Source organism: Lycium barbarum, chromosome 3 (genome assembly GCF_019175385.1).
Source record: "Lycium barbarum isolate Lr01 chromosome 3, ASM1917538v2, whole genome shotgun sequence".
NCBI classification, from domain to species: domain Eukaryota; kingdom Viridiplantae; phylum Streptophyta; class Magnoliopsida; order Solanales; family Solanaceae; genus Lycium; species Lycium barbarum.
The window spans coordinates 149,024,187-149,168,365 of NC_083339.1; the positions used below are offsets into that span (position 1 = coordinate 149,024,187).

Below are 144,179 nucleotides of genomic sequence, written 5' to 3' on the forward strand. Positions count from 1 at the left end.
CGATACTCATTGCTTTGTTGTGACTAATGCCCTTTTTTTTGACGTTTCGGAGTCCTAAAACACGAATTTAGCATATGGATTTTTTGAAATTCAGTCGACGAGCTCCGATTGGGCCAAAACTTTTTGGGTCCTTCACAAGCGGCCTAGTGATCGATACTATTAGCTTTCCTATGACAAACGTCACTTTTTGGCATTTTGGGATCTGAAATGCGAATGCATTTGGATTTTTTGAAATTCGATTGATGGGCTTCGATTGGCCCGAAACTTGGCGTGTCCATCACACTCGGTCACACCCTAACCTTTGGAGAGTGTGGCCGGCACCCGACATCCGAAGGCCCGAGCGAACCAATCGTGATATCTAAACTCTGTAATATTAATCATAAGCTAACAAGGCCCAATAACATATATATGCATAATTGAGGTCGACAAGGCCAACAAAACACATCAACATTAACTAAGAGTCTGTAAACCTCTAAGAATACTAAAATGCAACAACTGGTCTGTCACATCCCAACCTTGGGGGGGTGTGGCCGACACCCGGCACCCGAAGGGCCGAGCGAACCAACTGTGATATCTGAACTCTGTAACGTGAATCATAGACCGACAAGGCCGCTGAATAACAATTGTAAGAAGTATATCATGACAACCTGCAAGCAGAAAAAGCCCAACAACACATATATGCATAACTAGGGCCGACAAGGCCACAACCAAAAAAGACAACTAGTCAGAAGGCCGACAAGGCCAAACACAATACCTGTACACTGACTGATAGTCTGTAAGCCTCTAAGAGCACTAATATGCATCAACTAGTTGGGACAGTGGCCCCGACGTAGCCATAGCCATACTCGTACACACATGCATGAATCCTATTTGATGACTCTGACCAGCAATTCCGGAGAATGGAGTGCGAACATCCCTGCTGAACTCTGGTATCCTACTGAGAAAGGTACACCAATCCGTCTACCGTATCTGTGGGCATGATCACAGCGCACCAAATATGTCAGTACGAAATATGTACCAAGTATGTAAGGCGGTAAGTGTAAACATAACATAAGCATAAGAGATATAGATAACATAGGAAGAGATGTAGAGACAACTTGAAATTCTGAACGAGGCCACTGAGGGCGACCATAACCATGACAGGAATATAACTGTATGCTTAAAAAAATCATTCCTCACGGTGGAGGCTTATAACATATCATATCATATAATATATATATATATATATATATATCCCTCTGTGGGGTGAGCTCATCATCATATCATCATCTCTGCCCAACTGATCAGTGGCAACGCACAGCTATGTGCCTACCCGGCCGCCTACAACACGGCTCAGTAAAGAAAGAATTACATCTAGGTGCACAGCTACGTGCTTACCCGGTCGCCTATAACACGGCTCGGTAAAGAAAGAAACATGTCTAGGTGCATAAATAAGTGCCTACCCGGCCGATTATAGCGCGACTTAGTAATGAAAATAAGTACATATATATAAGTGCAATGCAAGACTGACCTCAGAAGAGATATCATAAAAAGAGTCGGAGTGACCTATCGTCGTTACCTTTCGACTATCGTTATTGTTGCTACGTTCTTTACCTTTCAATTTAAGAGACAACAACACGGAGAACATGTAAGATACTTGGTATGAGTTATACATGAAATAGAGTTCAACTCGTTCGGATGGTATATGATCAATCCAAGTTTAGCAGAAGCATTCCAATTCGGTGGCCAAAAGAGATATGGAAGCATGAAAGGCGTTTGACGCAATCATATATGAAATAAATTAGTCCATCACAAGGAAGCGTATCCATCTCATGTTTAGTGGAAATTTATACCTATGGAAGGTCCTTCATCTTTAAGTGATGGACAAGAAAGATAAGGATGCGGGATTACACTTTAATACAAGCTATTTCAGAGAAGAGGTAAGCTTAACCATTTCGGGATACGACCGACTCAAGTTTTACAGTAACGTTGTTATGTCCCGTATTTTTATACATTGGGACAACTCGGATTAACTATAATAATTTAAGGCCAAGACCATTCCGGGAATTGAAGTCGGGACTTTTGACCATTTGATTTTATCTTGAGCTATAAGTTATATATGAAATTGTTGGTATTGAACACTTAGGAAAAATTGGGACCATAATTCATAAATTTGGAATTTAAAAATTTAGCCAAAAAAGGCCTTGTGGCCATGTAAGTGGGGAGTTGGTCCCACACATTGTGTGGCCAATTTTAATTGGTCCAACACATTGTGTGGGCCAAAGACAATAGAGAGATATTAAGTGGGACTTAAAAGATGACTTCAAGTCATCTTTCTTTCATTATTCACATAGCAAAATAAAGCCCCAAATTGAAGAGCTTCACCAAGGAGCTCACGACCAAGAGGGAAGAAAAGCCAAGATCATTTCAAGCCTTCCAAAAATTATTTCTTTGGTGTAAACCCACTATATTGAAGCCCCTAAGTAGCGTGGAAGTATTGTTTGGGTCATCCAACCATCCGTTGTGTCAATTAGCAAACCCTAACTATTTGGTGGATTGAAGAAGAAAGGTATGTTTTGCTCTTGTTTTTGTGTTGTGAACGTTTATTTCATGTTGTAGTATGTTAATATGGATGAAATTGGTGGAATATAGTATGTTGGAAGTGGAGTGTGTGCATTGTGTTTGGGCCTTGTAAATGGGTGTTGGAATTGAGTGTATGAATTGATTTTCAAGTAGCATGTTTAATTGTGGTAGTGTGTAGGATGGCTAAGAATCATATAAATATGTGGGTAGTGATAAATGAACATGAGTCACGCTATATGCCAAAGGGCACCCTAATGTCGTTTAGCGTCGTAATGGTTATTGGGGTGACTTTTATGTTGGAAATGAGAATTTAATGTCCCAAATTGACATAGTAAGCGTTGCGGACTGATTTGGAGAACTTTGTGCATTTAATGCAATCCTTATATATGAGAACCATTAACACACACACACACACACACACACACATATATATATATATATATATATATATATATATATATATATATAGTGTGGAAGAATGTGAGTCCTATAATATGTCGAAGATCACATTACCATCGCTTAGTATTTTAGTTATCGTCGATATGAATTCTAGTTGGAAATAAGTGTTTAATGACTCAAGAATGATGTTGAAATGGTAGGGGCTGATCTAAGGCTTATTGTACGTTCGATGTAATTCGTATATTTTATGAGAATGATATCGTTATATTGTGGATTGTGATACAAAACATGACTTGAAAATGAGGAAAGTGGAAAAAGAGGGCTGCTCGGCTAGGGGACTGTTTTCGGCCAACATAGAAAGAAAATTATTGGCTTGTGGAAATATTATGTGAATTGTTTAGAATGTTCTTGAATGTTGTTAGTATGGGTTTGGGTTAATAATCGAATGTACGAACGATATTGTGGCTTGAAAGTAAGCCATTGAATTGAATGATTGGAAAGTTGTCGAATGGTGTAAAAGAGAGCTACTATTATTATTTTGCCTTTCGAATTGATTATCGATGTTGCTAGTTTGGTTATTGTGGTTGTTGTGTTGATTTTGAGCGAGTTAAATTCTCGGGATGGCCTATTTACAGGGGAAATGCTGCCGAATTTTCTGTAGAATTTAATGAATAATTGGGATGAATGGCTTAAGTGCCCTTAGCTAATGTTTGGTATTCGTTGGCGTATTTGTAGACCTTGGGGTGCCCGAGGCGTAGATTGGGATTTACTTTAGATTGGCTATCTCGGAGTGCGTACGAGGTATGTAAAGCAACCTCCTTTCTTTTTGGCATGTCTTAGTTTTACATAGGCTAGATTAGAGCCTTAAGGGAATTCTAAATCCGAAATCCGAGCATATTATGATCCGTATATGTTCCTTGGCACTCTTCTGTATAAGTTGATGAAATATGAACCTCTATGTATTTTAAATAATCGCTTTCCGAACTGTGCGCAAAAAGGTTTCACTTTAAAGAACTTCGAAATTTCTGAATGCCATACCTTTCACCTGAATGCTCGGATTGCTCCAATATTTTTATAAACGTTTGCATTATGTATAATGAGTATGTTTTCCATAAGCGGGCCCGACTTGGGAAAATTCCCGTCCGTGGGTCCCGCGACCTTCCTTTATGAAATTCGAAGAATCTTTGAAAGAGTTTGGTATGACCATTATTCCGATTTCAAATATGATCATTTTACTTATGTTTGAAGTTATGATAATGATTTTATGCATATGACTACTCACGACTCTATTCGTGCATTCTGTTATCCCTTTCGCCGGGTCCCGGGTCGGTTCTGTTATCGTGCGCATTTTGATATACTCCGGAGTTATGCTGTGTTTATGGTTTACCGAGCTACTCGCAAAAGAGGGTCGGGTTCCACCTATATTTGGTGTTATGCTGTGTATGGCGTTATGTTGTGATGTGATACGTGACGGGGATACGGAGATTTGAGACTTTCTGGTGTTATGCTGTGTTATGGCGCCATCGACGGGTGGGCGACCATATTCTTCTGTACCCGATGCATGACTTACATATTTTTGAAAGTAAACAAATTTTGATATGTTGGAATTTCACTTATGTTTGATACTTCCATTTCGTTTATATCTCAGATTTGCTTTCTGTACATTCTGCTTTGCATACTCAGTACATATTTCGTACTGACCCCCTTTCTTCGGGGGCTGCGTTTCATGCCCGCAGGTACAGACGCACAGTTTGGTGATCCACCGGTTTAGGACACCCCTTTTTGCTGTTGGAGTGCTCTTCTCCTTTCAGAGCATATCTTTTGGTATATATTTTTGTTCGCTATGTATGTATATATTCGTTCAGGGGTACGACGGGGCCCTGTCCCGCCATATGATTCGTTTGGTCTGTTTAGAGGTCTGTAGACGTATTTGTGGGTGTGTGTGCCTACTTCTGTACAAATGCGTTTGTATGATTCCATTCGTTATGGCAGCCTTGTCGGCGTGCAATTGTATATGTTTTGGGCCGTTGTGCCATTTGACAGCCTTGTCGACTTTTGACATATTTGACAGCCTTGTCGGCTTTTGACATATTTGATAGCCTTGTCGGCTTTTGACACATTTGATAGCCTTGCCGGCTTTTCGATATATGTATATGTATATGTTTGCGCTGTAGTGTGTCTGATACAGTTTGATCTAGTTTGAGACGGCATATAGTAGTTATGGCCATATATGCTATTTGTATGTGATTCGATATGGATGGGTATGTCAGGGTGCCCAAGTAGGGCACTAGTCACGGCCTACGGGGTTGGGTCGTGACAAACGTTTCAATCAATGACCAAAGAAACATGGAAATATGGATAGTACTTTAATATAAGTCATGTATGAAGTATAGGGCTGCTCAAGTATAAGAACATGATCGACTTATGTTTTCACGGAATGAATGTATCAATGAAACATTCGTCGAGTTCTAGTCATGCCACAAAAGAGAAGAGAAAGCCGTACATACCTCAGTATTTGAGTTATATGGGTTTACCAAGTCCTGAATACCTTACGAATGATCACCTACATCATACGAACAATTTGGGATTAATTCCAAGTTTATAGCTTATGGAAATACTCATTGAGGTAATTTGTCGAACAACTTGCAGGTGCAAGTTCATAGGGTCATTTGTAGCTTAATTCTCCCATAAGACGCTACCATATCCCACTTTTCTACTCCTCCTAATCATTACAATACCATCCATATCACCATAGCTCCAAACAACCCACCATAACCATACAAAACAACCCAACAACTAAACTATATTCATGAGAGTTAACAAGGACTTATTCTTATGGGATTTTCTCCAATTTTCTAGGTCTAAACGTTTGTAAAGTTCAAGGAGATGCAAAGAAGGTTAAAACATACCTCAAGTGATGTATAACACTTCAAACTATAAATTACTTCAAGGCGAAGTTTTCATCCGAGAAGCAAAATATTGAAGAAATCACGATTTCGTAATCGCCATGTTGTTCTTCATGTTAAAGTTGATTGATTTTCTCTTGGTTTGAATTGATATTGATGGAGGATTCATTGGAGAGATTTTGAGGGTTTTCCAGGTCGTGGATTGAGAAAATGAAGAAAAAATTCGTGCAAGGGGTCTTTTATATGACCTAAAGTGAGCAACCACCGACCTTGCTCACTGTTCCCGCGGCAGTTTATGTCCGTGGACAAAAATACGAATATATCTCTACTATGACGTCGTATCGATGAACGGTTATATGAGCTAGAAACTAGACTCATAGACCTTCAATTTGGTGGGTGGATCACCCCGTAACTCCAAGTATATTGAGATAAAAGCTCCACGACATATGACCTAAATTTAAGTGAAATTTACAAACTTAACTTGCGATGCCCTTTGTCGACTTTTGTATTACAACTCGTTTGACTTCCAAACTTAACAAGAAACCATTATATGATTCAAATACTTCATATCATTTCTTGCTTAGTATGTGAAGCACTCCTAATCTCACCTAAAAATACAAGTTATCGTATTTCCAACTTGCCGACTTTTGACGAAACTCATGCTTCTTTGACTCCTTCACCCTCCAAACCTTCCGACACTTAGTAATCTTATTTATAGACTATTATAACCATTTATATTAATAAGCTCAATCCCTTTTAACCTCAAGATAATTTCTTTTAAACTTGCGTTGACTAACTCATGATGCGACTTTAACGTGCGAAAATTCAGGGTGTAACATGGTCGGGACAGGGCTCTGCCGTACCCAACACCATCTAAATATATGTTTATACATGCATGCATCCTATTTGATGACTCTGACCAGCAACTCTGGAGAATGGAGTTCGAACATCCCTGCTGAACTCTGGTACCCTACTGAGAAAGGTATACCAATCCGTCTACCTGTACCTGTGGGCATGATCACAGTGCACAAAAGGTGTTAGTACGAAATACGTACTGAATATGTAGGGTGGCAAGTGTAAGCATAAGAAATATAAATAACAAGAGGGGAGATGTAGAGGCAACCTGAACTCTGAAACAAGCCGCTGAGGGCTATCAGAACCACAACGTGAATATAAATGTATGCTCGTAAAAATCATTCCTCACGGTGGAGGCTTATAATATATCATATCGTATAATAATATATATCCCTCTGTGGGGTGATCTCATCATCATATCATCATCTTTGCCCAACTGATCAGTGGTATGCACAGCTGCGTGCCTGCCCGGTCGTCTATAGCGCGGCGCGGTAATGAAAATAAATACATATATATATATATATATATATATATATATATATATATATATATATATATATATATATATATATATATATATATAAGTGCAATGCAAGACCGACGTCAGAAGGGATATCATAGAAAGAGTCAGAGTGACCTATCATCATTATCCTCTGCCTATCGTTATTGTCGCTACGTTCTTTATCTTTCAATTCAAGAAACAAGAAATGTAGAAAACATGAGGGATATACTTTGATACGGAGAAAATATGAGGTAAAGATCAATTCCAAATGAAGGAAGTACAACCAACTCGACTTCCATATAAGGAGTACCATAGTGAACATTCTTTCTCAATCAATAAACAAATGATAAAAGATGCGAGAAGATACGAAGTGCAGGAAGATACTACAACACAAGCTAAGTATGAATAAGGAACTACCTTTATCATTATGAAGTGAAATCGACTCAACTTTGACGGAAAAGTACCACGATGAACAATATACTTCTCTCGGTAAACAAAAAGGATACGAAATGTGAGAAAGTATTTCAATGTGAACTATTCATGAGAAGAAGTAAGATTAATCATTTTGGAACAACCTCGACACATGTTTGATTGAAGACCTTTCAAATGATAACCAAACGGAATATGGAAGCATAGAGAGTTCTTTTATGCAAGTCATATAGGAAGTAGAAATTAGCTCGTTCATTAGTGAACATGGTCGTCACAAGTTAACGAGAATAACGTTTGAATGAAAGCTCATTGAATTCTAGTCATTCCAAGAAGAGAAGAGAAAGCCCTACATACCTCGTCGATGGAGTTATATATGTTTCCCGAGTCCTCGAACGCCTTACGAACGATTTCCTACATAATACAGACTATTTAAGATCAAAACCAAGGTCATAGCTTATAGAAATCTTCATTTAGATATTTAATCGAGCAACTCATGGGCGTGAATTTATAGGCCCTTTTGTAGCATAATTTCCTCGTAAAACACTGCCAAATTCTACTTTTCTACTTCTCCTCTTCAATATGATCCTATCCATATCACCACAGCTCCGAACAACACAACAAAGCCATACAGAACAGTCTAACAAATAAGCTAAGTTCATGAAAGTTTCATAAGAATATAGAAGAGCTTGTTCTATGAGGTTTTGCACCAATTTCTATGATTAATTACTTGTATAAGCTCAAAGAGATTAAAAAGAAGTTAAAATATACCTTAAATGATGACAAACACTCCAAACTACAAGTTAGTTCAAGGTGGGTTTCCTTCCGAGAAGTGAAATAGCGAGAAAATCACAATTCTATGATTGCCACGTTGTTCCTTGCGTTAGAGTTGCGTCGTTGGGCGAAAATGCGAATATCTATCTACTCCGATGTCGTATCTCTGAACGGTAAAATGCGCTAGAAACTAGACTCGTAGACCTTCGATTTTATAAGTGGATCAGACTCTAAATCCAAGTAGATTGAGAGAAAAGCTTCGAGACATCTGACCCAAATTTCATTGAAATTTACAAACTTAACTTGCGACGCCCTTTGTCGACTTTCGTATTACAACTCGTTTGACTTCCAAACTAAACAAGAGGCCATTATACGATTCAAATACTTCATATCATTACTTGCTTAGCATGTGAAACACTCCTAATATCACCCAAAAGTACAACTTATCGTATTCCCAACTTGCCGACTTTTGACGAAACTCATGCTTCTTTGATTCATTCACCCTCTAAACCTTCCGCAACTTACTAATATTATTTATAGACTCTTATAGCCATTTATATTAATAAGCTCAATCGCTTTTAACCTCAAGATAATTTCTTTTGAACTTGCGTCGACTAACTCATGATGCGACTTTAACGTACGAAAATCCGGGGTGTAACACACCCGGCCCGGTGATCTATAATCATTGCTTTGCCACGACTAACATCACTCTTTTTGGCGTTTCAGGGTTCTCAAATGTGCTCTTGATGGCCCTCTAGGAAACGAAAGAAGAAAAGGTGCTTATATACCATGGGATAAAGCCTAATGGGTAATTTATCGGAAGAAATAGTTGTGGTTCTGGTAAAACAGGAAACGTTTGAGGAAAAAATGGTGCCTTCAAGTTGAGTTGCGATAAGACGATATTGTAGAAGAATGGAGGAACTTGGTTGTATTATCCGTGGCATGATACTAAAACATGTCATATCCATCTCAGAACTAAAAGGATTAATAAATAGAAAAATCACTGGAACACTGTTGGACAAATGTGTGATAGGTCAACTAGATTGATGTAATGAAGCTTAAAAATGCGACTGCTTTATGGACAGAGTAATTAGATTTTTAACGTTTTAGGACTCCTGACACGCGAATTCATGATTATTGGAGTCTTCAGTGTGTATTAGCGCATGGATTTTCCGAAATTCAATCGACGGATTTCGATTGGCAGAAACTTTTCAGGTCCATCACGAATAGCTTGGTGACTAATACTCATCGCTTCGCTATTACTAACGTCGTTTTTTACGTTTTGGGCTCTAAAATGCGAATTCATGATTATCGAATCTTTTGGTATGTATTAGCACTTGAGTTTTCGGCATTCCGTCGACAACCTCCGATTGACCCGAAACTTGGCCGGTCCATCACAAAAACCTGGCGATCGATATTCATTGCTTTGTTGTGACTAACGCCACTTTTTTTGATGTTTCGGAGTCTTGAAACACGAATTTATGATTATTGGAGTCTTCCGTGTGTATTTAGCACATGGATTTTCTGAAATTCAGTCGAGGGGCTCCGACTGGGCCGCAACTTTTTGGGTCTATCATAAACGGCTTGGTGATCGATACTCATTGCTTGCCTATGACAAACGTCGCTTTTTCGGTGTTTTGGGTTCTGAAATGCGAATTCATGATTATCAAAGCTTTTAGTGTGATGCACATGGATTTTCCGGAATTCGCTCGACGGGTTCCGATTAGCCCGAAACTTAGCCGGTCCATCCCAAACGACGCGATGATCGATACTCATTGCTTCGTTGTGGTTAACACCCTTTTTTATATTTCCTGAAAAGATTATTGGAGTCTTCAGTGTGTCTTAGCACATGGATTTTCCAATTCAGTCGACGGGCTCCGATTAGGCCGAAACTATTCGGGTCCAGCACGGATGACTTGGTGACCAATACTCATTGTTTCCCTATGAAAAAGTCATTTTTTTGTCGTTTTCGGTAAAAGATTGGGCCGAGTTTAATTGCAATTCAATTAAGAGAACGAAGGATAATTACTTGAGTTCTTTCTCCTTATCCTTCTTTATTTGCTGCTAATTTATCTGCTAATGTCTACTTTTCTACCGGGAATTCAAAAAGTTTTTTTTGTATGCCAAACAAAAATAAATAAGTAATAAAACGTTAGAATAATTTGAATCAACTTGAAAAAAGAATTCAATTATTCTAAAATTATTATCTAATTGAATAATTTAACGATTTCCCTTTCATATTTGATATTGATAGTCATGATTCAACAGGTCAGGTCCACTTACTTTTTCTTTTGTTGATTTCTAACCTTTCGAATGGATTTGGTTGGTATAATGGAAAATAGGAATATTCGGTGATTCAAGAAGTGACTTTTTATGAAATGCAAATTCATGATTATCAAATTTTTTGTTGTGTATTAGCACATGGATTTTTCCGAAATTCAGTCGACGGGCTCCGATTGGTACAACACTTTTTGGGTCCACAACGAACGACTTGGTGATCGATACTCATTGCTTCGCTATGACAAACACCGTTTTGCTTTTCGGGGTCTAAAATGTGAATTCATGATTATCGATGTTTTTGGTATGTATTAGTACATTTGAATTTTCCGGAATTCGGCCGACACGCTCCAATTGACCCGAAACTTGGCGGGTCCATCACAAACGGCTTGGTGACCAATATTCATCGCTTCGCCATGACTAACGTCGCTCTTCTTGGCGTGCTGGGGTCCTAAAATGTGCTCTTAATTAAGAATATCATTTTGTAATCTCAAGTCTATTTTTGATGGCCCTCGATATCATTTGGGTAATCTCAAGTCTATTTTTGATGGCCCTCCGTCGGTCTATCTTATTAACAGGAAACGAAAGAAGAAAAAGGTGCTTATATGCCATGGGATAAAGCTTAAAGGGTAATTTATCGGAATAAATAGTTGTGATATACTGGTACAACAGCGAACCGTTTAAGGAAAAAAAATGGTGCCTTCAAGTTGAGTTGCAAAAAGATGTAGAAAAAGGAAATAAAGGAGGAACAGCTTGGTTTTATTTACCCGTGGCATGATACTAAAACATGTCATATCCATCTCATTACTAAAAGGATTAACAAATAGCAAATCATCGGAACACTGTTGGACAAATGTGTGATAGGTCAACTAGATTGATGTAACGAAGTTTAAAAATGCGACTGCGTTATGGACAGTGTGAAATAGATTCTCGAGTATCATTCACAAAGAAAATAAAGCATATATCTCTAACCAATGAAGAAAATGTTATTGAATTTCTTTTGATAGGTGATCAATTATCTGAGAATGGTATAGGGAATTATCGCGGTACGTAGCTAAATGGCATGTATAAGTAGAATTTCAGTTGAAATCTCATTCATTCTCTTGTTGCATCCATTGTTCTCATCTCTTCTATTCAAAATAGTGGCGACCATTTGCTCAAGTAAATACAGCGCTGATATTTTTTTTTTAATAAAATAAACTAGAGGGTTTATATATATATATATATATATATATATATATATATATATATATATATATATATATATATATATATATATACACAGTTATTAGAGAGATGTGCATGCATGTGTAACATGGCATGCAGTACAATTGAAATGTACGTAGTAACAAAGTAGAAGCTGGCCACTTATCACATGGCAGTTGGAGTCATGGAGAAGAAGAGGAATACTAATACTAATAGGGTATAAGTAGTTCCCCAAGAATGAATCACGTCATTTCCGTCAACTTGGAAGCGCTTTGATGTTAGTGCAGCATAATATAATATGCTCCCACGTCTTACGCTGCTGCCCATATTAATCTCCACGTTCATCTCCATTAATTAGCTATGTACACATATAATCATTATTGCTATCATTGTACCTTTTGACTTTTCTCAAGGATTATCATGTGCCTAAGCCTAACCAATCATTTAATTTAATGATCGAGGCGGTGGTTTCCTTATCCCGATGCCCTTAATTTTCTCCAAATTCTTCATAATTTTCTCAAGATCGAACAATATATTTATGTAAAGATTAGATGAGTGGGTACACAAATCCATGATATCAACAGACAAGCAGAATAAGTCGGTCGACTTAATAGTTAAAAGCAATTTAGAAGAATATGGGGAATCAAGTAAAAGGTAACTCACTAAAATTGATGAATTAGAAAAGAAAGAGTCAGGTAATTCAATATAATTAATAAACTAAGAGGATGCATGGGATTGGGAGCGAAGAAATAGGGACTAACCGCATGCCACAAGAAATAAAGAGGCCACAGAGATCGTCAGGTCCTTTTTATTTCCATTAAGAGTGGCCAGTTCCAAACAATTTGTGTCTGCTCTTTTAATTTTCATAAAGAGAAGCCAGTTACTTAATTAGCAGCAAGCGGACGTGGTATTTTACTTGCATTATTAATATTTAATTAGAATACAGCAGTATTTCTTTCGTACAGTTGAAAAAATTAGAATGTGGAAAGCCAGCGCAAGAGACGCATTGGAGCTGTGATGAATTGAAGGATGTGACAGACTGACAGTTAGGATGCAACTGTTGTAGAATTTACGCTATTTATTAATATATCCTTCATTCTCTGTTTATAATATTTCATTGGGGGATATATAGGACAAAGGGGAAAAGGAGAAGAGCTGTAACTTGTACGGACGAGAGAGGGTATCCTATCCTAGCAATTAAGGGGAGATGGGTTCAGTACGTAAGCTAACCACCACATCCTATACTGCATTTGATACTGACGGTGGTTAGGCACCAAAGACCGAGAGACTACTCTTTTTCTTTTATATAGAGATTAATTTATTGATTCAAGAAAAGGAAGTTAATTAATGGAGATTGCTTGAGTGCTAATAATAAGGAAGTAGTAATAATGATGAATACTGATGAAGGTACCGTACCTATAGGCAACAGGTCATCCGCATAATGGGGGCAATAGAATAATTCATAATCATTAATTAATAAATCGTACGTATTAGGGTTGCTAGTTCCGTCCTATATATGCATGTAGATCATCAAGCTGCTAGCTACCCTACTTGGCCTACTCAACTAGATATATTCATGGATCCATCAAAGAAGCTTCTTAGGTCTGGAAGCTCTTCTAATAAGATCAGACAAATAGTTAGGCTTCAGCAGCTCCTCAAGAAATGGAAGAAGATAGCAGCTGCATCCCCCTCCTCTACCCACCTTCAACTCAATAGCAGTACTCATGTTCCTTTGGTTGCAAATAACACGATGAGTACTAGTACCAACAGTAGCACCAAAAGCATCAATAAGTTCCTCAAGAAAACCCTTTCATTTTCGGAGAAGGACAAAGATAGATCGGATGATGCAGTCCCCAAAGGGTGCCTTGCTGTGTGCGTTGGCAAGGAGGACAAAGAAGAGCTGATGAAGAGATTCGTGATCCCAATGGACTACTTAACCCACCAATCATTCCAAGTCCTCTTGAGAGAAGCCGAAGAAGAGTTTGGTTTCCAACAACAGGGAGTCCTCAAGATTCCTTGTGAAGTCTCTCTCTTTGAGGACATTCTGAAAATCATACACCCGCCTTCTTCTAACAAGAGACAACAACAACAACCAGCAGTTCCTCATCATGATGATGCCTTTATCCGTTCTGATCTATCCACCAGTACTATTAATGATGATAATAATATCATTCACAATGTCGGCTGCTGCTCTCCAGAAAATCACCAACACATCATGTCTCCTCAATTGTGCAGTTGACCACCTAGCAGTTAATTAACCATACATCTGTAGTTACGTTAATGATCATCAATATTGTACTGCTTTTTCTTAATCATTTTTCCCTTAAATTTGCCGGCCTATACACGGCAATTCATCTATTTTTCTACAAAAGAGAAAGCGAAAGAGTGTTTACTTCTCATGCGGGCATGTTGTACATTTCTTGCCAATCAGATATGTTTTCGTTTGCTTAATAATGCATATGTGCAAGCTTTGTATTTCTTTTCCTCTTAGTCAATATTCTCTCTTTAAGTTATTCATAATGGAATATTTCATTTCATCCATATCTTAAATTAACAGGCCACGCCCATTCAGTTCATTTCATTTATTCATAGGGATACAAAGCAGGCAAATGGCATACAGAGATTCATCTTAATTAAGAGGGAAAGAGATTGACATCCGAATCTAGTTTTGGGGCATAATAGAGAACTTCCAAATTAAAAATTTGATGTTCCTCTAATAAAACAAGCCAGATTAACCCGTTCACTTTCCCGGCATTCAGGCTCCACTTTTGCCCATCACAATAATGCCTTTTGGTTCGTCTGATACTCCACATTAGCAAAATCATTCCATCACAATTTCACTTATAAAGTACAATGTTTAACTAGCTACATAAGGAATAAAAAGTCCCCCCAACTCGTGCAATGTTTGGATCGGCAATACCAACATAATTTATGAGAAAATCTATGTATACTTTATGCGTGATAAGAGTGCGAAATACAATTAAATGTGTCAAACCATACTTGAATAGAAGTAGTTTAAAACAAAAATATGCTTAAATAGGTAGACTCTACATAATGTTCACTGTATTAATATTCACCACTTGACCATCTCTACATTATGTTCAACTGCGTAACAAATCTTGCATTATTAGTTATTGCACAAACAATCCTTACATAATAATCTGAGTCATGCCGCATAACTAGTAAACGAACCAAACAACCACAGTTATTTGGGGTACCCAATACTTCGTTGACACCACCTTTGGGGGTCAGTAAAGCAATTTCTAACGAGACAAAATCTCTAACCAAGAACGAGTTTACGACCGTTGCGGATACGATTACAGCGGGCCACAATTAGGCTATAGGGCAAGGTAATTAGGGCATTGGAGGAGGGCAAGATGAGTTGGTTAGAAAGCACTAACTCAGTTTTTTTTGGGTCCAACTCCACGTTGGTTGATTTATTAAATGAATACCAGTACTAGAGGATCACATGGCTTACCCATCCGCAAGACCATTAACCTTCGATTACGCAGACAGCAATCACGTATTTTTAACCTGCATAAATGCGTGCTAAGAGAGTACATAATTCGTCAGATTATGGATACAATCTGATCACATCAACTATCCATTCTCAAAATCATCAGATGGCTCTCTTTTGGACGATAAAAAAAATTAAATCTCATTATTGTGGCCTCAAGCAATTCCCAATTGGCTGACATTGAAACAGAATAGTAGAATAGAGGATTTTGGCTGGTTGCCACCAAATTAGCCCAGTTAGTACTGCGTTAATAACATTAACTTCATGTATCATCTAAGGCGTCTGCTGAGTGCTGACCTCGCGTATATCATAAAAAAGCAACTGAGTAATAAGAAAAAAAGTGGGAAAAAGGTAGTCCCAGCCTCAGTGAAATGGAATGTCAAAACAGAGAGCTTTTCAACTGACGTGCCACATTATCCTATGTGCACACAAGTAGTATATCTTGAATATGCAAATCCAGTAGCACCCAGCAATTATTACTGAAGCAGATGTTGAAAAATGCCCATCCATTGACTGCTTCTCAGTTGCCAACGAATCTCACAATTCACAAATTCTTGGCCTACTTAACCTTTCTCTGATGTTGGACAATTCAAGCTACTGTTTAAGCCATCTCAATAGTCTACCAGCCAAGATATCAAAGGACTATTCAAGAGTAATTATTTTGAATACTTATCAACAAGCACCTTAGCGTTCTCTGGTGCAAAGAATCTTGCCTGTGACAACAACCGCAATGTTAGAAGATAAATGATATAAACTAAGTTTTTATAGGAAATTCTTAAGAAAATTCAAAAGCAAATTGCAGCTGCATATATTATAGATTAAGAGATAAAATTTTGACAAGTTTGAATACTGTCACCAATTAGGCAAGCATATCGATATCACAGAAAGATCAAATAAACTTGTAGCATAACTTGGACGTTGGATATCTAGTTATCAAACACGCTGAACTCGTGTCGGATCCTAAAAATGCATTTTTGTTTGACATAGGTGCAGCAGCAACTTTGGAGAACTCGAGCAACATAGGTAGAAACATAGAGGACCTATCATGACACTGACATTCAGGAACCTAGAAATGCCATTTCAATAACTAAATTGCATATGGGAAAAAGAGCATAGCTAAACTAAAATGAAGCAAAGGGCGGTCATAGAAAAAACAAAATACGAAGCGTGTGATTTTCGGAGATGGCAACAAGATCCCAGAGACAAGTTTTTTGCTTGATAACGTGGTTAGTCCCTTTGCTAGTTTATCCTTGCCAGATTTCATAATTCATCCTTCCAAGATATAAGCCAGACATTCTGCACAAATATAAGATTGTTTATCCAGCATAACATCCATCCAGCATAACATCCAGTCTGACCTACAGTGACTACGCCTAGCACAAAGCTATGGATTTATTCTACTGGAAGTTAAACTCGATGCTAAGTAGGTGATCACCTTATTAATGATTGCAGGTTCTTGATGAGGCATCTGGATAATCCATTCATCACTCATACATACATACAGGGAGCAGAATAGGGGTGGCAGACCAACTTGGTAAACATGAAAGTAGCGTGGAGTACTCAGACGCAATCCCTTTTTTTTTATTGTCCGACAGCATATTTACACTCCTTTTGTCCCAAGTTATGTGTCGTACTTTTCTTATTAGTTTGTCCCCAAAAAGAATGTCATACTTTCGTCCCAATTTATGTGTCATACTTTTCTTATTAGTTTGCCCCCAAAAATAATATACTTCCTAATTTAGAAAAAATTTAACTTTAAACTTCTCATGTTACCCTTAATGAGATGATTTATAGCAACACAAATGACTATGACTTGTTTCAGACCACAAGTTTCAAAAGTCTTTCTTTCTTTCTTAAACTCCGTGCCCAGTCAACACACCACCACAAAAATTAGGATGGAGGGAGTAACTAATAGTAGTTGTAACTTGTAATAGTAGTAGTATCTCTTTAAACTCCCCCTTTTGTAACGTCCACTTTCTCATAGTTTTGCAGGTTTTGACAATCAGTTGTATGCTGTACAACCTCCTTGTATGTATGCTGTACAACCTCCTTGTATGACTACTTCCTAGTAATATAAAGTTTTTCTTGTGGACTGTTCAAAAATCTATTCATATACTCACTTGTATAAACATTCTTTCAGCATCACCAACATTTCCGTTCTCTTTCAAAATAATACCCTGCACAAATCGAGATAAAGAATATCTTAAACCTACAAATAAGAACACTAAAATTCAGATATTATGCTATTTATTGATTATTATTCGTTTAGACTACTTTGATATTTGCTGAGAAATAGCGATTTATTCCTTAAATGCAATAATTCACACTATTCTTTGAATCTTATCTCTACTATCTCCACATTAAAACTAAGCTTTACAAGATTTGGAACTCTAATATTCATTCGCAATTAAACTTACCGTCAATTACACAATATTACCGAAGTGTGTCAAGACTAATAATTACACAAAACACAATTTTGGATCCCCCACAATGATTTCCAAAATATTGTAATCCACTTAACGCGCAAACCTTAAGTGAAAAAAAGGCAAATAACCATCGCGGTAAAATATGTAAGGACCAGATGGAAAGAACCTTCGCTAAGTAACCCCTAAAGTCGTCAGGATAGGTAGAAATGAGTTGATTATACACAGACACAGCATCGCTGACACGACCCCATTCTGAGTATGCTTTTCCAAGAAGCAGGTCAACCTGAAAAAGGAGGAGAAAAAGAATAAAAGGTAACAGCGGAATGAGTGCATTCATTCAAGCAAGAGAGTGCAACAATCCTTGCCTTTGACACTGGTCCCTTAAATGAGTGAAGGATACCTTGAACAATTTCCCTTGTAAACGGGTAACCATTAAATAAAGTGGTTTTTTATTTCTTTTTCTTAACCAAATTAAATATAAAGACTAGTTTTGTCAAAACAAAAAACAATTTTGCATTAGGAGACTAGCTCAGAATGCTTTGGAGGAAAAAGTGTTGTATAGAAGTTAACAATAAGAGAAAAGTTCCAAACTGTCAATGACTTAAATTACCTCATTCTCTTGAGTAGGATTTTCAAAATTACATCTAACATTTACAGAACGAAACGACATAACAGAGCGTGATTGGTAACTTATTTCATACTTCTATAAGGAGATAAAGTTCCCATCTACATCTGCTTGTGCTATGCACAGAGGGGAAAAAGAGACAACTTGGTATATCTTGTGACAAGGAATTAATTCTAATTTATGCATACTGCAGTATTCGCTCATATTAACCAACAGTACCTGACACATTCGAACAGCTTTACGGTTGAACAAAGTGAAAGAACTGCAGAAATTGTTTATGCAGAAATTGTTAACAGCTTTGCACATGATATTCCGGTAGGGCTAGTCGTATAAAGCTGGGAACTTCTTCTTCATTGTCATATTCCTCAAATTATTAACTAGAATTTTACTCTTCTTTTTAATCTTTGCTGTTCCTTTCATTCTCTAACATCTGCTCAAATGCATCGGGCAGCCGTGATATTGGTGCAAAAATGTGCATTGTTCGGATCCAGGTGGTAATCCTTTTATAAATGAAGAAAGTTTTACAGGCTACCAGAAGGGGACTACCTGTAGTCTCTAGATGCTGCCTGTGCAGTGAAATAGGGGAACCAAACAGTCATCTGTTTCTCCATTGTAGATTCACAGCTCAGATTTGGCAAATCCATGCCAGAACATACCTCAGATTTACTGAGTTGTTGGGTGTGAACGAGGGGGGTTTGGGATGGGGCGGGTAGGGGGTGTGGGGTGGAGACGTAAGAGCCAGAAGAAGTGGTGGAGGATTATCCCTTCCTGTATTTGATGGTCGTTATGGAAGGAAAGGACTGATAGATGTTTTGAAGATAGGTCCAATTCTGTTTAGAAAGTGAAACGGAATTGTATTGTATCTTTTTATTTTTGGGGTAAAGAACAATGTAGAGAATAAGTAGATCAACTTGTAGAATTTCTAGGAGCTCTGTAACTAGCTTTCTTTTACCTTTCTCTCTTTCTTTTTGGAGGTCTCCAGTATATCCTAAATGCTGTACCAGTTTCTCTTAAAAAAAAAAAAAAAAAACGATACAACCTAACAGCTATTTCCTCCAAGGTTCAGTGTAAAAGGGTCTACTCATCTAAGTTTCAAAGAAAATCTATATTTTGAGATAAAATTTACATGTTTACACCAAATAAAAATTACTACTAATTACAACTATTTAAAGTTACGAATATTTAATAAATGTTTGAAAAAATTGTTTACTCTCCAAATAATAATTGTGCCAAACAAATCAGGACTGAGGGAGTATCAGAACTGACATGCTATGAAATAGGAACTTACTTGAATTGGGTCTACCTCTGACTTTGATTTCACTGCACTGTTCAAGGTTCCATCATTGCTACCAATAGTTTTCTCTTCTTTCAGACTTTTGCGTGATGCCAAAAGCATTTGAACAGCCTAAAAAGGTAAGATACCAAGTCCATATCAAGTCCACATACTAAAAATGAACATTAAAGGAATTCAGATTAATTATGTCATTATAGCAACGAACAAGATAAATTGCCGTTTTCTTATCATGCCTGCAGAAGGTGCTTTGCAATCTGCGACATGATTGAATGATAGAGTGACTCGATACAAGAAGATCATCTGGCACAATGGTGTTATCACCTTTTATGTCATAAAGCTGTCCAACTATGAACCAATTCAAGGGATACCGACATTACAGATATATCAATCCTGTTTGGACTTTGCTGGCATGGACGAATGCTATCAAGGCTCTTAACATTATATTCAGGGTGGGTGATGGCGGTAAGGGTGAGTTTCTGGGGACATAGGTGGTGTGGAAGAAGACTTTGAGATCACATTTCCGCATCTCTACAAAATTTCATGCCAAAAGGAGATGCCAATCCAGTGTATAGCGGGGTTTGAGATTTAGGAGGAACTTGCAAGATGGGAGGTGGAAGATTTCAGCTTTTGCTTGATTTTATTCGCAATCAAAAAATTTCACAGGACAGTCATGATGTATGGAGATGAGGGACGAAGGAAGACGTTCTGTTTTCTGTTAAGTCCTATATGAGAAGCTTCTGGTTAGGGAGGAGCCAGTCTTTCCACATATTTCAGTATGGATCCCTAGGGTACCGAGAAAAACTCATTTTTTCACTTGGGTAGCTGTGAGGGGTGATTTTGACGGCGGAGAATTTAAAGAGGAAGATTACTTATGTTCATTGGTGCTTCATGTGTAAACACTCAGGGGAAGAAGTGAATTGTTACACCCCGTATTTTCGGAGCACGATCATGACATGTACATCACCATAGTGATGGAGTGTCGAAGACGTCGCCTGACGTTTGGGGAGGTACAAGCCATGGGAAATATGTAACAACAAAGAAAAACGGACGAATTACGATCTCGTAAGTCATAATCGGGAAAGACTATTTTGAAACACGAGAACATAGCCATTAATAGTATAATGAATGATAAATATCATATATGGAGAGTTTTGGAGTATTTCGAGATCAAAAAAATAAAATAATAATAATAATAAGTTCGACGAAAATTTGAGAAATGCTGGGCGAATTTTTTTATCAACTTTGGAGGTGCATATCTCATAGTATATATGGGGTTTTAAGGTGAAACAAAAGCCTAAAATGTAGTTCGTCGAGTCTAGTTTTTAATGAAATAACCCGTTCGTCGATAGGATATCGGAGTAGAGAATTATGGACGTTACAAACTGAACTGTCGACGCAGAAACAGGACGCTACAGTACTGCTACAGTACTGTAGCTACGGTACTGTAGCTACAGTGACGCCGCCCCAACTGAATATAAAAGGGGCTCAAAACCTCATTTTTCAGCACAAAAAAAAGTCCCAAACATTCCAGAAAAATCAGCAACCAAAAAGAAAGCATATCTACCTCAAGATTGAGGATTTTGAGCAAATATTCAAACTACGAAATACTAATCGGAGTCAGGACAACGCGTAGACGCGATGATGATTAAATTTGTGTGTCGGAGTAGTTTGGGAATAAGCAAAGGATGAAGATTTTGCTACTTTCATAAAAAAATAAGGTATGAATCATTAAATTTCTCTCTTTATCAACTTTAATTAAGGAATATTTGCAAGAATAGAATTTTAGTTGTTGTGTTGATGTTGTTGAATTATGGATTGAGGATTGAAGAGAATTTTGGGTAAAGATACATATATTTATGTTATATGATGTGGAGGGTGTTGTTATTGATACTATTGGTATTAATTTCAGCTTCTTTACGGAAATAAAATTATTAAAACGTCGTATTACAAGTTGGTTGGTTGAGTAATTTGGACAGTGTGTGGATTGTTGTTGTTGATTATGAATTTGTAAGAAGAAAATATGTTGTGATGGTTTTGTTGCATATGTGGGAATTTTGGGTGGAATATGGAATTAATGGATTGTTGAAGTGTTCTTGACTATTGTTGAATGGTTTTGGATTAGTATTTGAATATGTGAACAAATATGAATTGAATATAAAGGAAATGTTATTGAATTATGTAAAGGAGCTACTAATGTTGGAATGTATTTTGAATTAATTGTTGAAGTTGGAAGGCATGATTATTAGTATTATTGTTGATAATATGGCCGAGTTCCATTCTCGGATTTGTTGTTGGGGAATTGGCCGAGTTAAAATCTCGGGGATGTTGTATGTATAGGGGAGATGCTGCCCAAATTTTCGTAGAAAAGTATTACTTAAGATTGAATTCCTAAAGCTTTATAATTAATATTTGGTAAATGTGACCAAATGTAGATTTTGAAGGAAACGGGATTTGAGTTTGGACGAGCGTAAAAGGCACATACGGTATGTAAGGCCCTACCTTTCCTTTCTTTGGCATGTCCTAGTTATGATAGGTTATGATACAAGCCTCGGGGGTATCTCTATTCCTTAAAATCCGAGCCTAGTTTTGCCCCTTTTTCATTCAATGTAATTGAATTATGTTTTGTTGGAAAAATGTTTGAACATCTTTTACTCCTAAAAGAATCTTACATGATTAAACTTTCATAACTTTCACAAGAAAAATCGGAATGCCCCGAAACTTTTTTGCAAACGACTCCATAGAGCCTAAGGTTCGTAATTTATGTACTCCACCTTGGTTTGACCCGAGGTGGGCCCACTGTTCCCGAACTCTGTCCATATTGTTCTATGAAACCTATTTTCGAGTGACATTTTTAAGAAAAATTTTGACTATTGTTTCGACTACTAAACGATGGTTATTTAACTATTCCATTGAGCCTATAATACATTTTGACACGTACAAAGGATTCCAGAAGTTCTGTTTTGATAAAATCCTCCGTGACCTTTAAAAGGTATGTGCTATGTCTATCGTCCGGACCCTTTTTCATGATTTGTCGTTTGATTGTTCTATCGGGTCTCTGTAAATGTTTTACATTTTATATTGCATTTAGTTTCTCACTACTCCGTTCGTGGATGCCTCAATGTTTCCCACACTGAGCCCGGGCCAGGATATGTTATCACGCGTATTCCACTGCATTGTTCGCCGTGCCTCGATATGAGGGGGAAGGTATATATGTACATGGGTTGTGGAGTATGTTGTGCCATGTACACACTCTGATATGATATGATATGATATGGCCATCTGATATGTTATGATGTGTGCACATTCTGATATGATATGATATGTTACAGAGCTATTCCCTACTCTGGAGTATGATGTGTTGTGGCGCCAGTGTCGGGGGCGACCACGTTCTATTCACCGAGTCCCATAATGGGGCCGGATATGGCATATTTTCTGTTATGCATCGCCCATGTTTATGAGTAAGCATTTTGATACTCCGGTTGTTGCATTTATATTCTGTATCCTTTGTTCAGACTACGTTTCTGTTTATTGTACCTTATGCCTTACATACTCAGTACATATTTCGTACTGACCCCCCTGTTCTTCGGGGGCTGCGTTTCATGCCGCGCAGGTACACCCAGAGGAGTACAGGCTATTATAGAAGATATTCCAGCGGCGTTGGCAAGCTCCATTTGCTCCTGGAGTGCTGCCGAGTCAAAGTGTGTATGCTATGTGTTCTGGTTAGCTGTTAGAGACTTTGCAGACAGAGTCGTGGGTTCTGACTGTCAGTTTTGTGAGCGGCTCCATCAGCCGATATGTCATTCTGTATTTTGAAGTAAATTCCATGTGATTACAGATTCTGTCAATTGTAAACTACAAAAGAGTATTTCCAAAAACATTTGCTGTATGTGTCAATTTTTGTCTGATTAAGAGTCTGAGAGATTATGTTTGTAATAAGAGTCAGTGGGTTCGCTCGGCTCCGAATGTGGGGTCGGGTGCCCATCACACCCTAGTAAGATTAGGGTGTGACATGAATAACCTCTTATTACATTGTCGGACAACATCTTATCTGTGGTTGGAATCATTGAGGTCGTTTGGTCTTGAGTGGGTGATGCCGGGCACCGTGAAAGAAACTATGTTTAGTTGGGCTTTCAGAAGACAGAAACGAAGATGAAGGGCATGGTATGTTGCCACTCTAGCACTCATGTGAATTGTTTGGAAGAGGAACAGGAGAGCTTTTGATGGTGTAGATAAAGATCTTGTTCACTTGAGGAGTAGCCTCTTTTCCCTTATTGATTTCTGGTGCACTCATGTGGTTCCTCTTGTATACGGGCGTGTTTTGCCCTCTTTTAATGGAATTTATTAACTTATTAAAGAAAAGGTTCTTAGTGATTGCAAAATAAGTCATTGTACCAATATGGTATATTTGACAGGATATGGCATCTACTAAATAGGATTGCTTATTTAACCAGACATAATCCCCATGGCCCTCAATGGTTATCAAAACTATTCCATTCCATTACTTCAAGTTTGTTAAAGCATCTCTTGAGAAAGCAGACATATTGTTGAAGATATAATTAAATAAAAATATGTTCTCTGATGACTTAAGCTTTTAAATGAGATGGTCACACAATTCAATATGGTACTAGAGCAGACAAAGATCCTCGGTTTAAGTCTCACCGACACCCATTATCAAAAATAATTTTCACGTACTTGGCTAATGAAAAACAAAACAAGCCCACAAGTGCGGGGGTTTCTTGAAGATAGTAAGTTAATAGAAATGTGCTCTCCCAGACAACTTAAACTTTTAGATGAGATGGTCACACAATTCAATACGTATAACTAAACACTCGGAGCGGAGTTGCCGCGGAACCGTCGACATGTGTTGTGAAAATAGAAAGCATCTAATTGAATTGATGAACAACAGGTGCTTGTTATATTGGAGTCTTAACTATGTATAAAAGCGTGACTGGAATTGGTAGAACACTTACAAGAAATTCAAGGTTTAGTATATAAAATGTAGGTTGGGCTTGAATGGTTGACCGAAGAGACGGGGCACCAATTCATGGAGAGAGGAGCTTTGGGTCCAAAAAAGGAAGCAAAAAGAAGAAAACTTTGGCCCTGTGAGCAGCATATATTGGCTGATACTATCTGCTAGTAGCGTAAGCTATTTGGACCTCTACTAGGATCGTAGAGGCGGGCCTCTACTAAGATCGTAGAGGTTCGGATACCACGTGAATGTTGAATTATATGACCATCTTATCTAAAGACTTAAATTATAAAAGAGAACACACCTTTATTTATTTGATTATATCTTATCTTCAACACATCTTTACATGCAGGCCTGTTTCTTTTTAATCAGCGAAACACGTGGAATGTTTTTGATAATGGATGACAGTGAGACTCGAATCTAGAGTCTCTGCCTACTCGGATCTCATTGACTTGAGTAGCACTATACAAGAGGTGCTCCTTATATAGTCCTAGACTATGTATAATGTGCTAGATAGTGCTAATAAGGTAATCACATACTCTATAATTCAAGAATTACCTACAACATTCTACAGAATATTTTATAAGATTTTCATTATTCAAGTATAATAAATTTAGGCACATATTCACATAGTATCTTGAATACAAATGAGGTTAACACATTTTGACAGTGTTTACTCAACCTCAGTGCATAATATTCACTTGTCCATACTCCTAGGACTCAACTTTTCTACTTTTGAACTGTGGTCACAATGGTAAATATGGATACCCTTTTCTGCTTCAGTTCCAACAAATACAACATTTTCATATTTTCATACTCCCTTCATTTCAATTTATGTGAACCTATTTCCTTATTAGTCTGTGTCAAAAAGAATGACCTCTTACCATATTTGGAAACAGTTTACCTTTATTCAATGATTTATAGCCACACAAAATATATGTGACTCATTTAACACCACAAGTTTTAAAAGTCTTCTCTACTTTCTTAAACTCTGTGCCAGTCAAATAGGTTCACATAAATTGAAACGGAGGGAGTATTTCGTATTGGAGGGGGATGGATGAAATGGAGGCTCGCTTCCGGCGTTTTGTATGATAAGAAAGTGTCATTAAGACTTAAAGGCAAGTTCTACAGAGTGGTGAAGATGAAGGTAGCAGAAAAGAGGATGCTGAGATGGATGTGTGGACATACCATAAGAGATAAGATTAGGAATGAATTGATTCCGGACAAGGAGTGGCTCCCATGGTGGACAAGATGCGAGAAGGGAGGTTGAGATGGTTCGGACACGTGCAAAGGAGATGCGCAGATGCTCCAATGAGGAGGTATGAGAGGTTGGCAGTGGTGGGTCTGAGGAGAGGGAGAGGTAGGCCTAAGAAGTCTTGGGGAGAGGTGATTAGGCAGGATATGCCGCAGCTTCACCTTACTAAGGACATAACCCTTGATAGAAGGGTGTGGAGATCAAGTATCAGGGTAGAGGGTTAGTAGGTTGCCGCACGGATTTCTTTTCCATACTGGAGTATTAGTGTTATATCCCGCATTTTCACATGTTCGGAAAATTCGAAATAATTTTTGACTTGTAAGAAATAAGGCCATAATTTGATCCTTATTTAAAATATGTGTGTTGTCCATGAAATGTTGATGTGGAAATATCGAGGAAGGCTAAGGGCAAAAATTAGAATTTCGGAAAATAGTTTCGGGAATTACAAAATAAGCCCCTAAATGAATTGGGCTAGAAAAAAAAATGAAAGAAATTGAGGCCCAAAATTGGTGTTGGCCGGTTATGGAGGAGAAAAATGGGCCAAGCCCAAGTGCCATAAAAATCCAAGCCTAATAAGTAGCAACAAAAGGCCACAATTCTTCATTCATCATTAGAAGTTTCAAGAACAAAACAAAGGAGAGAGAGAGACCAACAAAGGCCATTCGGCCAACTCAAAAAAAAAAGGAGAAGAAGAAATCTTTTTGCCTTCTAGAATTCCTATTAAGTTTGAAACCCTCTTCAATGTGATACAAATTTGGAGGCAAGAAAGTACTTTTTTTATCAAGTGGAAATTCTTGAAAAAGGTAAGAATTCTACTCTTTTTATCTTGGAAGAATTTTATATATATGTTGTAGTATATGGAAGTGAATGTAAAGTATGAGAATTTTGTGTTATGGGTATGTGGGTGTGTGGCCGAAAATGGGTAAATGGAGAGGGATGATCAAAAAATTTATTTACTATGTTAATTGTGTTGTAATGGCCTTTTAATGCAAATGGAAGAATTCTAGTTCTAGTTGGCATGAAAAATTTGTTGTTAAGTTGTTGTCGGAAAGTATGTGATGTTATTATAGATTATGTAATTATGAGAATGGAATTGTTAAAGTGCAAATTTCGGTTGTTGTTGATGAAATTGGAAGATGAAAAATGTGTTGTGAATGTTGTGTCGAAAGTTGGAGATTTCGGATGAATTCTAGTCTTGGTGGGATTTTTGTATATTTTATAGAATGGTATGAAATGCCTTGAAATGCTTTTGAATGATCTTGAATTGGTAATGAATGTGTAAGTGTCGATATTGGCTTGAAAAATTCGTAGTTGAATTGAATGTCGATGAATCATGTTGAAAGGAAGGTTACTAGTGTTGGAATGCATTTTAAATTGGTTTTTGATGTTATTGGTTTGGTTGTTGATGAATTTGGCCGAGTTTAATTCTCGGGGATGTTCTGCCAAAATTTCGGTAGACAAATACTAATTAGAATTAAACTCCTAAGTACTTGTAGCTAATTTTTGGGTAATTGATAATATAATTGTAGATATTGGAGAGCCCGAGACTTGAGTTGGGATTTGTTTGGCGAGTGATCGAGATTTAGTAGTGAGCGATCGAGGTATGTAAAGCTTATCGTTCTTTCTTTTTTGGCATGGCCTTTATGAAATAAATAAATGACATATATGTATGCTCCAAAGAAAAATTCTACTCCTAGAGCCACTAGGATGGCCTATGTCTTTGATTTCCACAAACTATTCCATATGACTTGTCACATACCTATGATGTTTGAAGTATTAGTTAATACGTTTTCGGATATGATTTGAAAAATATTTGATGTGGCCTAAGTTTGGATATGTATATTCTAGAGATGTGCATATGATTTTAAGGCTCCGTTTGAAGTACTCTATAAGGTTGTTTGAAAGCTTCTTAAAAATAAATGATACTTAATTTTCAAGAAAATGACCTATGAAGTGTTTTCGAAAGTTTTGTAATTTAAAAGCTCGCAACTTTTGTATAATGATTCCGATGGACTCTATACTTACTTTGAGCCTTCTGCTATCAATATATATATTTATTCGTCGAGTCTTGGAATTTATTTATGTGTATGCATATGGTTTCCGCACTACTCCGCTCGTGCCTATAACTATGATGTCGTTCGCCGGATTCCGGGCCGGTTTTGTGATCGTGCGCACTATGTAATATTCGGCAGTATGATGTGTTACGGTTCCCGAGACCTCGCTATAGGGCCGGGTACCGCTTATATACGGCGTTATGATGTGATATGACATATGATATGTTCTGGCGTTGTGATACGTTACGACGATACGATATGTTCGGGGATTGTACGGAGATATGAAACCTTCTGGAGTATGATGTGTTGTGGCGCCAGCGTCGGAGTGGCGGCCAAGTTCCTGAGCCTTATGCATGATTTTTATTTGCATGATATATATGTATGTCTTCTGCACAGATTTTGATATACTCATTCTGTATCCATATTCTGTACTCCCCACTTCGGTTATGACTCGGATTTCTGTATTTCATGCTTTGCATACTCAGTACATATTTCGTACTGACCCCCTTTCCTCGGGGGCTGCGTTTCATGCCCGCAGGTACGGACGTTCGTTTTGGCGATCCTCCAGTATAGGATATATATTCTGCCACTTGGATTACTCCTTTTGATCCGGAGCTCATACTTTTGGTACATATCCTCTGTTATACATATTCTGTATATATGACTATTTGGGTACGGCGGGGCCCTGTCCCGTCATATGTTTCTGTCATGGTTTGTAGAGGCCTGTAGTCATATATGTGGGTCATGGGTCATGTTTGTTCGTTTGTGATTATGATCGGCGTCTTAATGCGGCCCCGTTTACTATTATGGCCAAAACGGCCCATTTGTCTGTATATGTGTATATATCTAGCGATGTGTATTCCGCCAATCTATTGGATTTGGATATGATGTTTCTGTACGGGCGACCGCTTAAGATGATATTTGTTTTCAGCATTTGCTTAAAATGACGTATGTTAAGTTTGAATGAATTTTGATATGTAGATCTGGTACGTAAGTCCGTTTTGGGTGTCCAAATAGGGCACTAGTCGCGGCCCACGGGGTTGGGTCGTGACAATTAGTATCTTTGTTATGTTTGCTTATGCGTAGATTCATTTTTTTTTTAATAATTTTCATATAAATAGGGCAGAAAAAGAGCTCGTCTACAAGAAGTATACCAAAAGGTAGAGAACCTCACAGCCACCCAACCTCTAAACCTATGGGAACCTCATGGCTGCACCAAAAAGAAATAAGAGCAAAAAGACTATTTCTCAAAAAAACAAAATCTTTCTCTTTGCCCTCAAAAGCTCTCCTATTTCTCTCTCTCCATATGGTCCACATGAGTGCCAAGGGAGCAACATCCCATTCTCTGCTTCTTCTTTTCCGTCTTCTAAGGGCCCAGCAGACCATTGAGTCTTTCACAGTGCCCGGCGGCTGGCATCACCCACTCAACTCCAAACCATCTCAGAATTTCCCCCCACAAAGAAGATGCTAACCGACAATGTAGTAGAAGGTGATTAACGTTTTCTCCAGTCTCTTTACACATGAAACACCAACTGACACAAGTGGTCTTTCTCTTCCTCAAATTCTCTGCCGTCAATATTACCTCTCTCACAGCTAACCGAGTGAAGAATCAAACTTTTCGAGATACCCTGGGGATCCATATCGAATCATGTGGAAAAGTCTATTCCTCCCTAGATAGGAGCTTCTCATAAAAGGATTTCACTGAAAAAACACCATTATCTCCTGTCCCCCATCTCCATACATCAACAGTATCCATATCAACTTTTTGTTGGTGAAGCAATTCGGTCAAATTTTGAAATTCTACAACCTCCCACTCTTGCAGATTCCTCCTAAACCTCAACTCCCAAAGAACTTCTCCCCCTTGCATACTCCATACCCGATGGACTAGCATTTTCTTTTGACTAGAGATATTATACATATTAGGAAATGTGACTCTCAAGATGTTTTCTCCACACCACCTATGACCCCAAAAACCCGCCCTACTCACATCACCCAGCCTAAAAGAAATGCTCATTAAACTCTTCCCATCCTTTTAAAATGTTCCTCCATATACCACACCTGTAGGGAATGGAAATGTCTTTCGGCCCCCACGCCCCTTCCAGAACCCCATGCTTCTCCGCCGTCACCTCTCTCCAACAAGCATTCCCTTCTACCCTGAATCTCCATAACCACTTCCTCAGTAAAGCCTTGTTGAAGACACTAATATTTGACACCAAGCCCTCCCCAACACTTGTTGAACTTCTTCTCCCCTCTTGGACCATCCTAGATAAAGTCCCTTTGAAGCTTTTCTAATTTTCCGATAACACTAACCGGAGCTTGTAAAGGTGACATGAAGTAGGTAGGAATGCTCGAAAGCGAACTCTTAATAAGCACTTCCTTACCCCATTTGGATCAATACCTCTTCTGCCAACCTGCTAGCCTCTTTTCAACCCTCTCGATTAGCGGATTCCAAGCTGCTTGGTCTTTATTAGATGCACCGAGTGGTAAACCGAAATAGGTAGTAGGTAGAGCCCCAACCTTGCAGTTCAACACCTGTGCTAAAGACTCAATGTTCTCCACCTCGCCCACTGGTATGATCTCACACTTTCTGAGGTTGATTTTTAGACCTGATACCACTTGAAACCAAATCAAAACCTGTCTCAAGTGGTTCACCTGCTCTCTGTTGGCATCACAAAATACTAAAGTGTAGTCTGCAAACAACAGATGAGATACCCTCACCATGTCCACCGAATGCTGCAAAAAAAACCCCTCAAAAAATCTCCCACCACAGCTCTGTCCATCATTCTGCACAAAGCTTCCATTACCAGTATGAACAACATAGAGGACAAAGGATCACCCTGTCTCACTCCTCGCGAGCTCCCGAAGAAACCACATGGGCTGCGATTCACAAGTACCGAGAATCTTACGGTTGAGATACAAAATTTGATCCACTTCCTCCACCTAGCACCAAAACCCATTGTCATCATAATGTAATCAAGGAACTCCCAGTTTACATGGTCATAAGCTTTCTCAAGGTCCAATTTCCACAAAATCCCTGGGATCCCCTAGTTTTCTCCTCGAGTCAACCACTTCATTAGCCACCAGAGATGCATCAAGAATTTGTCTGCCTTCCACAAAAGCATTCTGCGAAGAAGAAACTGTATCGTCTAGGACCTTTTTGAGACTATTAGAAAGCACCTTAGAAAGGATCTTGTAGATGCTTCCCACTAGACTAATAGGTCTAAAGTCCTTGACATTAGTATAGATTCATAGCACTACCTGATTGTTTCATTCACTCCGTTATCTTATTATCTTGCTGCTATTACTGCTTATTATTACTGCTGCTTTTTTATCTCTATTTTTGAGCTGGGGGTCTATCGGAAACAGCCTCTCTACCCATCACAACGTAGGGGTAAGTTGTGGGATTATACTGTGTATGTTGTTGTTTATCAGATCTCACAAAATCTTAAGCTGTCAAAAAAGTGATTAACTGGAACAAAGAAATTGAGAATCATTTCCTGTCTTGTAGTGCAGGCAATGAAACAATTAACAAAGAGGAAACAGCAGATTGACCAACCAACCTCATCTGGCTTCTTCGCAGCAATCAGTGCATTTGTAAGGCCACGTAGAACTTCAAAATCAATTGTTCTGGACACCTGTAAGAGCATCCAAACAGGTTATTCAAGTTTGTGTAAGTGATGCGGAAACTTGGTCTAAAAAGAAGGGGTAAAGAATGTCTAATAAACATTTTGTTTGTGGGAGTAAACTAACATGACAAAACCGATATATATAAATGACAGAACTTTCAGGTAGGTACATGCTTAGATTCCTTGCTAAACTATTTTCACGTAAGCATACATCGACACAAGCAAGCTACAAAAGAATGAAGAATATGAGGTTTCAAAAGAGTACACACCATAAACAACAATAGCCATTTAAAGTAACAAAGTATCCTGAATAGGCATATTATCCAGCATATAAGCTACTGACCATGGCAGACATCCTAAAAGCAGCAGCACTTCCTTCGTAATCCTTCAGTCCATATTTGACTTCTCCAAGCAAACGGTAAACATCAGGGTCACTTGGTTTTTTCTGCATTTGCAAACAGGTGATCTCGTGATATTCATATTGACATAGAACAATCTCTTGATAAACAAAAAAAAATCATCAGCCAAAAGAAAACCTTAATCAAATCCTCAAGAAGGGAAGAGGCTCGATTGTACTCCCCCAGTTCTGCTAAGGTCACAGCAGCTCCCTGCAAACCATTTAAGAAAACTTGCATTGTTGCAGCGTGAAAATTAAGAGGAGGTGGTTTTTCACTGTATGACATCAAAAAGGAAATTGTCAAACAAGAATTCTCACATAAAATTATAAAGGAAAATCTTTATAATTGACACAGGCCACTATGAGCATTTGTTTTCTTACATCTCCTAAGAAGCACAAAAGAACATTTTTTCCTGAGGAATTTAACCAAAGCCAATACTATGAAGAAATACCCACAATTTTTAAAATTATCAGCCTTGTAGTCCGAAATTCACCATTATCTCCATCAGCCCCATAGAGAATTTCTCTGTTCGACTTCCACAAGATAGCTAATAATTAAACTTCTGGACTTCAGGAAACCAATTTGACATAACCCATATAATCTACAATTTGATACTCAAGCTTATAAGGTACTCCTCTATTATGAACCTCAAGGTCTGACACACCTTTTCAGCAAACAATTCCTGAGACCTTAACAAATTCAGTATGGGCTTTTCCGGAACAAGAACTTACTGAATTTTGATGCCTCTGCACCCAAGTGTGTGGCCTAGTGGTCAATGATGTTAGAACCCGTATTTTTGTACAGTGGAATAATCCGTATTTATTTATGATAAGCTAAGGACAAAATTATTTTGGGATACAAAGTCGGGATTCTTGACCTTCGATTTTATTTTGAGATATAAGTTGTGCATGAATTTATTGGTATGGAACAATTAGGAAAAAAATTCGGGACCAAAAGTGATAAAAATTGGAAGATAAAAATCATCCACAATTTCCATGGTTGGCCCACACAAATGGTGTTCAATTTTAATTGGGACAACACATTAGTGTGGGCCAAGGGGCAAGTGTACAATTCATTTAAGTATTAAAAGATGACCACAATTTTATTTCACTTCATTTGCTTCATTCACCACACTTGAACAAAAAGAAAGTTGAAGACCCTCCATTGAAGGCTCTCGGCCAACAGCCCTGAAAATTCACTTCCATTTTTAGCTCTCCAAAAATTAATTTCTTGGTGTTAAACCACTAATTAGAGGTCCCTAAGTAACTTGGAAGCATTGTTGGGGTGATCAAGTCCTTCATTCAAGAGATTGGAAAACCCTAGCCTATTAAAAGTTGAAGAGAAAAAGGTAAGATTTGATCTTGTTTTTGTGTTATGAAGGTTCTATTCATGTTGTAGTATCTTATTATGGTTGAAAATCATGAAATAAAGAATGGTGAAGTGGATGCCATATGTAAGAGGGTTGGGCGTGTGATGGGTGTTGTTGTGTTGTGATTGAAATTATGAATTAATGTTTAGTTAGTTGATTAGGATCATTGTAAGGTGAAGAACAATTGAAAATCATCCATATATGTGTATATATAGTGTTGATTGAAATGGGTCACATTATATGACGATGAACGAATGAACGTCGCTTAATGTTTTAATCGCCGTCGCTATGAATCTTATGTTGGAAATGAATGTTTGTTGACTCAAAATGATGTTGTTAATGTGTGGACTGTTTTTGGAGGTTATTGTACATTTAATGTAAATTGTGTATTGATGAAAATAGCATTGTTAGAATGTAAATTGTAGATACGAACCATGATTTGGAAATGAAGAAAAAGTTAGGGGGGGCTGTCTCGGTTAGGGGCTGTTTCGGGTAGCCGGGGAAAATTTATGGATTGTTGGAAAAATTGTATAAATTGCTTAGAATGTCTTGAAATGTTTTTGGTATGGGTTCGGGTTAGTATGTGAGCGTATAAGCGTCGATTTTGGCTTGAAGGTAAGTCGTCGAATTGAATTTATGAAAGTTGATGAATGATGGAAAAGAGAGCTATTATTGTTGTATTACCTTTCGGATTGATTATTAATGTTGTTAGTTTGGTTGTTGTTGTTGTTGTTGATTGATACGGCCGAGTTAAATTCTCAGGGTAGCCTATTTACAGGGGAAATGCTGCCCAAATTTCTGTAGAATTTAGGGCGAAATTGGAATTTAATGCCCAAAGAGTCTTTAGCTAATGTTTGGCATTTTATGGCTTGTTTATAGATCGTGGGCAGCCCGAATCATAGGTTGGATTTAGCTTGAGTTTGGATCGTATTGGAGAGCGTTTGAGGTATGTAAAGTAATCTTCCTTCTTCGGCATGCCTTAGTTAAAATAGGCTATGATATAAGCCTCGAGGAAACTCTATTCTCACAATCCGAGCATGTTTATGAATCGCATTTGTTCTTTGGCATCCTTGCCTTGTCATGGCAAAACATTGATCCTTATGTTCTTGGAATCCATAATTTGTAAAGATTACATGAAAGCTGATTTTTGTTTTAAAGTTCATTCTTTAGCGATTCCAAAACTTCAAACGCCCATAATTTCCTCAGAAAAGCTCGGATTGCTTTGAAATTTTCGTAGGAGTTTGTATGATATAAAATGAGTATGTTTTTCATAGGCGGGCCCAGTTGGGGTCTATACTCGTCCGTGGGTCCCGCGACGCCCTTTTTGAAATTCGACAACTTTGAAACAAAAAGTGATAATTATTATTCCGATTTCGAATATGACTATTTTACTTATCCTTCAGATTTATAATAATGATTTTATGCATATGATTCCTCACTACTCCGCTCGTGCCTACTGTGATATCGTTCACCGGTTCCCGGGCCGGTTCTGTTGTCGTGCGCTTTGTGATACATTCCGGTGTTATGCTGTGATTATGGTTCACCGTGCTCCTCGCTCGAGGGCCGGGTTCCACTTATGTTTGGCGTTATGCTGTGTTTGGCGTTATGCTGTGTTGTGATGTGTGACGGGGATTCGGAGATTTGAAACTTTCTGGTGTTATGTTGTGTTGTGGCGCCATCGACAGGCGGGCGGCCACATTTTCCTGTGCCCTATGCATAATTTATACTTTGGAAATAAACATTTTGATATTTTTTTTGATATGTATTATTTTCTATATATCTGATTCGATTATTGTTCAGATTTATTTCTGTACCTTCTGCTTTGCATACTCAGTACATATTTCGTACTGACCCCCTTCTCCGGGGGCTGCGTTTCATGCCTGCAGGTACGGACGCACAGCCTGGTGATCCACCTGTTTAGGACACCCTTTCTGCTATTCGGAGTGCTCCTCTCTTTCCGGAGCTTATACTTTTGGTATATATATTTATTAGTGCATTTGTATATATTCGTTCATGGGTACAGCGGGGCCCTGTCCCGTCATATGATTCTGTCGGTCTGTTTAGAGGTCTGTGGACATGTTTGTGGGTTAGGGTCTTTCTGTATGGATAGGTGTATATGTTGTTTGGGCGATCCCATACGCCGAGGCGGCCGGTCCGCATATGTTTATACGTTACTTTGCTAGCCCTGTGTGGCCTTTGTTGGTGTTTGCTGTGTACAGGGTTATTTTGGATAGTCTGTAAAACAGAGGAAACTCTGCCGAAATTTTTCTGGGAATTGTCTAAATTTAGAATATAGCCTCGTCGGCTTCTGGTATATACTTGAATGCATTTGATAGATGGGTTTGGGTACCCAGATCGGGCACTAGTCACGGCCTACGGTGTTGGGTCGTGACAAATGAAGTGGGTTGAGAACCATCGGGTCTCAGGTTCAAATTGCAGCAGAGACAAAAACACTGGGTGATTTCTTCCCATCTGTCCTAGCCTTGGTGGATAGAGTTACCCGGTACCTCTTGTTAGTAGGAGGCGGCAGGTACCCCGTGAAATTAGTCAACGTGTGCCCAAGCTGGCCCGACACCACGGTTATCCAAAAAAAAAAAAAGAAGAATTTTAATGCCTCCTTTCACCTAAATACCCACCCAACTGTCATAATTTTTGGCAAGGCTGACTGGGACAAGACATCAGTGTGGATTGAAGCTATGATGCACAGGGATGTTGAGGACAAGGGGCACCACAAGGTTTCATGATAGGCAAGGAATAAGAAGGTTAGGGCCAGTAAAGTAGTTGCACACCAGAAAAAAGTTGTCAAAACTTTAGTGTTGCCAAAATGGGAAATTGTCTGCTTGATTCAAGCCAAAAGGCGTCATTATAGAAAAAATGGGTTGATGCTCATCAACTAACCTGGCAGAAACAATTGGAGGCAATGAATCACACAGTCTACAAGCGAAGGGGACTAACCTAAAGGTTCCAAAGTCTTTGATAAAAGCTAACATGTTTGCTTTTCTTATCGTATCTCAGTCATAAAGTAAAGAGAGCAACGGTAATGATGGGTGAGAAATGTTTAACTTGCAAAACGGTTTCACCTCCATACGCAAAAAGATTAACTTCTAGAGCTGGAGCATAAGTATGTGCAACTCAAGGAGGCTAAACTAAAGCAGATATGCTATATCTTGGTGATAGAATAGAGAAATTCTGAAGCTGTGAGCATAGACAAACAAAGACATCTTAAATTACATCATATACGATAACTCACTTCAAGGGAGATGGGATCCTCTGGTGATGAAGCCAGTGTTGCCTCAAATTGCTGAAGCGTCTTCTGCAAAAGCATCAAATCTGATGACATTCAACAATATATAGGGCATCCATGAATACTTAACTATAACAAATTGCGTGAATTTAACATATTGCTAACAGTTTTTTTTTCTTTCTAAAGAGCTTCTATATGTAGAATTTCTAGAAAATGGCACATGTTTATATCCTAAATATTCATTTAACTCCATATGGACTTGTTTCATACTTTCATATCGGAGAAAAGTTGGGCCGGCCTATTGACTAGCAATGAAAAACTACAGATGAAAGCCCATTAGATAAAGAGATGACACGGATTGGCTCCTCTTTCTGCAGCAACTTTCAAGTGAACTCAAAAATATGTCTTTCCTTCCTTGTAGTTGCACACTAGAAAAAATTAATTTCAGTGTGACAGAAAACAATTTACCAGGAGGTTAGCTCTCTCATCTTCAGCAATTCTCTTATCAGTCAGGGCAATCTCCTCAGTGGGACTAACACTGGACCAATGGCCTCATTAGGATTACATTAAAAACAAAAAGGAAAAAAATGAAAAGAAATAAGCAACAAACAAATCATGAAACTTTGTAACCTCTGGATTGAGTAGAAAAGAAAACCAGGATGCAAATGATGAGAACTACTTGATAGCAAATAGCCAGCATAGTTGGCAGCATCAGAATCTACCTTCCAGAGGGAAGAAAATCACCAAGTGCAAATACAAGTCCGAATACAATCACAGCTGCTCCAACTCCAATCTATTTAATTCAGCATAAATCTATTAGTGGCCATATGAAGAAATGAATTCAATTGGATCAATATGGGAATGCGTCAGCTCAATTGTAGTACTACCTTGGTACCCAGTCCGATTGTAGTACTTCTGGACTCAACCGGAGCATCATAGTCAATTGCTCCATACGCTTTCTCTTCCTCTGCTTTTTTCTGCTGAAGTGCTGACCTGCCAGTTAGTGAAAATGTAAGTCACTGAAACATATTTTAATCGATGAAGAAGAAAAGAGAAAAAAGGATAATGTCATCAACAAAATTAGCCACATAGCCCATAAGATGGCAACAAGAAGTCCAAGAAGTAAGAAATTAGACTTTGATAGTTGGCACAACATAGATTTAACATGCCTACAATGTCGAAGCAGCTTACTTTATCCAAGAACTAAAAATATCCCAAAATAGCCTAGAACGTAAACTCAGAAGTTGAAATTGCACACAATTAGCCTTGCAATCAGAGGTCCATTAATTGATCGTGGCACTTGTTACTAGTGATCATTCATTCAGTCTCTTGTTTGGAATGCAAAATGTTGGTGGCGCCTCTAGTAAGCATGATCAAATAGGTCCAACATTATTTTTCATACTAGGTAATTGAGAAGTGATGGCCACTACCAGCTGATGAATTGACCAACACTGCTGACAGAATCTCTCCTAGTCTATGTATGTATTACTTCCTCTTTTTCCTGGGTCGGTGCAGATGGGTGGGGAGAAAGTCTCAATTTGAATCTCATTTGTGACAATCCACATACAATATTATATGATGAAGAATAGATACAAGGGTTACTTGCATGTCCATGAAATCTAATGAGCACCACATACAGTGATGAAAAATCATCTCTTTCAGCTGCTTTGATGCGTCATCAAATTTTGGACTCCAATACAATATGAACAGAATATTGGCTCGATAAGAAAATTTACAATGGCAACTTACTGGAATCATATATCTAAAATTCTTTTTATAAGGAATTCTTTTTATAAGGAAGATAGCTACTGCAGATAAGCATAAATATAAAAAAACAGCAGGAAAGAAACCATTCTATATAGTAGTAGCACCTTTTTACTGCTTGCAACCGTTCCTCAAACTGAAGATCTGACCCCACACTTTTTGCCTTTCTGACATCATTCGTAGAGCTCAAACGAGGTGCTTCTGCACGAAAATGAGTCTTACATTGTATATGCAACAAGATCTGTTACTCAGACCTCACTTTAAACAAGAGATTACAGAAAAAACAAAAAACTTAAGAGACCACTTAGTATGATAACAGAAGTACGTGATCACACATTTTGAATTGGAAATAAGCCTCCAAAGCAGAAGTATTTTAGCCAGAAGCATCAACTTTACAATCCAGAAGAATGCGCGAAGAGGAACAACAACAACAACAAGCCCAGTATAATCCCACTACGTGGGGTCTGGGGAGGGTAGAGTGTACGCAGACCTAACCCCCACCTTGAAAGGTAGGACGGCTGTTTCCGAAAGACCCTCGGCTCAAGAGAGGAGACAAAGAGAGGAAAAGACAAAAGGTTAGATATGATCAAGCGTATCGAAAACAATATGAAAGCAAGGAATAATAAAGCAAGAAAGTCATGGTAAAAGGAGAATTAACTGCTATAGATAACTATGAAAATGAAAACAATGAAAGTAAATAAGTCATTATAAACCAACAGATACTCGCAGAAATCAAGAGACAAGAAACTATAGAACAACATAACTACTCTTAAGGGAGGATAGACGCGACTACCTACTATCTTTCTACCCTAATATGAGTCCTCCATACCCTCCTATCTAAGGTCATGTCCTCCGTAAGCAGGAAATGCACCATGTCCTGTCTAATCACTTCCCCCCAATACTTCTTCGGCCTACCTCTACCTCTTCTGAAACCGTCGCTGGCCAACCTCTCGCACCTCCGCACCGGGGCATTTTCATCTCTTCGCATCACATGCCCAAACCATCTCAGCCTTGCTTCCCGCATCTTGTCTTCCACTGAGGCTATTCCAACCTTGTCTCGGATGACTTCATTCCTAATCCTATCACTCCTAGTGTGCCCACACATCCATCGCAGCATTCTCATTTCCGCCACTTTCATCTTCTGAACATGAGATTTCTTGACTGGCCAACACTCCGCCCCATACAACATAACTGGTCTAACCACCACTTTGTAGAACTTACCTTTAAGTTTCGGTGGCACCTTCTTGTCACACAACACTCCGGAGGCAAGCCTCCATTTCATCCATCCTGCACCAATACGATGTGTGACGTCATCATCAATCTCCCCATTACCTTGTATAATAGACCCAAGATACTTGAAACTATCTTTCTTCTGTATGACCTGGGTGCCAATCTTCACTTCCACGTTAGCCTCATGTACTATATCACTGAACTTGCACTCCAAGTACTCTGTCTTGGTCCTACTCAACTTGAACCCTTTAGACTCAAGAAGCTATTCATCTTGTACGGAGACTTGTGGAGCAATATAGGGAGAGGAAGAGGGACTTGCACATGGTATTCATCGACCTAGAAAAGGCATACGACAAAGTGCCGAGAGAGGTTCTATGGAGATGCTTGGTGGCTAGAGGTGTACCTGTGGCATACATTAGGGCGATCAAGGACATGTATGATGGGGCCAAGACCAGGGTAAGGACTTTAGGAGGAGACTCAGAGCACTTCCCAGTGGTGATGGGGCTGCATCAGGGATCAGCTCTTAGCCCATTTTTATTCTCCTTGGTGATCGATGGATTGACGCGGCAAATTCAAGGTGAGGTGCCATGGTGTATGTTATTTGCGGATGACATAGTCCTGATTTACGAGTCTCGCAGCGGGGTTAATGCGCGAAGAGGAAATTGGAACATAAGCTATCATTTAAAATAATTTTGACAAGTGGGGGACGAGGCAAGGAATCAAAAGATAAGTTCGAAAGGGACAATCAAAAACAGAAACAAACATAGATCATACAATACTACGAAACCACTACATATCAGAGCTCTTGTACATAAAACATCAAAAGTATTAACGTTGCTAACCCAACAGGCAATAAAAACTTCAGAATACTTGATTGCAAAGTTTATTAGGTTTTCAACATGAAAGAATTGGATCCAATCCAAAGAGTAATCTATTAACACATTCAGGGTTCAAAAGGTATTTACAGAAGATTCAACCAAGTGCCAGAAGCACATCAAGCAGTTGTGTACTCGATCAATAGATCACAATTAAAACCCCAATTATTGTTACTTTTATGTTGCTAGTTTCGTAGAGCAAAAAAGTTTCTTCAAGCCGGATTCATCCTATGGTTCAAAAACAATTTCCAGAACATCGGAGCCACAAATGACCTACTTTAACTAGCATGGACATGAAAGGAAGAAAAAATCAAAGATACTACTTTTTTCTTTTTATTTTTTTTCTTGATAAGGAAAGATACTACTTATTTCTAGAAAAGAAATTTCATTAATAGGAGAGTCCTTAGGCTACAATACTACAATTATTCTTCACAAGGGCTATAGGGGCTCACCCCTCGACTACCTCCCTCCCGAGAGCATACGTCTCTACGACTTGTCTCCCAACATATTCTGTCTCTTTTTAAGAATATGTTTGGTCTTCTCTAAAGAAAATTATCTGGGAAAATTCCAGAGTTCTCCTCATAAGCTCTCCTCTTCAATGATTTTATAATTTCACAACAACTTTTCTCTACAAAAGTTCTCCTATTTCTATCCTTCTAATGATCCATGTAAAGACTAGTGGAACAAAACTCGACAAATGTTAGTGGAGCCCTTAAGATCCAAACCGATAGGTAAAGGAAGACTAATTTGTCTCTACCTAAAAAATTGTGGTAAAATGACTTAACTAAGAAGTGTATTACACATGTAGAGCATTTTAGTTGGGTTTCAGATGTTATCTCATAGATACCTCCCACAAAAATAATAAGTCTATAATCCTTAATGTCGTTGTGTCTTCCTTTTTCGGCATGGTAGCTATGATGATGCATTAAGACTTCTTTTAAATTCACTAATTTCCTAGAACTTAGCTATGGGATCTAGAACTTCTCCATTCACTGTGCTCCGTACTATTGAATAAGGCGAATGTGAATTCATTTGGTCTCGCGGTCTTGTCACATACAAAACCTTCCATAGCCTCCCAAACCTCCTCTTCCCGAATCACCTTCCTCCCAAACTCACTCAATGTCCACTATGTATAACCTTCACCAACAACATACTGAAGAATAGTTGTTGACAGAATGATTTAGATGTTCACCGTGCCTCTTGAAGCTTTAAGGGTTGAATTATGTTACTTTGACGTCTTGGGCTTTTCATGTATTAAATAAAATATAGTTGCATGTTCAAAAAATATCAAGCGTTTTATAGAAAAGCTTTAATGTTGATGGCTTATATACCCTTTTAGGAACCAAGTGAAATGTTTGACACCTTTGTGGTTGTTTAACGCCTTTACGACTACGTTGACGCCTTTATGGCTTTGTCAATGCCGTTAGGCTTTTATAGGGTTAATGATGATCACGTTGGCATGCATTCACGTCATATGCATTTGATACCTTCAATCCTTGACGTCTACAGGTTTTATGGATGCTTTCGGGCTTTATTGATGCATTTAGGCCTTATAGTTGATTCCTTCGGATCTTATTGACGCCTTCAAACTTTTTAATTTTATGCCTACAGGCCTTACCCCTCATTCATTGCACTCCACACACAACTTGATTTATTGATTAAATATTCTTATCATGTTGACTGTATATTGAATATGCTATCATATTGACCATGTTGATGAACATGCTTGAGATATAGATCGTATTGTGAATATACGTATATTGATAGCATATCTTATGAAAGATTTTGATCAAGCTCATAATGATACGTACTAATTCGATATAAGTTTTGTGTCATGTTTTCAAAGTCTTGTCTCTGCACCTAGAAGGTCACTGATGAAACTTACCAACAAGAAAATGGATCTTAGGCCTAACTCAACCCCCTAAAGCTAGCTCATGAGGTAAGGATTGCATAAGACCACATAAAGCGACTGATTTTCCATATCCCCACTAATGTGGAAATCAACACCCCTTGCACGCCTACCGAAGCCAAATCCATCTTGCGCAGACGGGAGACGATGATCGAAGTCAGACTTGAGTATGGGACGAGAACTCGCTCATTTTGATCCCTTTGTTGACCAAGCAAGGTCGCACTGAGACAGAGAACACCAACGAAACACTCTCTTACCCCCACTGACCAGCTAGTGTGCAATGACGACCAGGATGGACAACTGGAATGTGGATAATATGAGATGGAGGTCCAACATTAAGTAAACAATAAATTGGGATGTTCCTGACTCTGATACCATGATAAGAAAATGGACATTGCGCCTAACTCAACCCCAAACGCTAGCTCGTAAGGTGAGAATTGCCCAAAATTATATAAAGAACCCGATTTTCCTCGTCCCCATTGATGTGGGACTCAACACTTATGGAATGCGATTATACTCACGCTTCGGCCACATGTGTTCTTTTAGGCATGTAATTAGGACAATCTCGTACTATCATGCACTACAATCAAAGAAAAGTTATAAAAATTAAGGTTTAGGCAAGTACTGTACGAGGAGGAGCGTACAACTTTTCTTTGATTGTAGTGCATTATAATACGAGATTGCTAAGAGCCCCTTTTCATGTCATGTGATGGTACAAAGACGCCTAGATCCTCATATGTGTTTACTTTACATACTTCTAAATAATGTATGTTCGTTCGTTCGGTGGGTTTGGGTTGTCGGGTGACGATCACGTGATCCCTATATTTGGGGCGTGACAAATATCCATTGTACCTTTAACCATCTCCTTTTATTTCTTTTGCCCTCTCAAAGTGTTTTCAGCTATTGCCATCACCCACTTCTATCATCCATTTTGCTCAATCATCCTCGAAGTTTTCTATAGGGTGGTCTAGGACTCGAAAACAAGTGAAACATAAAACACTAAATTTTAAGCACAAGCAAAATTAAATATGATAAGAAAAGTAAGCTTTTCCGAACATTTGAATGACAAAACTAAGTTTTTAAGAAAATGATACTTTGAAAATCATAATTGTCCACCCCGTCAGGCGACCAGACCGCATCACTGTTCAGGTAACTCTGGCGACCAGGTAACGCCGGCCACTTTTCCGGCCAGATCTACTTTTTTCTCTCTTCCCTTTTCTTCTTCTCCTCTTCTTCTTCTCTTCTCCTTTTTTCCTTTTTTTTAGCTGCTTCTGGCGCTGCTAGAACACAGCTGCGTCATCGCCGGAGACTTTTTCCGGCACCATTTTCCGGCCAGCCCTCTCTCTCCTTTTTCCTTTTCTTTTCTTGTTCTTTTTTTCTTTCCAACCCCCCCCCCCCCCCCCCTTTTCCTCTCTTCTCCTGTTTCAAGTCTCTGTGAGCAGAATTCCGGCAGTGAACAGTAACTCAACAGTGAATAGTGTGAACAGTAACTCGAACGTTGAACAGTGTTTTCCGGCGGCGACCAGGTTCAGTTCAACTGGAGTTGGTACCTCCGGTTGCCATATCCATTATTTGTCCATACACTTGTAGTTACATTTTGCTAACTTTAGACTTTTAAATAATTTATTAGTTCATACTCATTTTCGTGGCTTTTCTTAGTGATGGTAGACTAGGGTCATGTTCTCGTTCGGGGACGGGGGCGAGAGTTAGGATGGGTAAGTGGGTTAGAGGAGCGTCTAGGTTGAGAGTAGGATCTTGGAACATTGGGACGTTAACGGGGAAGTCCATAGAGCTAGTTAAGATTCTTAAGAAGAGGAAGATTAATATAGCTTGTATCCAAGAGACCAAATGGGTAGGTCCTAAAGCTAAGGAGGTAGACGGGTATAAGTTGTGATTCTCTGGTAGGTCGAAGTATAGAAATGGGGTGGGCATTTTAGTAGATAGTGAATTAAGGGATCAGGTGGTAGAGGTTAGGAGAGCCACTGATAGGATGATGTCGATTAAGGTGGTCGTTGAAGGACTCACTTTGAACATTATTAGTGCATATGCGCCGCAAGCAGGCTTAGGCGACGAGGAGAAGAGGCGCTTTTGGGAGGATTTGGACGAATTAGTGGGAGGCATACCGCCTACTGAGAAGCTATTTGTGGGAGGTGATTTGAATGGACACATCGGGCCTATTTCGGGAGGTTATGATGATGTGCATGGAGGCTTTGGCTTCGGGGACATGAATGGAGGAGGAGTCTCACTTTTGAATTTTGCAAGAGCTTCTGGGTTGGTGATAGCCAATTCGAGTTTCCCAAAGAAGGAGGAACACTTGGTAACCTTCCGTAGTTCGGTGGCTAAGACTCAGATAGACTTTTTACTCCTTAGGAAGGATGATAAAAGTTTGTGCAAAGATTGTAAGGTCATTCCGAGCGAATATCTTACAACCCGACATAAGCTCTTGGTGATGGATTTAGCGATCAAGATGACGAGGAAGAAGAGGGTCGTCGAGGACCGACCTAGGATCAGATGGGGGAGTTTGACCACGATTAGTACCCTGGAGATGGGAGAGAAATTGAAGGATATGGGGGCCTGGGATAGTAGTGGGGATGCGACCAGTATGTGGGATAAGACGGCTAGTTGCATTAGGGTGGTAGCAAGGGAAGTGTTGGGGGTCTCGACAGGTAGTCGTGGTCAGCATCGAGGGGACTGGTGGTGGAATGGAGAAGTTCAAGGGAAGGTGGAAGCAAAGAAAGTGGTGTATGCGAAGTTGATAGAAAGCAAGGATGAGGTGGAGAAGTGGACGAATACAAAACTTTATAAGATGGCGAGGAAGGAGGCAATGTTGGCGGTTTCGACGGCAAAAACGGCAGCTTTTGAACGCATGTATGCTGAACTAGAAGAGAAAGGAAGGGACCAGAAATTGTTCAGGCTAGCCAAGGCGAGGGAGAGAAAGGCACGTGATGTGGATCAAGTAAAGTGCATCAAGGACGAGCATGGCAAAGTATTGGTAGAAGAGACTCTCATTAGACGGAGATGGCAGTCATACTTCTGCAAACTCTTGAATGAAGAAGGGGACAGAGACATTGTGTTGGGAGAATTACAACATACAGGAAGGCATCACGATTTTGGGTATTGCAGGAGTATTAAGGTTGACGAGGTTAAGGGTGTTGTTCGTAGGATGCGTAGGGGAAGAGCGACCGGACCTGACGAGATTCCAATGGAATTCTGGAAAAGCGCGGGCCCGGCAGGTTTGGAGTGGCTGACTAGGTTGTTTAATGTCATCTTTAAGACGACATTGATGCCCGACGAATGGAGGGCGAGTGTAATGATCCCTCTATACAAGAATAAGGGAGATATCCAGAGTTGCAATAACTATAGAGGTATCAAGCTGCTAAGCCATACTATGAAAGTGTGGGAAAGGGTGGTGGAGATGAGGGTGAGGAGAGGTGTGTCTATTTCAGAGAACCAGTTCGGATTCATGCCGGGACGCTCAACTACAGAAGCCATCCATCTTGTGAGAAGGTTGGTGGAGCAGTATAGGGAGAGGAAGAGGGACTTACACATGGTATTCATCGACCTAGAAAAGGCTTATGACAAAGTTCCAATACAGATCCTATGGAAATGCTTGGAGGCTAAAAGTGTACATGTGGCGTACATTAGGGTGATCAAGGACATGTATGAGGGAGCCAAAACCAGGGTAAGGGCAGTAGGAGGAGACTCAGAGCACTTTCCAGTTGTGATGGGGTTGCATCAAGGATCAGCTCTTAGTCCGTTTTTATTTGCCTTGGTGATGGATGAATTGACACGGCAAATTCAAGGTGAGGTGTCATGGTGTATGCTGTTCGCGGACGACATAGTCCTGATCGACGAGACTCGTAGCGGAGTTAACGCTAAGCTGGAGAGTTGGAGACATACTCTGGAGTCTAAAGGGTTTAAGTTGAGTAGGACCAAGACAGAGTACTTGGAGTGTAAGTTCAGTGAAGCACCTCAGGAGGCTGGCTTGGAAGTGAGACTTGGTACCCAGGCCATCCAGAAGAAAAGTAGTTTCAAGTACCTTGGGTCTATTCTGCAAAGCAGCGGGGAGATTGACGATGATGTCACACATCGTATTGGGGCAGGGTGGATGAAATGGAGGCTTGCTTCCGGAGTGTTATGTGACAAGAAGGTGCCACCAAAACTTAAGGGCAAGTTCTACAAAGTGGTGGTTAGACCGACTATGTTGTATGGGGCGGAGTGTTGGCCAGTTAAGATCTGTCACATTCAAAAGATGAAAGTTGCCGAAATGAGAATGTTAAAATGGATGTGTGGCCACACCAGGAGTGACAGGATTAGGAATAAGCATATTCGGGATAAGGTGGGGGTGGCCTCGGTGGAAGACAAGATACGAGAAGCGAGATTGAGATGGTTTGGGCATGTGAAGAGGAGAGACACAGATGCCCCAGTGCGGAGGTGTGAGAGGTTGGCCATGGATGGTTTCAGACGAGGTAGGGGTAGGCCGAAGAAGTATTGGGGAGAGGTAATTAGACACGACATGGCGCAACTACAGCTTACCGAGGACATGACCTTAGATAGGAGGGTTTGGAGGACCCAAATTAGGGTAGAAGGCTAGTAGATAGTCTCGTTTTCCGTTCTTATTAGTAGTCGCATTATCGCAATATAATTTCTTCTGCTCAGATTTCTGCTATTATCTGTTATTTCCTGTGCTTTGATTATCCTGTGTTATCTGTGTCGCTTGCATTATTTCATTTCATATCGCTTTGATTCTCTTAACCTTATCTGACTTCTTTTTATGCTTTTATTGAGCCGAGGGTCTTTCGGAAACAACCGTTCTACCTTGGTAAGAGTAAGGTCTGCGTACACTCTACCATCCCCAGACCCCACGATGTGGGATTTCACTGGGTTGTTGTTGTTGTTGTTGTTGAAAATCATAATTGTAAGGAAAGAAAAGAGTTTTGTTGATTTGCATATTTTCATTATAGGTACACTGCAACAACAACATAGCAGTGTGATCCCACAAGTGGATTATAGGTACACTGCATAATGTCTTGTAGAATATACAAGTTCAGCAAAACAGAGGCGAATATCTAAAAAAAGAGATCCAGTTTACTATTAAAGCACCTTTAGGGTTTCAAGGGTTAAGCTACTCGTAGCTGTTAATACTTCTCCTCAAGCTATTGGGCCTATATCACCACTCCTGAGCCAATGTGAGGGTAAACATCCAGATGTTTTGTATGCTCATAACGATTAAAGAATGCATTTACCTAATGCAAATGAAAATCTGCATGTTAGCTTTATAGGACTTAGATCTTCAAAGCCTAGCTCCCTCAAGATATTTTGCGACCAAACCAACCACTTACTATATGTGCACTTAATCCTCTAGTCTCACATTGTCTTATCCAGAAACAGCATACCACATGTAAAATAACGTAATAAAAGAATTATTCCGAGAGAAGGAACTTGAGAGACTCCCTATCAGGGCTAGAGTGTTAATCTGTATGTAGCAACCCCCTAGGGAGGATGCTACTATGTATCCCATCAAATCAAATTTTTCATTTATGATATTCCTGAAAGTTGAAAATCAATTATGCGAGAAATGTTTCTCATAATGTGAAACAGAGTTCATGTATCATTTGTCGCATAGATCGTGAAAGTAAAATGATAAATCTAAGGTATACATGGTCTGTCTCAATAGATGCCTTGGTTTATTTTTATTTTTTCAGAAAGAGTTGAAGCACGCCTTGTTTTAGGTTTGAAAGTTTTCAATGTATAATATTCTTTTAATTCTAATATTTTGATGCATCCAATAATTTATACATCTAATCAAACAAAGTTTTCTATTTTCTCTAAATTATTAACCGCTAAACCATAGGTACAAACAAAAAGATGCCCAATTACACACTGCACAACATGCAAGGTAGGGTGATTTACTGACGATTAAGGAGGTCGTCGGACTGTGGAGTAGAGGAATTCCTGCAAGAGTAAACAATAGCTTTAGATAATAATTGAAATAAGTTTGACTCCCAGCAATATTTAGATCAACATGCAGTTCTAGCCAACACCTAAGGTACAAGTTCAATAGAATAGATACAACAATTTCTAAAGCACTAGAAGGAGTAGAGAGAAGTGAAAAATAATGTGAATCTTCTTCCTTATATCATGTATCATTCAAATTCAATTAATATATCCCACTTCAAATGACCATTTATATCCCCTCTGAAGTGAGGTCTTCACCTGCATAAAGTTTGTATATTTGGACTTTTTTTACCACTAAAAAGGTCCATTGCACCAGATAAGAAACAAGAGATCACATTATCCCTGTAAATTCCTACATTGCTTGCTTGCACATACTTAGAAATTTCATTGTATGAAGCAATTTCAACAGGGCATCCAATGATTTTCTGATTTTCCAGTTCTAGTCTTTTTTTTTTGTCTATCGGAAAGAGTCCCATAAAGATAGAAGTAAGGTCTGTGTATATCCTACCCTCCCCAGACCTCACTTGTGGGATTACACTGGGTATGTTGTTGCTGTTGCTGTAATTTTTATTTTTTAAGGAAATTTCATTGAAGGCATTCCAAGAAGATACAAATTCGTACTAGAGATAGTTAGCTCCAGTACATTCAATGTTCACTCTTGGAAAAAGCAAGGAGCTAACAAAATTCAAAAATTGCTCTATGCTATTTACATGAGAAACGTTGCTCCACTGAGGGAGTTGAAATCCCTTCAAAGCATCTGCCATTTTTCTCTAACCAAATACACCAAAAAATGCATCCATAGACAATTTGCCAGATTTTTTTGATGGGTTTACCTACTGTCCATAATCCCCAACTTGCATAGGCATACTCATGTTGTAAGGCATAACCCAATTTACCCCAAAAGATATTGAGAAATATGTCCCATATATCTGTAGTAACTTCACAGTGAAGGAAAAGGTAACAGACATCCTCTGCACTTTGCCGGTACATGGAGCATCTATTACTCAGTTGGATCCCTCTCTTGCTGAAATTATCTTGCGTTAAACAAACCTCCTGAAAACCTGACCAGCTGAAGCAGAACACCTAAGGTGGCAGGCTGGTCTACCAAATTAACTTTCATGGCCATGTTCCAACAATTCCATTGCCCTTGCATAAATGAATGTAGCTAGCTTTTACTGTAAAGTTGCCGTCACATGAGCTTCCCCGTCTTAATTTATCATTTGCCTGAGATTGAACTGTATGTTCCAATCTTGCAAGCAGATGCAACAAATTATTTAATTTCCAATCTTGTATGTTCCGTCTGAATATTATATTCCATGCACTTCCATCCCTACATTGCATCATTGAGGCCTAAGGGTATTTTACTAGCTGAAATTAATCTGGATACTCGTCCATGAGAGAAAAAGCGCCTTACTATTTGTCCTTCCAAAAAACTAATTGCTCTCCATTTCCCATCATGCAAACTCTATTGGAACTGAATTCCGCCCACAATTTACTCTTGCTCTTCCAGAGGCTAACTCCTTACGGGATGTGGGGAGTCTTGTACACCAGTGATTTTGCTCTTCGTCTTTCGCTTTTATAACCCTCTTCCACAAGGCTGAATCATTTATATTGTATCTCCAAAGTCATTTCATCATCATACATTTGTAGTGAATTGCCAGGTTCCTGATACCTATTCCAACTAGTTCCTTAGGAAGCATGATCTTTTCGCAGTTTACCAGATGGTACTTGTGTAGGGTGTAATTGTCTTCTCATAAAAATGCACTGCTAATTTTTCCCAGTTGCTTCAGAACCTTCTTGAGGATAGGGATTGCGGCATAAAATATGTCAGTATGTTGTCCATGGTATTGTTAAATGGACTTGGGACCTTGGGCTAAACTCAACCCCAAAAGTTACCTTATCGGGGGAGGATTGCCTAAGATCATAAAAAGGAGATCCCAATCCATTTCCTCAACCCCAATGTCCAGGACTGGAACTGGAGCGTTGATAATATAACACTGAGGTCCAACATTGTGAAACACAACAACAAGAATCGAAGGGTCTGGCTTTGATACCATGTAAGGAAATGGAGTTTGACCTAACTCAACCTCAAAAGCTAGCTCATAGGGAGAGGATTGTCCAAGACTATATGAGGAGACCACAACTCATTCCCTCAACTAATGTGGGACTTAGCATTGTAACAAACAAGATAATGGAGGGATTTTCCTTATGTCTTATTCCACAATGTGAGAGGTACATACACATACATTGTACTCTAATTAAGGAAAGAATCAAAAGAGAAATTCTATTAATCCCTATATATATGCTAGGCCATGTACATTACACCAAAGTAGAGTCTAAGACGCACTCAAAGAACTAAACATAGGAGATAAGTGGTCATAAACCTTATAAAAAAATTAGTGGTCACAAAAAGATTAGCCATGGAGTATGTGGATTTGCACTAATATGTTCATTTGCAAAGAGTAATAGGAAGGTCAAGGTTTCGTAAGGAGGATTTGATGACGAAGGAACTAGTACAAGACATGTATCATCGGTCTCTCGCCTCCTAGAGTAAACTTGAACAACTAACAGTCTTGTTGGAGCAGGTGGTGCAGTTGCTGACTCATGAGACACTATAGTCGATTAGTGCTCAATAGAAGAACTGGGAGATGTAGAAGAAATATCCTCATTTGATTGTTCACCTGTGACATGGTCAATTAACCACTCATCTTCCTCCCTCTGATGGGTAAAGACGGGAGGTGCATAGAAGAGGATGTATTCTCTGAAAGTACCATGTCAATTGACACCACATATTTTCCAAGTTCAGAAGAATAACAACGACTTCTGGAGGCGAGAATATCCCAAGAAAACACTCTTCAAGGCCTTCGGGTCCAACTTGGTGACATATGGTCAAAGATCTGACATAACATGTGCTTCCAAAGACCCTAGGCTTCTACTAGAAATAGTGATTTGCTTGGAAGAGAACACTATGAGGCACACCACCAGCATGCACGGCAAATGGTATATAATTAATCAAAAAACAAGTCGTAGAAACAGCATCGACTAAAAACTGCTTAGGAACCTTTGTTTGGAATAATAGTGCTCAAGTTATCTCAAGTAAATATTTGTTCATCGTCTCATCAACTCCATTTTGAAAAGGTGTATCAACACAAGATAACTGGTGGAGATTCTCATGATGTCTCATGAGGACTGAAATAATTCTAACATGTATTCTTTAGCATTATCACTCCTTAATATGTGCAAATTAATATTAAATTGAGCTTTAACTTCAGCAAAAAAGGCACAAAAATGGAAAAATGCTTCAGATCGATTTTTCATAAAGTAAATCCACATCATCCAAGAAACATCATCCACAAAGTAACAAAATATATTGCAACCACCTACAAGTTGTCCCAAGAAGTGTTTGAAATATGAACCAAGAATACAACAAATGAAGTGTTGAAACACGTTAATAACGCTTTCTAAAGCAAAATTTGTTCCCTCTCCTTCGCAAGATTGCAATAGAACTAATGCAAATAGCTTTAGCGGATATGACAAATTGTTTTTGGTAACTAAATATGACAATATTTTGTGAAAAAGAAAAAAAGATATGACTACAGTAAGCAAATGGAGAAATTCTTCTTCCAAAAAGCAAGACATATCAGCTTGATCTTTCCAGTGTAGAACTTTAGACAAGGAAGAGAGTTTTGGAGAAAGGTTGTAAAAGAAGAAAATCTTTGCTGCAAAAGTTAGAATACTTTCAAAATGCAAGACCAAGTGTATTTAAATAGACAAGAGTAGTTATTAGTGGTTACAAAGTTATGAGAGGATCCTATCCTTTCATTTAAAACGCAACTTCTAGTTAAAATATTCTACGTATAAACTGAATTTAAACAATTTGTAACAAGAAGTTCGAGAGAGGAAGAAAGAGAAGCGCACCTTTGCGGACGCACTGTGCCTTTGGCCCGCCTTCTGGCAGTTGCAGAATTTTTGCCCTGAATTTAAGAAGCAACAACAGTTGAGCAGTATATCCATATTATGGTTACAAAATCAAAAGGATGACATCAAATGAGTGTGAGATACAAATGAAATGTTAATGCACCGCAGATACCTTTTCATCACTGGGACCGAAACCACGACGTGAATTTGAATCGGTAGAGCAGCATAGACAACCATAATTGGAAGAGCGAGACCTGGGAGAAGCAAACGGCTGTCCAAGAATAGTAAAGTGAGTCGTTGCAGCAACGGCCATGAGAGATAAGGTCTGCCCTTTCCCTTCCCTGCAGTTCACTCCGCTTACAAATCTTTCGCGTGGGACCGTTACTTGTTTCAAGCAACGCGGGACGTCACAACGTCAGCTATCTGTTTGTTTTACTTCAACATTCAAATCATGCTAATACTACTTTTATCATTAAAGCTAGTAATTTTCTCATATTTTTCAAAATCACCGAAATCAAATTGGAAGAATTTATTTAGTAAATTTTGCCTTAACATCTAATTTATTTATTTAAGGTGCGTTCGGTACGGAGGAAAACATATTTCTAAAAAATATTTTTCAATTTTCTCATTTTTATTTGATTAAAATTTTCGAAAAATATTTTCTTTAGAAAAAAATTCTTACAAATAAGAAAAATGACTTCCCTGATCAAAGTAATTAAGTAGGGAAAACAAGTCCACAAGTGTTATCCCACCAACCACTCTACCACTACCCAACTCATCTCCCAACCACTAAACCCTAACCACTCCTACAACCCCACTCACCACCCCTACCCCCACCCTCGAAACCCCCCTCCAAAAACAAAAGTTTTCTTTTTTGGGTTTTCTACACCCACCACATCCCCATCCCCCCCCCCCCCCCCCCACAAAAAAAATATTATTTTTTCTTAAACAATTTTTTTTGTTTGTTTTTTACACCACTCATCCCCCATACCCCCCAACCTAAACCCCCAAATCCCCCAACACCCAACCACCCCTTCCAAAAAAATTAATGTTTTGAAAAGTTTTCTTTTTTGATTTTCTACACCCACCCACCCCCTATCCCCTCTCGAATTTTCTACTTCATATTTAATTTTACCTTTATAAGAAATTTATAAATATGGAAAGTTTGCGTCGTTAAATTTGGTGGAGTGGAGGTGAGGGATAGTTGGTGGGTAAGAAATAATTTCCCATTTATAAAATCTTTATAAAAGTAAAATAAAATATATGAACAAAAAATTTGGGAGGGAGGGTTTGGATGGTGCGCGGTTAGGGTGGGTGAAGATGAAATGCGTTCGAGGGTGATGGAGGGTGGGTGCTTGCGTGGGTGTGGGGGGTTTGTGTGAATTTTGATTATTATGCTCTACTCATTTCCTTACTTTTTTGATTTAGTGGTAATGGTGTCACTCGTGGTGGTGGAAGGGAAGAAAATTTAGTGGTAAATGAACAAATAGAGGGGAGGGGTAAAATGGGTTAGGGGTGTTGACGTGGCATGTCACGTGTCATCCACCTCATCAAATGCTAGTATCACGTGGGATTGAAAGTCCACCTTAGACAACTTTAATGAATGAAGGGTATATTTGAACCAATAGTATAACGACAAGGGTATATTTGGACCCAAAGTATAACGAATGGTACATTTGACCCTTTTTCAATAGTATAGGGGTATATTTGGCCCTTTTCCGTTATTTTAATATGGCTAAGACCAAGCTAGTTATAATGCAAATGAGGAGATCACTGTGACTCGATTTATTAATGATTTAAATAGAGATCAATTACTAATCCTAAATTTAGATGAGTTAGTAGAATTGATTGAAAAAGTTAAAAAAGCAACAAAAAGGAATCAACAAGCTAGTTTATGGAGGAATCGACTAAGGAGAAAACTACTCCTAAATTTCAAGTAAAGACAGGCAAATGGGATACTAAGGAGGGAGTTAAATCTTCTAACACAAATTGGATAGTAGCAAGTTAAACCAATTCGTCGTAATTTGTGAATAATTTAATAAAATAGGTAGAATGAAGATAAAAACAAGTCCTGCCAATCTATCATGTCTTGTAAAAAAATTATAAACAAGATAGGTAAAATGAAGATTGTACTAAGTTATACCAATTCGTCTTCATCATGACTTGTAAACAATTAACAAGATAAGTAGATGAGGATAGCACCAAGTAAACCAATCTGTCATAATTTAATAAAATAGGTAGAATGTAGTACCAAGTCATACCAATCCATGTGTCATGAATTGTGAATAATTTAATAAAATAGGTGGAATGAAGATAACACTAAGTCATACCAATTTGTCATGACTTGTGAATAATTTAACACGATGGATAAATTGAGGATAGTACCAAGTTATACCAATTTGTCATGACTTGTCAACAATTTTACAAGATAGGTAGAATAAAGATAAAACCAAGGCATACCAATTCATCATGACTTGTGAGCATTTTAATAGAATAGTTAGAATGAAGATAGCACCAAGCCATATCAATTTGTCATGATTCGTGAACAATTTAACAAGATACATAGAATGAAGACAGTATCAAGTCATATCAATTTGCCATAACTTGTGAATAATTTAATAAGATAGACAGAATAAAGACAATACCAACTATTAATCCATCATGACTATTTACAGAATGATTATCTATGTAATCTAAATGACCTGGTTTTCTTAAAACCATAGGGGACAAAATTCCCAAAAAGGATTTCTTATACAACAGGAACCCAAAACAACGGCTGAAGGTCTAGTGAGATTGAAACTCCACAAATGATTTGATCTGATATTATTCACAAAAACCTGCGCACATGCACCGCCAGCCATCTATCCGTTTGTGCATGCATTTAAATCTTGAAACAACACTAGCGAGAAAAGTACCAATCAGAATTAAAGCGGGGGAACAAGCATCTTCCTGTCTCCAAACTCCGCAGAAAATTCTTCATCATTTTTACCCAACATATTTTTCAAGCTGCATTCCATGTTTCTATCCTTGAGCACCCAAAATCTAGGTTTTATTTTCTTCTCTAACGAGTAGCTGAAGTATCTCGGGTATTCAACCACATTACTTATTGGTTTTTCCATTGAGTTCATCAGAAATTCTACCTTAGGCTTGAGAACTTCGTCTATGCTGTAGCCGAGCAATGGTGAGAACCTGCAGATCATTAGTGCTACTTCCCTCTTTGAAAGCCCGACATGCATCAAGTAAGTCATTCTGCTCAAAATGAAAATTAGAATGTCACAACACAAGGTACTATACTTGCACTGGGAATTTGTTGCTGTGCTTAGCAAACCAGGTAAGGCTGTAAAAGCATATAATCTGTATGTTATCTAATAATTGTGACCCCAAAATTTAAAACTAGATTGAAATTGCAGCAACGTGAGATGTTGTTATCTACCTCATTTGTCCCAATTAATAGTACTATTCTGCTCATTTACGGTACACTTGACCCATTTCCGCAGTTAAATTGGACTTGAAATAAGTACTCTTTGTAAAATGAATTTGAACATTCATATGGATCAATCAATCAATCAAACTACATCTCAATTCCCAAACTAGTCAGGGTCTGTGATATGAGCTACCAAAAAAAAAACCGTTTGGCATTAAGAATTATTCACTTTTTTCCGATTTTTTTTTCACTTTTTTCAAAAATTAGTGTTTGGCCATGAAAATTCCAAATACAACTTCGAAAAACAAGAAAAACTTGTTTTTCAAGTTTTTCACTTTTTACACAACCCAAACAAGTACATTTCAACCAAAAAAATACTATTTGCAAAAACTATGGCCAAACACAACTCAAACTCCAAAATTCCAAAAAAGTGAAAAAGTTTTTGGTTTCTAAGGCCAAACGCCTACTAAATATATGTTACACCTCGTAGTTTTATACGGACCGTATTGTTGGGATACGGACCGTATCTTGGAATACTGACCACATTTAAGGATGTTATAATTGAACAGAGAAGGCAGATTTTGAGGTAAAGAAATACGAACCATTACACGGCCAATATATACAGACCGTATTTCTATGGCGATGAATTTTGCTTTTTGTTTATATTACGACCTCTCCTCATTTTTTTGTCATTTTAACTCAAACCTAAGTTCTATAAGCCCTAGAAACCCTCTCCCATCATATTCAATCACTCCCCAAGTAAAACTCAAAGATCAAAGTGAGAATCAAGTGCCAAAGCTTTTCAAAGTATTGTTGAAGCTTGTTTCCTTCTTGCAGAAGCTTTGGAGGATACTTCAAGGTGAAGTAATCTTGGAATGGAAGTGTTCTTGAGCTCTTAAGGTAAGATTTCATCTTATTGTCATGTTTATGTGATAGTTATGCTAGGGTTTGGGAGAAAGAAATTGGAGGAAAGGTTCAAACATGAACTTGATGTTATTTTGAGTTGTAATCTAACTTGAGCCATGATTGTTAGTGTGTTTTGAGCAAAAGTCTTGTTGTGGGGATAATAGTTGATGCTGAGAATGTGCTGAGGTTGTTATACTTGGTGTATTTGGAAGAAGAAAGTATATAAGTGTTGTATACAAGCGTATATCGGGTTGCTCAATTGTATATCTTTAAAGTTGTGGATATGAGTTTAAAGAAGATCATATGAGGTTGTTATGTTGATTGTTGGTTGTGAGCTTTGTGGTGATGATTAAGAAATAGGGGAATGCTGCCCGTTTCACTTTAGAATCGAGTTATCATTGATATGCGTGATATACTAGCGCCATCTAAGTTGTATATGTATTCCTTTGTTATGGATTGGCGCTCTAGCTGTGATAAGCTCTCATTAGATTGCTTGGACGACTTGAGGTATGTTAAGGCTACCTTTCTATCTTTTGGCATGATCCTTATGAATGAAACGTGAACATAACACTACTCCATAATGATTCTATTCTTAGTAGCAAGGGATGTTCCATGTTAATTCATGATCTAGTAATGTTGATTTCAGTAAGTACTTTTTTCAGATTCAGTATGATTCATAAAGTCATTTGTTGATGAAAATGCTATCACATAATGATGTTCGGAGGTATAACAACCTTACGTCACTCCGACAAATTCAGGATGTACTCTTATCATAGTCATGCATTGTATAAAATATTATATATATATATACACACACACATACATGTACAGACCTATGACCCCTCAGGCGTTATATACGTGAATATTATGTATTATATATATGTATGGGGCATGAGGAAGGTGACGGTATTATATACGCACTACCACCTGATCAGCTGGTCACATGATGATGCCCATAGAGGCCGATATGATACGATAGGATGCCCACAGAGGCTTGACAGGCGTTATATACGCATATATATATATATGTATGACCCTTATGTATGCACGCACAGTATTTATGCATATCATTGGCCCACAACGGTAATTCAACGTATAGGTTGCATTCATTTTATCCTATGTACTTTTATGTCTCTTTCATGTTATTTTCATGCCTTACACACTCAATACTTTGTCCGTACTGAAGTCCCTTTTTCTGGGGGCGCTGCATTTCATGCCCACAGGTTCAGGTAGACGGGTTGACGATCCACCCCAGTAGGTTGTTGTTCAGCTAATATTGGAACACTCTTCTTGTTCCGGAGTTGCAGTCTAGTCTTGGTACGATATTTTTGATATGCATATGGGTATGGCAATACTTTGTCCGTACTGAAGTCCCTTTTTCTGGGGGCGCTGCATTTCATGCCCACAGGTTCAGGTAGACGGGTTGACGATCCACCCCAGTAGGTTGTTGTTTAGCTAATATTGGAACACTCTTCTTGTTCCGGAGTTGCAGTCTAGTCTTGGTACGATATTTTTGATATGCATATGGGTATGGCCCTGTCCCGACCTTATTACATCATATAATCCAGTAGAGGCTTGTAGACAATCATGGTATAGTTAGACTTGGTATGGCCCTCTTAGCCTATATTTTTGTTGTATAGTATTTCACGATGGCCTTGTCGGCTTGCACAAATTTTGTCCTAGCATAGTTGTATAGTATGTCTTCTTGGACTCATCCATTTTTCAGCATATTTCTCATATGATTTAGCATATTTTCATGGTGACCCCCAAGGTGCACTCTTGTTTATGATCATGACATGAAAGCATGTTTAGCGGTGCTCGACAGGAAGGGTCCGAGTTCCCATCATGGCCCTCCAATTTGGGTCGTGACAATATAAACTACAAAAGTTACTACACTGCCTTCTAAATGCATTTAAGTATTCATATGGAGGATAAAATACTCTAAAAGATCATATTTAATTCTTGGGAAATGACAGCGATCAACTATTTTCGGACAGTCAAGTGTTACATATTTTTTTCACAAATACCTCCATCTTGAACAACTTCATTTTTTTATGACGGTGGTGTTTGTGTCAACTTGTGCGCACCTCGATTATTCCACCAGCATAAGTATCGGGTAACTCTGTCCGTCAATACTTAGGCAGATAGGACGAAATCACCTAGTGTTTTTTGCCTCCGCTAGGATTTAATCCTGAGACCTCATGGTTCTCTTCCCACTTCATTAACCACTAGGTCACACCCGTGGGTGCAATTTAATTGAACAACTTAAGCATATACCAGAGAATATGATCTTTTACCTTGGACGTAAAGCTCTGTGGATGTCACATACAAAAAACTCAGGATATTTCCTGATAATCCTGGGAAGATGACTTCTGGAAACTCCAATACCCATTAGGAAATCGAGTTTTCTCTTAAGAGTTTTCCCGATGCTCGATGCAAAAATTTCAGGACAGCGACCAAGTATCCTACCAATGATATCATCATCCAGACCTAGATCCCTTAAGAAGCACACTACCTGGAGATGAAGAACTATTACTCCCACGAAAAACAGAAAATTTATATAACAGGTGCTGAGATAATTATACTACTTACATTCACCCAAAAAAGGTAAATTCTTCTGTAATCAGCAAAAGAAGATGCTCAAGCATCATCATGAACTCTTACTCTGATAGGATCATCAATCTATTAACAAGCAATTTCACTCACTCTCTCCATGAAGCAACACCAAAAGCATGCCAAAATCAAGATATAGAGGGAGAGAATGCATGTATCTGAAATATTCACTAATCTGGAATATCAAGGTAGAACAAGCAATATGTGTAGCCAAGACAGAGATTCGGTAAATATTTATTTACAGCCATGTCATATAGATAAACCTTCAAACAATTGGTCAAAACCCAAGCAAAAAATCACGACGTATCAAGGCTCAAGCTTCAGCAGATGTTAGTTTTATCCCACGTCTTGTATGTGGGAATCATGCTTTTATATGAGATTCTCTACATATTACATTCCAGTTAGTACAGAAAATTGGGTGGTCTTCATGAGGAGTCATGTTTCCATCTCTACTTTCTATATCCATCTTGAATCAGTGGCGGAGCCAGGTATTTGGCTAAGGGTGTTCAATTTCTCTTCTCACTTGTATTAAGAGTGCGCAAAATTAAATATTTACTCATAATAGCTAACATTTAACCTGTGTACACCTCGAAATTTCCCCGTGAAGGGTGTGCAACTGACCACCCTTCGCGGAAGGTGGCTCCGCCCATGTCTTGTATGCAAGAATTTTCCTCATTAATAAACATTTTATCAAAAAATCTGATAAAGGTAGAGTGGTCATTCTCAAGTTGTCTCCAATTAAAGTGTGAGCTCGACTAATCAGTTGCTACTAGAAGGCATCTTCCACAGTGATGGAACTGTTGTAATGAAGCTGCATATGGTCCTTGGTTAGTTCCAATTTCAAATTATTCTAGGGGCATGGACAGATTATGATACCTTTTTCTTCTTTTTATAAGTAAGCATATTTTATTGAATTGCTTTTGTTTCAAGGGGAAATACATTTTATTGACATAAGCGGGGATACCCCAAAGACGAGCAATACCCCTATAATCTAAAGTTACCCCTGTTTAAGGACCCTTCAATCATCTGTAAAATAAGTAAACATATTTTATTGAAATGCTTTTGTTTCAAAAGAAATATATTTTATTATTAAGAAGTGGGGATACCTCAAAGACAAGCAATACCCCTATAATCTAAAGTTCCCCTGTATGAAGACCCTAAAATCATATATAAATAGGGATATCTTTTCACTTCAGAAACAACAAAAAGGAGCAAATTGATATGGCCTTTTCCATATATGGGAAAGTTTCTTATCTCCACATGTTTAAACAAATTTGAAGTCGTTTTCAAGATTGTTATCATATTTATGATGGACCTTCAATCAGGAAAGTGAAGCTTTTAGAACCAAAAAATTGTGTTATCATCTATCATTCAATATGAGATTTGTGACGATTTTTTATTTTGAAAGGCCCAAAAACATGTTCAGAAACCTATAACTGTGAAGATTCACTAAAATGAAGATGCTGATGCAGTTGTACAACTACCATCACCAAAAAAATTCTGAAATCTCATATTGAAGCTCCCAAGTCAATCAGCACAATCTTGCATACATTTCTACTTTTGTTAGTAATTTGTCAGGCGAACACCATCATTTGGCCTCTCACCTGATGGAATTCCTGAGGCTTCTGCAGTAGCAGCTGAGGACTTGTAGCAATCACCTTACCCAACTTCTGGTTTCGAATGCCAAAGTTACGAAACTGTTCCACCACCAATTTCAGCTTGTTAACTGACAACCCCAAAAGGAGTGGGCAGCTTTTGATTGCCTGAGCTACACTAATTTTTGGCACCTGCCCAAAACAAATAATAGCAAAATGCCAACTAAATTACACTCTAACTTACTGGAATACAAGGCATATAGTGATGCAGAAACCAAACCCACTGCTTGTGTAGACCACAAGTCAAGGCAATTAAATGCAAAGGTACAAGGAACTCTTAGCATGTGCAAAATAGTGTAATCAGGATTAATACCTTTTCATCATCAAAGAAAATCAGGATGTTCTCGTAGTTTTGCAGAATGCTCCTCGAAAGAATCCATGGATATTTCAACAACATCTGCCCAAAATCTTTGCCCTTCATACCATCCTAGCAAGGAATGAACAACAATCACACCATCCTAGAAATGAACGCTCCAAGATTGTCCAACTTATTCACATATAAATAAATTTTCCACTTAGAAAGTTTGTAAACTATTTCAGTCCTGCACTAACATTTCTACCAAAGTCAAAAACTATGATTCAGTTCTCCTCAGCAGAGTTATAAAGATTATGCTTTGCCATATCAGTTCAAGGCTGAAAACTGCCTCCTTTCAGAGGCCCAAAATAACTGGGAAAATTGTTCAAAATCGTCCATAAGTACATCCTTACCAACAGGCTTCGGTGTAGAACCTCCACACATACCAAAAGAAAAGAGAGAGAGGATGATAAAGATCTAAATGTCCTTCGACTTTTATACCAGTAATACTAACAGAAGCCAATCAAACATATTGCAATCATATTAGTGTGATAACCGTGAGTCATCCAACTGAGAGAGTTGAAGATATGTACAGAAGGAATACTATTAAAATCAGATATTAATAAATAAGCCGATACCTTAAGGATCGCCTGCAATCTTGGTCTAACATCCTTTTCAATGTCATAGAAAATAATAGGCGGAAACAAAAGGAGAATTTGTCTCTTACATCCTTCTGCCACTCCAATATCATCAAGAAATTCCATCAGACGCTTTATATGACTCTCCTTAGGTAGTAACAAAAGTCGTGGAAATGATTCAATAAGATATCGGAAAGATGCATCTTCAGAACCTAACAAATGTAGACCTCCACGCCTTGCTTGAATCTACAAAAAGTACAATATCATTATGTAGTTGATAGCAGGAAGTATTATTCAGACTCGTTTTAACTGACTTAAAGTGGACTATGGTGGAGAGTGAGAGAATGATTGGATGTCAAAGTAATATGTTAAGATTAATTGGAATTGGGTGAACTGTAGAGGAGCAGTCATGTAAGGCTACGATATAACGTAGTGGTTGACCATAGTTACTACTTACTTCAAGGGATTGTAGACGACAGACTTTGCCATTTAGGAAAAATCGTCATAAAAGGTTAAGAGGGTGTATATCTAGATATAGATGCAGGAGTAATTGATTTTAGTTCCACCAACTTTAGGGTAGGTGCAGCTCAATGAAAGTGTAATAGACACAGTACCACAAATGTCAAGACAGGCGCAGTAAATAGGCGTCATTAATCATCCTGATTCAAGGAGGCAACTGACCTTCTCAAAAAATGACAAGGTCTGCTGGATATCCTCATCAATACTGATGGACAAGTGCATCATCATTTGCCGGGCATTTCTAGCAATAAGTCCTCCATCATCACTGTCTGCGAAGAATATCTTCTTCAGATACTTAACCTATGAGCAAGTAGAGCAGGGATCAGGACATGTAATAAAGAACCTAAAAAGGGTTCAAACCTCTTATCTCAAGAAAGAGATGTCTGTATGCCCACTCGTGAGCTTTTTCAACTGCCTTAACCATGGCATGAATGGATTTTATATAGGCAGTTTAAAGATCTTCATCAATAACTATATGTTAACCTTTTCTTTTTTTTTTTTGGAAAAGTAATAACTATATGTTAACCTATACTTCACCTCATTGTTTGAACCAGAGGTAATCTTAGCAATTTTGGTAAGCATTCCAGCGACTATATTACTTTCTTATCTAGCCAAACTAAATCAAGGTTCTTCATTCTCCTGTGATATGTTCAATAGAACCTGACCAGGATTCTCCCACTGAGCTCATGGGAATGTCATAGAATGAGCCAACACTACGAAAGATGAATAGCATATCAACTTTTGACATTATTAAAAGGTGTTTGCTAATTAGTGTTACATGTACTGTTCTGTTTAAGCAAAAGAAAAACAGGAGACAACAGTGCACCAAACAGCTGTGAACCAATATTTTGATTTAAAAGAAAAATACAGCACTTCCATCGCAGAATTAAATCAAGAATTCCACAAAAATGACCTGATGTACACTAGAGTAGTGGTATTACCTTATCGATAAGGGTAGGTAGTGTCTTAGAGGAAAGATAGCGAGCTAAGTGGGTTGCAGAAGAGAGAGTGAGGCCAATGCTCTCCAAGAAGGGAAGCATGCCCTTATCACCTTTTTGCTTTGCCATCAGGTAGACCTTCCTCTTGAAAGGTGGTTTTTCATCATCAGTAGTGCTCCACGAATTCCATAAGGAAAAGTCATCCAGGTCACGGACGCTATCTATCAACATGCTGACGTACTTAGGTGAGTTGAGTGCTATTTCCATGGATTCCTCGTTAGAAACGCCAAGTTCTTGAAGATAACAGCTGACAGCCTCCCTGGCTTCACATTCTTCCACGTCTTCTGCTGTTCCGTTAGACCTAGCAGCAGCAGCAAGCGGAACAAGTGGCCCAAAACTCAACTTGCGGCAGCGGAGACGAGAGACTTGCTCTGGACGTACAAAATTGGTATTGCAATGGCAAGGAAAAAGGAAAGGTTGGGGATTTGAGTTGGGGACGGCGAATGCCAAATAATTTTGAAGGCAATTTGATGACATATCCTAATCTGTAAACCCTTCCAACAAAATTCCACCTTGCACTCGTTTTTCTTCCCTATGTTACACGCCCAAGCCAATCGTCTACCTCTGTGTGTCTGTTTTTCTTCTTTCATTTGTCATGTGTCTGGGGTGAGAGGACCTCACAGTCGAATGACAAAAAAAAAAAAAAATTTGTCTTTTTATCACATAGTATATGTATCAATTGGTGATATTAACAGTTTCAGCTTGGGGGTGTCACCAGAGACTTTTTGAAACATCCCATCATATCGGTTTCTCTTCAGTAACGGTACAGTTAAATTAATTTTTGATATTTCTTTAAGAAGAAGTCATGTAGAAGTCACAAGTATATGTTAGAACACGATACCATGTATACTTCCAGGACATTGGCAAAAACTCTCAAGATATTTTATTGCTTAAAAGGTGATGAATCAAGAAAAGATGAAACACAACAAGAATTGGAATACATCCCGCTATTTTACAATATTAAATAAAGACCAAAAATTTATATCACACGAGCGGGAAGTACTTAATCATGATGGAACGCAAGAATCAAGTCTAGTACGATTAGGAGAGGAAAGATATCTAATACTTTATAGCTTGTTACTCAAGATCGTTGGAATACCTTGCAGCTTAGACGTTACTACTCAAGGTACTACAACTAATTTAGTTTGAATGGAAGTAGCATAATAGGTTTCGAAATTGGGACCTTGGGTCTGTAACACCTTGTACCTTTAAACTAGGCTACGTTCATGATTTGGGAATTAGAATCCAAGATGGGAGTGCGGAATTAGAAAATTCCTTCAGAACGGGAAAAGTACGGGCTACGTCAAATTGTACGAGCCGTACTTTCAAAGCGTACTTTGCCTTGGGAGAAAGTTGAAGGTTCTGGAAATTTTCATCCAAATACAGGCAAAATTGTACGGGTCGTACAATGAAGTATGGGACGTACTATGCAAGCCGTACTTCCCCCGTCGAATATCGTTGCCACTGGAATTTACGGCCAGAATGTACGGGCCGTACATGGAGGTCGTACTTCACCCGCTTCAGCCAGAAAATATGTCACGCCCCGAACCAAGGCCTGGACGTAACACGGCACTCGGTGCCTTACTACATGTAACTGAGCGAACCACATGGCTTGCTGAATCAACATGGACATGAACTATTACAGAATACACTTTAAAACATGGATAAGTGAATAATCATGGAATCTCGTAATGATAATGAAAATACTTGTTTAAAACATGAAGCGAAAATATTTGAATAAACATGATAATACTGAGCCGAAATGGCTATACGACTCTGAATATCTAACATAACATAACTGACTAGTCTATGAAACCTCTGACATGAGTCTGACTACTAAACTATTTACCGAGATAAGGCCCCCGGTATACCTTAACTGCATAATTGATAAGAAATAAATAAAGGTAACACCCCAAATAGAATGGGGCTCACCAATAACTGATATGTGTTGAGTCCTAATGAGCTAATCCATCATCCTGTAAATCTGCATCGTGAAATGCAGGCCTCTAGGCAAATAAAAGGGACATCAGTACATTCGAATTATACTAGTATGTAAAGCAACTGAATGAAATAAAGCATGACACATGAAATAATAGAACTGAAACTGGAACTGTAAACTGAACATGAACATGAGTATATCTGGCATGAGTATTTATTATATGCATATAACATGAGTAAAACATTTTAAGTGGATAGCCTTAGTATAAGCGGCATGTAACTACCACATAAGAACGTGGCGTCTGATCTCTGCCCGACCAGTTAAGCCATTTTGTACCTTGTCGGGGTACAAGACATGAACATGAACATGAATGGATCTAATAACCCGCAATGGGTAAACATGAAGGTATCATCCTAACTGGGTGGAGCAATCCTTATCCTACGCTGGCATACGTAGTTTCAGGTTGTCTGAGCCTTCTCGGTAATCTATGCAACTCCCAAAACATGAACATGGATATGGTTGGCTTAGTGGCCCATGAATTATATGACTTGCTTGTAAACATGATTCTTGCTTGTGTTTTAACATGAAGATATAATTTAATATAACTTTTATGACAACATGGAGACATGCAGGATTTTCATGAAAATAAGCATAATAGTTCATATCTTGCATGTAAGAACCCGTGGAATGCAAGATATGGGTTTTCATGGATTACAAACATTATCTCAATAACCAAACGGGAATATCAAGAACACAATAACGAATTATTAATACAAACATGGTATATCATGGTACATGTACTTAGGGTTATCATGTACATGTCTAGAACCCTAGTTTTTGATAAACTTTCGTATAATCCTGAAAGAACGTGGCGTAGGGAATAATAATGGTGTTTCCACATGTAGATAGAAACCCTAAATACCGTAATCACTCCAAAAATTGAAAAAGTTTGAATCTTTGAAGAAGAATTCCAAATCTTGAATCTTGAACCTTGAGATGCGTTTTCTTGAAAACCCTAGGTTGTTAACGTGGGATTTCACTTAGAATTCATGTATAATGTAACGACCTGCCCGATCGTTATTTAATACTTCGTAAAACTCGTACCAAATCAAGGCGTAAGGTCTTAAAAGATAAATCCCATGGGGGTGTTTAAGTGATTTAGTAGTTGGAAAGATCAGTTTCGGAAAGAGTTAAAAGTCATGGGCCCGGGCGAGCTTGGTCCGTCGTAGCGGACAGGATGCTGCCACAGCAGTCTCGCCGTAGCGAGACATGGTCCGCCACAGCGGTTTCACTGTAGCGAGCCTGATGTCCGTCGCAGCGGACATCATGAGCAAGTGAATGTTTTTTCCCACACTTAGTTTTATATTTCACCTTCCTTTTTAATAAAAGACCCTTCAAGGATGCTATTAGGTTTTGCATTAAGAAAAACCCTTGACACCAAGAAAAAGATGCTCCTCCAACAATTTTCACATCTTCTCCATCAATTATCATCTCTCACGGATTTCGGCTACAGGCTAGGAGGGTGGATACTTCATGGAAGTTCGAATAGCTGCTCGTCATTGAGGTAGGTTACGGTTTACTTGAGTTAGATTTTGATTAGTGAGTCGTATATACGTATAGAATTGACGGGAGAAGGCATGATTAGGTCTTCGGTTATGGAGTTCGGATGGATATACATATAGTTTAGGGAAAGTTGTATAAATAGAAATATATATATATATATATATATATATATATAGTAACTAGGGTAACAACGAGTGTATAGATGGGTACTAAGTTCCATAAATTGTTGATGTCTATGTGTTACTGATTGGGAGGGGACTCTTGTCGCTATTAAGGAAGGTTACCCCCACAGGTGATAAGTTGGTAGTTGATCAACTTATCTCTTCTTTAAGCTTAGACTTTTGCCATGTTTGATTGAGAAAATAGTGCATTTAATGTCGTTTACTCCTATTTTACAGGTTTATGTGATTTAGAAGTGATCGAAAAATAAATCAAGTGAAAACAAGTCAAAAGAGGCCAAATTGAATAAAATGAAAAAATGGCTAAAAATGCAAAAACGGGTCAGATTTGCAAAACTAAAAGTTAGGGACTTATTTTGTCATATTTTGACTTTGGAAAATAGGGGAATGATAAGAGGAAGACTTAGTGGAAATTTCCCACATCATTGACCATTTTTACAAGAGTTGAAAGCTAGGGTTCATCAACCACACCATCGGAGGAGAAGATTGGAACACTTTAATGATAAATTTCTTAACCCTTTCTTCAATTCCTTGCTTTGTATTGTATATCTAAGTGTGTAGAATTTTATTCCATCACTTTAATCTTGTTTATGAAAATATTCATTTGCAAAGTTGGATGAAATCTCTTGTTATGTTTATGTATTGAATGATTTTTATTTCTATTGAAGTGGGTCTTTGTTGTTTTAATTAATCTTGTTCTTTAATGTTTCTTAAGGGATTAGCTAACCCTAAGACCCGCCTATTTACTTCGATTTGAGCTTGAGGAGGAAGATTGAGGTTGGGAAAGATTAATTAACAAGAATTTGGGTCATTAAATCCCATCTAATAGCTTGAGCTAGAGACATGAAAGTTACTTGAGATTATATTGATTGTGCTTAATATCACACTCAAAGGCTTGAGAAAGCTTTCATTGATTTGTTCGAGAGACTTTTGATGAGATTTTAGAGATCATTATCTAATTAGCATAAACTCACTCTCAGTTGTAAAATCGTGAAATACATTGGATAGTTACTTGTGTGTAATTCCCTTTGTACCATACTTGTGGCCATTGATCATTTTACCAGCTTTCTAGTTAGTTTTATCTTTGTTAGTTGTTAAACCAAAAATCAAATATTGAAAAAGTATTTGGCTTAGCTTAGTTGGTGATAATTCGTTACTTGTTTAAATCGCTTTTATATTGTTCCCTGTGGATTCGACCCCGACTCAAAGTTGGGTAAATTATATTTTGATGACCATGTACACTTTCTCTTTGAGGAGTGGATTTGGACGTTATCAATGTTGGCGCCGTTGCCGAGGAACAATTTGGCGTATTTGGGTTAGTTTGGGATTTAAGCTTCCTTGCTTTGTTCCAAACTTGTGAATATGTGTTTGTGATTTTTTGTGTTTCTTTGTGTTAGTTTTTGATTTTTTGTGTTTCTTTGTGTTAGTTTTTTTTTTTTGGTTATTTATTCTTGTTACTTGTGTTATTATGGCATCATGGAATGAAAATGGGTTTGATGGTTGTAACCCATATTTTAGTAACCCATGTCCATATTGTGGAGGACCCCACTTTTGGCAAGATTGTGAAAATGCTCCCAAGAGAGAGACCTGTGCACCGTCTCAATTCTATGATGGGAATATTTGTGATATATGTGGTGGTCAAGGTGAACATTGGGGTGATTGTCTCAATTATTTTGCTCCCCCTCCCCCAAGTTGTTCTAATGAAAATGCTAGTTGTGCTTTTGAGTTTGATAGGGACAATGACATGGAAAGTGAAGGATAAAATGTCGGATTTGAAGGCATCATGGCAATGCTCCAAATATACTTAGATCAGGAAGCTAAAATGGAGGAGGAGCGAAAACTCGTCCAACAATCCATTTTGGAAAATAGAGAAGTTATAAAAAGAATGAATGATTCATTTGAGGATGTCAATTCCTCTATTGACATGGAAGTGTCGACTTCTCAAAATGAATTGATTGAAGAAGAGATTTCAAATTTAAAAGATGAACCCAAAAATTCTTGTGACCATGATGAGAGTCGTGGAATGGAAGAAGTGGTTCAACTTGAAGAAGAAGAGCAAAATCTTGAAGAAGAAATCTCCAATTCTCAAAAAGAAGAAATTGAGGAAATAATAAATAGCATAATGGGAAGGAATGAAAAATATGGACAAGTATGGTGGGAAGAAGTTCAATATGTAGATGATGAAACTATCCAAAACATGGATTTCACAATGGGAGAATTTTTACAAGCTTTGAACGACTCTCACAATGAAAAAAAAAATTGATAAAGTGGAAATTTTGAGCCAAGATTGGCTAATGAATCAAGTTCAACAACTTTAAGTCTATGGGGATCACCGTGAAGGCATTTCACAGATGATGGAAGAATTTCTAAAAATGCATATTGAGCAAAGTCAAGAAATGGAGCAACTTGAAATTGCCATTCGGAAATTGGAGGCCGAGTTGAATGCAAAGATTGAGGCATGTGATGCTCAATGTCAAAGGGCCATGGAAGAGGTTAAGATTGATCTTCATGAGCTAATGTTGAATTGCCAAACGACTAACTCAAAAATAGTGAATGATGCCAAAGTTGAAGAAATGATACTAGAGTTGAATAAAAAGGTTCACAAAATAATTTTTGAGGACTGTAGTTCATTTTTGAGTAAGGATGTCAAAATTAATGCAAGTTTGGAATTTGAGCGCATTGGACCTCATTCTAACCATTTTTCAACATTGTGCTTGGTGGGTGATATGGAGCCCGTTTGGATTGGCTTATAAGTTGGCTTATAAGCTGTTTTCAGCTTTTTTGAGTGTTTGGCTGGCCAGCTTAAAGTCATTTTATGCTTAAAATAAGCTCAAAAAAATAATTGAACCCATTTGACTTAGTTTATCTAAAGCAGCTTATAAGCTGAAAACAGCTTATAAGCCAAAAAAAATAAGTTGGACTACCCCAACTTATTTTTTCCAGCTTATAAGCTGCAAACAGCTTTAAGCTGTAAGCCAATCCAAACGGGCTCATGGAAATTGAACCACCCGACCCTATGGAGGAATTTGGTGATGAAGACCAAGGTGTTTTCATTTTGAAGTTTGCTATGCCAAGAAGACAAAATGACATCCTTCACTTAAAGGCCAAAACGTGCATGATGCGACACTCGAGAGTTGGCCTCTTTGCTTTTCTACCATCTCCCTATGAGCATCATCATAATCTTGATTGAAAGACGAGGCGAAAATTCATATCCTCCAAGTGAAGCGAAAAGTGGTAAAATTGGTAAACGCCGTGTCACGACGTTAAATGTGGCGCTCTATGGGAGGCAACCTATATTTCCTTTATTTTTAATTTAATTTTGAAATTTTAATTTTTAGATAAGTTTAATTTTTTTTATTATTCTATCAAGTTTCACAAGTTTTGGACTTCTTTTGAAAGGGTAGAGGAGTTGAAAAGTTGCATTAAAAAAAAAGTAAAATGTGCATGTGCAAACCACCTATTTCACTGAAGTGTAAAAAGTGTGGAAATTTTTTCATTGGCATGGCAATGTAGGCACTCCAGGGGTTATTTTCCAGCCTTTGTTTTAACACTTAAACAACATATATCACTCTCCATCAAACAAAAGCACCATCAGACCTGCAACTCTTCACCACCGCTCCAAGTAAGTATTCGTCCTCTTTCTTTTCTCTTTTCTTCCCTTTCTCCTCTCCTCTGCTCTGTCTCTTCCTCTCCCCCGCTGTTTTTTTTTTTTAAACAAAAACTGTTTTCTTTTCTTTCTTTGTGGCTGTTTTGGTATTGAGTTTGTGTTGAAATTGTGAAATGCTAGTGTTGTTGGTTGATTGATATGTAATGGTGGTTGATTGAACTATAATTCCCATGATTTTGGGGAGGGTAATTGAACCTCTTAATTGTGACAAAAAGCTTGGTGAAAGTTATGCACACAACCTGCTCGACAAATTGTTTGAGAGAAAAATTAATTCGCTGGTGAAGTCTGAGTAGCAAGACCATATTAGGAGATGCATGGAAGTGTGTGTGGGTTAGTCCGAGTTGGTTTAAATGTATGTTGTTCAGTTATAATTGTTATACTTGCTTGAACTCTTTCAAAGAAATCCTACAATGTGTTTCAATTCTTGTTTGAGAAGTGGAAGAGACTCCTCACTCTTATGCTCGAGATTCGTGACACCATCTTTTCAGGAAGTCTCTCCTAAATTTTTCTTTAATCATATAGTTACATCGAGGACAATGCAACATTTTAAGTTGGGGAAGCTTTATTTTGATAGATATTTTTGTGATGGTGTGTGATATGCCATGATGGATGATAATTTGGTAGATTAATTTTATTTTGGTATTTTCTTATGACATTTATATTAGTATGATTTTTTTTTTATTACTAGCTTCTTTAGTTTTTTGTAGTTTAGTTGTAGGAATGGTGTTGGGATGTGATTTTTGCTCCTTGGCTAATTTTGGCTTGCTTGGTACCAACACATTTAAACCTTGGCATATGAATTTTTGATTTTTGAAAAAGAAAAACGATTGAAGTAAGGATTCTTGTTGTGACTTTTAGACTAAATTTTTGGCTCTTACTTTCACTAATTAGTCTCTTTAGGCTATGAGTGACTTTTTGCGTTCATTTGTTTCAATTGGTTCTTGGATACATATTCTACTTGATTTTTCATGTGCTATGTGTGGTAAGGTTTATTTGTGAATGTTTTTGCATTATTTGTGGTCTAGAACTTGCCCGTAATGAGTTTCAAGGCGAAATCCTAGACTACACTTGGTTTAAAAATGATGTTAGGCCTTCTTTGGACCGTTTTTGTGCCTTAAATTTCCCACCCTTGCATAGTTTCCCTAGTCAACCCCTTTTGAGCCTTTAACCTTTTCTTTGACAACCATGTTACAAGTTTTACTTCGTTCTTCATCGATCCATCTTTTGGTACCCTACCTTCTTAAGTGCATTGAAAGTACAAACATAGGCTAAAAGCCTAAGTTTGGGGATGATGGTGGGTAAAGTGTGATGTGGAAGTTGCTTGAAAGGTGAAAATGAAAAAAAAAATAGTGGTCTTCCTTGAAATTTGGAAGGAAAAAAAAAAGAATAAACAACAACAAAAAGAATAAGAAAAATGAAAGAAGAATAAAGAGTTGTGAATAATGGGAAGACTAAGTGGCCAATTAAAAGTCATGGGCTCGGGCGAGCTTGGTCAGCCGCAGCGGATAGGATGCCGCCACAGCGGTCTCGCCGTAGCGAGATATGGTCCGCCGCAGCGATCTCGCTGTAGCGAGCCTGATGTCCGCCGTAGCGGACATCACGGACTAGTGAACGTGTTTTCCCACACTTAGTTTTATATTTCACCCTCCTTTTTAATAAAAGACCCTTCAAAGCTGCTATTAGGTTTTACATTAAGAAAAACCCTTGACACCAAGAAAATGAGGATCTTCCAATAATTTTCACATCTTCTCCATCAATTATCATCTTTCACGGATTTCGGCTACAGGTTAGGAGGGTGGATACTTCATGGAAGTTCAAATAGTTGCTCGTCATCGAGGTAGATTGCGGTTTACTTAAGTTAGATTTTAATTAGTGAGTCGTATATATGTATAGAATTGATGGGAGAAGGCATGATTAGGTCTTCAGATATAGAGTTCGGATGGATATATATAGTTTATATATATATATATATATATATATATATATATATATAGTAACTAGGGTAACAACGAGTGTATAGATGGGTACTAAGTTCCATAAATTGTTGATGTCTATGTGTTATTGATTGGGAGGGTCCACTTGTCGCTATTAAGGAAGGTTGCCCCGTAGGTTAGCAAAACTATTCCGTGGTATATTTAGTTCCGCAATAAATTGTTGAGTTATTTGCAACATTCATACGGTTGTTCATTCTTGTCAATAAAAAGGGTTGCATTGCGTGAGATGAAATGAAGGCATAGTAGTGTTACGCCCGTCAAGGGCATATTCCATGATATTCATCTTATTCATTAGCATCGTTGCATATGTTTGCGTGTAATTATTGATTACCACATTGTTACACCCCGGAAAAATTTTGCGTTACCGAAAACTGTAGACGGCTTAGAATGGGCCAAAGGGCCAATACAGCGCGAACGCGCCCCCAACGTGGCGCGAACGCGCTGAACAAAAATCTGAAAATCAATTTCAGAATGAAGGTTGTGTTATAAGAAGGTAATAATAGCATATATATGACATTTGGAGACCATATGGTGTAAATTAGTTCATATGTTAATTGACGAAAAGCCCTCGTTGCTGCAAGCTAAGTGGGGCCCACATGTCAAAGTTTTATAAAGGACATATGAAGATACATACGAGTAGTATATGGAAAGTTGAGTAAGTCCTAAGAAGGACCCATAAGCTAAAAATGGGCATAAGCCCTCCAAAAGGACGATTTAAGGAAACGTTTTCGGATGATCTGACTTGAAAGGGCAAAAAGGGCATTATAAGTTTGGAATTTGGGAAACCCCCAGAAATAAAAGTTGTAGATAATTGAAAGAGATTTCTAACCATAGGTCGTGGGCCCTCATACGATATCGGGATCAAGAGTTATGACCATTTTACTGAACGAACATCCAGTCAGAAATTTTAACCCTACGCGAACGCGCCCAAAGGGGGCGCGAACGCGCAGAAGGAAATTATTTAACTCTACGCGATCGCGCCAGAAGGCAGCGCGATCGCGCTGAGCATTGTTCCAGTAGTTTCTGGCAGCTTCTAAACATCATAAAAAGGGGGAAACCCCCCTCATTTTCAGATCAACCCACGAAAAACACACCCCAAAACTCTCCAAAAATCTGGAGAGTTCTCCCCAACTCCCCAAGCCAAATTTTTGCCCAAACCAGGTATAATTTCCCAATTCCAATCCGGATAGCGTATAGTTTTCACTGCAGAATCATATGGCAGGCGTGTGGTATCCTAAATTTAGCATGGAAAAGTGGAGATTAAGAAATATTAAAGGGAGAAAGGTATGAATCTCTTTCTATTTGTGCTAATACTAGTTTATTTACGAAGAATACGCGATTAAATAATTGTATACTGAGTTAATTAGTTATGAAAGTTGGAAAACAGCGTGTGGGCTGTTTTATGAGATATTTTGGAGTTGAAAACATTATAATTGATGTTGGTATTGTTGTTGTTGTTGTTGGCTGCTGAATTAAAAATTTGAGCTAGGCATATAAACAAGGGAGATGCTGCCCGATTTTCGGCAAAATATAAAATAGTATAATTTGAATTATGGTACAAGTGTACGATGAAAAGGCTAACATTAGTGTGAATTATCTTAAATGTAGACTTACAAGCTCGGACACATAAGCGTAGCTAATAGGACGTGGAACAGGTATGTTAAGGCTCGTCCCTTTTCTTTCAAAGGCATGATCCCCAAGTCGTAATGTCTCAAATGTCTTTTTTATATATCTTCTTTACTTGCAAAAGCTATAAGTCTATGACTCCAAGGTATAAGTCTTTTCCTAAAAGTTCATAATTGTTTTTCTTCAAAATGCCCATATTTTTTCGAAAACCAAGTTTTAAGAGATAGGAAGCTTTTATGACTAAGACGATGAATATGATCTTATAATGACAACGATGAAGTCAAATATGAGAAAATGTCTATGATAGATATGTTGACGATATGTTCCTACCATGAATATGACAATATGAAAATGTTAAGTTATTTCTTGATTTCTCAATTCTATTATGGATAAGGACTATTTTAAAGGTTCCAAGTATGTGAAACGATGCCTTATGACCCGGTTCTATGTTTTCTCATGATGACACTCTCCATTGATAGTCTCGCCTTATATTAATTGTCCCTTCAAGGTGAGACACGACGTCCATGGCTATTCCATAATATAATCAGAGGTTACCGACCTTACGTCACTCCGATGGACACATGATTTTCTTTGGGTTCTCCTGCATGCTTATATGACATATGTATATGAGATATGTATATGTACATGGGGTGGGGGAAGGGATATATGGGGAAGGGGAAGGGACATATGTTGCATTGCCACCTGGTCAGTTGGCGTTATCATCCCGGACGCGGGATGCCCGGACGCGGGATATATGGGCGAGCCGACGTATTTCGGCGCTATGTGGGCGAGCCGACATTGTTCGGCACTATGATATGACATGACATGATATGATATGACATGACATGATATGATATGACATGATATGATACGACATGACATGATATGATACGACCAGACAAGCATGCATGGCATTCGCCCCCAGGGGCACTCATATGTACAGGCTACTCTTTTATCCTATGACATGTTCTATGTTTCCATGCAGTTATTGTTCATACGCTCATTTCTTACTATGTTACTATTCCTGCCTTACATACTCAGTACATTGCTCGTACTGACCCCTCTTTATTCGGGGGGCTGCGTTTCATGTCGCGCAGGTACACCCAGATGAGTTGAAGCTAATATAGAAGATATTCCAGCAGAGTTGGCAAGCTCCACTTGTTCCTGGAGTGCTACCGAGTCAGAGTACATGTGCTACGATGTCTGATAAATGTTAGAGACTTTGCAGACAGAGTCGTGGGTATAGGATGTCGGTATTGTGAATGTCATTTTATGTTATGTTATAAAGTCCATATGATAACAGATTATATTTGATTTGAGTACGATGAAAAAAAAAATTGAACGCTTTACTATGTTTTCCACTCCTTATTGATGTAAGAGTCTAAAGAGGTTAAGTATGTAATAAGAGTCAGCGGGTTCACTCGGCTCCGAGTATGGGGTCGGGTGCCCATCACACCCTAGTAAGGTCGGGGTGTGACACGCATGGAGCGAAAAGTCTGAGTAAATATCAGTTGTACTACCCGGTTCTATTGCCGAATTGGGTTGAATATGAGGTACTACTTAATTATCGATAATTAAGGTACTACTTATATATATATATATATATATATATATATATATATATGGATATATGAAAAGGCACATTTGACTGGGGGTGAGGATGTGACCCAGATTATGGGCTCATGGTCCAAGGTTCGTTCCGGAACGAGTGGTACATAGACACCATGGGTCCCTTGCAGGTCATGACTATTGGACAAAGACACCAATTAGCATATATGTACAGTTTGTGTATTAGGCCCTTGCATTGCATTACATACATTCATATCTTCATGTTTACATGTTCTCATTCTACTATAATTGCATTATGCATCTCCTATAATTGTGATGAACTATCTGATGGGTTCTAATCATGCATGAAAGTGTTGGCGTAAGAATGAGTTACTGAGTTCCAGAACTTCTGCATTAAATCTGATGGATTTAGAGAGTCACAGTGGTGGGTGAAAGAGTGGTGAGTACATCCCTATAGATGCATCATACCCTAGCGAGTGAACTGAATAGACAACTCTAAGGCTAATAATTAGAGAGTAGACGTTAGTGGAAGTGATGAGATAAGGATTAATTATTTGGCCCTAAAAGAAATACGAAATAGAACGATACTTGACCAGTCTGGTAGCTGGCGATACTGTAGGAATAAGGGAATCAGAATAACCAGGAGTTAGAGAGGTGGGTTCGTACCGGTGTAGCTGTCTATGTTGGGAGTCTTGAGGACGTACATTGACTTATCTATTTATCTTATTGATTTTATATTCTGTTGCTTACGAGTACGTGTGGTGTAATGATACTACTATTGCTACATCCTTTTTGGGTGTAGATGTGTTGCAGGTTATTACTTGAAGTTTCTCTTAGTGGATTACCAGACATCCTTATACAACCTTGCTCATCTCATTCCAGGCAAAGGCCGTGTCTTTTATTTGGGTTTTATTCTTGTGTAATAGGAGCTTTTGTACCTGTCTACACTAGATAGCGCTATCGCTGCAGCTAAAAAAGTGACCACCGCAAAGGCGCCACGGACTAGCGAGCTCACCTGTTCCATATTTTTCTCAACCTATTCATCCATCAACAAATTTCAAAGAAGAGAATTTGATGGGTGTAAATTATTCATGTAATTTTATACATAAAAAATAAGTTTTAAAATAAAACATGAATAATTATATCTTATTCTCTCATATTTTCTGACAGAATTTTACAGGAAGAAGAGTACTGCAGAAGAATAGAGAAGAAATGAATTATCAAAGAAGTAAGCAAAGAATTCAATAGGTGCAACCACGAATTCATAAGTCATAACCGTGGAGTTTCACATGTGGGAATTACAAAATTCAACATTGGGAGAAGTTGTGAAATCCACGAGTGTCACGTCACCGCTTCATACTCACACCCGTCAAGTGTTGAAATCCACGGGTGTCACTTCTTCATACTCACACCCATCAAGTGTTGAAATCCACGGGTTTCACCGCTTCATACTCACAGCCGTCAAGTGTTGAAATCCACAGGTGTCACCGCTTCATCCTCACAGCCGTCAAGTGTTGAAATCCACGGGTATCACCGCTTCATACTCAAAGCCATCAAGTGTTGAAATTCACGGGTGTTGCCGCTTCATACTCACACCCGTCAACTGTGGGAATCAAGAAAAGAGTTGCAAAATTCACGGGTGCAACTACCATTGTCATACTCTCACCCATCAAGTAAGGTCATGGATGTGAGCACTACTTCAAAGAATGCATTCGTAAGGGGAGACACTACATTTTCCTATAAATAGAATAATCACTTTGCTTACAAAGGAGATAATAGAATCCAATCTTCAAAAAGACATAAGAAATAGTCTTTGCTCTATTTCTCTTCTTTTTTATTTTATATTTGTAGGAGTAGTATTTTATTTTTAATTTCTTTCTTACATACTCCTTAATGGAGTAGTTTCTTTTTGTTGGGATAATTGAAGAAGCTTGATATGATGTTATAATATTATCTTTACTTTAATTTTTTCATGTCTTGATATCCAAATCTTTGATCTTGCTTCTTTTAATCCTAATTCTCACGGAGGAATTAATTCAAGCTAGTTTATCGATTCAAAAATCTCAATTTTATTTCTTTTAGTCCTAATTTTCACGGAGGGATTGATTCAAATAATTTTGTTGGTTTAAAATTGTTATCTTATTTCTTTCGGTCCTAATTCTCACGGAGGGATTGATTCAAATAAGTTTAATTATTTGAGGGGTCTCTATCTTATTTCTTTCAGTTCTAATTCTCGCGGAGGGACTGACTCAAATAAGTTTAGTGATTTTAAGCGCTAATCGCAAGAGGTCTTTATTTCTCATAACACAAATCAAGTCAAATACGTTTTTCTATTCTTTTGTGAAATTTAATAGAATGAGATTTTATTATAATTGTACTAAGTGGATTCAACGACTCTCAACTCTTTTCTTTTTAAATTTTCTAATAAGTTGTTTATTTTATTTTAAGTAATTTATAATTTCAAAACATCTTCTTTCATCAATTTGATTCTCTCAAATAGTACCCAAGACCATACGCATATGTAGCTTAGGTGGTTCCAATCTCTATGGGATGATATCTTAAACTATACTAGAATTTGATAGAGTACGAGCGAATTTTCCTATGCACTTTGGCCTCGTCAATTTTTTGATGCCATTGCCGGGGATTGGTAAACATCAACTTCAAATTAATTGTCTTATTACTACTTTGAGATTTCTTTCTTGTACTACTTCTTCAGGTACTTTGTACTCTAATTCCTGACATGTTTTAGGAACAAAACTTGAAGATATTATTATTATTATTATTATTATTATTATTATTATTATTATTCACATTATTTTTTTAAAAAGTTTCAAGTATACTAGTACGATAAGTGCTAGGGAGAAAGACTAAAAAATATTAAAAATATGTTTTGAATATGAACTCACTTCAAACACTTTAAAAATGAAATTCAACCAACCAAGTGAAAGTCTTGTTGAGCTGGTAGAAAAATATTGCCAAAAGGCCATTACCTGTGACTATTGTGGTAGCAACCATCAAAGCTTCGAATGCCAAACAAGTAACACATTCTTTTATGCGGATTATGGGAGAATGGACGACCTCGAAGGATTAATTAATAAAGTCAGTTAAAGGTCCATTACTTGTGAATATTGTGGTGGAAGTCACCTTGTTCATGAATGCCAAACAGGTAATACTTATTTCTTTGGTCCTTCTTATGAACAATCTTACGTTGTTTCTAGTTCTTTTAGGTACATTGATTCCAGTGAATATGGTTGCAATCCGGAATGCGATCAATACTCACAAGGAAATAAAAATATTGATAGTGAACCACTTCAAGAGGAGAGTGTGAGCTTGAAAATATCTTTGCATAATTTCATAAAAAATATCGATGAAAAATATGCACAAAATCATAAAGCCATTACGAATCTAACAATGCAATTAAATCAATTAGTAAGTATAGTAATCTCCTGTAGTGGTGGTGAACTTTTAAATGAAACTATGTCATGTGTGTCACGACCCAGCCCCGTGGGCCGTGACTAGTGTCCTATTTGGACACCCAAACCCATTCGCTTACTAAATCGACATATCGAAGACTTATTCAAATTTAACATATGTTATTTTGCACAGATGCTGAGAACAGACGTCATCTTAAGCGGTCACCTGTAACAGAGATATCATACAAAAGCCGGCAGGCTGGCGGAATACACATCGCCCGAATATACATACATATACAAACATATGGGCCGTTTCGGCCATAATAGCAAACGGGACCGCTTAAGGCATAAGTCACGGACATAACCGAACAAACACGACCCATGACCCACATATATGTCTACAGGCCTCTACAAACCATAACAGAAACATATGACAGGACAGGGCCCCGCCGTACCCCCAAATAATCATACATATATACAGAGACATATACAATGAAAGATCTGTACCAAAAGTATGGGCTCCGAGTCAAAGGAGCCCTCCAAAGTAGCAGAATATGTATCCTACACTGGCGGGTCACCAGAACGAACGTCTGTACCTGCGGGCATGAAACGCATCCCCCGAAGAAAGGGGGTCAGTACGAAATATGTACTGAGTATGTAAAGCATGAAATACAGTAATCCGAATCATAACTGAAGTGAAAGGTACAGAAAATGGATACAGAATTAGTATATCAAAACCTGTGCTGAAGATATAAATAATGCAAATAAAAATCATGCATAGGGCTCAGGAACGTGGTCGCCACTCCGACGCTGGCGCCACAACACATTATACTCCAGAAAGTTTCAAATCTCCATACAATCTCCGAACATATCGTATCATCATAGCATATCACAACATCAGAACACATCATATGCCATATCACATCATAACGCCGTATATAAGCGGTACCCGGCCCTATGGCGAGGTCTCGGGAACCGTAACACATCATACTGCCGAATACAATATAGTGCGCACGATCACAAAACCGGCTCGGGATCCGGCGGACGATATCATAGTAGTATGCACGAGCGGAGTAGTGAGGAAACCATATGCATATAAGTACATAAATAAATTTCAAAACTCGATGGACAAATATATTTACCGACATCTGAAAGCTCAAAAATAAGATTCGGGTCAATCGGAATTAGTATAAGAAAGTTACGAGCTTTTGAAGTACAGAACCTTCTAAAAAACATTTCATAAGCCATACTTGGAAGTTCAAGTATCATTTATATTAGAAAACTTTCGAACATCATTATGGATCAAACATTCATATTAGGAAACTTTCGAATAGCATTGTGGATCAAATCAAATGGAGACTTTTGGACCATTTTTACGTACCAAAATATTCATCAAAGACTTTAGTCATCTCGACTTTCTTTCGAACAACATTCGGAAACATAACAACTAGAGTCTTCGAATATCACAAATATGTATCAAGCCATATGAAATAGCTTATGGAAGTCAAAGATGTTAGTCATCCTAGTGGCTCTAAGAGTAGGATTTTCTTTATAAGCATACATATACATTTTTGTTCATTTCAAAAGGATCATGCCAAAAGAAGGAAAGGTAGGCTTTACATACCTCGATCGCTCGCTAAAAAAATCCCGACTCAAGTCTCGGCTCTCCAAGATCTACAATAACGCTATTAAATACCAAACGTTAGCTACAAGTACTTAGGAATTCAATCCTAAGCTAGTACTTATCTACAGAAATTTCGACAGCATTTCCCCTATATATTCGCCTATCCGAATTTCCAATTGCTCTCCTGTTGACACAGAAATACCAACAATAACATATGGACACAACCATATCTTCAATTCTTTTATTCCAACAAGAACAACAACATATCAAAACAGCCCCCCCAACTATAACATAACGATGCCCGAAATTCTAACGAACACTTATAATACACCAAGCAGCCCATATACACTTCTTATACCTTATTTCATGCAATCTTTTCAGCAAATTTCAGGGAAATACAACAGCAACCACACGACACCACATCATCTATTTATATGCAAGTAAGCTACATTATTACCACAATAATCCTCACAACAACCCACAACAAATTTAACTCCAACTCTAACTATCAAATTCCTTCATTCTCATAACATAATCCATGATATCAAAAACCAAAATATTGATTCAAATCAGTCCACCATTTTCAAATAAAATAGCCCCTACGCCTTCAACGACATTCCATCATTAACATACATAATTTCATAGACTCAATTTATGTTTACCAAGTTACAACAATACCCCAACATCAACACACATAATTTCACACATAAAATTTGCATTTGCATATTCCCCACATGTCCAACTTCATCATCAAACACATAGAAAAATGATTAACTCTTACCTTAACAAGTTAGCTTCTTCACTTAGCTAGAATTTGTAAAATGAACTAATACTTGTTCTTGTTGCTCCAAATGACTTCTCCACGTTATTATCACCTTCCTAAGGGCTGAAATACCTAGAAAATCTGATTTTTGGATTAACAAATTTGAGCTCCAATTTTGCTAGCCATGGCCGAATGTCATGGCTTATGCTCTCTCTCTCTCTCTCTCTAGCTTGTTGTTGAAGATGAAATGAGCTCTAGGGCACAGATTTTTCACTATATGTACAGCCCCTAGGAGTGACAAGTGTCCCACTCAAGGTTGAGCCAATTAAATTTGGCCACAAGTCTTGGTGGGGCCCACTTAGTGCACTAGTGACTTGTTTAATGAAAACTTAAATCTTAATCCCCACTTAATAATCTAATCATGGTAAATTAATCCCAACTTTCCATTAATATATAAAAGAAGATCAATTCTTACCTTTCTCCTTAATTTTCCACTTGACTAGAATTTTGAACTTGCAACAAAGAGTAGTTTTCTTGCTCCAACAATTATACCACGTTAAAGAGGACCATTGAATTAGTAGGAATACTAGAAGAATATATTTTTTTGGATCAAGATTGAAGGCTTCAAAAAAAAAATTATATATTTTTTTTCTCTTCTCTTGGCCGAATGGCCTTTATTTTGCTCTCAAGGTTTTTCTTTCTTGAAGGTTCTTGAAATAAGATGACAAATGGTAGTAGTCATCCTTTTTATTTACTTGGATTAAATCCCCAAGTGGGCCTTGGCCCATCCCTTGCCCGACCACACTTGGGCTTCTTTCTCTTTTTTTTTCTCCCAAGCCCATTTCTCCAAGACCAATCTCCCCTTCTTTTGTAGCATAAAAAATTATTTTTCAATTTCCAAATTTGCCCTTAGACTTTCTTAATATTTCCACATCAAGATTTTCATAAACAACTTATATATTAAACAAGATAAAAAAATTATAGCCTTGTCCTTAACTTGTCGCAATTATCTTGAAATATCCGAATGTGAAAAATACGGGGTATAACAATGTGAGGATAGACCAATTGATAAAATAAATGAGCCTTGTGAAAAAGTATCTACCGCTCATGATGAAAATACCAGTTTAGTGAAGAAAGATTACAATAAAGGTTTGATTGAATTTAATTCAACAAGTGATGAATGCATACCCTATTTTTCTTATCCACATAAATTGATAAATTTCGAAGAAAATGAGAATGAAGAGGTTACAAAAAAAAGAAAGAAATATCCTTTAACTGTTATTCTTCAATTTCTTCTGATCATTACGATTTTGTGGATTTTGTTATTAGGAATTTATAGAAAATGCATGGAACGATCCTCATGAATAATGTAAAATGGAGTCAAGGATCATTATGCACATTTGTTTACCCCCGCGAAACAAATCCAAAAAAGAGTGGGATGTGCAAAGAGAAAATATTTTATCATGTTCATGGCCAAATAAGCTCCAAAAAGATCCCCAAGGTCCGAAAAAGAAAAATTGATTCTGCAGTACTCTACTTCCTGTAAATTTGATGGGTGTAAATTTGTCGAGGCCAAAGTGCATAGGAAAATTCGCTCGTACTCTGCAAATTCGTGGTCCGAGGTTCATTCCAGAAAGAGTGGTACATGGATACCATGGGTCCCTTGCAGGTCATGACTATTGGGCAAAGACACCAATTAGTATATATGTACAGTTTGTGTATTGGGCCCTTGCATTGCCTTACATACATTCATATCTTCATATTTACATGTTGTCATTCTACTATAATTGCATTATGCATCTCCTATAATTGTGTTGAACTATCTAAGGGGTTTTGATCATCCATGAAAGTGTTGGCGTAAGAATGAGTTACTGAGTTCCCGAACTTCTGCGTTAAATCTGATGGATTTAGAGAGTCACATTGGTAGGTGAAAGAGTGGTGAGTACGTCCCTGTGGATGCATCATACCCTAGCAAGTGAACAGAATAGAAAACTCTAAGGCTAATAAGCAGAGAGTAGACGTTAGTGGAAGTGATGAGATAAGGATTAATTATTTGGCCCTAAAAGAAATACGAAGTAGAACGATACTTGACTAGTCGGGTAGCTGGCGATACTGTGGAAATGAGGGAACCAGAATAACCAAGAGTTAGAGAGGTGAGTTCGTACTGGTGTAGCTGTCTATGTTGGGAGTCTTGGGGGCATATGTTGACTTATCTATTTATCTTATTGATTTTATATTGTGTTGCGTGAACTAATCTTAGTCGACCTATGATTCTTACCACTACGTGTGGTGTACTGATACTACTCTTGCTACATCTTTTTTGGGTGTAGATGTGTTGCAGGTTATTACTTAAAGTTTCTCTTAGTGGATTACCAGACATCCTTCTACAGCCTTACTTATCTCACTCCAGGCCGAGGCCGTGTCTTTTATTTGGGTTTTATTATTGTGTAATAGGAGTTTTTGTACCTATCTAGACTAGATCCAGGAAATTTTTCTACTTTTCTTGTAATGATAACAGAGTCGTTATGAATATTTATTTTCAACTGAGATCATTAATTATATTACTAGCAATAAAAATGTGTTGAATATTGTGTTGGTTGGTAAAGGTTCACCTACTAGGTAACGGTATGGTAGGTGCCCGCACGGCCCGTAATTTAGGCCGTGACATATAATCATTAAAAATTAAAATTCACTTGGGAATACATGGGAGGGACTTACCTTGATGTATGAGGATGATGATAAGAGAGAATGGTCATTCTAGGGCTTGGGGATGTGAAGAATGAAGTGAATTTTTTTTAAAACAAAGTTTTAAAGTTGTTGTCGGACCTGTTTTACTCTCACTTTAGGCCAATTTTATGGCCCGTAAATTAGTAATAGTTTCTGTGATTTTTGGGCAAAAATTTGCGGCCCGTAAAATTTTTACGGCCGTAAATTCTGCTGTAAATTTTTTACAGATATCCGTTTGACCTCTATAATATATCGTTGGAAAGGTATTTAAAAGATATACAACTTTCAAGAAGGAAGTTTTCCTAAGTTCCATATAGATATTTTCATATACTCACTTTAAGTGAGACCTGGTGCAAACTCACTTGAAAACACGCTCTGTAGGATAGCTGTCATACCCCATTTTAACCGGGTTAAATTAGAAGTACGACATATTGGAGATTCCTGTTTTTGTTTGTTTTAAGGAGTCGCCACCTAATTATTTACGGTGAATTAGGACACCTAAAGTTTATTAAAGTAGTTATCTAAAGTTGATATTATTGTAAAGTCTACGAAACCAAAAAGATCTGAGTAAGGGGTTCAATTAGTCTAAAGGGAAGGTATTAGGCATCCTTTAAGACCCATTAACAATGGTTAACCGACCGGACTAAAATTTAATTAGGCTAAGTGTAAATGTAATGTTTAAATGTTTAAGAAAATATCTTATAAGTATTCCTAAAGTCATTTAAAGTAAAGCTTAGTTTAATTAAAATAAACTAAAACAGGACATGTGATATTTATATGTATTTGAAGAAAAGTGAATTGTGCCGACTCACAAATTAAAAGAGCTATGGTAAGATTAATGTTAAATAAATTTTAAAGGTTTCATATAAAGACTAATAGTTTAATATATATATGTAAGGATCGTTTTAACAAATATACGTTTGAAGCGTTGAAAAAGAGCTAAAGTGAAAGAGTTATCCGTTAAATTAGTTTGCCTTTTTATTTCTCAAATGAGTTAGCATCAGTGTCAAATATGTAATGTTTTAAATTTATAAGATAGTAAAAGCGAATCTGGATTCTTTTAGCTCAAATAAATATGAATTTGCGCTATTGAAGATCAATTATTCTAAATAAATGTTGTAGATGCTATATAAGTAGTTTAGAACATAAATAGAAGTGAATGTAATTTTGTGGAATTAACTACCCATTATTAAACTAAACTCTTAATATCTAGAATGTATCTAAATTACCTAAAAGATAAAATGTTAGTCATACAAGGTAAATAAGAAATACATAACAAAAGTAAGATAGAAGGAAAGAAGAGTAAATGGAACAACCCATTTTCGGACTGCTGCTGCAGCCTATTTTGTTATTGGGCTTCGGCCCAGAAAGGCCCCTTTTGTTGTTGTTATTGCTGTGGGCAGGCCGAACAAGAAGGAGGTTTTGTTGGGCTTTGGCCCAACGACGAATGCGGGAGATGACGAGTCGTTTGGACTCGTATGCGATAGTCATGCATAAAAACGAAAGAAAAAGATTAGTGTATAATCGATGAATAAGATTAAACACGTAAAATATACACTCAAAACAAATCAGTAGATTAAATATATATATATACTGTGTATTTAAGTATATTCATTCGGGTAATTAACACAACACAGTCAGGCTGAAAAACCAACTCAAAATAACAAATACGGATGTCAGGAGGCAATTTGCACGCTTAATTTGACTATAGGATTTAGAAAAAGGCTCAAACATCTTCAACGCATAACAACCATATACTGTCTGCACTCCAAATATATTTATCACATACAATCATTGAACGAGTAAGGTTCCACATATTCAGCCTAATAGACCTTACAATTTCAACTGTTTAGTGCCAACGTTGTTCATTTTACAGGACATCTTCATTGTTCAAATCACTTTGGTCAATATAATGGAGTGTTTTCCAATTCAGAATAGACTTTCAGGCAGTTTTGACAAGACCAAACATGACTCAGAATAGGCGACATAAGAAAACATGGTATTTGGCTTCATATGTTCAACATGGGAAAAGGAGAAGAAGGGTATTACGAAGCTTCAGAGGGCATACGGTCCAACCCTTAAAAACAACAATTATTAAGCTCAAAACCATGGCGGTGAACAACCAACAATGCAGCCGCGAATAACAAAAATGGCAGCCAAGAATATAACACTTTGAACCATCAACTAATTATGACAGAAAACATGTTTCAAACATAGTAGCAGGTGGTACAACTCAACAGCAGCATGCTTTTAAAGAATGACGATATTTGACCTCAAAACTAACCAAAACTTTAGTTTAAAATGCCGCAACCAACAAATAAGCATAGCAGCCAAGAGTGCAACAAAGCAGAAATAGATAAGGATTGAATTAGCACAGCCAAGAAAAGAAAGAAGATGCAGGGATGGCTTAAAGCAAGAAGAGATGCGATGTGATTTAAGGAAATCAGGTTTTAGAGCTGAGAATAGTGTAATGCAAGCAATGCAAGGTCAACATTTTGGTTCAATGATACACATTCATTCGCAACTGTAATGAAGGCATCAATGGACATAATTCCTAGGCACATCTTGGGCTAAGGTGACATTTAGACATGGGAATGCAAAAGCAAGTATGAGGAGGACCATAGTGCAACAGAAGATAAGTAAAAACAACCAACTCATGGGAATTGGGCAGAAGGTTCAGCAGTTTGTGTTCAAAGAAACAAAGAGAAGAAGAATCATTGGAGAAGACTTCTAAACATAGGATGCATGATCAAAAACAGGTCACAACACTAAGCAAAATGAAATGCCATGGAGGCCATGTGATTGCACAAAAACATACAATGTGTCTTAACTAGGACAAGAAGCAGGAGAGGAAAGAACACATAACAGGAATGTCATGCAAAAATCAGAAGGGAACAGTAGCACAAGGTATCCCGGGTATGCAGCAGCCAGGATGAAAGAAAGCAGGTAAGTTACAGCATGTTTGAAGGGCAGGAGTTATGCAAAATTCATTCAATGACACATGATGGTATATCTAGAACAGAGAGAGAGGTAAATCACAATCAGTAATGCAGAGTTCAAGGAATAAAACAGGACAGAGGTAAGATTTGTTGTTCATGATCACATAGAGAAACTCAAAACAGTACACAAATACTTATTTGGCAAAATTATGACCTTTGAGATTAAAACCTTGGCTGCATTAGACAAAGAAACTTCTGGTTGAACATGAAGGCAAAAACAAGACTGCTCATTGAGAGACTAAAACATGTCAGCTTTATGCAAAGCAATTCCGGGCAGCTTCTAGGCCCAATTAGACAGAAACAGGTTCAAAAAGTCATGTTTAAGTTTTTAGTGCTATTTCAAGTTTAGTGTGCATGTAAGGATTCCATACAACCCATGTTTAGACCTTTACATTGCCATTTATTTGGACTTAAGGTATTTAAGAGTCATTAACTGAGGGACTAGGATAATGCTGGACTAATCAGATATCCATAAGTCCCTTTTTTTCTAAAAACAAAAACAAAATACAGATGGTAAGATTGTACTAATGATGACACTAAATAACTGTAGCCTTTTAATACAGCATTTCTTAAATCATATCCTATATTTGATTAAACCCCAATTTGTATACATAATGCCCAACTGGAAGACCACATTCTGGATTTAGAAGAGTAATTTCAGCTAGTGACACTACCATTTGAAGGAAGACATGGTGTTCTGCTTTATATCTTTAAAATACGGTGCTCATACTAACAGTCAGACTTAAATAGATCCAATTTGATTAAAACAGTGTGCTTGATATTTCCTCACCAACTGAAACCAACAAATTCAAACATGCTAAGCTAATTTTAGACGAAGCAAAAACAACAAACGTGTGACTTCATATTCGGAATTTAATCAAAACATCAAAAATTATGCAAACACATACTGTAATAAGATCACACGGCAACAACAAAACATCACCTACGCTAATATCTAAACCAATATAACAGCAACAGTAAGCACAAATTTTAGGTGAAAAGATAATCAATAAGGTACCGTAACATGATTTTATACTAATGAAAATCTAACGGAATAATAAATCGAAATAGCGTCGGATCTCACCTGTTTGTGGTGCAGTGAAGTGAGGCGTCGGGTCTCGAATCCGTACTCGAACTCGAAGAAGTCGATTAAAGTAACAAAGTTTCCAACCAAAAATTAGAGTAATCGTTGGCTGATCTTTTTCGAGTAATCTTTGGTGGTTAAAACTTGTATTTGTAGGGGATTTTTGGTTCCAGATCTTTTCTGATGTTAGGATTCCTTTTTCTTCTCCCCCCTCTCCAACGATTCAACTCCGGATTTATTTATAAGGTTTAATTTGTATTAAAGTAAAGGGAGGAGCGTATGAAAGAGATGAAGGAGTGGGGAACAGGCGTGGGGGACAAAGGAACGTGAGGAGCAGGAGCAGGCGTGGAGGAGAGAGAAGCGGGAAAGAGGAAGGGGATCTGCGGCTGTGGAAGGGGAAAGAGAGATTAGGGTAAAGGGAGAAAGAGGGAGTGAAGGGAAAGAGAAAGGAGAAAAAGAAAAAATGAGGGGGCGGCTGAGGGTTTTAGGTTTTTTTAGGGAAAAATTGGGCCAGTCGGGTAGGGTAGAAAATGGGCTGGTCCGTTTGGTATTTTAGTTGGGTTGAAAATGTGGGTTGGGTATTAAAATATAGGTTGTTTATTTGGGTAGGGAAATAATATTGTATTGGTATTTTGGTCCATTAATTGGATGAAAAATATGGATCCTTCTTCCTTTATTTAAATTATTTTCGGACTTCTAATTTAATAACTGGTACAGTATATACTTATGTAAAGACAATTAATAATTAATATGTAGAAAAATAAAGATTTTGCAAAGGGTTGTCTTGTAATTAATTTAACGATTCCGAGCCCGAAAAATGAAACGATGACGAACATTTCAAATTTGTGATAAAGTAATGCTCGTAATGTTGAAAATAAAAGTAGCGAAAATAATAGTAGTGAAAAATAAAGTATTTAGCTTGTCAATAAATTTAGGCGCCCGAGTAAATAAAATTAAATAAAGGAGGGACAAAATTGGGTGTCAACAATAGCTTCCGACTTTACTTTGCCCAAGGACTCTTCTTATGTATTGATTGGGTTTCAAACACCATTTCAATAGTACTCATATTGGTTTCATTATACCCCCATCTTACGAGTCAAATCTTAGCCAGAATGCACGAGGTGTTACAAAATATAAATACGTGGGTTCAGTTTTATTTTTCACTTTTCATTCCCTAAAGCCCTAGGAACGAAGTTCTCCTCTCCCTACCATCAAGATACATTAAGGTAAGTCATTCCAAGTTAACTCTAACATGTTTCCATGATTACTAAGTAAGAATTCAATGTTCTTAACCTAGGGTTTTCAAGAAAACCCATTTAAAGGATTAAAGACTAAGGCTTTAGGGATTCTTCTTCAAGTTCAGATTATTTATACAAGTTTTGGAGCATTACCAGATATGTATAGTTTCTATCTACGTGTAGGAACATCATTGTTCTTCCCCACGTCACGTTCCTCCATGATTATATGAATGTTTACCAAAACTAGGGTTTTTTTCCATGTTCATGATAACCCTAAGTTCATGTACTATGATATACCATGTTTGTATGATTACTTCGTTATTGTGTTCTTAATATTCCCTTTTGGTTATTGAGAATCTGTCTGTAATCTATGAAAACCCATACTTTGCATTCCATAGGTTCTTAAATGCAAGATATGAACTTTTATGTTTATTTTCATGAACTTCTACATATTTTTTTATGTTTTCATACAAGGTATATTATATTATATCTTCATGTTGTAATATAAGCAAGAATCATGTTCGCAAGCAAGTTATATAATTCATAGGCTACTAAGCCAGCTATATCCATGTTTATGATTTGGGAGTTGCACAGATTATCAAGAAGGCTCAGATAGCCTGAAACTACGTTTGCCTGCGTAGGATAAGGATCGCTCCGCCCAGTTAGGACGATACCTTCATGTTTACCCATTGTGGTTATTGGATCCATTCATGTTCATGCTCATGTCTTGTACCCTAGCAAGGTACATGATGGCTTAGCTGGTCGGGCAGATATCAGACGCCATGTTCTTACGTGGTGGTTACATGTCGGTTATACTAATGCTCTCCCATAGTTATCTTTACAGACTTAAAATATTTTACTCATGTTATACATATATTTTACTCATGTTATACATACATATTCATGTCAGATGATATTCCTGTTCATGTTCAGTTTACAGTTTCAGTTTCAGTTCTATTATTTCATGTGTCATGCTTTACTTCATTCAGTTGCTTTACATACCAGTACAATTCAAATGTATTGACGTCCCCTTTATTTTCCTGGGGCCTGCATTTCAAGATGCAGATTCACAAGACGATGGATCGGCTCGTTAGTACTCTACACATATTAGCTATTGGTGAGCCCCATCTCATTCATAGTTTTATCTTATTTATGTTATTTTAGTTATGCATTGAAGGTATGTCGGGGGCCTTGTCCCGGTAAACAGTTTAGCAGTCAGACTCATGTCAGAGGCTTCATATATTAGCCAGTCGTGTTGTAACACCTCGTACTTTGGCGTTAGGATGCGTCGTAGTAAATTTATATCTGCTTGAAGGGATTAAGGTTGTTCAGAGGTTATACAGGATTTGTGACAGTGTTATTATAAGAGCTCGTAAGTTTGATATCCTTGATACCGTTATCTATTATTTTGATGTGATATATATATAAGTAAAACCTTTAGTGAAGATTTCATAAGTATGATTTCGGGTAGTTCTTATTATTGCTACCTCCGGATATACTTTAATTATACACATGATATGAGGAAGTTTATAAATGAGATTTTCTTTATTATAAAGATAGAAATTATTTTCTGATAAGAAAAGAAAGTTATCTTTTTACTGTTTTGAGAAATTATTAGTACAAAAATATGTACACTTGATATTAGGATGGAAAAATTAGAATTTGATAGAATTAGACAGATATCAATAAGCAGCCATGAGTGTTATTTTATTAATGAGTTGGAATTACAAAGTTAGTGGGCAACATAGAGTATAATATTTTGTGTTATTTACATCCTATAACTTATCTATTTTACCACCAAAACAAATTATGGATATATATGTTAACTAGAGTACTTAATTATAAAACACTAAGATTCTGGAATATGTAGAATAAAGTAACTATGTTATAGTAGATTTAATAGTTGAGAAAAATTAGCTATGCCCGAACCGACGTGTCCACCGCCCACTCTTTACATTTATACAAGTCCTCATATGAATTCTCGACAAGATGTAAAATATTTTTACTTCCAAGCTTCTCCAACGTCTACAGTGAGCAACATTGGTAGTTGAGTATTGAGTGTACGACATCAAGCCGTTGCGCTCGGATGCAAGGTTGCATGTATATCGGAAGGATTGACTCGTCGTAGTATTCGAAGGATTTAATGAAGATATGTAAGGCCTTGACTCGCCACTACGACACGGCATATGTTATTTGTTTCTTACATAAACCATGAATGTCTAGAGCTTACGAATGTATTGATTCCATGTTGTAAGTCTTGCGAGTCTCTTAAGAAATGTTATATGTCCATACTCAGTTGCACTCGAGCGTGTTACTCCTCGAAGTCAAGATACAAGTTGTCGCAATGGAAATAGAGTTTTCACTTAGGTGGGTTTATATTAGTAGTATATAGAGTCTGACTCCAAAACAGAATTCTAGAGGTGTTCCATTTATGTGTTTGATAGTTTCATATATTTCCTAGTTTATGTTGCCCCGATGACACGAATTTCACATATCTATTGGTAGTCTCTTGTTCTTTTCAGTGGGTATAAATGGGCAATAGTGGCACCCCAAAAGATTCTCTGTAGCATGACGGTTGTTAGTTGATAACAATGTGAGAACCTTACTTGTTAATGATGATGATAGTCTATAATGTGTGATTAAAGGAATTACGTAACGTGGGCTAAGATGAATGATATTGGAAGTTCCTATATGATTAAGATTGAAATGGAAGAGTATCTATAGTGGATTATGTTGTGAGTTCCTAAGGTGTTATTAAGTGAACCATAGAGTGTGTGTAAGATAAATGGTACTGATAGTTATTTGGGTTGTTGTTGAGAGGTAGAAAGTTAGTAAGATGAACCAGTTGGTAGTTCCCGAGTAATATGAAGGGGATCTAGATCGTATTTGAGGTGATTCGTATTAACGGCATTAAAAATAATAATTTATAAGATTTATAGTTCTCAAGTTAAGGTGAAATGTGTTGATAGTATTTGGATTAGCAGTTTGGCTATCAGATGTACTTAAGATGAAACTAACTGATAAAGACGAACATAGTTCTTCCCGAGAGGAAGATGATTAAGACGATTAGAATATAGGTTCAGAAGGAATTCTAAGAAGATCCATAGAACAATACGTGCAAGTATTTGTATCATATTTGCTAGCTTGAGGCTCAGTTATACGTTTGTTCTCTAGACGAGTTTCAAGAAGTAGATTATTGCGAGCCTCCATTTGAAGACAGTTATTCCTCCCATGTGATCCTAGTTGTAAGAGATTATGCTTCCCTCTTTGTGTAGGACATTATGTGTAAAGTTTCAGATTGTAATTGTCGTTGTTAGCATAAAGTATCATCAGTTGTTCCTTTTCCATTTGAGTTCCTAGAAGTAAAGTATTGCGAGTTTCTCGTATGTATTTCTTTTGTGTGACATCAGTTGTCTGGTGCTAGGTCGTAGTAGTAGTTCTATTTCTATATGAGCTCCAGAGAGCCAAGTGCTATAAGTCCTCTATTTGCATCCAGTTTCCTCCTCTTGAGATATCAATCGTATACTACTGAGTCCTCATACAGTTATATAGAACTCCCTTGTCTAGTCAGAATGTCAAATCCCATTTCTTGAGTAATTCATAAGCTATATGTGTAATAAGGGAACTAATTATCTCATAATTGATAATCTTATAAAAATCGTATGTAATGGATATCCCTTTTTTTCAATGGCATGAATCCGTAATCAGTAAGAGTTAAACGACTCGTATAAGAGAAACCCATATCGTAGAGCTCTTGTCCTATAGGTGCTAAATTTTCCCGTACGCTTCCATCCTACTTTGATAAGAGGGGTTCCTATCCGCTCCATGTTGTCCCGTGATTGTAGAGAGAGATAGAGAGATACATGTATACCTTCATACCTTCTACTATATACATAATATGCAACATATACATTATATATGGATTGGGTTGCACGTTCCGCAGCACATACATTATATATGGATCGAGTTGCACGTTCCGCAACATATACATTATATATGGATCGGTTGCACGTTCCGCAACACAGGGCCAGATAACGTTAAGATAATAAGATAATCAAGTTATAGCATTGCATATGAACGTAGTTGAGGTTTCTAGAGTATAAGAGTAGATGTATATGTATGTGTATACTAAGAGTACTTCGATAAGTCAAGGTGCCGGGCTATATTCTTATCTTCTCCTCTTATGACATATGTTTATTGTATTATGCTTCATGCCTTACATACTCGGTACATTATTCGTACTGACGTCCTTTTGTTTGGGGACGCTGTGTTTCATGCCACGCAGGTTTAGACGGGCGAGGTGAGGACTATCCGCAGTAGATTACCTCCAGAGTGCAGGTTTTGATTGGTGAGCTTCACTTCTTCCTAGAGCATTGTCGAGTCAGGGTTGTATATGTACTGTTGTATTATAGATATGTCGGGGGCCCTGTTCCGACTTATACATTTTGGTTATGTTCTTAGAGGCTGTGCAGACAGATCCTGTGTACAGTCTAGTTATGTCTTGTCAGTTGTGATGTTAGCCTCGTAGGCCCTTGTATATATGTATGAGTGTTATGAGTTGTTATTACAAAAACGTAGCTTGACCAGGTGGTCAAGTCTTTATTTATGCATGATGCAATATTCACAGGTTGACCTCGTTAGACTAGTTTATCTTTCGGGATAGAAGATGCGAGTTACAGTTTGGTTCGCTTAGTCCTTGCCAGGTACCGAGTGCCAATCATACCTCACCAAGGTTGGGGGGTGACACATGTTATGTCAGATATTCAGAGTCATATAGCCATCTTTGGCTCAGTATTTATGACAATTCGTATTCACGTTTTAATCAAGTAATTTATTTATTATTATGACATCTCATGTTTATTCATGCTCATCATGTTTAAGTTATATTCCGCTCATGTTTATGCCCCATGTTGATCCAGTAAACCATGTGGTTCGCTCGGTCACATGCAGTAAGGCATCGAGTGTCGTGTTACGCCCAGGCCATGGTTCAGAGCGTGACAGGGTCTTAATTACATGTTGCTGACTTTTAGTCATTTCCATCACTGTAGGCCTAAGGCAAAAATTTTAATGTTTCATTATTCTTATTAAAATTTAATATACAAAATATATTTTACACGTACAAATTTATTTGGTGTTAGCTATTTTTCGGTTTATTTTTATAAAATTAAAACCTACCCAATTATTCGGTACGGTTAGAAATTTATATAAAACCTGTCAGATTTAGTAAAAAAATAAACGCTAATCGATTCGGTACGGTTTGGTTTGGTCGGTTAAAATCGGTTTTTTCAAAACCATTGACACCCCTAGTTTCAGCCCCTTCTATATTTCAGTTTCAGCATTTAAAATATTTTTCTAACACTTAAAACTTATCAGCTATTATTCAAACATTAATTGCGTACTTAAAAATCAGTTCAGCGTTTAAAATTATTTTTCAACCCTTAAAACTTTTCAGGTGCTTATAATTAGCTAATCCAAACTTACTATTATTGTTAAATAAGATTAAATTTATTATTTTTCAGGACCTTCAATTATACGCATTCGTCTCAATAAGCCGCAAAACTCCAGACATTTTCTACTTGAGGTTGATGCTATAATTAAATGAGATGACATATTTTATGTGATTAACTTAATACCTATTAGACGAATGAAAACGCACAAAACAATTCAAAAATTTGAACCAAAAGTGTCTTAATAAAACACTTTAGTGGAGTTGAGATGTCCAATTAGCTCGAGTGTCTAAATGCCATAGCCTGGCAAGTTTAACGGACCGGCTATGTGTTAAGCCTTATTTATATATAACAACATACTAAGAGTCTGTTTGGATGGCTCATAACTTTTGACTTTTGGCTTATTTTTAATATTTTACCTTAAAAACAAATGCTTAAAAACACTTTTTTACTTAAAAGAACTTTAAAATAAGTCAATCCAAACAGGCTCTAAGACGTACTGCATAGTTTTCTATCTAAAACGAAACAACCGTATAGATAGTAATAGTACACAATTCATACCGAAATTAAATAGTATTCTTATCCTTGATATTTCAAACCAATTGACCCCGTAACCCATATATGCGAACCAGAACATTTTAGAGCTAAACAAAGTTCTAGATTTACATATATATATATATAATACGCACACTTCCAAAATGTAGCGTCGAATTATGGACTGAAAGACATCGATTCGCAGGTCTATTTACGCCTTCAGTAATTTAATGAAGCATACAATGAAAATGTGTACAAACATGATATGTAATGCACTACTAGGATCCATATATATAGGGAATTAATGGGTTGAGTATATATAGTTGGACGATGGATGTCAAACTCCAACATCAATTTGATCGTTGGAGTCATCCTTGTCATTTACGGCTTGTATACTTTCAACAGCTTCCTTGAGATCCCACCTTGTATCCAAATCTTCTTGACAACAAGCCAATCCAATGTTGAAGAGCTTTCGAATCTGTCCTCGACTATCCTTTGTAGTGACGTCCATCTCTTTGTCAAATGCCGATTCATTATCTTTAATGATGGTGTCGACCCAGGTAGCCAATTCGGTGCCGTAGCCAGTGCTGAGAGCGAGGTAGTTTGTTGGGAGTTTACCCGTGAGGGTCTCTAGTATTAGAATCCCAAGGCTCCAAACATCAGTCTTCCTGGTGATGCGGCCTTGTTGTGCATACTCGGGGGCTTTGTAAGCCACAAGAAGATGTTGTACTTGCGAAAGATTCACCAGCGGCACCAATGTGTAATCCATCAGCAAGGGATTAGAATATTTGTCCAGAAGAACGTTTGATGACTTGAGGTGACCATGTGGAAGTGCTAGGCTTGGCAGCTCATTGTGAAGGTAGACCAAGGCCTTGGCAACTCCTTTTATGATTTTCAAGCGGCTTGACCAGTCCAGCCTAGAATGATTGCCTACATGAACAGGGAGTAATCAATTAGGGGATTGAAATAATAAGGGGTAGCCCGGTGCACTAAGCTCTCGCTATGCGCGGGGTCCGGGGAAGGATCGGACCACAAGGGTCTATTGTACGCAGTCTTACCCTACATTTCTACAAGAGGTTTTTTTCACGGCTTGAACCCGTGACCTCCTGGTCACATGACAGCAACTTTATCAGTTACTCCAAGATTCCCCTTCGGGGGATAGAAATAATAATTAATTAAAATGTAATTAAGTTCATGCATTGCACGCATACCGTGAAGGTGACTGGCCAAGCTACCATTGAAGGCGTAGTCATAAACAAGCAGCTTCTCTTCTTTCCTATAATAATAGGCCACAAGGGGGAGTAGGTTGGGATGGCTTAGTCTGCCTAACCTCCTCATGTGCTCGTGGAAGTCTTCTTTAACGACATGGTTCATTTGCTTAAACCTCTTGACCACCACGGCTTGGCCATCCATAAGTAGTGCCTTGTAAGAGGACCCCAAGTTCCCACTGCCAAGCACCTCCGCTGATGCTCTTAGCAAGTCCTGTAGATCAAATCGTGGCCTGTCATCTCTAACGAAGGACAACTTACCCACTACCGATGTTGTTGCTGCTGGTGCCTCTGCTGTCTTAATGTTATTATTATTATTATCGTGTCTTGGATAAGTTGGATTGCCGCTCATTATCACATCAGGAGCTGATGATAAAGTGTTTTGATCCCCATCAATATTATTTGACACAACAGCTCGGCTGGTGAGTTGTGAATTATCTTGGCTGCTGCTATGGTTGCGGCGGCGAATAATAAGAATTAGCACAATCACGAGACCTAAGACCACCAAACAAACTGCAACGATCAACATCACTCTACTCAGGACAGAGGGCGACTTCTTATTAATATTATCACCAGATTGGCCGCTGATCGTAGAGTTGAGACTGTTAGGAGTACTATTTGCTTCTGGACTTGGGGAGTAGCAAATTGATTCCAAAGGCTTCCCACACATGCCTTTGTTCCCTGCGTACATATAAAATAAATTCACGTTCACAAAAAAGGCAACACGTTCTGTGTGTCAACTTACTAGTTACAACAAAAAACCAAATATGGACTAGTGGAAATTAATGTAAATGATCCGTAATATATTAGGGGGAAAGGAGTAATTAGTTAATGTTTTTATCCAATGTTCAGAAAACATTTATGATGAGGTAGTACGTATTTAGCTATGGCTAATTATTAAACAATGGAGTAGCACGTAATTAGATGTTACGTACGTACCTGCGAATGTTGTTGGATCCATTAAAGAAAGAGAAGGAGGGATTGGACCCTCGAGTTGGTTGTTGGATACGTTGAGGAGTTTGAGAACGTCCCTGGGGAAATCAGGTATAGAGCCGCTGAATTTGTTGTTTTCGAGCCTCAACTCGAAGAGCCTAGGGCAGGAGGTAGCGAGGGAGGTGGGAATGTTGCCTGTGAATTGGTTGTCGGATAAATAAAGTTTCTTGAGATAAGACATACCCTTGAAGGCATCATCGGGGATCTGACCGGAGAAGCTATTATTGGACAAGTACAATGACTTGAGGGCACCAAGTTTATTCCAATCAGGCATTGCCCCCTTGAAGCTGTTGTTCATAAAGCTAAGGGTGCGGAGGAAATGCAAGGGGAGCAGGGAATCTATATCAATTGCCCCAGACAGGTCCAAGTTCTCGAGTTTCAAGCCCCATACGTCCCCTTCAAAGCAAATCAGGCCCTGCCAATTCTCATTGCTCCCTGTACAGGGGCTTGTGGATGGAGCCCAAGACCCGAGTACCGCCTGTCCCGTAGGTGAAGATGTAGAAAGCGAGCTTTTAAAGTTGAAGAGGGCCTCCGAAGAGCTCTTTGCATCGGGAAGATGATCTGTTTTATCGTCTTCATCGTCCAAATCTCCAGGTTGAGCCGATACGGACACAAGAAGAAGGAAAATGATCAAGTGACGGGCATGATGATGAAAGCATGATGAGTATCTTGATGATGAAGAACATGCAGACGTGATGGGTGCTTGTCGCTGCACTGGTGGCCGGCCGGCATCGTGCACCTCCGTCATCATCCTTCCTTTGCCTACCCACAACAAACCACAATTTGAGGCATAAGCACTGCACACCTCTCTAACCATAGATTTTTACGCCGTTTCTTTTGGTTTTTATGTACATTAGTAGTACTTTTCTCAATGTCTTCCGTCCTTTTTTTTTTTTTTTTTTTTTAATAAACAAAAAAAATTATATTCTCAGCTTTGTGTTCTCTCCTCAACTTTGGAGATGGAAGAGAGAGCTAGCTAGCGACAAGGAATGAAAATTGCTAAGTAAAAGCCCCAACTAATTTAAGGGCATTTAATTTATTCACTCTACTTCTGTAATATTCCCTCCGTCACGTTTCCATCAATTACACTTGACGCATTTTTTAAGAAACAATAAATTAAATGATAATTTTCTTATATGACCCTTAATTATTATAAGTCATTTAAATGTTGAGAAATGAATTGAAAATGATAATTAATAATTATGGTAAAATAGATATAAAATAGTAAATTACCTTTTGATTTTCCAAACTGAATAAGTAAGAATGTACATCTATCTTTTTTTTTTTTTTAGTAATAAGGCAATCTCTCCAACCCACCTCCATTTTTACCTCCAAACTCCATTTTGGAGTAAAAAATGGAGGAATTTTGCTCCAACCAATTTGCCTCCATTTTTGATGGTGAACAGTGTCACTCCAAATTTGGAGTGACACTATTCATCCACTCCATCACTATTCCCTATTAGTTTATTATTATTTTTTATTATTTAACCCTTTTAATTTATCATATTATATATACCTAATTATGTTTATGTAATGTCTTTATAATATTAATTTTACATCTTAATTTTGGCGTATAATTTTGATAAATTAATTTTCGTGCAAATATTATTTATGTAAAATTGAAAGTTAATTTTATTATAAGTTAAATTGTATAAAAAAATTATATAACCATCACAAAAATGAAAGGTGCTAATATAAAATATAAGATGTTGCTAAAATTGAAAATACATTAAATAAAAATACATTAAAATTGGAAATACATTAAAATTGAAAATATTAAATTACAAATACATAAAAATTGAAACAATATTAAATAACATAATAATTTAGTAGAGAGGTAAGTCGTTTCCAAATACACCAAAATCATTAAAGAATTGAGTGAATGGGGCATAGGATTGTTGTGGTTGTGGCTGTGGAAATTGTTGACTCCTTTTATCCATTATTCGTTTTTGTTCTTTTCGCAAAACTTCACGACGATTTGGATCGACAACAGAATCCACATCGATGAATAAAAATTTATTTTCTTCTTTGAGTTCTTTTAGTCTCAAAGTTTTTTTTTTTTTTGTCTCATTTGAATCTTTCATCACCTCAACAATCTGACTATTTTCTGATTGGACCATTTTTATATAATCTTCATCTATTTTTCTCTTCATATTTGCTTTCTTCACCCCACTAGGTCGTTGTGATGATGTGGAATCGCCTGCAACATCCTCATTTAAATTTAATGAAAATGATGATAAGTTAGGAGAAGATACAAAGGGTGAATCAGGGATAGGAGTCTCAGACTCCGATGATATATTAGTATAGCCTTGCTTTCTTGCTTTTTTTCTTCCAGCATCGTCATCGTTAAACTTCTCAAAATCCTTCATTATAGCCCACACATGATCAAATTTAAAACCTTTTTTGAAGTTCGGATGTTGCATAAGTAAATCTTTTGCTTGTGTAGTCTGCAATATTAAAAAAAAAAAAGTAAAACAATAAGTAAATATATACAAATAAAGTATAAGTAACTACAAAATAAATACTCACAATATCTTGATCTGAAGCACCACTAGGACGCAAATTTTCTACTTGACGTACACACCCATTTAATTTTCTTACGGCTTTCTCAATCGTTTGAATTCGACATTGCAACGATTTTTCGATGCGAATCTCCCAATTCAAGATGCTTGGGAGGGTCCAACTCCAACAATAGAAATGGTAATAGATGAAAATCACCGATTTGAACAATTTTTAGGTCGACACAAAAAAATTAAGGGCAAAGATGCTCATTTTGCACTTCGTAATGCATTATAGATCATTTATGGGAGCATACTAGAGGTGGAAGTTGAATATTTAAGTGGTATTTAAACTAAATTTTACCATAATATAATATGTATTGAATTATCTTGTATCTCAATGATTTCACTTTTATTTGAATTATCCGTTAATATGTATAATCTATAATATTTGCTTACAAATTATCTTATTTAAAAATTTATGGTATAAAATAATTTTATTTTAAATGGTTATATAAGAAAGAAATATAAATTATATGGGACGAATATGTAAAAAAAAAAGATAGGATTTGTTTAATGGAAATAAGAAAATAAAAGATAATAATATAATATAGAAGAGAGAGAATAATATAAAAAGGAATATTGTTTTTTGGAGTAAAAAATGGAGTAATGGTTGGAGTAATTTTACTCCATTTTGGAGTAAAGATTTGGAGTGAAGAGTTGGAGATGGCCTAAGACAAGTAAAAGTGGAGGAGAGAATACATAAATACCCCCCCTGGAGAATACACTTTTTTTCAATAAGACACCTAAACTTTGCGGGTGTCCTATGACCCTTTGGACATGTTCAAACTTTAATAAATACCATCTTTTGACCCATTTTCGAACCAGGCAGAGAAACACGCAAGAAGAGCGCGTGAAGGCTCAATAAAACTTCCACAGACCATTCAAAATACGCCACTTGGTTTCCCAATTTGTAAAAAAAAAACCAAATCAATTTATATAGAAAACTCTTCTTCCACATTTAAACCCAACGGTAAAATCACCATTGAAGCCCCCTGTCACGACCCAACCCCGTGGGCCGCGACCAGTGCCCGAGCTGGGCACCTATACGTACCCGATACCCCAAATTAGCATATTAACAGAATAATAATATAATAATAATATTAGTGGTCGCTACAGAACTTAGCAGAAAAGCAGACTTGGCACACATAGGCCGATAAGGCCATCACAGAACAGAATATCCCAAACATATGTACAGAACCCACACAGATGTATCCACAGACCTCTACAGAACATATCATAATCATAAGACGGGACAGGGCCCCGTCATACCCTGAACAAAGTACATATCCAGATAGCAGTGACAGACTGTACCAAAAGATGGGCTCTGTAGAAGAGAGCGCCCCAAATAGCAGAAATAGGATCCTAAACGTGTGGATCAGCGAACCTGTCGTCAGTACCTGCGCGGCATGAAAACGCAGCCCCCGAAGAAAGGGGGTCAGTACGAAATATGTACTGAATATGTAAAGCGGAATCACAGAAGTCAAATCATAATGATTACAGAAAATGGGTACAAAATCCAGAGTGTCAAATGCATATTTCCAAATCAGACAGAATGTGTACAGAAACATATGTCATATCATATCCGATCCCTGCCACGGGACTCGGCAGGCAGAACGTGGTCACCCTCCCGACACTGGTGCCACAATACAGAGGAATCAGAAAAGGGGGCGTGGCCCCGTATCATAAAATGTCATATCAGAATGGCCATAACAGATCAGATCAGAATAGGCGGACATGGCACATCATACTCCACAGACCCATGTACGCGTATACCTGCCCCCTCACATCGGGGCGCGGCGAACAATGCAGAGAATTACGCTTGACAACATATCCTGGCCCGGGCTCAGTGTGGGAAACATTGGGACATCCACGAATGGAGTAGTGAGAGACTAATCCAATTTAAAAATATCATAAGTATTTTCAAAGACTCGATGAGGCGTAGCAAAGACAAACAAATCAAATGGAGTCGGACGGAATCATAATAAATGTATTCCGGATATCATAACAAATTACAGAAGTCTGACTTTCCCGAAGTCATTCCGGGTGTCAAAATAATTTATAATATTTAACAGAATATTTAAAATTATATTCGTTAAGCGATTAGTAGGGTAATTAAAACATTTCTTTCAAAAATCGCTTAAAAAGGAAGCTTTAACACATTAGGGGCAAAAACGTAAATAGTGGGCCCGCCTCAGAACAAATAAGGCGGCGGGCTCAAAGTGTGCCCTCTAAACATATAATATCATCTACGAAGGTTATACAAACATCCTATGACTTTCTGAGTAATTTAGAGCACAATTGCATAATTTCAGAAAAAGCGTATCAAAATGGTTCAATTCTACTGAAGGAAAAAATGAAATTTTGTCTTGCGGATTCCGAAGGCCAAGAGGTCCTTCGAGGCCCGGATCCGACCCTAACACACTAGGGGCATGCCAAGGGAAGAATTGGGGTTGCTTTACATACCTTTCGCGCTCCTTAAGCCTTTCCAAACTCACTTCCCGTTTCGTCAAAAAACTGCAATTGGTCAAGTTTACCAATTGTGAATTATTAATGCCATTATTTCAACTTTAAGCATATTTGGCTACCGAAATTTCGCCAGCACTTCCCCTATACATATGACACCCCGAGAATTCAACTCGGCTATAAATCATCAACAACAACCCAAACGACGTCAACAATATCAACAATGAACATTAAAAACACAAATATCCTTCAACTAGTCATTTTTCTCACAAGTTGACATAATCTTCAATTCAACCCAACTTTCAACTAAGATCAATAATTTCATATTCAACAACCATCATGATCATCACCATATAGTTCTAGGAACATTTCATATCGTTTTCCTTAAGATATACACTCGATATACATGATATACAATCTTCCGCCAAAATCATAACTTATGCAAAACATCAAATCTTTGGCATACAACTTCATAACAAGTTTCCAACTTCCAAATTCATCAACCATAATCATAATTCACATCTTAACAACTTCATTTCCATAATATCACAAAATTATTCTAAAGTGACATAATCATCTACATTCCAACTTCAACCAAAATTCATTCAACTTTCATTCCCAATATAATTTCCATCATAACCACAACTAGAATGCAACATAAAATTCAACTCATATATGTATACAACATATATACACCCATGGCTACATATATATATACATACCCACTTTGCAAACTTCCTTATTTCCATAATTTCTACTCATTTCCACATACCACAACATAAACAAACCTTCATAACATAAGAAAAAGGAATTGATTCTTACCTTTTTCTACAAACTTCTTCACTTGAACAAGTTGTCAACTTGAAGAAATAAGTGCTCCTTCTTCCAAAACAATTACACCAAGTTGTAGAGGACACTTAATTTAGTAGGAATTCAACAAGAAAATAATTTTAGAGGCAAGATTTTGAGGGGTGATTTTTCTATGGCCAAACCCGAAATGCCCTCTTTTTGTTCTTGTTTTTCTCTTGTTTTTCCTCCTATTCTTTCTCTTGAAAGTTCTATGGAATTTGGATGATTAAGTGGTCTTTTATTCATTGACCACATGACTTAATTCCATGGGCTTGGATCCTTTTTATGGACCATGGCCGAATGGCTCCTCACTTGGGCCTGAATTTGTTTTTTCATTTTTTTGGGCCAACTCGGTTGGTCCCGAGTTGGGCCTAGCCCACTGACCTTTCGACTTTAAAACGTTCATATCTCCTTGTACCGACGTCACCTGGGAACCCACGACCTATGGATGGAAAGCTAATTCAATTATCTACAACTTCTATTTCAAGGTATTTTCGAAATTCCAAACTTACAATACAGTTTTTTCCCCCCAAAGTCAGGTCACCCGAAAACGTTTTCTTAAAAATATTCGTTTGGAGGGTTTCCACTTTGATTTGGTCCATAGGCACTTCATGAGTTGTGTTTAACTTTACATATGTGATTCATATGACTTTTCAGATGTTCCAAAAAAAATCTCGGTATGTGGGCCCCACCCCAGCAGATGCTCCGAGGTTCAAAAATACAGGATATAACATCCTCCCCCCCTTTAGAACATTCGTCCTCGAATGTTAAATTAATCTCATAGGGTTTGAAAATACTTTGGGGAAGTTCATGTTTACAGACATCACATATGACACACGATTGATATTGGAATAAATTAAAGCAGGGATTTAAGGTTACCTGTGGGTATAGAGAACAAATGAGGATATTTCTTCTTCATTTCCTCTTCGGCCTCCCTTGTCATTTCCTCCCTATTATCGTTCCGCCACAGTACCTTAACAGAGGCTACATCTTTATTCCGAAGCCTCCTTACCTGACGATCCAAAATAGATACGGGCTGCTCCTCGTACGATAACTGCTCCGTCACCTGAATATCATCAGCAGGGAATACTCTGGAAGGGTCACCAACGCATTTGCGGAGCATAGACACATGGAATACCGGATGTACCGCTTCCAAATCAGATGGCAAATCTAACTCATAGGCGACATTTCCAACCTTCCGAACAATCTGATAAGGCCCAATATAACGCGGACTGAGCTTACCCTTTCTGCCGAACCGCATCACGCCTTTCATAGGCGATACCTTCAAGAATACCCAATCGCCTACCTGAAACTCCAACGGTCGACGTCGTTTATCCGCGTATGACTTTTGTCGGCTCTGGGCTGCCAACAGTCGCTCCCGAATAAGTTTTACCTTGTCCACGGCCTGCTGGACCATATCTGGGCCAATCAATTCTGACTCGCCAATATCAAACCAGCCAATCGGCGATCTGCATTTCCTGCCATATAGAGCCTCGTACGGAGCCATCTGGATGCTGGAATGGTAACTGTTATTATATGCAAACTCAATCAATGGCAAGTGATCATCCCAGCTGCCTCTGAAATCAATAACGCAGGCCCGCAACATATCCCCCAGCGTCTGTATAGTGCGCTCGGCCTGCCCGTCGCTCTGAGGATGAAATGCGGTGCTCAGACTCACCTGAGTCCCTAGTCCCTCCTGAAAAGATCTCCAGAAATGCGCCGTAAACTGGGCGCCTCTGTCAGAAATAATAGACATAGGAACTCCGTGCAGCTTCACAATCTCCTTAATATAGAGCCTGGCATAATCCTCGGCGGAATTGGTAGTCCTGACGGGAAGAAAATGGGCTGATTTCGTCAGCCTATCAACGACGACCCAGATGGAATCATACTTCCGTGGAGTGCGAGGCAATCCTGTAATGAAGTCCATATTAATAACCTCCCACTTCCAAGTCGGGATTTCCATCTCCTGCAACAGTCCACCCGGCTTCTGATGCTCAATCTTGACCTGCTGACAATTAGGACACTGGGCGACGAACTCTGCAATATCCCGCTTCATACCGTCCCACCAGTATAAGCATCGAAGATCATGGTACATCTTCGTAGACCCAGGATGGACCGAATAGCGAGCATAATGTGCCTCGCTCATAACCTGTTGCCGAAGGCCTGCAATATCAGGTACACACAACCTGCCTCTGTATAACATAGTGCCGTCCGGTGAAAACTCGAACGGAGTCCTCTCCTTATCATAGGCTGTGTCCTTGTACCGAGCTAAGACAGGATCCTCAAACTGATGCTGCTTAATATCGTCCCTGATAGATGACTCAGAAACCCCTCGAACAGAAATCCGTGTATCTCCAGAATCGGCCAGACGAACCCCGAGACTAGCCAACTGCTGAATATCACGGGCTATCTCTCTCCTATCTGGCTGTAAATCGGCCAAACTGCCCATAGACTTCCGACTGAGCGCATCGGCAACAACATTAGCCTTACCCGGATGATACAGAATATCCACGTCATAATCTTTCAGAAGCTCCAGCCACCTCCGCTGTCGCAAATTAAGCTCTCTCTGCCTGAAAATATACTGGAGACTCTTATGATCAGTATAGATATCCACATGAACGCCATATAAATAGTGTCTCCATATCTTCAGAGCATGAATCACCGCTGCGAGCTCCAGATCGTGGGTAGGATAATTCTTCTCATGCTTTTTGAGCTGCCGGGAAGCATACGCTATAACTCTGCCGTGCTGCATGAATACACAGCCTAACCCCATGCCAGAAGCGTCACAATAAATAACATACCCGTCCGGTCCCTCTGGAAGAGTCAGAACTGGGGCTGTAGTCAGCTTCTCCTTTAGCAACTGGAAGCTCCGTTCACAAGCGTCAGACCACTGGAACTTAGCTCCCTTCTGAGTCAGCCTTGTCAAAGGCGCTGAAATCGAAGCAAACTTCTCCACAAACCTCCTGTAATAACCTGCTAACCCCAGGAAACTACGTACCTCTGTGGGCGTCGTAGGTCTGGGCCAATTCTTCACGACCTCAATCTTCTGTGTGTCCACCCGGACACCATCAGCTGCAATAATATGCCCCAAGAAGGCCACTGAAGACAGCCAGAATTCGCACTTAGAAAATTTCGCATATAACTTCTGATGCCGGAGTACCCCTAATACCGATCTCAGATGATCTGCGTGCTCCGCCTCAGACCGAGAATAAACCAGGATATCATCAATGAATACAATTACAAACATATCCAAGAATGGCCTGAATACCCGGTTCATCAAATCCATGAATACTGCGGGAGCATTTGTCAGCCCAAAAGACATAACCCTGAACTCGTAATGCCCATATCGGGTCCGGAAAGCTGTCTTAGGGATATCGGCCTCTCATACTCGCACCTGGTGGTAACCGGATCGAAGATCTATCTTCAAAAAACACTTAGCGCCCTGCAGCTGATCAAACAAATCATCAATCCTGGGGAGGGGGTATTTATTCTTTATAGTTACCTTATTCAACTGCCGATAATCAATACACATACGCAGCGACCCGTCCTTCTTACGCACAAATAATACCGGGGCTCCCCAAGGCGAAGTACTAGGTCTGATGAAGCCCTTATCCAACAAATCTTTCAGCTGCTCCTTCAACTCCTTTAATTCTGCAGGCGCCATTCTATACGGAGGAATAGAGATAGGCTGAGTGTCTGGGAGTAAGTCAATAGAGAAATCTATCTCCCGCTCTGGAGGAAGACCTGGAAGCTCGTCGGGAAAAACATCTGGAAACTCATTAATCACGGGGACTGACTGAAGTGTCAGCGTCTCTGCGTCCAAGTCTTGCACCCGTACCAGATGATAGATATAACCCTTTTTAATCATTTTCTTTGCCTTAAGGTATGAAATAAACTTACCTTTCGGCGATGCTGTATTTCCAGCCCAATCTAAAACTGGCTCCCGGGAAACTGGAAGCGAACTACCTTATTCTGGCAGTCAACATTAGCGTAACAGGAAGCTAGCCAATCCATACCCATAATAACATCAAATTCAGTCATATCTAACTCTACCAGATCTGCCTTAGTGTCACGGTCACAAACGATCACAGAACAGTCTTTATAAACCTGTTTCGCTACAACAAAATCCCCTATCGGTGTGGCTACCTCAAATGGCTCTATAGGTTCAGACATAATACCAATTTTACCGGCAACAAGGGGTGAAATATATGATAAAGTCGAACCTGGATCAATTAGTGCATACAAAGATCGAGAGAAGACCAATAAAGTACCTGTGACGACATTAGGAGATGCCTCCTGATCCTGGCGGCTGGCCAAAGCATAAATGCGGTTCGAAGGACCGCTAATACCAGAAGCTCCACCACGGCCTCTGCCGCGACCCGCTGGTGCCGAAATACCCTGCCCCGTAGGGCGCATAGCCACTGACGAAGGTGAAGACCCAGCGGCTGATCCGGTAGGCTGCGCTGCACCACCCGAACTACCCTTATACGGGCAATCTCTCACAGAATGGCCCTGACGGCCACAAGAAAAGCATGCACCGGTGGCTCTGTAGCACTCTCCCGTATGGTATCTGCCGCAAAAATAACACTGGACCCTGGGTGGCCTCATCTGACCAGAACCCCTATCTGTCCGCGAACCTGAAGCCCTGGAGCTCTGGCCTGCTCCTGAATACCCTGGGCTATCGAATCTGCGACCTGCAGGCTGGGGAGGCGCGCTCTGCGCCGGCTGAGATGAGAATCTGCTAGGCTGCTACGGCTGTTGGGGCTGTCTGCCCCGAAAATCTCCAGATGACTTGGCCCTCTTGGGCTGTCTCCGATCCTGGCCCCTGTCAGGCTGGTGTCCTCCTCTGCCCCGATCCTCCATGCCCTGGGCATGGGCCTGGATACGGGCAATGTCCATACCGGGCTGAGCAGCCAATACTAAGCAGCTATCAACAAAATACCGATCCAGCCCCATAATATATCTGTGCATCCGGTCCGCCATAGTAGCCACCACAGTAGGTGCATATCGGGCCAAGGAATCAAACTCCAAACTGTAGTCCCGGATACTGCGGCCCTTCTGCCTCAATAATAAGAATCTATCAGATCTGGCTCGTCGCAACTCTGGGGGCAGAAAATGTCCAAGAAATGCCTGAGAAAAATCGCCCCAAACTGCTGGAGGAGCGCCGTCCCCCCTGGATAGCCCCCATGACTCGTACCAGTTTGCCGCCACATCATATAACCGGTACGAAGCTAACGCGACTGACTCTGTCTCGGAAGCATTAATCAAATCTAGAGTGCGTCGCATCTTCCTAATAAACTCCTCAGGATCCTCCTCGGGCTTTGTCCCGAAGAACTCTGGAGGGTTACAAGTCAAAAACTCACGGGCTCTCGAACTATCACGCCTGACTGCCCGGTCACCTCCTAGTCCATGCCCCTGAACCTGCCCTGCCACAAGTCTAGTCAGCAACTGGACTGCCTCCCTCATAGACTGATCCTCAGTGCCTGGCCGTGGAGCTGGAGGCTCAGGTACTGGAACTGCGGGAGCTGGCAGTGGAGCCGTCCCCCGATCTGCAGCTACGGCTGCCCCAATCTCCTCCACGAGTGGCGGTGTAGAAGAACCCTCTGTCTGGGGCAAAGTCTCCGGAGCAATATATACCTGGGCCCTGGTAGTCCTCTGGACCCGGCTAGTCTCTCCTACGGCAACTGACTTGGCCTTTTGGGCCGCTGTCGCCTTTTTTGGAGGCATATCTGCAAATATAGCCACTCGTTAGGAAGGGGTCATCCTGATAACACAGCTCTATCGCACGATCTAAGACAGAAAGAAGGGTAGTATCCTAAATGCCCTGTAGCCTCCTGTTTATAGGTGTGGTGCACAACACACTGATAAACAAGACTCTACTAGACACGGTCTGTGGACATTCCGAGGACGAACCGCTCTGATACCACTTTTGTCACGACCCAACCCCGTGGGCCTCGACCAGTGCCCGAGCTGGGCACCTATACGTACCCGATACCCCAAATTAGCATATTAACAGAATAATAATATAATAATAATATTAGTGGTCGCTACAGAACTTAGCAGAAAAGCAGACTTGGCACACATAGGCCGATAAGGCCATCACAGAACAGAATATCCCAAACATATGTACAGAACCCACACAGATGTATCCACAGACCTCTACAGAACATATCATAATCATAAGACGGGACAGGGCCCCGTCATACCCTGAACAAAGTACATATCCAGATAGCAGTGACAGACTGTACCAAAAGATGGGCTCTGTAGAAGAGAGCGCCCCAAATAGCAGAAATAGGATCCTAAACGTGTGGATCAGCGAACCTGTCGTCAGTACCTGCGCGGCATGAAAACGCAGCCCCCGAAGAAAGGGGGTCAGTACGAAATATGTACTGAATATGTAAAGCGGAATCACAGAAGTCAAATCATAATGATTACAGAAAATGGGTACAAAATCCAGAGTGTCAAATGCATATTTCCAAATCAGACAGAATGTGTACAGAAACATATGTCATATCATATCCGATCCCTGCCACGGGACTCGGCAGGCAGAACGTGGTCACCCTCCCGACACTGGTGCCACAATACAGAGGAATCAGAAAAGGGGGCGTGGCCCCGTATCATAAAATGTCATATCAGAATGGCCATAACAGATCAGATCAGAATAGGCGGACATGGCACATCATACTCCACAGACCCATGTACGCGTATACCTGCCCCCTCACATCGGGGCGCGGCGAACAATGCAGAGAATTACGCTTGACAACATATCCTGGCCCGGGCTCAGTGTGGGAAACATTGGGACATCCACGAATGGAGTAGTGAGAGACTAATCCAATTTAAAAATATCATAAGTATTTTCAAAGACTCGATGAGGCGTAGCAAAGACAAACAAATCAAATGGAGTCGGACGGAATCATAATAAATGTATTCCGGATATCATAACAAATTACAGAAGTCTGACTTTCCCGAAGTCATTCCGGGTGTCAAAATAATTTATAATATTTAACAGAATATTTAAAATTATATTCGTTAAGCGATTAGTAGGGTAATTAAAACATTTCTTTCAAAAATCGCTTAAAAAGGAAGCTTTAACACATTAGGGGCAAAAACGTAAATAGTGGGCCCGCCTCAGAACAAATAAGGCGGCGGGCTCAAAGTGTGCCCTCTAAACATATAATATCATCTACGAAGGTTATACAAACATCCTATGACTTTCTGAGTAATTTAGAGCACAATTGCATAATTTCAGAAAAAGCGTATCAAAATGGTTCAATTCTACTGAAGGAAAAAATGAAATTTTGTCTTGCGGATTCCGAAGGCCAAGAGGTCCTTCGAGGCCCGGATCCGACCCTAACACACTAGGGGCATGCCAAGGGAAGAATTGGGGTTGCTTTACATACCTTTCGCGCTCCTTAAGCCTTTCCAAACTCACTTCCCGTTTCGTCAAAAAACTGCAATTGGTCAAGTTTACCAATTGTGAATTATTAATGCCATTATTTCAACTTTAAGCATATTTGGCTACCGAAATTTCGCCAGCACTTCCCCTATACATATGACACCCCGAGAATTCAACTCGGCTATAAATCATCAACAACAACCCAAACGACATCAACAATATCAACAATGAACATTAAAAACACAAATATCCTTCAACTAGTCATTTTTCTCACAAGTTGACATAATCTTCAATTCAACCCAACTTTCAACTAAGATCAATAATTTCATATTCAACAACCATCATGATCATCACCATATAGTTCTAGGAACATTTCATATCGTTTTCCTTAAGATATACACTCGATATACATGATATACAATCTTCCGCCAAAATCATAACTTATGCAAAACATCAAATCTTTGGCATACAACTTCATAACAAGTTTCCAACTTCCAAATTCATCAACCATAATCATAATTCACATCTTAACAACTTCATTTCCATAATATCACAAAATTATTCTAAAGTGACATAATCATCTACATTCCAACTTCAACCAAAATTCATTCAACTTTCATTCCCAATATAATTTCCATCATAACCACAACTAGAATGCAACATAAAATTCAACTCATATATGTATACAACATATATACACCCATGGCTACATATATATATACATACCCACTTTGCAAACTTCCTTATTTCCATAATTTCTACTCATTTCCACATACCACAACATAAACAAACCTTCATAACATAAGAAAAAGGAATTGATTCTTACCTTTTTCTACAAACTTCTTCACTTGAACAAGTTGTCAACTTGAAGAAATAAGTGCTCCTTCTTCCAAAACAATTACACCAAGTTGTAGAGGACACTTAATTTAGTAGGAATTCAACAAGAAAATAATTTTAGAGGCAAGATTTTGAGGGGTGATTTTTCTATGGCCAAACCCGAAATGCCCTCTTTTTGTTCTTGTTTTTCTCTTGTTTTTCCTCCTATTCTTTCTCTTGAAAGTTCTATGGAATTTGGATGATTAAGTGGTCTTTTATTCATTGACCACATGACTTAATTCCATGGGCTTGGATCCTTTTTATGGACCATGGCCGAATGGCTCCTCACTTGGGCCTGAATTTTTTTTTTCATTTTTTTGGGCCAACTCGGTTGGTCCCGAGTTGGGCCTAGCCCACTGACCTTTCGACCTTAAAACGTTCATATCTCCTTGTACCGACTTCACCTGGGAACCCACGACCTATGGATGGAAAGCTAATTCAATTATCTACAACTTCTATTTCAAGGTATTTTCGAAATTCCAAACTTACAATACAGTTTTTTCCCCCCAAAGTCAGGTCACCCGAAAACGTTTTCTTAAAAATATTCGTTTGGAGGGTTTCCACTTTGATTTGGTCCATAGGTACTTCATGAGTTGTGTTTAACTTTACATATGTGATTCATATGACTTTTCAGATGTTCCAAAAAAAATCTCGGTATGTGGGCCCCACCCCAGCAGATGCTCCGAGGTTCAAAAATACAGGATATAACACCCCCACTTTGTTCTCAATTTCTGTCCATCTCAGCAAAAATTTTATTCAAAAGGTATGAAATTTCCTTATTTTATTAGCTTTACTAACTTGTAATCTTTGTTATTTTGCTCAAATTTACTTCTCCAAATTGGTTAGGGTTTAAGCAAAATCATGTCAAGGGCAAGCTTGAATCGCATTTGTAAAGATGAGAATGAATCGATGTTGCGTGAGACAATGCGATGCAAACATGGAGACTTGCTGACAATGCAGACCTCGTGGTTGAATGATAATCCAGGAAGAAGATTTTGGTCTTGCCCACGCTACCATGTATGTTTGATCCTTAGTCATTTAATTTTTTTTCTGTTAAATTTACTCATTTGAGACTCATTTTAGGAAAAATCATGCAAGTTCTTCAGGTGGAGGGATCGTGATGAGATTGATGTGCGATCCAAGTTTGTTATTTCAAGATTGGCAAATAGAGTTAAGGATTTGGAAAAATCATTAGCATATTTCCAAAGTATGGAGAAAGAGATGAAATTGGTGGAGAATGAGTGTCATGGTGAGGTGATGACGGAGCGGAGTTCCTGTCAAGATCAAGTGATATCGGAGGAGAAAGATGATCATGATCTGCTGAGCAAAGAGGAGATAAATGATGTGGTGATCAAAGAGGACAAAGACAAGGTGATCATTGATAAAAAGAAGAAAAAAGAGGAGGCCAATTGGTATAGTTTCAATTGGAAGCTTATCATTGTATTTGTTGTTATGGTTTTTCTTTTTCTTTTATTAGGTTTTATCATTTAGTTGAAATTGGAATAGTTGTATCAAAGTTCCATCTATAATTGGTTTTGTGTTTTTGTTGTTGTTTTTAGAATAGATTTAGGTGGAACTTTCTGTAATTGGTTTTGTGTTTTTGTTGCTGTTTTTAGAATAGATTTAGGTGGAACTTTCTTTGTTTTGTGTAAGGGGTTGAATTATGTGTATGGAAACTGGTTTGTTTTGTGTAACGAGTTGAATTTTCTTTGAATCTTGTCAATGAATTTTGTTCTTGTTTGTGTTAAATGAAAGAAATGAACAGCAGCAGCAGCCAAAACTATTCCATTTATTGAATACCATTTGCAGCCAAAACTATTCCATTGCAACATATCAAGTAAAAGGAATTGACCATTTCATTCAATAAACTGCTGCATAAACAACTTTAGAGTTTGATACAACTTTAGAGTTTGATACTTAAATATCAGTAGCAACACCAAAAAAACCAACTGAAGCGACACCAAACTAAGAGTAGCAAATTTACATCAACAACACCAAAAAAACTAGTAGAAAAATGACATCTCCAAGTCAAAATAATAGAAGCAGCAGCAACACCAAAAATCCAACTGCAGACCAACTATTTCCATGGCACATGGGCCTTTCTAGATGTACTGCATTGACTCTGATTGTTAGCAGCAACTTTAGACCTTGTTTGGATTATTTTCGCACCCCTCATTTGGTCAAGTCGATTACTGGTAATGGTTTGTTTGCCCCTCCATCTGAATCCTTTGCGTGGTGTGTAACCAATATCTCCAGTAACCACATCAGATCTCATAGGAGCTCTTCTACCAGTGTCAATGACCCTTCTGTTTGGCATCCCAGACTGTATAAATAAAGCACAAAGGTCAGTAACTAATTTTGCCAATAAACCAGGTGATCAAACATACAATAATAGTTTAATGCACTTACATTAAGAGTAGTACAACCATCATCATCAACCAATACTCCAACCCCCACCATCATTGGCCTTTTATAAGGTCTTTTTGCATGTCCACTACTTGTGCTTTCAGTCTCTTGATTTTGCTGTTGCATCCCTCTTCCACCACCCCTTTCACAACTTGATCTTGTCTTCCCCCTATTTGATCTAGCCTGGTTATTGTAATACAAAATGTTATATTATATTTAAGGTCATGTCAGAACAATTTGATACACTTACCTGTGATTGACTAGCTGCATGAGCAGTTTGACTAGCTGTATCAGTTTTATTTTCCATCCTTCTCATATTTGCTCTTCCACAACTTTCAGCTTCTTGTTCCATTCTTCTCTTGTTTGCCTTCCCCCTATTTGTTCTAGCCTATTTATTGAAATACAGAATGATAGATTATATTAAATACAGAGTGTTAGATTATATTCAAACTTATGTAAAAACAATTTGAGACACTTACTTTTGATTGACTTGTTGTTTTTTGGACATCATCTTTTGTTGGACATCCTCTTTTGTTGTGGCCTTTGTTATGACAAAGGCTACAAGTCATAACAGCACCACTTCTGCTAAGCTTTTCAGTTTTCTTACTTTCATGAGCCTCCTTCCTTCTAGCTTTGCTTGGTCTTCCAGGCATCTGTCTGATTACTGGTGGTTCAACTCTTGGATTATTTGATATTGCCCACATATTCATGTTGTTCATTGGCTGAATAAAATGAGCATATGTGCTCAGATAGATATCTTTGTTATAGCAGCTAGCTACATAATGGATTGGATCTAACCTATTGTAGTGTAGGGCAACAACTGCATGGAAACAAGGTATACCCTTCAGTTGCCAAGATCTGCAACTACAGGTTTGCCTAACAATGTCAACACAATGTGTACAGCCCCAAGGATCTTTAATTTCAAAACCCCTTTCACCATTCCAAGACAAGCTGCACTTCATTGACTTGTTAATGTTTTCTTGTAGAGTCTTGAGAGACATGGGAGATATATCACTGATCCATGTATTTGAAAACTCTTTCAACTGACCAATTCTTTTCATCATCTTCACCCTAATCTCTTCTAGCATTGTGATATGGTTTTGTATCTTGCAGCCAATATCCAGTTGTTAAAACCCTCAGCCATGTTGTTGTCCACTGAATCACACTTGTTGTGCTCGTTGAAGTACCTTTTGCACCATTTATCTAAGTTGTAATACATGAGATCATCCAAACAGTCTCTGCCCATTTTCTTCATTTCATCAATATGACCCCTCAGTTCAGCTTCAAAAGTGGACTTTGCCATCATCCAAAATAATTTTCTTCTTTTTATCTCCTTATGGGTTTTGGACCAGTTAGCAAGAATATGTCTTGCACACCACCTGTGTTCTGCATCTGGGAGTAAATCATCTACTGCATTTTGCAGTACCTAGGAAAAGCAAAAAGACATAATAAGCAGCAGACAAAAAAGAAAAACAAGAGAAAAATATTAATAACAGTGTTCTTTGTGTACCTTTTGCATGTCACTAATTAGTGTTAATTCATATCCATCTCCAAGTTCAAGGTCATTCTTCAATAGAGACACAAACCATCTCCAAGTAAATTGATTATCATATTCAACAACTGCCCAAGCAATAGGCAGCATTTGGTTGTTTCCATCCTTGCAAACTGCAACCAATAGTTAACCTTTACACACACCTTTGAGAAAACATCCATCCAGACCAATGCACCTCTTTGTACCTCCAAAGAATGCTTTCTTTAAAGCATTAAAGCACACATAAAACCCCTCAAAGATCTTCTTTCCAGTTTCAAGATCTTCTCCAACTTTAACAACACAAGTGCTGCCTGGATTAGATCTTAATATCTCATCTCTCTAATCAAATATTCTACCATACTCAGCAACATGATCACCCCTAATCTCTTGTAATATTCTATCCCTAGCTCTTCTCACTGTTGTCTTTCCAACATAGATATCCAGTTCCTTCCTAATGATCTCCTGAAAATCCACTATCCTAATATTTGGTTGCTCAGTAACTCTGTTTTTGTATCTATCAGCCAGATATCTAGAATTGCACAAATGGTTATGAGTGGAAGTCATGCATTTGTGGATATGGATGTATGTTCTAACAACAAAATCTGCACTAGAACTGTCCAAACTTGCAAGCAATAACCATGGACAACCCTCTTTGCAGCATCTGACCCTAACTCTGTTGGGCTCATTCACATATTTTTCAATCTGGATTTTTTCTTGAACTGCATATTTAGTAACTGCCTTCCTAAATTCTTTTACATCAGCAAACACCAACCATAATTCCCAAACAATCTTCTCAGAAGTAGGATCAAACACAACTCTGTTTTTTGGTCTTTTTCCTTCTAAGAGGTTTATTCACAACTTGTTCAACCTCTTCCTCATCTGCCCAGCCTATTTCATCATCTAATTCAAAGCTAGGGGCCTTATCACTTGTATAGTAAGGTTCATCACCCCCTACCTTACCATCTAATTTATGCTTTTCAACAACAGTCTCATCATACCCTAAATTTGGTCCTTTTTCATTGACATGAACCTGTCCAGCAGTAGTACCTCTACCTCTCCTATTTGTCCTGTTGAAATGTCTCCTATTTGCCCTAAAATCTCTATACTCTTCATGAACATCACTATCTTCTAAAACCTCTTCAACACCTATGTTATCTATGCTATCTTCACTATCCCCTTCACATCCATCCTCTACATCCTCTCCACTTGTATCCTCATCAACTTCAGACTCACAAGTAGGATCATCAGTGGGATTATGAGGTTCAGGATTAGTTGATGGTTCAGCAGGTTCAACAGTAAGGTTAGAAGTTTCAACAGTAGGGCTATAGGGTTCAGCAGTAGGGTTAGCAGGTTCAGCCAAAGGATTAGGAGGGATTGGATACTCAACAGCATCATTTAAAGGTGTTGAAGATTTCTCACCTACCCCACCAACACCATTTTGGGGGACATATTCTAAAGCCAATGAAACACATGGTTCATTCACCTCGTGGCACACAAAAATATCTAATGTATCACCATTACTTAACAAAGATAAAATGTCACAAATAACCTTATCATTCACAATTTCAACCAAATAACCATTGAAATGATACTTAACAAAAAAAGAACTGTCAGTTGTATATCCTAAATGCTTTATGTAGTCTCTCAATTCAAAGTAGGACATTCTATCAATGTCACAGTCTAGAAATTCAGTAACAGACCCACCAACATATTTTGGTCGGGCACTAAACACAATATAACCCCCATAGTGCCATCTCAACGTGATTAGAACAAAAGACATGATATCACACACCCTGAAATATCGCAGGTTCAAAAATCTTTAAAACACAATAAATCGATCAACAAAAACGCTAACTAAAATCAGTGAATGTAGATGCAATCAAGCACATTAAGAGAAATGAGTGTAAAACAATATATTTTGCAGCAAATAACACAAAAACACTAAGTATCTAACAAAAATTCAGTGCATGCAACACCAAAAATCGAATTTTTAAACCACAATAACAAACCCTAACCTGTGGATCTTCACTTCTTCGATTAGATGCTTATTTTGTACCCACAAACTCATATTTCCCTTCAATTTTTCGATAGAAATGGCTAGAACAAATTTATGGTTAAGATGGGTTAAGATCGAGAGATGAAAAGGGAATGAAAAGTCGTGGGGTGTTTTTTTTTTTTTTTGGGAAGAGAAATAAGAAAAGGGGGGGGGGGGGGAATATTAGGGTAAAACGGGTCAAACCCGATGGGTCCTCATTAATTTTGTTTATAATTATTTTAATCGGAGGTGTATTACACGCACAAAATTTTATTCTCCGCCTGGTTCGAAAATGGGTCAAAAGATGGTATTTATTAAAGTTTGAACATGTCCAGGGGGTCATAGGACACCGACAAAGTTTAGGTGTCTTATTGAAAAAAGATATATTTTCCGGGGGGAAGGAGTAGTTTATTAAAGATAGCAAACAAGTTGTCCTCAAACTTTGATTTGGAAAGATCCCGAAAAAATTGCACTATGCACGATATTTAATTGAGAAAGGAATAATAGTCACAAATTCAGGTTAGAAAGGTTTCTTTCTTTTCGTCTTCTATTTGTCAAAAATTTGTTTGATTACGAATCTCTCTTTATATAATTTTAAGCATTTTATTTTACTTTATTTGAAATTTTATTATTTCATACTATTATATTTCATTGCACAGACAAAGAGGAAGTAAATAAGTACTAAAATACTTTGTAGGTTCTTACCAATAATATGTAAAATGCAAATTATATACCTACATCGTAAGTTAGTCAACAATATTTAGGTGATAATTACAAAAAGAAAGAAGCATTTTGTACTTACTAGTTACTATTATTACTACTCTATATAAGAGTCTAGGAACACACAGCTGTTGGTCGACATGTGTGCTTCCTAAGGAAGGAGCAGTTCTGGTATTTCAAAATGTTTGTCCTTTAGAGACGTTGTACTATGTTATTTTATGTGTATACTTTTTCGTATTTGGACAGTAAAGCCAGATTAGCACGTGAGTGACTTTGCTGAAATGTGGGTCCCCACCTGGATTTCTTGCCACGCGCTGCATTGTCTGCCTTTAAGAAATGACTCTTCTGAGAAGTGGTCCCCATTAAATTTTTATCTGGCAGTCTCTTATCTCTCTCTCCATAGCTTTTTAGTGTAATATAAGATATATCGCATGTGGCTTAAATAGATAGAGGAAGTGCGGGTAAGGATTATTTTTTCCAAGATTACTTTTTGAGTTTGAAATATCTTATTATCAAGTTTCATTTTTAAAAGTTACCAACTGATTACATTTGTAGTTTCATGAACGCCTTATTACTCAAAGTTTTTATAAGAGAAAAAGACATGTTTTAATTTTTGAACTTGACACGAGAATTTACTTTAGCAATTAAATTTAATTTTTATTTATTTACCCCCTTAACAACTTACGTTTCAATTATTTTCCATCCTAAAAAAATAATACTACTCTCACAATGGGAGGTGTATTACACTCCCACCACGTCATTGCCACATCATTGCCACGTCGTTAGCACATCATTGTCATGTCAAAATTACCAACACATCATTTTTTCTTTTTCTTTTATTATTTTTTTCTTTCTCTTTCTTCTTCTTTCTCCTCATCCTCACCCTACTTTTATTTTTATTTTATTTTTTAATTGTATAATGTTTATTTTATTTTTAATTGTATAACTTTTATTTTATTTTTAAATTTATAATATATATATATATATATATATATATATATATATATATATATATATATATGAGCGGGTCCACTTTTTTTGTTTTCACTCTCTTAATTTTATTTTATTTTTGTCACGTCAGCATTTGGGGTGGGAAACAATTGAAACGTAAGTTGTTAAGGGGGGTAAATAAATAAAAGTTAAGTTTAGTTGCTAAAGTGAGTTTTCGTGCCAAGTTCAGGAGTTAAAACATATATTTTCTCTTTTTATAATAATAACATAATGCAATAAGTATAGAGCAGTGATATTTATTATTCAGTGATAAATAATGAATAATATCTTAAAAGACATGTATGTTATTACTAATGTTAAAAAAAATGTATGTTATTACTAAGTAACGTGTAATTTCGTGATCAAATTAATTAAATATTATTACAATTGAAGAATAATTTACTCGGATGATTATTGCAGTATTGTTTAACATTCTAAAAAGAAAGTAAGATAGGTATTGCATTATCAAAAAGACTTTTTCCGATGTATAATTTCGTGATCAAATTAATTAAATATTATTTCAATTGATGAATATTACTGGGATGATTGTTGCAATATCGTTTAACATTCTAAAAAGAAACTAAGATAGGTATTGCATTATTAAAAAAACTTTTTCCAATGTATTAAGTTTCTAATTATGGAGCATCAAAATAGCCAAAATAATTTATTAGTAAAAACATAATTATGATAGGCCAGGCAAGGATAGAAAGAGTATCTTATACCATATCTATGCCCATGTTATATGACACAATATACACATATAATTACCATATGTATGGAACATCCTAATTTATAATACACGGAGTTTGAATTGCATATTTCAAATCGTGTTAAAATAAACTACAGGAACTTATAGTTTTAGAATTTAGTAAGTCTTGAAATGTTGTTTAAAGTTTGATTAGCGGTTTAAGAAATGGCCATTTGCCTATTTCTTCCAAAATAATAATAATAATAATAATAAGGTCACATAAGCTTAAATATATATAAAAAAAAAAATATTACACAACTTATTAAACTCGTGCTCCCATAGCTTTTTATCTTTCCATACATGACTTTCAAGAAATGTTGTTGAATATATTGAAAGATTTTTATAGTTGCATAATATAAAATTATAAATATATTTTGAGCCCGGCACGGGGCTCCCGTATCTAGTTTATGCATAAATAACATAACAATAAGGCTTAATCGATCACACTTCATAATGACACCACATAGGGAGATTAGGGATAAAATTATTTTATATTTTTCATTGGTGAAAGATTGCAAAGATTTTGTTGTACTAGAATGTTTTGTGGTCATTCGCATTGTCCCGAGTTTAGCTTTGAGGATTTTGCAAGTCTGTGTGAGGGTAAAAAATTCATGGGTGCATTGTTATTTAGTGAACTGTGGAAGGAATTAAACAAAGACATATTTGGGAATGAAATGTATTCATACGAATTGTGATCTCCATTACTGTTTCTTGTCCTAATTCAGATGATAGTTTTCCAAATTTCCGCATAATTTGTTCGTATGATCCTGTTTGTTTCCTTTCACAACTCGCAGTAGTTTTTATTTCAACGTGAGCATTGGCGAAAGCATAACCACCAGGAACGTGCGTAGGGATTTTTCCAGTCACCATACTTTTGGAAATTGAGGAGTTTATGTGATCCGACATGTTTTATTCATATGGGGTTTTCCGATGAAGATGTCTTCTGCAGCTTTGATCGAGGTACAGTATCACTCAATTCACGGCCCTTTGTTTCAAATGGGAAAAGAATTACGCATACACCTGATAGCAGCAGAACGCTCACAAATAGAATAATGGCTAGAGATTGATGGCATCCATGCATCAGACCTACTGCCACGAGGGGACATATCATTCCTCCAATTCTTCCCACCGAGCTCGCAATACCAACACCAGTGGTCCTCACGGACGTAGGATATATCTGGAATGAAGCCCAAAACAATGCATCGAGATCAAATGTTATGGCCAATTAAATGCCTTCAGTAGCATAAACACTCTTGGTTACTATATATAGCTGAATATGATTCAACAAGCATAAAAAACGTAAAAAAGTTGGCTCTACCACGTATTTCTCTGTTGAATATTTTCTTCAGAGGTGAAAACTTTTGACTATCTCTTGAAAGATCTACTAGCTTACCTCTGGAGCATAAATATAGACAATTGTGAAGGTTGCTGAAATACACGTGCGAGCTCCAAATAGAAGGCTTGTCGTTAATCCTTGAGGTTGATTATACACAAGAGGGATGAGGAACATGCAACAAAGGAAGAACATAATAGACATCGAGAGCTTACGACCGAGCTTGTCAATTGTTACCGCAGAAATAATAAGACCTGGGAATTCTTCAAGTAAATGAAAGCAACGAGATCGTCAGCTCTCTAAAGAGGCCAAGTGACAAGAAATCGAAACTTCCTCTACTTAAGTACATTTAGAAGTAAGAGACAAATACCTGCAAAGCTAGTTATGAAGACATCTCTGTAGCTAACATCATGGGACTTTTTGAGTTGCAATTCAGCTGGTATGCATTTATTTTGTCCACCGCTTAACTTTGTGGTCAGCAAAACAAGGCCATAGTACGAAAATGCATTTCCAAAGAAGACCAACCATAAAAGAATGGTTGACTTGGCTAACTCTGGTGAAAGGAGAGTAACTAGTGGTGAGGTTCCCCTTGGACTAGATTCCACTTGTTCAAGTGTCACTTCTCCACTAGCACTTGGAGATAGCAACTCTTTATCTTCTGATAGAGACAAATTTTCATCTAGCTCAATTTCGTTATCAGAGACAAGAATACCACGAGGAAGCTTTCTACCATTCATTCTCGCAATTTTCTCCAAAACAACAAGTGCCTCTGTTTTTCTTCCTTTCATGCATAAGTACCGAGGTGACTCAAGTGTTACCCCATAAAACAAAAGAAGAAGTGAAGAGGGGAGAGCTGAAAAACCAAGTAGCCACCTCCAACCCAACCTTGGCATGACAGCCTACGAGCAGCATAAAACATATGAGTTGCCAAATATCTCCCTTCAAACATTAGTCATATCAAAGCTAACCAAAAAATACATGCTTCATGTGGTTCTTGAATATTATTCAGGGCATACAAAGCATCATTCTGGAAACCTGAGTTGGATTAGACAGCCAAAAACACTTAAAAATAATATGAAAAGCTGGCCACTCCCAAAGATTTTGAGATTTTACTTGGCCTCCCCTCTAAAGATTTAGTATTCTACTAAATACACCTTAAAACAATGAACCATCATCCAAGAGGAAAGTCACGTGAAAGATTATCACTCCCATTTAATTGATCAATGCCCAAGAGATTCAGCCTACTATTGTGTTTGACAGACACGAAAAGCCCTGTGCCCAAGAATTTAAGCCTACTATTATGTTTGACAAACAAGAAGGCACTTATTCACAGTGTATACTGTATAGAGAAGAGTATACACCAAAAAGCAAGAGAACTTGCTTACTTCTACGTTAGGAGGATAAAAAAAATGGCAATTAATTTCATGGCCATAATACAGAAGAAGACTCCGTTCTTTAAATCCAAAGCAGAATGCCCTTACCCAAGCAAGTGAAGCCTCGAGAACTGTACCAACAGTCCAGAAACCTGAAAATACTACCATCCAAGTGCCTCGATGAAGAGCAGGAATAAACTCCAAAAACCAAGCAGCGAGAACAGGCCCACCTCCTAAACCAATGCCAACTAAACAGCGGAGGATAATCAGCAAAAGGAAATTTGAGGAAAAAGCACTTAGAAAGCCAGCTGTTGCAGTAAATACTGCTGTCATAAGAAACCCTCTCCTGAATGACAAACCATAGGAAAAGCAAAAGGAGAAAGCCCAGAATTAATTTCGATATAGAAAGAGAAACATTTAGTACGCGTAAGCAAAATCATATAAGCACCGAAAATTCATTTGAGAATAAAGTAAAGGGAATGGCATAAATACACCTAAATCTCAAATCACAATGAACTTCCCAACATGCATTCCACGAATTTGTTGGACAGTCATCTATCTCTGGCCCAAAATACTGTATATTTTGGAAAAGCAAACTTCAACTCCCTCACTCCACACGACCTGTGACTCCAAAACTTATCCTACTTCCAACTCCTACCCTGAACGTGATTTGATTACTAAAATCTTTCTTGCAAGACTTTTTCTTTCTTTCCTTCTTTTAGTTCTTTTCTTCCTTTCCTCTTTCCTTACCCATCATCTTCCCCACCAGAATATAAGTCCGGCAATAGCAAAATGGTCCATTTGTCTCTCTGCACCTTTCACTTCTTTCTCACTCCTATGCAACATATCAAAATGTAAAACAGGCGAAACGACCGAGGTGAAGTTGATTTTTCGCTGAAAGCAAATCATCTGCAATGGCATTGAAACTCAATATGGTGGCCTTAAAATCCCATAAAAATGCAACCTTTTCCTGCCTCTTCACTCAGATCTCATAGAGCTTTCATGGCTTCAACACATCATCGATCTTTTTTTTTTTTTTTTGAAACTGGTAAATTTGTATTCCTCAGCATTAAGGATATGCTGGAGACCTTCAAAAGTGTTAGTCTAAAAACAGATACTTACAGGGATTTTAATAAGTCTACAAAATGATCTATATCCTCTAATCCTACTATATCCTCTAATCCTATTTCTTTACACCAAAAGTAGAAAGATACTATACAATTCCATTTTGGATCTATCTTTAAAACACCTCCCATTCCTTTCTTTCCAGATGGTCCACCAGATACAATGTGGGATCATCCTCCACCACTTCTTTTGACTCTTGCTGCCTCCTCTTCTCATCCAACAACTTAGTAGATCTGTAGTGTGCTCTGGCATAGTCCATGTTGTCTCTGTCAGGTTGAAAAACAGGGACCATAGTTCTGCTGTAAATTTGCAGTGAAGAAAGAGGTCGTTGTTGGTTTCATCAGTTTCATTGCATAGAAAACATCTGGAGACTATGATGTTTCCTTTCTTCATCAACACTTCATGAGTCAAACAAGCCCTCTTTGCCACCAACCAAGTGAAACATTTCACCTTGGCTGGTGCTGGACACTTCCAAATTTTTATCCAAAATCTTTGGTGCTCCTCATTCTGCCCTAAGTCCTCCTTTCTGTAAGCTCTCTTTACTGAGAATTGTCCATCACTATTATGTCTCCATCTCAGAGTATCTGCATCAGTGTTGGTACCTTGGAAGTTACCAATCCTGCTCAACAGATCAGCCACCCTATCTATCTCCCAATCATTCAAAAATCTTCTGAAAGTTAAATCCCATCCCTGTACACTCCATATTTCATTTATAGTCACCTCTGGGTTATTGCATAAAATGAACAAGTCTGGATAAGTATCCATAAGTGGAACTTGCTCCTTCCAAGCATCCTTCCAGAACCTTGTTTTTTTCCATTCATCTTCAAGTTTCTTTCCAGCTTTGGCCAAAGTGTTCTTATAGTCTTCCAAACTCCAACTCCATAAGTGCCATTGCATATATTTGTACACCAGTGATTGAGTTCACCAAACTTGCATTTGATAACCTCCTTTCACAATGCATTTTCCTCAGTGTTGTATCTCCATAGCCATTTATCAATAAGCTGTTATTTTGAGACCTCAAGTTTCTTATACCCAGCCCACCCCTTACTTTCCCCTGCATTGCAACCTGCCATTTCACTAATTTGTAACTTTTGCCCTCTTTATTCCCTTGCCACAAAAATTCCCTTCTGAGCCTGTCTAATTTTTTCTGGATGTTTGTTGGTAAGGGAAACAGAGACATAACCTAAGTAGGCAAAGAACCCAGAACAGAATTGATCAGGGTAACCCATCCTCCCAAAGACAATCAACACATCATCGATCTTCTGAGAGCGTACTTTGTTCTTTCTTTAAATTTAAAGCAAATGGGTATATCTCAATATAGTTTCTTTCCCTTTATTTTGATCAGAAGAAGTGGGTCAGTTTCGTTTTGTTTTATTTATGTTTAGTGTTTATGACTTGATTTTATATCATGACTTGATCCAGTATAATATTTGAGATATTGACACTGAGCTTAATTATATATCTTAACAGTTCAATTTTGTGAACGTTTAGTTGTTTCAGCAAAATTTACATACATGACACTTAAATTTTTGGACCACTGGCTTGTCAGTTTATTATAATTCTTTTTTTCTTTTATTTTGATATATTTTGATCTATGCTCTGTATCACGAGACACTGCCTGTATAGCTTGTAATGCTGAATTCTTAGCTACATTGGTGCCTCTCATATGAACATGGGAAGGGGGCTTGAACCCTCTTGGTCTGTAATGTTTCCGATTTCGTATGTAATTGCCTTACAAAATAACAATGATATTAGCTAAAAACTTGTTTTGAACCCCCTTGAACTGAGAACGATGTATGGCGCGGAGATTAAGGGGGTTCAAATTTCGTGGTAGGTCGCGTGTTTGTTTCCTTCTATCCTCACTTTTACATTTTTCCAGAGTCAATTTCATGGTGTTCCACTGCCTTGGCTTCTATTTTTCTTTTTTCTTTTTGTTGTTTTAACAAATTAAATGTTTCATTTGCTTTTACAACTATTTATTACTCCATTCAGCAAAAAGGACAACTCCAATTGCATCATTTCACTCAATCTCACGCCCTTTCTTTCTTTGATATTTTGTTCCTCATCTTTTCCTTTTAAATTACTAGTGATCTCTTCCTTTCTTTTCTATATCTTTCTGCTTCTTCTTTTAATAACATAAAAAATGGTTTCACCCGGATTCGCGCGATGTATGGGCCATTCAAGGGAAGCGCTCCCTACCAAGGATTTTTCCATACCCAAGACTCAAACCTAAGACGTTTGGTTAAGGGAGGAGCAGTCTCATCCACTGCACCACATCTTTTTGTGGTTTTAATAAAAATTACCACTATCTTCCTTTACTTTTTATTTCATTCTTGTTTCTTTTACTTACTATTACTAAAATTATTATTGTATATGTATATGTGGATAATACATATACATATCTAATGCCTTGATATGTTTTGGTTAAAAAGATTTGTGTCTAACATTCTTCGGAACAAGTATTGCTTTTAACTTTTTATACTGATAATTTTGAATTTTTTTATTTTTAGTTATTTTTGCAGTCATCGTTAGTTCATTTTTTATTATTTATTTAAAGATTTATTCCCTTTGCTTACTTTAATGCTTTTTTTCATAGTACTTATAATTTTTTTAAAAGTTAGTCTAGAAAAACATATTATTACTATTAGTTTATTTTAAATGTAAGTTTGATTTACATATGGACATGATACACTTTGTTAAAATATATATATATATTGTTCATCTCTTCAAATGTTGAACCCCCTTACCAAAAATCCTAGATCCGCCACTGCATATGAAGAAAAATGTTCTTATCATTGAAATAATTCTGGTAACCAATTACTGGGAAATTATTGTGTTGGAGTCCCACATAATTTTTGGGATGAGTTCTAAGTCTCCTTACATGGTCTTGGGCAATCCTCTCCTCATGAGCTAGCTGTTGGTGTGGATTTAGGTCCAAGATCCATTTCTTTAACATAGTATCAGAGCCAGACCAATCCTCATCGGGGGGATTGGAGTCCCACATCGTTTGTGGGATGGGTTCTAAGTCTCCTTATATGGTCTTGGGAAATCCTCTCCTCATGAGCTAGCTTTTGAGGTTGAATTAGGTCAAAGATCCATTTTTTTAATAGATTGTATTAGGAAAAATACTCTCCGATGTACCAAACACATTGCATTCAATAGTGGGTTTTTGTTGGCGATGGTGAGATTGGTGGTGGAAACGTGGCGGATGTTTCAAATGGTGATGAAGATGATGTTGAATCATCTTGTGGTTCAATGGTGGCCTCGCCGGCTAACTCACTTTTCAAAACCTGACATGGGAATAGAGTTAAGTTTTTTTAAACGAAAAAAGTTGGTGAGAAAAGTCAAGTGCAAAAAATTGTGACGAAGATGATGTTGAATAATTTGTTTATTGTTTGGTTGTTTCAAATCTTGTGTACCGATGAACTTTTGATAATGAAAAAAAAAAATACATGGCAAGCAAGGATTGATGTGTGATAAGCATCCTTTTTCTTAAAACTAGGACCCCCGCTTAAAGTATGTAATTGAAAAAACAGCTTAAGTAATAATCTTTAATAAAAAATGGGCAAAAAACACTCAGATACAAGTAGAAACCAAAAAGTAGAAAACCTTACAAAAGATATGGTTCTCTACGACCATCACCCAACTTTCTAATACATATAGGAACCTCATGGGTGCAAAAAAAAAAAACATTAAAAAAAAAAAAAAAATCTAATCCTCAATTGTAACATCTCTCTTATACGGACTCAGTTATAACTTATAAGAAACACGGTAATTGCGATATTACTTTAGAGACACGGAGATGGATTCACTAACCTCCTTCCACACTTATCTGAAATGCTACCCCATAAGTAGGATCCGATCAACATGCCGGCAAAAACCACACTAGTCAGTAAGCTCTCTTCATGAGTAGAAAGAAGCCAGGCTGATTGCACAGCTGGCCCAACAAAAGAGAGAAGCATCATTTCCATAGCTTCAGAAATCCAACCCATCCCGGCGTAGATAAGCACAAGGACTTGGAAATTCCCAAAGCCAAGGGCAACAAGTGCTTCATCCACTGTATATGTTCTATTCTCATCATTGCCAAGGGCAACAAGTGCTGCATCCACTGTATGTGTTCTATTCTCATCATTCATCTACAAAAGGAGAAAAATTATTGCGGCTAAGAATGTAACAATGATTTATTAGTGCATCTGGTGCAGGGTGAGCAGTCAACAAGAGAGAGAGGCACCATAGAACAATAGATAGACTAAAATACAACAAATTATGAAAATTCAAACAGCTAAGGAAAAATTCTGGAAAACTTGCTTCACCAATTTCATCAAAGTATTATCCAACTTATCATAGTGGTAACTCCAATAGAAATGAGGATGAGATATGAAGATCAATAGATTAGTTAACTTAAAATGTAGAAGCACTTTTAGTTATCCAGGCGCAACTCTCCACTACATTGGTTGGATAGCCTGGGTTGTGAAAATAAAGCATACAAGCAAAAAAATAGGAACAAAGAAAATAACCTATTAAAGCACGTTTGTTGACTTCCCCAAGACCTATTCATTTAATGCAGATTCTCTTATTGAACAAAAATCAAAGGGTGTTCAAGTAATTACAAATATACTCTTTTTTTTTTGAGAAGGTAACACTAATTACCAATATACTTATGGCATTATGAAAGAAAGTTCAGGCTAGATTTTTTTATGCGAAATACATAGACGGCTCCCTGAAGTTGGCCACTATTTGCACTTAGCCACCTCAGTCAACAGAAGCTTGTATCCATTAAGGCATTAATCCTCCAACTTCACTTAGTCTGTCTCTATTAAACACAAAAAGCTCACATGGCAAAAAAAGTATTTCTCACTTCTTCTTTTTTTATCAGAATTTTTTTAATAAACCACCGTAGATGCCACCGCTGCCACTCTTGAAACCCCATGATTTTTCACTCAAATTCTTAACAATTTTCCGTGATAATTGAGGCTGCAAGAACTCAAGAAACCCCAAAAACAACTCTCAGAACCTCAAAATCGAACTCTCTTCTTCTCCTTCACTTTCTCGTGAATGCTCATTCTTGTTGTGAAATTAAGCGGAGGGCACATGGACGAAGCAGAATTGTTACTTGATTTGGGCGTTGAAAGAATCAATGGGCCGAAAGAAATGGGGCTTCCCATAAACTGAAGGGACTTAGCACCACTGTCTTTGGTTTTGTTTCGATGATGGAGGTGGATGATGGTTTTTACACAGGAATTTGGAGTAGAAACTAGTGGTTGATCTCATGGTGTTTCGAGCTATGAAAATACCTAAAATCTGGTCTTTTTACGGTTTCTTGTTTGTTGGAGAAGTGGTTGAAAGAAGATATGTAAGATGATGGGTGAAGAACAAGAATAGGGAAATGGGCGAGGGCGTACTTGCCGGCAACAGGGAAGGCGCTTTCTTTTTGAAAACATATTTTTCTTTCTTTTCTTTATTGTTGAAAAGTGTTTTTTCATTAACTGAAGTCAAAAGTCATGTGGCTTTTTTTTTTCATTTGTTAATTTTTGTCATGTTAACGGGTGTGAATACATGCATTGTAATTTTTTTACTGATTGGTTTTGTGTTTAATGGGCACATATTGACTGAGATTTGAGCATCTATAGATACTAGACTTAGTTGAAGTGGCTAAATGAAAATAGTGGCCAACTTTAGGGAGCCGCCCTATGTATTATTGTTAAAATTCAAGCTAGATTTTTAACCTTAAAATATATTATATGAGTGACTAACAAGCACAAAACAACAAATTTGAAAGAAATTCTACATTATTAATACCTTTTATTCAATTGGCCTATCATCAACGCTAAGGATAATATATAAGAAATTCAACAAAGGATCTAGGAGGAGGAAGATTGCATTTGTTAGTTGATGATTCATGTGTCGACGGTTGGAAGAAGTCGTCGACTGCCAGATTCTCTATTCCGGTAAACGGGAGTCCATGTTGTTTATCACTCATGTTATTTATCTTGGAATGGAAGCTATGCGTAAAATATGGACAAGGTCGTTGCATGAGGACTTTTGAGGGGCTTCTCTGCCTCATTCAGAGGGCAATATTTCACCCATTTTTTATTTGTTGAGGATACCTTGATTTTATGTGATGTAGATGCTTCTCAGTTTTCATACTTGAGACAGATTCTCATTTGGTTTCAGTTAGTTTCAGGTCTGAAGAAACTTCAGGAAATGTGAGATTATACTAGTGGATGAAGTGGGCAACATTGAAGAGCTAGCGCAGGTGTTGAATTGTAAAGTAGGTGCCCCACCTGCTTCATACATTGGTTGTTGTTGCATGCTTTCAAGAACGATCTTGCGGTGTGGAACCCAGTTATTCATCAAGTCTAGAAACGACTAGCAGATTCGGCAGAAGAGATACATGTCGAAAGGAGAGAATGTTCTAGAAAGTAGAAAGGATTAGCAAATTCGCAGAAGACAAACCTGTCAAAAGGAGGGAATGAAGTGTTGATTAAAAGCACTTTGTCTAGCATTCTCACATATTTCATGTCACTATTGCAGGCACGCCCACAGTAAACATATGATGAGCCCAAACAAGAAATCCAAGAACACCTATATTGATCATGGCATAAACCATGCCTAGATACCCGAAAACTGGTTTCCCTTTACTCCATAGGGCCTTCTCATCAGTTGTAGGGTTTGGTGGCCCAAAATTGACTTGGCTTCGCCAAAAGGTCTCATCTCTAAAACCCCGGCTCGCAAGACGTCCTCTGGCCAACATGAATGAAAAGTTGGAAAGACTTCAATAAAATTTCTTATGGGATGCGGGGAATGGTATAAAAAAAATCATTTAGTGAATTAGAATGGTCACAGCCCTGAAGAAATGGGACGGACATGGAGTAAAAGATTTTAAAGTGTTCAAAAACGCTCTACTAAGAAAATGAATCTAAAGATTTGGGATAGAGGTGAATCTTGTACGTCGGGAGTAATAATGGAGAAATATTGAACACGGAAAGGGGTTGGAGGATTAAAAATATCATAGCTCCGTTTGGAAGCCGCCTTTGGAAAGGTATTATAAAGGAGTGGGAAGAATTCAATGGTCATAATTTCTTTAGGGTAGAGGATGGATGGATGCAAGATCAGTTCTTGGGGGCATAGGTGGTGTAGAGAGAAGGAAATAAACTTTTTCTTTCCTAACATATACAAAATCTTGTGCCAAAAAAATTAACTATACGACAGATTCGTGGGATACATGCGGGGATTCGGAATTGGATGAATTTCAAAGTCTGGTTGATCTATAGTATAGGTAATGCACCGTATGACACTTCTGACTTGTGGAGATGGCCTAAAAGTATGGACGGTGCTAGTTCACAATCTTATTACCAGAGCTTGTTAGTGAGAAAGGAGTTAAGAGTTTCCATATCGGTCTATATAGATTACCGATGCCTAGAAAGGTGTGTTCTTCGCATTCTGGCAGCATGGCGAGTGATCCTGACAACAGAGAATTTGAGGAAAAAGAGGATCATCTATGTTCATTGGTGCTACATGTAGATGTGGGGGAAATGTTGATCATCTTTGTTGCATTCCTAGGTGACTACGCGATTGTGTTCAGTAGTCCTAAAGTGGTTTGGTCTACTTTAGGTGATACCGAGTATAGTAAAGGAGGCGTCATATAGTTGGGTCTTTAGGAGGAAGACAAGACCAAGGGCTTCGGATGTCATTTCATTAGCTATAATGTGGGTTCTTTGGAGAGAGAAAAACATCGGACATTTGAAGGAGTCGATAGTGATTTTGTTAAGTTGGAAAATAGTCTCTCATTTTTATTTTTATTTTGGGTGTATCCGTAAGGTAGGCCTATGTGTATATGTCGAATGATCTGGCAGATTTAATCACAATCTGCTCTGTGAATGAGCTGGCAGATTTGATTATAATCTGCTCCTGTAAATATGTGATATCATGTATTTTAGGAAAAGATATTAGGAGTTATTCTAGGAAAAGTTATTCTAGGAAAATAGTTAAGAGGAAATCCCTTGATTTAAGGATCTCTTATGAATTAGGGATTGATTAGTTTTTTCTGATCTTTTTGTTCTAGTATAAATACTGTACAGTTCTGTGAATAAAGTAAGCTTTGCATTCTCAGAAAACTTTCATGGTATCAGAGCGGGAGTTTTATCCCTAATACCATATGGGCAAAACAGATTCTTCTAGAACATCAACAAAAGACAAAAGTTCTTCTCCGACAGAAAATCTGATGGCACAAGGAGGCGATGCTTCTCACATGCCCTTCCAGTTAACTTCTCATCGATTAAACGAGAAGAACTATCTGGAATGGGCACAGTCCGTAAAGTGGAAAGTTGGGACATCTGACTGGAGAGACGAAAAAGCCAGAAGTCGGAGACCCAAAGCTGAAAACTTGGAGATCAGAGAACTCACTCGTAATTGCTTGGCTAATAAATTCCATGGAAGCAGTCATAGGTAAACCTTATCTTTTTCTACCCACTGCTAAGGATGTGTGGGAAGTCGTTAGGGAGACATATTCTGATGGAGAAAATGCCTCTCAAATTTTTGAGTTAAAAATTAAACTATGGCAAGCTAAACAGGGTGAGAGGGAAGTCACTGCTTATTATAATGAAATGGTGTCTCTGTGGAAGACAAGATGCGGGAAGCGAGACTGAGATGGTTTGGACATGTGAAGAGGAGAGACACAGATGCCCCAGTGCGGAGGTGTGAGAGGTTGGCCATGGATGGTTTCAGAAGAGGTAGGGGTAGGCCGAAGAAGTATTGGGGAGAGGTGATTAGACAGGACATAGCGCAGTTACAGCTTACCGAGGACATGACCTTAGATAGGAGGGTATGGAGGACGCAGATTAGGGTAGAAGGCTAGTAGATAGTAGCGTTTATCCTTTCATATTAGTAGTCACATTATCGCGATATAAGTTCTTGTGCTTTGATTTCTGCTACTATCTGTTTTTCTGCACTTTGATTATCTTATTTTATCTGTGATAGCTACTGCCCCTTTGCAAACTGTTACATCATGGCTTAGTTGCTTTAGTTATTTTCATTTCCATATCGCTTTGAATCTCTTGGCCTTATCTGACCTCTTTTTATGCTTTCTATTGAGCCGAGGGTCTTTCGGAAACAGCCGTCCTACCTTGGTAGGAGTCAGGTCTGCGTACACTCTACCCTCCTCGGACCCCACGTTGTGGGATTTCACTGGGTTGTTGTTGTTGTTAGTGGTGGTGGTGTCTCTATGGCAGGAATTAGACCAGTGTTACAATGATGAATGGGAGCGTCCGGTAGATAGTGTGAAAGCAAAAAAGGGAAGAAAATGAGAGAGTTTACCTTTTTTTAGCAGGACGAAACCGGGAGTTTGACGAGGTTAGGTCACGAATCCTAGGAAAGAACCCTTTGCCCTCACTTCGTGAAACCTTTTCTGAAGTTAGAAGAGAGGAAACTAGGAGGAAAGTTATGCTAAAACCTGACTTTAACCTTGAACTAAAACCTGCCATAGACTCTTCAGCTCTTGTAACAGTGAAAAATGAAGATGACAAAAAGAAAAAGCCATGGTGCTATCATTGTAAAAAGCACTGGCACACCCGTGAAACATGTTGGAAGATTCATGGGAAACCACCAAACTGGAAGAAGAAAGGAGTTGATAATCGTGGCTCTCAATATAAACATGGTCAGGCTCTCTAAACTTGTTTTGATCAGGGACAGCAATCTTCTCCAGAAACATCTCCATTCACAAAGGAACAACTGGAAATTCTGCACAAACTCCTTCAATCTCCACAATTTCGTCCTAGTGCGCCAAATCCTTCTAATCCTTCTTGTTCTTTTGCTGAAACAGGTATTGTACCGTCCGCTTTTCTTAGTGCCAAATCCAACCAAATAAATCTTTGGATCATAGATTCAGGAGCTAGTGATCACATGACAGGAAGTTCCCATTTTTTCTCTACTTACACTCCTTGTGCAGGGAATAATAAAATCAAAATAGCTGATGGTTCCTTCTCAGCAATTGCTGGAAAAGGAACTGTTAAACTATCACCATCTCTCGCACTTCATGATATCCTTCATGTTCCAAAACTTTCTTACAACCTGGTTTCTGTCAGTAAATTAACTTGTTCTCTTAATTGTCGTGCTATTTTTTACTCTGATTTGTGTGAATTTCAGGACAAGGTCTCGGGGAAGACGATTGGCAATGCTAGAGAATATGGAGGTCTTTAGTTTCTTGAGAATGGGAACAACTCACTACAACTGAATCCAATTTGTTTGAACTCTACTTCTGTTTTGAATAAAGTCATGCTTTGGCACTATAGGCTTGGACATCATAGTTTTTATTATTTAAGACATTTGTTACCTCAACTATTTAGAAATAAAAATCCGTCTTTGTTCCAATGTGAATTCTGTGAAATGGCTAAGCATCACAGATCTTTTTTTCCCTCTCAAAAGTAGCAAGCTTCAAAGCCTTTTACGATGATTCATAGTGATGTTTGGGGACCATCTAGGATTTCAACAATGTCTGGAAAGCGATGGTTTGGAACTTTTATTGACGATCATACTAGACTCAGTTGGCTTTATTTATTGAAGGACAAAACAGAGGTAAAAAATGTGTTTGAAACTTTCTATGTCATGGTAGAAACACAATTTAATGAAAAAATCAAGATTTTTCGAAGTGATAATGGTCGTGAATTTTTTAATGAACAATTAGGAAGTTTTTTCAGAAAAAATGGGGTAGTACACCAAAGCTCTTATCCAGATACACCTCAACAAAATGGCATCGCAGAAAGGAAGAATAGGCACCTTTTAGAGGTAACGAGGGCTTTAATGTTTACTAGTAAAGCTCCACAGTACCTTTGGGGAGAGGCTCTCTTGACTGTTACTTACCTTATTAATAGGATGTCATCCCGGCCTCTCAAATTTAGAACACCTTTTAATGTATTCAGAGAGAGTTTTCCTAGTTCTAGACTAACTGCAGATCTGCCACTGAAGGTTTTTGGGTGTACAACGTTTGTTCACATTCATCCTCATAATCATAGTAAACTTGAACCGCGAGCGGAATTGTGTTTTTGTAGGATATGCTCCAAGTCAAAAGGGTTATAAGTGTTATGATCCACATGCTAGAAGGATAATTGTCACAATGGATCTAACTTTTTTTGAGTCCCGACTCTATTTTACTACTCATCTTCAGGGGGAGTATCATGTAGGTGAAGATTCGTCTTTTTGGGATATTGAGGAAACTAGACATCAGACAAATAAGGAGCTAGACTTTACAATAAATGCTAATGTGAGGGATATAGGAGAAGATATGAATAAATGTGATCCAAGAGATAATAGGGACCCAAGTGACTTAAATGATAAGAACTCTGATAATGAACCTGTAGAGCCTTCAGATGACAAAATTAAAAATGGAAATAGAGAACAAACAAAAGAAATATAGGTGTATTCGAGAAGGAACCGAACTCAAGGCAAAAAGACCGAAAATTCTCAACACTATCAACAGTCAGTTCCACGGGACCTTACTGGAATTCAAGGTAATCTTCCACCTGATTCTAATTCTAATTCCTTCTCAGATCTGGATCTTCCTATTGCAAAACGCAAATGTGTTAGAAATCCCTCTAAATATCCTATTTCTATGTTTGTGTCCTATAAAAAGTTGTCTCCTAGTTATTCAGCCTTTACTTCACAACTTTCTAGTCTGGAGATTCCAAAAAATGTGCAGGATGCTCTACGAGTTCCCGAGTGGAAGGAGGCTATTTTGGAGGAAATGCGAGCTCTTGAAAAAAATGAGACATGGGAGTTATTGGATCTACCAAACGGAAAAAAACCAGTGGGCTGCAAATGGGTGTTCACCACCAAATTCAAATCAGACGGGTCCTTGGAGAGGTATAAGGCCCGCGTAGTAGCAAAGGGATTTACGCAAACATATGGCATTGACTATGCCGAGACGTTTGCTCCAGTAGCTAAGCTAAACTCAATTAGAGTTCTCTTGACAATCGCGGTAAATCTTGATTGGTCTCTTCAACAGTTGGATGTGAAGAATGCTTTCTTGAATGGGAAATTAGAGGAAGAAGTCTATATGGACACCCCCACCAGGTTTTGAAGAGAAGTACAAGTCAAAGATATGTAGACTTAGAAAATCTCTTTATGGCCTCAAACAGTCTCCACGGGCTTGGTTCGAAAGATTTACTCAATTCGTGAAGAAGCAATGGTACGTGCAAGGACAAGCAGATCACACATTGTTTACTCGACATTCACTATAAGGAAAAACAACAGTTCTTATAGTGTATGTCGATGATATCATCTTCACAGGAGATGATGTGGTTGAAATAAAAAATTTAAAGGAACGTCTTGCCTCAGAATTTGAGATAAAGGACTTAGGCCCGCTGAAGTAATTTCTTGGCATGGAGGTTGCACGATCAAAGAAAGGAATTATAGTCTCACAAAGGAAGTATGTTCTTGATCTGTTAAAAGAAACCGGAATGAGTGGTTGTAGACCAGCTGAAACTCCAACTGACCCACATGTAAAGTTTGCAAAGGAAGAAAAATTGATTGATAGGGGCCAATATCAGAGATTGGTAGGCAAGTTGATTTACTTGTCTCATACTATACCTGATATCGCCTTTGCTGTGAGTCTAGTCAGTCAATTCATACATTCTCCACGAGAAGAACACCGAGAAGCTGTTTATCGAATCCTAAGGTATCTAAAGAGTTCCCCTGGGAAAGGATTGTTCTTCAGAAAGAATGAGCAAAGAAGTGTTGAGGCTTATACGGATGCGGACTGGGCTGGTTCATCTACGGATAGAAGGTCTACATCTGGATATTGCACATTTGTCTGGGAAAATTTAGTGACATGGAGAAGTAAGAAGCAAAACGTGGTGGCTCGAAGTAGCGCTGAGGCTGAGTATCGATCCATGGCACATGGAATTTGTGAAATGTTATGGCTCAAGAGATTATTGCAAGAACTAAGAAGACCTATGAGTCTGCCAATGAAGTTGTATTGTGACAATAAGGCTGCCATAAGCATTGCTCATAATCCAGTTCAACATGACAGAACAAAGCATGTTGAAGTGGACAGATACTTCATTAAAGAGAAGATTGAAGATGGAAGCGTGTGTATCCCTTTTGTACCAACAAAAGAACAAGTTGCAGATATTTTCACAAAAGCTCTTTTCAGAACTACCTTTGAGACCTTTGTCAGCAAGTTAGGCATGTTCGACATGTACATGCCAACTTGAGGGGGAGTGTCGAATGAGCTGGCAGAATTAATCACAATCTGCTCTGTGAATGAGCTGGCAGATTTGATTATAATCTGCTCCTGTAAATATGTGAAATCATGTATTTTAGGAAAAGATATTAGGAGTTATTCTAGGAAAATAGTTAAGAGGAAATCCCTTGATTTAAGGATCTCCTATGAATTAGGGATTGATTAGTTTTTTCTGATCTTTTTGTTCTAGTATAAATATTGTACAGTTCTGTGAATAAAGTAAGCTTTGCATTCTCTGAAAACTTTCAGTATAGATGATTGGTGTTATTTCGTAGAGAACCATATTTTCGTGTAGGTTTTCTACTTTTTTTTATAACCGTGGTGTCCGAGCCAGCTTGCGCGCACCTCGACTAATTCCATGGGATATCTGCCACCTCCCACCAAAAACATATAGGTTCTCTACTTTTTGGAACCTTTCTTTCTCCATTACATTATTATCTTCCTTTCACCCTATCAATCCATAGTTTTGATTGTTGGTCAAAAATCCTTTGAGGTGAAGGAAAGAGTCACAATATCTGATTGCTAGTATGAATGGATGGAACATTGTGGGGCCTACTGTCGCATCTGCATTACCAAATCCACCCTCTTATGTGAATTCTAGCTCCAATGAAAAACCAAACTTAAGGAGCTAAACAGGTGACACCAAACTTCCTAAATGGCCGCTGAGCCTGTGCATCTTAAGAAATCCCTATTATGGGGGACCAAAATATCCATTAACGAAGACTTAACTTTATTTGGACAATTGTGTCTCAAAAGGAGTCTGGTGTGCGTGTTTCCCTCACCTACCCTACCTTCTTTAAATTATATTCACACCTAGGCAAGCTTCCAGGAAGTCAAAACCACTTTTTTTATCTCGAAATACTTTTTTGGAGACTTAAGATGTTTGGCCAAAAACAAACAAGAAAAAAAGAAATTTGAGCAGCAACAGAAGCAGCTTTTATGCCATTGAGGAGAAGCTACAAAGAAGCAGAAGCCGAAAATCAATTTCTTCGTGACAAAATACACTTACCAAAAATTTATGTTTACCAAATTATCTCTCATTAATTTAACCTATATATCTCAAATATAATAACAATTCTCTTTTCCTCTCCCGCTTTTAAAATTTTTAACTAAATAAACACTTAATTAAAGTCTTTCATAAGGATTTTCTTTGTTTAAATTATAAAATCTATAAAATGAACTTTAATACTATATTTTTCGTAATTTGGGGCTCAAAAGCACTTTTTGAAAAGATTGGCCAAACACAATTTGTGTCTCAAATACTGAAAAAACACTTCCTAAATGAATTTCTCAAACACAAATTGCTTCTAGTACTTGTCTGAAAAGCTATTTTGATAAAAGTGCTCAAACTAAGCAATTTTTAGAATCTTGGCCAAACAAGCTCTAAGCAGGCTATGCATTACTTTTCACATCCTCACCAACAATTAACAAAGGCATGGTTCTCTTAACATCAATATTTAATATCCAAATGAGTGGGTTCAAGCAGTAGATTTTCTTGTCATGAGGAAGTACCGGTGGTTGTCCCATTCACATTTTTGAGTCTTCTCATTTGATGGTAAAATAAGAGTATTTATAAGCACAACCAAGCCTCATACCTCCCACCACTTTCAACTCATCAGTCAAGGTATACTCATAGCGAATATACTCGCTCCTTACTTCCCAACTTTTCCCATTGCTTAAGTTATTAGTTCTGTAATTTAATGATCATCAGCAGCAGAGGGAGTGGCCACATGTGTAACCTCTTCTTGGATGTTAATCAAGAATCCCTTGCTATTCAAATCACCAGTGACAACATCAATGGCCATATTAGAAATGCAATTCCATCACATTTACACTAGCGGCAATAGTTTTGCAACCTTCTATGAAGATTGCAAAGCAAGCACAATTGCACACGTAGTGCCATCTCCAACAGTTGAAATATTAACATTAGCAACATGTGTCACAAGATCATCCCTATGCATTTGATTGCCTTTGAAACAAAATAATGACTCAAGTATACAATTATTGTCAATCTCAACAAATGACCTAGCAAGAACAGAACCATGAGAGCCAAATAATACCAACGTAGTTATAACACGAACAACACCTTCTTCATACATTTCTCGACAAAAGTTCAGGGAAGCCTTAACTTTAAAGTTTCTATTGCTAAAAGAGTGGGCAACAGTTTTTGCTACTTGGATCAGCACGGGAAGGAAACCTCTTTCAAACTATTAGGGAAGTTTATGATGATCACTCAACGAGTTATCAAGAGCTAAAACCTCATAGAGATGGTAGATTAATGTTCTCTTGTTTGCCAGAACCACTTTTTCACAAAAGAACCCTCAGAAGAAAAGTTAGTACTGATTGGAGGAGAGGTTTTCCATGAGGCAACAGAGGAAGAAGCTTATGTGCCAGGTTTACCGTCTCAAATTCTGCTTCGGAGGTATGCTCAAGCCAGGTGAAATGGACACTGTAAGATTTTACAATTGACAAGAGACCTCTCAGAGTTCTCAAAAATGGTAGCATCTATCAGATAACTCCACCAATGTTGTCTCATTGTACCTGGTGGCATTTCATACCATTTACCCATATATTCAAAAACAAATATATCACATCCAACGAGAAGAAGTTTAGTGAGGAACCAATCGAAGAGTTGGTGAGCAAGGCTTGAGACTACACACATTAGAGTTAGGCTTCTCCATGTTTTCTCACCCTCTACCTTCTTCACATTAGCATTCATAATCATAAGCACTTCAATGTTATAAACCTCTTCATATGGCTTTCCCGGGTCCAAAACACTTACCCTTGCAAAATCACTTGTTTTAGGCTATGTTCATTCATCTCAACTTCTTGTTTGATTCCAGTGTTGACTCCTTTCTCCGCGGCCAAAATTTTCTAAAAGCAATGGATGTGCCGATTTACATTTTGACTCTCTTAATGTCCTACCAATATGGTGGAATGAAATGGTGCCAGGAAGGATGCTCAGATACAAATTGTAATAATCCTAACCTCAAGGATCATTACATAGGCAAGAGAGCTTTTCATTGTTTGAACTCAAAGTAGAATTACATTGATTTTCAACTAAATGAGATCTGAAGTACTTTAAACCAAAATAAGTCACAGTTGTAACCCTCACCAATGAACTTGGCAGTGAATTACATAGACTTTAGGAGAAGAAGAGGAAGATTGATAAAGATGAGCTATAGCAAGAAAGAGATAGAGAGGAAGATAAATAGAGAGATAGAGGAGAATTAGGAGGGAGGGTTGAGAAGAAGAACATGAAAATTAGATTGAGAAAATGAGATGTTTGGTTAATTCTTCACTGCCTGGGTTCACATTTTTCCTCTGTTTATATTGCTAACAAAGTGATGTTGCGTCAACTAGTTTCCCACTTTTGATTGTCAACCAACTCACATGCGTCTAACAAATTGAGGTCATTACAAACAACTTTACTACAATAGTTTTCTCCTTAAGCTCTCAATGATGTTGAAGATTGAAGACCTCAAAATGTATATAATTGCATACTTCCCTTTCGGCTGGAGATTATAATTGAGTAACGGATTTCAGGTTCAGTTGTAATCTACTCTTAAATTTGGAATCACAAAGAGTGTTAACAATCTAAGGTATTCTATCCAAGGATGTGCTTGTTTGCAAATAGAACATTAGATAAAACATTTTCAGGTTTAGTATGTTTCTTAGAGAGAGCACCTAATTTTTAATTTCAGTTTAAGTAGTGTTTGGCAAGGTGAAGTGTAAGCCTAAAAGAATACATGATGTTTTGGGGAAATTAGCCACCAAATGGAGAAGTACCGTACTCATCTAACAACTACTGCTTTAACTCTCTCATTAAACTAAAACGTAAGATGAGAGGACAGAGAACAACACATGGATTGAGATCTGGAATACCCAACCCACCTTTTTACAATCCAATTGAAAAAGAAAACTAAAATGACCTTTGCAATCATCAATTATTATGTCCCAATTGAATTATAAGATAGAACACAGAGAAAACGATGTCATGGATGGCAAATGTACCTCCTTGAAGAGAATGAATAGCAGCAGATGTTCGCCCTCGACCTCGAACTACTCTTCTTGTCAACAAACTCCACCTGATTTACAAGTATGACCGGCCGATGCCGAGAATCGACGTGTATAAGGCTAGAACTATAATAATGTATTACAGTATTGGCCAAACAGTCAACTTATCAGCGCGAAGAGCGGTTAGAAATTAAAAAAATTCACGAACCAATTTTTTAAAAAAAAAAAAAATTAGTCGAATAGTAAATATAAAAAAATTGTACGGTCAAAAACCTATATTATATACTATTATATAAGTGTCAAAGTAATGATTTTGTCATCCTTAGTCACATTGTTGTGAAGTTTGCTAACCAAAGTGATTTGTTTTTCCACATATGTCCTTACATTTGCTATTTCTTACTTTGCAGACCAAAGTGTCTTTTCAGTAAATAGAAATGCTTCCAAACCCTTTTTACATAGCCCTCTAGATCAACTTTTTGCAGGTTAAGTAGGACTATACTCTTTTATATGTTTTATTTTTATCCCTACTTTATTCCTTTATTACTTAAAGTTGCCACATTTAATTTGGTAAATATAGTAAACTTTGAGCCTCTTTAAAATGCTTCAAAAGTTATGAATAGTGATGATGTCATATAACATAAACACCAATGCACAAAGATAATAAAAATTACTATTATATATAAGAGCAAATGTGGGGACTTTTGTAGTCCTCACAATAATTTTCCAATTTTTTTAAAACTTTTAAATTAATTACTTTTAGGTCCTAATCTTATTTATTTAAGTCAATTTTTTTATTTTTTATTTTTAAGGTCTGCTTTTCAAAAGCTATCAAATCTTGGGACTTTTGTAGTCCTCACAATAATTTCCAAATTTTTTTAAAACTTTTTAATTAATTACTTTTAGGTCCTAATCTTATTTATTTAAGTCAATTTTTTTATTTTTTGTTTTTAAGGTCTACTTTTGAAAAGCTATCAAACCTCCTACCTCATTTTTCATGTTCTTTGACTTTCTGGTTGGTGCTCGATATCCGCATTTAAGCCCAATTAATCCAGATAATTCGCACTGTATCGCGCCTATTCGGGAGAACGCTTCCTCCAAAGATTTTTTCCATATCCATGTTCGAACCCCTAATCCCTAATTAAGAGAAGAACAGCTCTATCCGCTGCACTAGTTAAATTATGTATTCGTCTTAAAAGTTCATTAACTATGTATAGATTATTATATTTCTTTAGTTAAAATATCTACTTTTATATCTTGAGTTTGGGCCCTGGCTTAGCACGGACCTCACATAACTAGTATATATATATATATAATGTGAGACATACATATGAAAGAAAAATCCATAAATAAAATATAAGAAAAATCCATATAAAAAATAAATCGGAAAAGGCTCATAAATACCCCTAACATATTGAAAAAGGCTCATAAATACCCTCCTTCCACCTTTTGGTTTAAAAATACCCTTAAGGTTTATTTTTGGCTCAAATATACCCCTCAAACTAACAAGTTAAAATTAATTCTTTTAAAAAGCCAAATGACATTTTGTAATTGGTCAATAATAAAACGGATTTTTTTTTAAATCTGGATTTTTTTTTTTAAATCTGGATTTTTTTTAAAATCTGGATTTTTTTTTAAATTAAGGAATTTTATTATTGACCAATTACGGAATTTTTAAAAAAATCTGGATTTTTTTTTTAAAATATGGATTTTTTTTTTTAAATTACGGAATTTTATTATTGACCAATTACGGAATTTTTTAAAAAATCTGGAATTTTTTTTTAAATCTCGATTTTTTTTTTAAATCTCGATTTTTTTTTTAAATTACGGAATTTTATTATTGACCAATTACAAAATGTCATTTGGCTTTTTAAAAGAGTTAATTTTAACTTGTTAGTTTGAGGGGTATATTTGAGCCAAAAACAAACCTTAAGGGTATTTTTAGACCTAAAAGGTGGATGGAAGGATATTTTTAGACCAAAAGGTGGAAGGAAGGTATTTATGAGCTTTTTTCAATAGGTTAGAGGTATTTATGAGCCTTTTCCGAAAATAAATTAATAAAAGCCTACCACTTTTGGTAGTTTAATTTTAAGACATCAAGTTTAGTTTCGCTTATAGGAATTCGAAAAGTCTCAAATAGAATATAATAATAGGTTAATTCTTCGTGTATATACATATACTTATAAAAAAGAATTTCAATTAGCTCCAAAACTCTTCATATATCTATATATAACTCGACAAAACTTTTCGTACTACAAATAGTAGACACAAATTTTAGTTTTTATGTATTGATTATAATATTTTTATATTTTCTAACGGATTTCCGCACCTCCCCATAATAGTTGAGTGATTTGGATAGAAACCTTTATAATAAAAATAAGGGGGTGGGGTCCTGATCTAGTAAATGTCTCGTACCATATTTACGAATTCGTAATTATACACTTTGAGATACTAAATAAATAAAATACCTTAGAATCAATAGTCAATGCCCAAGGAAAGTAGGGTTCTA

General features: G+C 37.8%; 6 protein-coding genes and 2 long non-coding RNA genes across 12 annotated transcripts; 3 read left to right on the forward strand and 5 right to left on the reverse strand.

Moving 5' to 3' along the window:
• The first annotated feature begins 13,472 nt into the window (after positions 1–13,472).
• On the forward strand, positions 13,473–14,306 carry LOC132634397 (uncharacterized). Its single transcript, XM_060350654.1, has one exon. It carries the CDS (start codon positions 13,484–13,486, stop codon positions 14,144–14,146), a length of 663 nt encoding a protein of 220 aa, XP_060206637.1. The 5' UTR covers positions 13,473–13,483; the 3' UTR covers positions 14,147–14,306.
• A 1,233-nt stretch (positions 14,307–15,539) lies between these two features.
• LOC132633605 (uncharacterized) lies at positions 15,540–52,784 on the reverse strand. 3 transcript variants are annotated; one of them, XM_060350137.1, is made up of 15 exons: positions 52,511–52,782; positions 52,339–52,394; positions 48,380–48,417; positions 38,556–38,649; positions 37,572–37,677; positions 37,407–37,477; positions 37,153–37,222; positions 36,691–36,753; positions 32,210–32,281; positions 32,017–32,118; positions 31,608–31,682; positions 19,764–19,880; positions 18,017–18,133; positions 17,545–17,601; positions 15,540–16,137 (listed from the first exon to the last, which is right to left on the reverse strand). In XM_060350137.1, the coding sequence occupies exons 1-15, from the start codon at positions 52,649–52,651 to the stop codon at positions 16,081–16,083; spliced, it is 1,236 nt and encodes a 411-aa protein (XP_060206120.1). In that variant the 5' UTR covers positions 52,652–52,782; the 3' UTR covers positions 15,540–16,080. The 3 variants fall into 3 exon arrangements, with proteins under 3 accessions (XP_060206120.1, XP_060206121.1, XP_060206122.1); XM_060350138.1 differs by lacking the exon at positions 17,545–17,601 and having other exon boundaries at positions 52,511–52,784; XM_060350139.1 differs by lacking the exons at positions 15,540–16,137; positions 17,545–17,601 and adding an exon at positions 18,695–18,737 and having other exon boundaries at positions 18,011–18,133; positions 52,511–52,784.
• LOC132633604 (uncharacterized) lies at positions 20,143–25,728 on the forward strand. 2 transcript variants are annotated; one of them, XR_009579702.1, is made up of 4 exons: positions 20,156–21,487; positions 22,202–22,252; positions 23,099–23,227; positions 23,380–25,728. It is a non-coding gene; the product is annotated as an uncharacterized LOC132633604 (long non-coding RNA). The 2 variants fall into 2 exon arrangements; XR_009579701.1 differs by having other exon boundaries at positions 20,143–21,487; positions 22,202–23,227.
• On the forward strand, positions 32,703–36,147 carry LOC132633606 (uncharacterized). The gene is made up of 3 exons (XR_009579704.1): positions 32,703–33,419; positions 34,320–34,386; positions 35,327–36,147. It is a non-coding gene; the product is annotated as an uncharacterized LOC132633606 (long non-coding RNA).
• A 2,131-nt stretch (positions 52,785–54,915) lies between the features above and the next one.
• Positions 54,916–64,049, reverse strand: LOC132633607 (transcription termination factor MTERF2, chloroplastic). The gene is made up of 7 exons (XM_060350140.1): positions 63,330–64,049; positions 62,551–62,688; positions 61,870–62,115; positions 61,250–61,363; positions 60,886–61,068; positions 58,966–59,183; positions 54,916–55,587 (listed from the first exon to the last, which is right to left on the reverse strand). Exons 1-7 carry the CDS (start codon positions 63,861–63,863, stop codon positions 55,263–55,265), a joined length of 1,758 nt encoding a protein of 585 aa, XP_060206123.1. The 5' UTR covers positions 63,864–64,049; the 3' UTR covers positions 54,916–55,262.
• A 31,735-nt stretch (positions 64,050–95,784) lies between these two features.
• On the reverse strand, positions 95,785–99,041 carry LOC132634398 (pollen receptor-like kinase 1). The gene is made up of 3 exons (XM_060350655.1): positions 97,960–99,041; positions 96,964–97,701; positions 95,785–96,682 (listed from the first exon to the last, which is right to left on the reverse strand). Exons 1-3 carry the CDS (start codon positions 98,828–98,830, stop codon positions 96,090–96,092), a joined length of 2,202 nt encoding a protein of 733 aa, XP_060206638.1. The 5' UTR covers positions 98,831–99,041; the 3' UTR covers positions 95,785–96,089.
• A 798-nt stretch (positions 99,042–99,839) lies between these two features.
• Positions 99,840–100,382, reverse strand: LOC132631550 (uncharacterized). Its single transcript, XM_060347122.1, has one exon. It carries the CDS (start codon positions 100,380–100,382, stop codon positions 99,840–99,842), a length of 543 nt encoding a protein of 180 aa, XP_060203105.1.
• A 20,868-nt stretch (positions 100,383–121,250) lies between these two features.
• Positions 121,251–141,825, reverse strand: LOC132633608 (organic cation/carnitine transporter 7). Of its 2 annotated transcripts, none has more exons than XM_060350142.1 (6): positions 141,671–141,825; positions 128,236–128,555; positions 123,403–123,640; positions 122,292–122,820; positions 121,982–122,175; positions 121,251–121,765 (listed from the first exon to the last, which is right to left on the reverse strand). In XM_060350142.1, exons 2-6 carry the CDS (start codon positions 128,553–128,555, stop codon positions 121,502–121,504), a joined length of 1,545 nt encoding a protein of 514 aa, XP_060206125.1. In that variant the 5' UTR covers positions 141,671–141,825; the 3' UTR covers positions 121,251–121,501. The 2 variants fall into 2 exon arrangements, with proteins under 2 accessions (XP_060206125.1, XP_060206124.1); XM_060350141.1 differs by having other exon boundaries at positions 121,982–122,184.
• Between the last annotated feature and the right edge of the window lie 2,354 nt (positions 141,826–144,179).

Bases quoted from the DNA above. Each gene is read 5' to 3' on its own strand.
- LOC132634398 (XM_060350655.1), bottom strand. From the start codon at position 98,830: ATGGTTAGAGAGGTGTGCAGTGCTTATGCCTCAAATTGTGGTTTGTTG. The intron at 97,702-97,959 runs GTACGTACGTAA...ATATGTACGCAG, and splicing joins GGATCCAACAACATTCGCAG to GGAACAAAGGCATGTGTGGG. The intron at 96,683-96,963 runs GTATGCGTGCAA...CTGTTCATGTAG, and splicing joins CTTGGCCAGTCACCTTCACG to GCAATCATTCTAGGCTGGAC.
- LOC132631550 (XM_060347122.1), bottom strand. From the start codon at position 100,382: ATGAAGGATTTTGAGAAGTTTAACGATGACGATGCTGGAAGAAAAAAA.
- LOC132633608 (XM_060350141.1), bottom strand. From the start codon at position 128,555: ATGAATGATGAGAATAGAACACATACAGTGGATGCAGCACTTGTTGCC. The intron at 122,821-123,402 runs GTAAGGGCATTC...TGCTGCTCGTAG, and splicing joins TCGAGGCTTCACTTGCTTGG to GCTGTCATGCCAAGGTTGGG. The intron at 121,766-121,981 runs GTAAGCTAGTAG...GCTTCATTCCAG, and splicing joins TCTATATTTATGCTCCAGAG to ATATATCCTACGTCCGTGAG.
- LOC132633605 (XM_060350137.1), bottom strand. From the start codon at position 52,651: ATGGCCGTTGCTGCAACGACTCACTTTACTATTCTTGGACAGCCGTTT. The intron at 52,395-52,510 runs GTATCTGCGGTG...TCTTAAATTCAG, and splicing joins TCGGTCCCAGTGATGAAAAG to GGCAAAAATTCTGCAACTGC. The intron at 32,282-36,690 runs GTGAGTTATCGT...AATGGTTTGCAG, and splicing joins AGGATCCCATCTCCCTTGAA to GGAGCTGCTGTGACCTTAGC.
- LOC132634397 (XM_060350654.1), top strand. From the start codon at position 13,484: ATGGATCCATCAAAGAAGCTTCTTAGGTCTGGAAGCTCTTCTAATAAG.
- LOC132633607 (XM_060350140.1), bottom strand. From the start codon at position 63,863: ATGTCATCAAATTGCCTTCAAAATTATTTGGCATTCGCCGTCCCCAAC. The intron at 62,116-62,550 runs GTCAGTTGCCTC...TACTTTTTGTAG, and splicing joins CCTTGTCATTTTTTGAGAAG to ATTCAAGCAAGGCGTGGAGG. The intron at 55,588-58,965 runs GTAAAAGATCAT...CATTTTGAGCAG, and splicing joins CACAGAGCTTTACGTCCAAG to AATGACTTACTTGATGCATG.